Source organism: Lepisma saccharinum, chromosome 26 (assembly GCF_977018435.1).
Source record: "Lepisma saccharinum chromosome 26, izLepSacc3.1, whole genome shotgun sequence".
NCBI lineage: Eukaryota > Metazoa > Arthropoda > Insecta > Zygentoma > Lepismatidae > Lepisma > Lepisma saccharinum.
Genome location: NC_139254.1, coordinates 30165407 through 30309585, shown reverse-complemented (window position 1 = coordinate 30309585; position 144179 = coordinate 30165407). Strand labels below are relative to the sequence as shown.

General features: G+C 37.5%; 1 protein-coding gene across 1 annotated transcript; it reads left to right on the top strand.

The window, feature by feature from the left end:
- The first annotated feature begins 53974 nt into the window (after window positions 1-53974).
- Window positions 53975-126460, top strand: LOC145979714 (chitin deacetylase 1). The gene is made up of 6 exons (XM_083112688.1): window positions 53975-54152; window positions 83935-84089; window positions 94153-94302; window positions 107100-107199; window positions 113882-114203; window positions 124820-126460. Exons 1-6 carry the CDS (start codon window positions 54098-54100, stop codon window positions 125646-125648), a joined length of 1611 nt encoding a protein of 536 aa, XP_082968814.1. The 5' UTR covers window positions 53975-54097; the 3' UTR covers window positions 125649-126460.
- Window positions 126461-144179: the final 17719 nt, after the last annotated feature.

Sequence of the window (144179 nt, the reverse complement as noted above, 5' to 3'; positions counted from 1 at the left end):
AATGGTTTCTATTATTTCCACATAGCCTTGACCACCAGACACTTAAGCCAGTTTCACATGGTGGTTAAGTAGGGCCCCACTTCCCTACCCACCTCCGACTCGAAACTACCATAAGATTTTTTACCTCTTCAGTTTCGGTAAGGCAGCAAAAGGGGTCTCACACGATCCTTAAAATCCCATCTTTAAAAATGGCGACTACACAAACATGGTATACCACTTCGCAAGTTTAGATGCTAATAACTGCTGACGTTTTGGGAAAATAATGTTTTCTCTTAAAAGAATAAGAGAATAACATTGGCACTGTTGAAAAATGTAGCGCATGTAACCCGTGGCAGTGAATGTGAGTGTATAAGATATGTTACTTCAAGTTGATATACCACTTTACGGACACCCTAGCATAAAGTTGCATTATCCGTATATTACGATATAAGTTGTATATTCTAATGAAACCCTTCTCGTACTGTTTTGAAATATATCCTCCAATACCAACTGGTCAATTAAATTACACATGCTTCACAATATTCAAAGTGCGAAAATTGTGGTTTACATTAACATTAACTAACTCTCTAGCCTTATATATGATTACAACACTAGCAGATTAATTTACTTTGAAGCTACACACAGTGCAGTCTATTTATTACAGCCAGTCAACAAACCAGAGAGTACATATATACGTATGTGTTTCAGTGTTTAGTTTATTTCAAAATAAAATAGTATTTGCGTCTGTTGTGAAAGTAAAATAACAGTATCTCAGATGGAAATTTAGACATACGAACTATTTATTTAAAACAATAATTAGTAGACTCTTCACTCAACAAATAAAATATTCTCCCCAATCATTAAGGCCGGCTTTAGACGAAAGCATTTCCTTTAGCATTTTCGCTACCATAAAAGCTTCCAAAAATCTTATAGAAAATAGTAGGAACATGTTACGTGCTTAATTAACAATCTAACTAAACTAAGCAACAACAACGACGAAGCAACGCAACAACGCAGAATCACTCCCCCGTGACACACCTGTTACTCTAATTAAACATTACATGAATTATAAAACGGTCAGGATAAGTGCCTACAGTCGGAGTTACCGAGAATAAACCTAGAAGGATTTGTTTTCAAGCACCTGAAATGACGTGACATAATACTACGGTGGTTCTGAATATACACATATATTAAAGCACAGATAAATAAACAGTGCATCTTGTCCTCTTTCTCTCTCTCTCTCTCTCTCTCTCTCTCTCTCTCTCTCTCTCTCTCTCTCTCATTCATACACACATTCCATGGCATATTGTGACAATATGACAATTACAAAGGTTAGATTAATTAATACTTTGACTATACTCATGCTATTTCTTGGCTACATTGCATTTTACAATTTACCGTTTAGGGTTTTAAGTAGAATGTGAATAATTGTTCTTTGTGCGAACCCTTTTATCTTTTCTGAAGGTACAAATATATTTCAATGAACTATTGTTTAGCTGTTAACATATACTCTGATCTATAACGTTGATTAGTCCGCCGGAATAAGGATGTCTACGTATGCCATAGCACTGATTTAAGTTATGCAATGATTTGATTTACGCAGATTCGAGGTAGATTGGTGACATCTCTCTCACACACGCACATGGTTGGATCTTACCTTCGCTGCATTCCCTCTGACCTGGGTCGGGTGAAAGTGGTCCTACAGTTTTGGAAGGCGTCCACACTCCGATGTTGTACTTCAGCAGTTCCGTATGGTATCATCGGATCCTAGCTTCACTCGTTGACTTCGATGGCACGTCCATGACGGTACACGTACACTGTCGACTCCATACGACAACTAGCGCAGTAACAGGTCAGTCCTTCGCTGTCACTTGTACGTAGAAACGTGGCTTAGGCGATGAGACGAACATACGTGATGAGACATTCGCGGTTTCACATGGACACACATGGATATTAAATGTTATTAACTTTAGTATTGGCTGTTATGCACTTCGGTATTAACTTTGCTATCAATTGTTATTACTTCTACTACTTAGGACGTTGTTTCGGACGATTGACACAGGTGGACGTGTCTGGAGTTATTCTCACATAACCACACGTATGTGCACGGATGCGTTGACGGCGAGGGGGAAACGACCCCCTGGGTCTACTCTGCTCTACTCCATGGCTCTAAACACTCACTCGAGTCAAAAAAACAAATCCAGACCACGTGTCCGATCGCGACTCGCAGCTAGGTCGCGCGTAGCTCACACTCCTGTGGCGATTCTAGGCAAACTGTTTTCTCGCTATTCCAAATCATCCCTTTTATTCAAGATTTGAACGTGGTGACGCTCTAGCCTCTGTGTTTATGTGCCTATTTATTGTTTCTGGTGCTTTGACCGTTGTCCTCCTATGTTGGTCAACGCTCAGGCCGTCCCTTGACCTCTGCTATCAGCCCCTCGTGCAGAGATTAGGCTAAATCCTCCGCTATTGTGTTAGACACGTTCAGCAAGGGCTATCTCAACAGGGCACCGTCTTCCATTGTATCCAGCAATGTATCTTTAATAATTTATAACTCCCATAGTTCTGTTCTGATTAGACTGAAATTCTGGAATCTGTACTTTCATGATGTGGTCTTCCGCTGGTTATAATCTCATCCAATTCGGTCCATTGGTTTAGAAGTTGCTCTTTTCCTGCTATTCCCCATAAGAATGCATGTAAATCCGGATTCGGGCGAAAAACGGAGGTTGAGCAAGCTAGCGTTGGCTAAGGCAGTCGCTAGACACCTTTATTCGCGACGGGTTTTAATATTACCAATTGTAATTAATTCTTAATAACGGGCAATTAGATCAATTACCTGTTACTCAATATTTGACCGTTATAAACATCTAGCTTTTTGCGATTACATGTATAACATATACAGCATGAAAGGCACGTCAAGTTTCACCATCTATGTTGAGTGCACGGTGTTTACATTTGAAACAACTAAAATATTCTTCCATACGTGTACAGTAAACGTTGTAAAGTATGTATTTAAGCATATGTATTTTGTACCTAATATTGTTTTATATGAAACGTTATTCCTCTCGGTTGAATAGTTATCGGCTTTTAAAAATGTGAAGTGATACATTGTTTACATCTCACGCGGCCGCCATTAACATTACAACTGCACTCGTGATCTAAAGGTCGCTTCTGATTGGTTATGTTTCCTTCTTCAGCTGCCAGTGTGCTCCTCAATTCTGATTGGTAGTTCTATAGTATTAACGTGGTATTAACGATGGATTTAGAGACGGTTTCTAATTCTGTCTGGAACTGAATAAGAGAAATCTCTCACACGATCGTTAAGGAACGAAGCTAGAAGTCGATGGCGAAGTGAGGACGTACCTAACTGCCGTGTGAGACTGGCTTTAGATGCTTTCAATGTCACTTTTGGGCTCAGCGCTCTCTTTAGCCCAGCCTTTGATCTTGCCATCTGCTTCCCAGGAGGGTGCATCATTTTCGGAAATGTACATGGAATCCTTATGCTGGACCCCAAACTGTCACAAGGAAGGGTGAACGTACTTTTGAAAAGGACAAATCTTGACAAATGAGTTGTTCGCAGCTCTAGCCACTCAAAATCTTTGGTATCATCGCCGGCCCCATGGCGGAGTGGTTAGTACATCGCGCTACGACGCCAGGGGATCAGGGTTTGAATCCGGCCAGGCATGGATGATTGTGAGTGTACATTCATCAATTTCATCATATCATTACTCATCCCCATCTTCGGAAATTAGCCGAAAGTAGCACAAAATCGAAGTAAAATAAAGCAAAGCAATCAATCAATCTTTGGTATCGAATGGTATCGGCGAAAAAATTAACCGATACTTACCGATACCGCTACCCCTGGTATCGGCTCAGCCCTATAATAAATATGAACCATTTCTAACAGTACACACAAAATGTATTGAATTGAAATAAAAATCTCTTTGAAAGAACCACACGGTTTGACATTTCACTCGAGTGTGCGAAATTTGAAGGAGGGGGGGGGGGAATCTACAACATGTTTTTGAACAAAATGTGTCCCTATGTATAATTCATATATGTAGTAAAATACTTTAATTTTCAGATCATAATACTGCTGTGTTTTTACATACTACAAAACGGTAATTATGTATTTTCACTTGGTATTAAGTTGATCTTACTTCAGCAAATAAGAATAAATAAACCTAGATAAAATACTGAAACCAGGAACTTCATCAGAAAATGTGGAGCCATTCCATTTAATAAGCACAATAATAACACTTGTAATACACATTTGGCTAAAGCTCATTTCCCCAATGGTTGGCAGTAGGGTGGGTCATCCGACCTTTTTGCTCTAAGGAAAGAAAGTATGTACACACAAATTTTTATTTACATCTAATACATTTTTAAAACATTTGTTCATGTGTGTACTGTCACAATTGGATCATCTTGTACTACTTATCATTGATATTTTTATGCATTGGTCAATTTCAATCTTACATTAGATTTAATATACATCAATGTAAAGAGTTTACCAAATGTGAATATGGTTATACATTTTTCATTCTGTACCAAAGATTTCATTATATAGGTACATATGGGGCATTCCATTCTACGGATAGTTAAGCATTTTTTTCTTACAATTTCTGTGCAATGAAATATGCAACTTTATTCTGTTGATTCAACATAACAAGATTTGTAGCTACTAGTGAACAATTTCCTGTCACGAGTGGGACAGACGAAACACTGGCTCTTAACTAAAAGTGACATACATTTAGTCAGTGGACACAGCAAACACACATACTGACATTTTTTTTTATTCTCCTTGATAATTAAACCATTAGTAACATCACATTCGCCATTGATTGTATAGAACAATGCATCAATACAGTACACATTAATAAAGTAAGCGCATATAGTTATTAGATAACAAAAGGACTTACCTTGAAAATTATATTGGCATGCAGCAACTTTTCGCACTCGGTGCACTTGGTTTGGCGTCCATGTTTCCTTTTCACATGTGGTCGACTGTTCGCCCGCCTCGTCCTAAACCCCGAACAGAAGAAACACGCATGCCGCAAACGGTGTACGGAAACTCTGAATGAAGCAGTCTGTATACCCAAAAGAGGTGTAGATTTTCTGCACACCGTTGGGAAAGTAACTAACGCCTCTCTTGGCGTACGATAACTCTCAAAACCAGCTTAACACCAAAACGGGTGTTCAGCGTACAAGGTACGAGTATATGAAACCTAATATTTAGTGAAATTTTACACCAGACTTTTTACAGTGTAGGTATAGTCACCGGTAATGAAAATGGGACACCTATATCCTGATATACGCACTATCTTGCATAACGTTGTATGTGTGGCGATGGCAGAACTTACCATTGGAAATTTACTATTAAAATCCACTCTTCGCCGTATAGTTAGGCAACAATCTATTTTCATGTTATCCACAGTCAATCTCCGCAATTTTGTCTGTGGAGATCATCTTATAAGCTGAAAATAATATTTCAACAAAAACATAGTCAGTGGTGCAAACTTCAATGCAGAAATGTTAGTTTGAGAGACGTGAATGCCACACAGCACTGAAGTCACGCGAAAGTGAGCAAGACCACGCAGTTTGCACTTTGGACTGTAGAAGATCTTTATCTGTGGCGGAAGTAACAATGGCACCCGACATTTTGCCATGATTAAAACTTTGAAAATTCACCATGGACTTTGAGGAAGGGAATTCGTCAGAGAGTACTACTTTTCAAACACGTTCGTCATTTAATCTTGTCGTGACCAAACAAGGCAAATGCCTCTGTGTGATATAAAAATCATGTAAAACCTTTAAAAATATATAAAAACCTTAAAAAAGGTTTGATAGACGCATAAACCTAAAGTAGGTTCTAACCAATAAAATAGTTCTTCTTTAAGGCACTATAAAACTTCATCAGTTGTTGCGTTTTTTAACGAAACGCTGACATAACTTATTACTTCTTATAATCTTGTAAAGGAAAAAATAGGTTAAAAACCTGAAATCAGAGTTCTAGCTATCAGTCTTGATTACACTGGGGAACAAAAAAAAATTTATTTTGCGGCATAAAGTTTAATAACAGTTTCAGCACACAAAACAGCTGTCATTGCCAATTGTATGATTGGTTCAGTTGAATTGACTCCAGTTATAAAAATAAATACACCATGGAAAATGTAGGAGGTAAAATTACTCTACGCTTTTCTCGGTAATATCAAAATTTGATAATGGGCTGAAATTCCCATTAAGAAACTTATTTATTTACTTGTAAATTGTTGCTAGGCAACTTATGAAGCATTGCTAGGCAATATATCGGACACTCAACAAAGCTTAAGGAAGAATACCAAAACATAAAAATGGTTTTAGAAAAGAAATGAATATGCTGCACATAAATGGTTCGTGTGTGGGGATTTGAAGATGTTGAATTTTTTACTAGGACAGCAAAGTGGGTACACAAAATATCCCCGTTTCCTATGTTTGTGGGATAGTCGTGTTAGAGAAAAGCATTGGACGATAAAAGTTTGGCCCCCAAGGGAAAATATTAGTGGGAAAAGCTAATATCATTCATGAACCGCTGATAGATAGAGACAAAATCATCCTTCCGGCACTGCATATTAAACTTGGGTTGATAAAACAGTTTGTCAAGGCCTTAGATACAAGTGGTGATTGTTTCAAATATATATGCCACACTTTTCCAGGACTAAGTATTGAAAAATTGAAGGCACGAATCTTTGACGGACCACCACAAATTCGTACACTTATAAATGATGCCTATTTTACAACTTACATGTCTTACATCGAATCTGAGGCCTGGCTGAGCTTTGTGTCCGTCGTCAAAAACTTTTTGGGAATCACGGAGCAGAAAACTACCGCGATATAGTTGGAATTATGTTGAAAAATTTTGAGAAATTGTGAGCTAATATGAGTGTGAAGATACATTTTCTACATAGCCAGATTGACAGATTCCCTGAGAACCTTGGTGATTTTAGTGAAGAACAGGAAGAAAGGTTCCATCAGGATATAAGTATAATGGAAGAAAGGTACCAGGGACGGTGGGATCTCCACATGATGGCCGACTACTTTTGGAGCTTACAGAGGGATTGTCCTAAAAAGCAATACAGCAGGAAATCGTATAGAAAACGTTTCACATAGTTTGTTACTTCATTGTGTACATATTTTCTTAATTATTATGATCATAGGCCTATATAAATTTATTTTTATAATAATGATTGTAATCACAAAAAGAAATATTAAATTGTTGTTGGAAGTTCATTTATATGTATGTCTTATGTTTCCGCCATTTTGGTTTAGTTGCATTTATTTCATAAATTAGAGCCAATTCAGGAAATATATTATTATATCATTATTCAGCAGCATGAAATTGCCCTAAATTAGCTCTCAAACACTGTGCCGCAATTTCACTGTTCCCCAGTGAATTATCAATCTCTTATTTGTAATTAGCTGGAAGCCCATGAAACTGATTCTATATTTTGACTTAATTACCCAAGTAATATGACAGATTAAACACACTTTCAACTGTGGAGGCAAGTAAGGATCGAATTTGAAATTAAATAAGCAATGATAGTTCTGCAATAACTAAGCCCGCAGTTTCAACAGTTATCATTTGCAGCTTATCGATCCAATCTTCAAACATGAAATGATGGTATGCTCACTTTACACAAATATTTTGAAGTGAATACCATCGCTTCTTGACTTTCAGTGAGTGTTGTAAAAGTTTTTCGTGGAGAAGTGAAAGGTGAAACCCCTTGCAGGCGCTGAATGTTGATTTCTATCTCTTCGGTTTCTCTAGAAAGGAGTATTGTCTTGGGAACCCTTGCACGGCCAAGATGGATGTATTCGGAAGAGAAATCATGCTCTTGATATTCCGTGAAAGGTGAATGCAAGTAATCTCTTTCTGTGCATTTTGCTTTCGACGGAGAATAAATGGTAATCGTATGCAAGGCTCATTCAATATATAACCGGAAAAATGTTGTAACAAATATTTATTACAAGCACCAAAAGAACTACAGTACTATGTACCCTTCAATGCACCTACGCCAGCGCTTGATAAGGGCACTGATTCCACAGGAAAAAAAATTATTTTGCACGCGTGCGTAACCACTCATGCATCGCTGACTGGACATCATGGTCATTCTGAAACCTCGATCCACTTAGTTCATATTTCAGTGGGCCATAGGTGTGGAAATCGGAAGGTGCGAGATCGGGCGAATATGGAGGGTGGGGTAAGCACTCAAACGTTAGGTCCTCGATTGGTAGTCAATGTGACACTGGCAGCGTGTGGTCTCGCATTGTCATGGAGCAAAAGCACACCAGTGGACAGCAGACCTCGTTGTCTCTGCACACACTTTCCTGAACCTCAGTATGTCACGACTGATATGGTGGACTGATCCTACACTTATTTACATCTGTGGAGCAATTTCACTGACAGTAATGCGCCGGTTCTCCCGTATCAAGTCCTCCACTTGAGCAATGTTGCTTTCCGTGACTGCAGTGACAGAGCGACCTGGACGCGGAGAATCTTCAGCACTGGGTTTGCCCTGTTTGAACTTCTCAGTCCACTCGTACACTTGTGATCGACTCATACAGTTGTCACCCTACTGAACTGTAATTTCTATCGGTTTCACGCCTTCACTCAGCAAACATCCCACGACACTTCGCTGCTCCAGCTTGGAGCACTCCTGTAATGGTGCCGCCATGTTGTCTGTTTCCCAGTGTCCCGTGCGCGAGGCAGATGTGCTCACAGATGCCTTCACAAAATAACAAACACATAAGAGTCACTGTCGCATTTTAGATTTCTTATACTACTTTTCCGGTTATTTATCGAATGCTGTTCGAAAGGCATTTTAAATGATACTTTTGGAGGACATCGCGGTGTAGTGGTTAGCATGCTGGGATCGATTTGTTTGTGACCTCATCAAAATGAAAAATTCATGACTCATTTTTACGATTCATCCACAAAGCCGAACTCTGTGCCTGAGTTTTTACTGTAGCAAGCTTCGGAGCGAGAACATTAATAGAAACGTGCCCAGAAAAAAGATAATTATGGAGCGTTTTTGACAGTGGCATCATTTGCAGAAGCTGTGTACGCGTACATACCATCACAACCACACAAAATATGTCGTCGTACAACACAAACTATTTAAACGTGTAAAGGGCATGAGGACAAACAACTTTATTTCGAAATGTTTTGCCAATTAAAGCCTCGTTTTGAAGATACGAGTTATTCAAAACGAGAATTTTCCATCTTATTTTAAACCTTATTTCTGATAGATATCAAATTCCTTAAATCAATTTTATGTACAAATAGACTAATCAGGATTGAACTGATATGACTCCCCACTGGGGATCAAACTAGTGATCCCTTTACTGCCCAAAAAAAATCTTGGCATTCTGAAAATTACTCATACACTAGCATGCTCAATCTCACGAAAGTGCACACTCACCCACACTCACCCAATATATACCTATATATAAAATACATACATACATATATATATATATATATATATATATATATATATATATATAAATGAATACAGACACCATTATACGTGTGTGTGTGTGTGTGTGTGGGTGTGTGTGTGTATATATATATATATATATATATATATATATATACACCAAAGTGTACCGGGTTCGATAGCCGTGCAAAAACTGGAATAAATGGAGAAACTGAAACACACTGGTGCAAAAGCCCGCATTTGCCCGTATAAAAGTTTGTAGCCCAGAACAAATACTTACTTGTATCACTGTTTTGCAGTGATTACTTTAATTCAACGGCTGCTGCATTTTCTTTTGATTGATTGATTGAGTTGGTGTTTTAAGTCCAATTTTACAATAAGGATAATCGGGACTACAGTTTAAAGTGGGATCTGAACCAATGTGTGCCTCCACAGGGTATTGAACCCGGGATCCCTTGATTGCAAAGCGATTAAGTTGAAACTGGCCCATCGGGGAGGTCGTCTGCATTTTCTTGATATATCTTTTTCATCTTTTGCTACGATTCAAGTATATATTTTAAGCATCAGTTTGTTTTAACTGAGAAATTTAGTGTGTAGTTCACAGTTGCATTTGCAATTGTGTCGTAGTACAGTTGGCATGTCATAAAAGTAAAGTGTTATACAGACATTGTTAATGTACATATCTCTGAACAGTTTGCCGTACTCTAAGCAGTAAGGTTGTAAGTTTCGAATGAGCCGAAGTTTGCAGACTTCAACCGTGTGGCGGAGCTAGCGTGATGAGAGACAAGATGGTGGTCACGCCACAACAGCGTGCTCAGTGCGTCGTATGATATGCAAAATTGGGATTCTGGGATCTTTCAACAGGACGGTGCTCCGTCACATTAGCTCTCATAGTGTGAGATCATCTTAATGGGATATTCAATGATCGCTGGTGTGGCCGTGGTGGACTCATCCCATAACGAATTCAGATTGTTTTGTGTAGGGGTACGTCACGTCATTGGTATATGCAAAAATCCATAAATTGAAGCCGACCTGCGATTGCAGATTAGAGCAGCTTTTCAACAGATCACTCCAGAAATGCTGCAATCCACGTGGCGCAACATGTCTGCGCGGTATGACCTGTGCCGTGTCTGCAGTGGCGGACCTGTTGAGTGCTAATGTGCTAGAATACAAAAACTGTGACTCTCCTACACATGTATGTACCATTAACAGGCAATAAATTTGATTGGTTCCTGGTATATAACACTTTACTTTTATGACATCCCAAACGGATCACCCGGTACATTAAAAGCAATCGGTGGTGTAGTGTTCTATAGTGGAACCACAAGCAAGAAAGACTGCGCAAACCCGCGACTCCTGTGTACCGAACTCCCGCTTGGAGGGGAGGGGCAGAGTGGAGCATGCTTGAACGGATTGAACGGAAGAAGGGGGAGGTGGACGGAGACTTTTCGCCGAAGGTTCATTTGTTTGTGGTCGCCCTATGGTACGCCCACACACCCGGCGTTCAATGATTAAAAATTTCAAAAATGTGTAAATGCTGTAAATATGAAGTAAAATTTGACTGATTATAAACGTATATGTTTGAGCTTTATGGCATTATAATAGCTATTTTTCGCGATGTTCCTACAACGCTCCACCAACAGCTCTCGTTGTAGCATTTTCCTAATGTCTTTACTGGCCGGACGCCGGCTAGGTTTGGCGTACAGGACTCTGCCTGTCTGGAGGCAAAGCTTAGATCTCTACAGCACGTACGAAAGGCTCTCTTAAACGCTAACATACTTAACATCTGATTGGTTCTAGAGCTCATGTGACCCTTTCTGCCTTCCGACGCCGACGACAGCAGTAGAATTTCTACCCGTTTCTTCGCACTCGTGACGTAACTTTACCGAACTCAAATATATCACTCCATTGTATAATTTATCGTGGTAGCGTCGTCGCCTTATAACCCGGGTTCGATACCCGGTGGAGGCATATAGTGGTTCGGATCCCACTTTAAGCTGTAGGTCCAGTCCCGATTAGGCTTACTGTGCATAAAGTGGACTTAAAACACAAACTCAATTGTATAATTTATTGCACGAACAGTGAAGTGCATTAAAAACTAAAAGAACAATACAGTTTTTGTCAAACAAATTCTTAATGTCCTCGTGGTAGAAATTCAGCCTGTGGCTGCTCTACCACCTATACAGCAAAACTAATTTTGAAAAAAAAGAAAAATAATATTATCCTTCTGCTTAATATTGTGCCAATGGAAATGTTTAGCATTCGTTTCAAAACTCTTAACATCGAATGGTCTCTAGAAAAATTATTTAAAAATGTTTATCAACATACTCAAGATGCAATAAACAGTGGTCTGAATTACTAATCGTCACTGTTACGTCAGTAGAGTGTACGATGGGTGGATCATCCCCCCACCTCCTTGTCAGAGTGTTTCGCACAGCGCGCTACGACGTTCGAGCTCCCTGGTTCGAATCCCGGCCTGGCCCTAGGTGTTCTTTATGAATGTTCCTTCATCAAATTCATCAATATCATCACTTATATTCATTCATATTCGCCATTAGCCAAAAGTTATAGACAAGCGAGGTACAGTAAACAAAATCAATCAATAGTTGGATCATCCACAACAACGACGTCTACTGTTCTTCTAGAGGCGATTGTTTTCATCATGCCGAAAGCTTCCCTTGATTGTAAAAAAAGGTGTAAAACACCAGAGTTCCAAACATTTGTTGCATATTGAGGCATCTCATTTTCTAGGTAAAACACGCGTGGATCATGTTTTATCGAAACCCGGCTGACGTCAGGTAAATATACAATACCCATGGTGACTAATTCCATATGTAAACTAGGTGCGCCATTTTTTCCCCCGCAGGGTTGGCAGCGTTCTGAGGGGTCACATGTTGTAGGAAAAACATTGCGGTTAGTCAATATGGAGCGCTACATGACGAAGGAGCGAGTTACGATCGTTGAAATTTGTTACAAGTACGGAAACTGTGGGCAAATTACCTGACATTTTCGAAGAAGCGCCACAAATGAAACAACTGTGCCACCTCACACCGTGCGGTTTTTCTCCTCTGGGGATTCATTAAGTTCAAAGTTTATGCTGAGAGAATAACAACGATTCCATAATTGAAAGCAGAAATTCGATGAGCTATCGACGGCATTGAGCCACAGAAGTGATTCAGAATTTTGTCAAAAGAATTCGAGTGTCAAATGCGTTGTGCAGGACATTTTGTCAGATATTCTCTTCCACATTTAATGGCAATGTTCACCCTTTCATATAATGTAATGACTTTGCCAACTAATAAATATTTTTTTCCTTACATTAAATCCTGCGTTACTTTTGGAACACCCTTTATTAAGCAAAGAAGGGTCGACCCTTTTTTTGGGACTTGACGTTCCCACCCGAAATGCCCGTGCTACTACTCTGAAAGCAATTCCCCCCACTTCATTTTTCATCAATAGGTGGTAGCACTGGCGTGCTTCAGGCGCTCATGGTATCTCGACTTTCATTTGACTGTGTGAGAAGACCTTGAATGAATTTCTTGCCGTTGAAGGCATTGCTTCAGATAACATTCGCCGAAGCCAGCCTCCCCGTGACAGGGATCGACGAAACACATTACGAAACCAGAGGTCCAAAATTCGAAGCTGAGATTTGTTAGATGAGAAACAAAGCGTATATTGCTCAAATCTAGGGTGACCATCCGTCCCGTTTTGACCGGGACCAATAACGCATGCATATTTTTTTCTCAGTAAAGGGCAGTCACAGAAACTTTATTATTATTATTATTATTATTATTATTATTATTATTATTATTATTATTATTATTATTATCATCATCATCATCATCATCATCATTATTGCTATTATTACTGGTATTATTTTTGTTTTACTTTTTAATTAATATTAATATTACATTATTATTACTACTAGTACTTATGTTTTTTAAAATTACATAATTCGTAATTTCCGTATATTGTATATCTATATAAAATTTACATAACTGTATACTTAACATTAATTCATGTAGGACAAAGAGCTGTTTTTTGTAGTTAGATGATCAGTGTAAAATAGACAGTAAGCTTAAATGTAACCCTAATTCAAATAATAATAATAATAGTTGCTGTAACTTATGCGGCCTGTAAGTCACAGTAAGCAATACTTTTTGTTATAAAATGAGGACTAAAAGTGCCAAAAGCAAAAGTGTTGGGAAATCGCATGGTTCCGCACATCAGCCCGTAAGAACGTGCACACTAGTGACCTCTTTACACGCCCCTTGAACTACTTAGAGGGCTACCAGCCACATTTCATGTTTACCACATTATGAAGCATGGCACATTTCACAGTTTAACGTGGAAAACGGTGTTTGAATTATTGTAGCACTTACAGCTTTTACCAATTTAAGTCTTCAAATATCTCTACAATTTCACCATTCGAATTTTATGTCCAGAAATCTCATGGGGGCAAGTGCCCCCTCTGCCCCCCCTACGAGCGCCCAAAACCGGGATAGTACCGTATCAGAGGTGTGTCCCGGTCGTCCTGTTTATGTTACTAAAAAACACTATTTGTTCCGTTTTATAAACGTCTGGGAGTTAGCTTGAAAATCAAGTCTAAATTTGAGATATTTCATTCTAAAAAAAATGTTGATGCGATTTTTAAACTAGCGTCATGGTAAAACAGGTGAACTGTGTTTCATTGTCGTCGATTATGTTCCAGCAGACAGAACTTTGCTGTTCGCTTGCGTCGCGGGTTATATTGTTTTGTGAGTGTATGTTCCGTTTTTTGTAGAACAGTGAATAAGCATACATGGTAAAGAAGCAGACATGTAGTTTCAATAAAAAGAATTCGAAGTCCTGCGTCTTGACGTGAACTCAAATGACAAAACTCGTAAGTCAGATGTGTGGAGTTTTTTGGGGAATTTTATGAACGGTTGCTGAAGAATGCTGTTCTCAAGAAGAATGATTGTTCTGATAAATACTTTTTCGCGGGACTAACATCAAAGGTTACTCGGAAGACAATAGAAATACTTTAATAAATAAGAATAATAATGACATTAAAGTTACAATTAGGCCTAACTGATTTTTAATGAAGGGGTAAACTAACCTACTTGGGATGTCCCGTTTTCGAGCCAAGATATTATGGTCACTCTACTCAAATCGCACCAACAAATTGTCATCCCAACCTCTGTTACAAGAGCTATATTTCCATTTCTCATCCGGTTGGTGTAACGCCTTCTCACACATTGAAATGAAAATAGAGCCCTCAAGAAATTAGTAAATGCTTGTAGCGTGTCAGTGGTGTCATCTATTGATGAATTTTAAATTGAAAGCATTGTTTCTATTCTACCCTCGTATATGGATCATGTTATAAAAAGGAAAATTTGTAGTCAATAAATAATTATAATCATTTTATTTTCCTTGGAGGATCGACTCCAATAGCTCATATTTAAATACACCACTATCAGATCAAAGTAGCATCATAGCATAGTGGTTAATTTCAACAACAATAAATCAAGGGGTCCCGCCAGTGGCGGCGATTAGAAGGGGCAGTTGCCCCCCTCCCCACACTTTTCACCAGTCTTGCCCCCGCACTATGCTAAATCTTATCTACAAATGGAAATATAGTTACTGTCTTTGCCTCGCCAAGTTGTTTTGGCATCTTGCCCCCTCCCCCCGGTTTTTGCAACCCAATCGCCGCCACTGGACTCCCTGGTTCGATACGTGGAGGAGGCAGAAGTGGTTCGGATCCCACTTTAATCTGTAGGTCCAGTTCCGATTAGCCTTGCTGTGCACAAAGTGGACTTAAAACACTATCTCAATCAACAATAGATGGCAGGAGGAAACAAATAATACATTTTGCAATGGTATTCAATATTTGGAAAGCAACAATATCCATTTGCAAAGTAGTTAAAGGCAGATAAAGATTACATTCAAACGTTTTCAAAAATTGTTTTTACTGTAAGTAGTTGCGTAAACTGACTTCCTACTCATGCAGCTATTCTCAATAAATATGTCCCTTTGCTTGCTTATTTCATGAAAGAATGAGGACGTTTATAGGGTTTAAATAACTGACAAACTGCTTGCAGAATTTAAAAGATGAGTAGTCGCATACAACAAACTTGAAAACCTCTCTGTTTTCCTTGATAATTTTAAAGCAATTTTTTTTTTCGGAAAACGTAAGATAAACGCTGAAAAGTGTTATGGATAAATATATGCAGACGATATTGCACATGAGGCAATCGAAGATCTTACCTTGAAGTGTTTTAAAAGATTCACACTTGACTGAAGCAAAGTATGAAGTGAATTCGGCTAGTGACTATTTAAAACGTATTCGTGAAGAACATTTAGCAGTGCCTTTCCCAAATCTTAGCATTGCTCTAACAATTTTTGTGAGTATAATATATGTGCAGAAACAAACATGCTTCACACCTTCCCAATAAAGTACGTTCAATCTGGTATATGGCAGTGCATGATGGGTCAATCCATATGAAATCATACCAGCTGGTTGCTTGACCATTTTTAAAAAAGTTTATTTTTTGAATGGTGTGAGCCTCATATATTGACAGTTCAGAACCACTCTTATTTTATTTTTACTATCACCGATTTGAAGATGGCGGGCATTTTTTTATTATGGCGCGCGTCATTTTCTCCATTCGTAAGCATCAGCGGCAACCTTTTTTTCTCAGCTCTGGTAAGTCCTACGACAATGAGACAAAATCTGTGATGTTAAGCACATTATAGGCTACAATTATATTTCTGTGTAATTTTCTAAATATTATTCCTTCATAATAAATTTTAAGGTTAAAATTGTGTATTTTAATCGCTCAAAATGACATTTTCGGACATTTTTTTGAGGGGGAAGGCAGTTTACTTGACACTTGAATTTTTTTGCGCAAGTACCTGTGTACCAATAGAGTACGTCAAAATTATTTGAAGCTTGAGACTTTAATATTTGTTTTTCTACAGGGTCATAAGCATGTACTTTTTGTTAAAAAAGTCCAAGTTCAGGGTTAAATATCTCTGGTGGGCAGTTGTTTAAAAATCTGAATTTTGTACACAATACAGTACTTCAGGATAAGTAACTTCAGTAAAAATTTTGAGTTTGAGATTTAATTGGTTTAGGAGATACAAAAGTCGTGAAAAATTCAACATTTTGCATTAAATATGGCATGCCTAATTTCATTTCTTATTAACATTTTGTGTTGAAATTCTGCAAACTGTAATTTGGAATGTCAATGAACAACATTACAATCCTGAAATGGATCTACAATAAAGTATATATACGAGGGCGTGCTGAAAAGTAACGCTTCCTATGTTTTTATTTTCTTTGTTACCTTGTAAACGCATTTTGGATTTTGAGCAACCAAACATTGCACTTATAAGACTTTCCCGCTTCTCAATTGAAGGTTTCAAACTTCTATCGCCAGGGGGGTGCTGAACTATTGCGAGGAAAATGGCAGCATGGTTACATGCTGTCGGTGAAGTACCTGAAGTAGCGTGCAGTGCTAAGAGTACTTCACCGACATTGCATGGTTACATGCTGCCATTTTCCTCGCAATAGATCAGCACCCCCTGGCGATAGAAGTTTGAAACCTTCAATTGAGAAGCGGGAAAGTCTTATAAGTGCAATGTATGGTTGCTCAAAATCCAAAATGCGTTTACAAGGTAACAAAGAAAATAAAAACATAGGAAGCGTTACTTTTCAGCACGCCCTCGTATATATACTTTATTGTAGATCCATTTCAGGATTGTAATGTTGTTCATTGACATTCCAAATTACAGTTTGCAGAATTTCAACACAAAATGTTAATAAGAAATGAAATTAGGCATGCTATATTTAATGCAAAATGTTGAATTTTTCACGACTTTTGTATCTCCTAAACCAATTAAATCTCAAACTCAAAATTTTTACTGAAGTTACTTATCCTGAAGTACTGTATTGTGTACAAAATTCAGATTTTTAAACAACTGCCCACCAGAGATATTTAACCCTGAACTTGGACTTTTTTAACAAAAAGTACATGCTTATGACCCTGTAGAAAAACAAATATTAAAGTCTCAAGCTTCAAATAATTTTGACGTACTCTATTGGTACACAGGTACTTGCGCAAAAAAATTCAAGTGTCAAGTAAACTGCCTTCCCCCTCAAAAAAATGTCCGAAAATGTCATTTTGAGCGATTAAAATACACAATTTTAACCTTAAAATTTATTATGAAGGAATAATATTTAGAAAATTACACAGAAATATAATTGTAGCCTATAATGTGCTTAACATCACAGATTTTGTCTCATTGTCGTAGGACTTACCAGAGCTGAGAAAAAAAAGTTGCCGCTGATGCTTACGAATGGAGAAAATGACGCGCGCCATGATAAAAAAATGCCCGCCATCTTCAAATCGGTGATAGTAAAAATAAAATAAGAGTGGTTCTGAACTGTCAATATATGAGGCTCACACAACTCAAAAAATAAACTTTTTTTAAAAATGGTCAAGCAACCAGCTGGTATGATTTCATATGGATTGACCCTGATGTGATGGTGACTGGTGAACCTAATTTTCCGATTTCACCTTACTGATAACCTCCAATGTACTGTGCATAATGTGTAGCAGTGACGATACACTTGTTCCAAGTGCCGACCTCGGCCAGTATTTGTGTCTTGCGTGGTGTACCATATGTAGAAAGCTTTGTCTAGTGGCGTACAGTGCCGAAACTGGGGGAGCGGGCAAGGACTGTTTACATCTTCTTGGTAGACAAGGTTTAGCATTAAGTGGCCACATTACGGGGAGGACAGAAGTGGTAAAAAGTGGGGGCAACTTCCCCCTGCCGCCACTGGTGGAGTATATATTAGAAGCAGTAAATTTATCTTAATTCTATATTGGCGGTTTGTATCTAGTCTCTAAGAATGTGTTATGCTGTTAATCTGGCTGAAAGTTAAATTTCAGAACCGTACTTTCGAACGAGCAATGAATATTATAAATGTATTGTTGGTTAAATGTACAGTGGGATCCATGAGTATTACCGTTTAAATTGTCCACCACCGTGTTCGTGCACTTTATTTGTCCCAATAAGAGCTTCAAGAATTAAACGAAAACTCAAAAAAATATGTTGACAACTTCTGCACCAACATACATAAAAATCCATCGCTTAAAAACATATAGGATGTAAGAGAAAAATTAATGAAAATAGCCATGGACAATTTGCACGGTAATTCTCATGGATCCCACTGTACAGTAACCCCCCTAGTCACGTAAGTAATGCGTTCCTCAAACCGTTACGTAATTTGAATTTTACGTAAGTCGAATTTGTAAATTCCTTAAGTGTAACTTCGTAAGAAACTGCAATATTTTGTATGTGTGTGTATATATTATTTACACCGTATTATTTTATAAATGAAACATCATGCAGCAGTATTTACTCGGATATAAACTGTAAAAGTATGAAAAATATATAAAAGAATATAAAAACAAACTGAAATCACACTTCAAATAAAATAAAATGTATTGTGACGGCTACGTGCAGTTATTACGTAACTGCGAATTTACGTAAGTCGCGTACTACGTAAGTTGAGGGTTACTGTATTGAACACCACTGTGAGAATTAAATATTTTGCTTTGGGGGGAGGGGAAGGATGCTCACTCAGTGCCCTATTTATGATTCCATTTTCAGAGTTGGTATTTTTTTTTGTATGCAAAATTGTACATGTTACCAGTCAGTATACTCTACTATGTCCTTCAGTAATAAGTTCCTAGGACACTGAATCTTATGATAACATTTAGATGTAATTTAGAAACCAGTATTTTACATTCGAAGAAAACACATACCCTATAGAAAAAGAGCTATTGAACTAGTAACACTGAGAAAACTTGACAAATATCTACAGAGCGTTCCACTTATGACGGCGTTCAGCGAGAAATGTGCTCTACGTTCCTCCAACGAATAAAGCTGACGAAATCAACTCTTGCCATGGCGGTAGGCTTTCAAGTAGTTTATTTGACAATGGACATAGCAACTGCGTTAATCTGGGAACTCTTTGTAAAACCTCTGCACCAGAAAACAATAAATAGATATACAATGGGCTATTTAAATATAGAACTTCAGACGCGAAGTAGGATGCAATTCTTTTAAATGTTAACTGTTTTTGCGAGTTATTTTTCAGTGGTGTTTTTCCATAGTAGATATGGTATATACATTCAATTCCATTTTCATTGGTTGGGATAAAAACATCCTTGGCAGTGATTACAAAATGTTACTTTTCTTCTAAAAATTTGTGGGGGAGGGGCGAATCCCCGGCATCCCCCCTCGTTAATTCGCACACTGTTGGACAGACATGTACTGTGTAGTCTACTGTTCAAATTCCTCTCCCGTTATCAGCGTGGAAAACATGAAAAAATTCTCAATATTTTAGGAAAGAGAAATAAAAAGATATGTTTTAGAAAAAGTTTTGTTCCACGTCGGTACAAAATTAGGATTTTTGTGTTTTCCAGGATGTACATTGTACACCCAACGGCGAAAGAAACAGTAGACGAATTGTCCACCACCATTTTCATTCGGTCTGTATTACACAATGTGATGACAATGAATTGAAATAATGACGTCAATAAGCAGAGAAGAATGCCTGCTTTTAACCAACATAGCTTCATTCCTTAAAACAACACATGATGTAGAATAAAAGGTAATTAAAATAGCGGTGAACAATTTGCTTACCATTATCTTTGCCGTTGACTGTACAAATGCATTAAACGTGGCAACAGGCAGGGGATACGTTTCGTCTGCTCTGCATTATTGAGTGAGATTAAAGAAGAGTATTATCCGAAGATCATGTGATTCATTACAAGTTTATATATGTAATTTTCCCTATCAAAGCAGAGAAAATGCCCTAATACCAAGGGTTATGTTAATTTTAGTATTTTTTTTATATATATAAATTTGTTAGTAATTGTAGTTAAGAGTGGGATCCATTTTTCTTATTAATATATTCACACCACATTTACTGAGAATAATGTTGGTAGAGTAGTAGTTTTACCCAGGCATAGGGGTGCCAACATTTTGAATGTAATCTGGCCCTCACGATTAACATAAAGACTTAGAAAGGTTAAGGTAAAGAAACCCCTGCACAAGTTAACATGCCGTAAAGATCTATGGGACAATCTAGTCCATTTGTGGAGGTGATGTGATAAGCACCACCCTCCGACCGCCTTTATCTCCCGAGGGTTGCCTCCAGGTAGGTCTACTCATTTTAAGAGGCTGGGCGAATCCCACAAGCCCCCAGGGACAATGTTGGGAAAATTCCCATCCACCCCGTGAATCGAACTTGAATCTCCCTAGTAGCAATCAGATGCCCTGACGACTGCACCGCCGTGGCTCTAAAGAGATAGGCAGTGACTTTAAGAAACAAAACTAACTTGACCCCCTTAGAAATCAAGATAAATCGGTCCATCTGGAAGCAGGCGATTATGATTTACTCTTACAATTAACTCTTATTCTTTGCACATTGTATGAACACTGGAACAGGAGTCCTCTTACAGGACATCACAAATATAATGGTTTAACACTAACTACAGGTGTAAATAATAATAGCGGCTAAGATTGTTTCATCCTTGGAACACAACAATACTCATAAGTTCATCAATACGCATCAGTAGCTATGCAAGTACATTGAATTAACGACTCAATGCGATAGAAGAGAAAGATGTCCATTTTGCTTTCATGTAAGATAACCATATGTTATTTCCTTCTAATTCCAGACCTGTGAAATGTCTTCAGAAATACGAAACGCATGATGGACATAGCCAAACTCTGGGAGGTGCAGGAATATATAAATATAAGCTTTTGTTTCTTAATTGTTCGTGGTAGTTGGTGTCTATTATAATGAGATAATTATCTTTCCTTGAAGTACACTCCCAATGAAATTTATAAACAGTTAGGCTAACGTGACTGGACTTACAGTTTAAGGTGGGGTCGTAACTAATGTGCCTCCATCGGTATTGAACCGGGGACTCCTTTATTTTACTATGTATTTAGCCAAACTAAATTGAAGAGGTATGATTAAGAATTCATTTGTAGTGGATTTTGATGAACGACTTTGTGGGGGATGCATCCACAGCCGTGAAGGGGATGGGAACCCCTGTGTGTGTGAAAGAGAGAGAGAGAGACAGAGAGAGTTAAAATGTCTGGGTGCATAATACGGCCAGTTTGCACACAAAATAAAACCCTGCATTTTGCAAACACTTATCTGACACAACGAATATTTCAACCTGTGTGCATGCTATTGTAGTCTCGATTTGGAAATTGCTTATGTATAGTCCCGCTGCCTTAACCGAAACCATGGACAGAAACGCGCATGCGCCAACTGGGCTTGTTCAATGTTCTAATTATAGACTGAAAACGATGAGTTTTGTTTAAAGCCGTGCATAATTCTGAGGCTAGAAATATGGCGGAGATGGTCATTAGAGCTTGTTAAGTTTTCATTTTTTGTAAAATATTATTTGTGCTCACTTGTGGAGTGTAATATGTAGAGTTGTATATTTTAGTAAACTTAAAAATTGCAATCTTGTGTGATGCAATATCTCACAATATTCAAAATAGTTGCTACAAGTAGAACTCGTATGAAGGTACGCTCGCCTCCATGATAGTTTCACCCTCTCTTCGAAATTTTTGGCTTAAAGTTGACCCACATAAAAAGACTCACGTTTCCGGTCTGGTACCTGAAGGTCTGTGGCAGCAATGACATTTTGGGAAGGTAAGGGTTCCGTGAAAGTAGTTTGCTGTGGAACATCAATTTAGTAAGGAGAGACATGTTTCAAATTATGGAATGGTTCAGAATGAAAATAAAAACAAGCAAATCTATATAAACGAAATATCGCAGCGTAGATTGGCTGGTGCTTCTACCTGTTTCCCCTCTAGCATTTGGAATAGACCTTTCCAGCTAGTTTTGTCTTTCCTGGCTGGACAATACACGTGTGTGTGTGTGTGTGTGTGTGTGTGTGTGTGTTAATGTATCTGTCATTATATTCTCTTAAAATTTTATTATTTTTCATTTATGTCAAAATCATTCATGTTATGTTATATATTTGATTTCAGTATTATAAATATATGTATTGTAACTTCTAATGTGGTAGAACAGCCCAAGGCTGAATCTCGTTCTGTAGTAAATAAAAAGACTTTTCAATTCAATTCAAGTTAAATGGGGAAAAGTCTCCTCATCTAAAACCCTTACCTGAAAGTTAAAACGGGTGTAAAAATACCCTTGAGATATGTTAAAACTGCAGAGCACGTACATCACGTTAAAAAAGTAAAGAGACACTAAACATTTCCTCAGAGACTGAGTACAAGGCCTATGCTTCTCAAAAACCTTCGTTGAAACATTGTCATGATCTCCCAATATGGATGACAAGTAGGTGGAAATATGGAAACTTTCTAGAAAAGTTATAGGCTGGTCAATGATGATAGAAGTTAGGAAAAAGATAAAGGATTTAAGAAGATATACTGTGAATAAGTCTAGTGGGAGAGAGATCGTCTTTTGTCTTGTTTGAATGTCTTTCATGTAGTTTTTATGGCTAGAGAATTCTACTGGTGGCCTTTAATAGACGAGGATCTTGACAGATTGGAAATCAATGTATAGAATGTAATAGTTTTCAAAGAAATACATCCAGAAACAAATATGTCGGATGGAAACAAACAGAGATTCCTTTTCAGAGAATGCATGTTGATTTTTTTTTAATACGGAGGAAGGACATTTTTGCTATTCATTGATAGTTGCTCTAGATGGACAGAAATATGGCAGATGCGATCGACAAATGGAGAAGAAACTATAGAATGTTTAAACAGAAATTTCCAGATATTTGGTTATCCTTCTGTTATTGTGTCAGATAATGGACCGCCTTTCAGGAGTATTCAATTTGAGAAATTTTGTGAAAAGCATGGAATAAGATTGTTACATTTACCGCCTTGGAATCCGAAAAGTAATGGTTTAGCGGAAAAGTGGGTGCAAACTGTTAAAGGCTTATTAAGAAAGAAATATTTTCAAAGTAGAAATGAGGGACGTAGAATTGACTGGAAAAAAATTATAGATAGTAGTTTATACTATCTAAGATTTTCGAAGTGGCAACGATTAGGAATGTCTCCAGCAGAAAGAGTTATGAGTTATCAGCCAAGAAGTACGTATATTCAACTTACCAAATTTCCAAATAGATACAAATATAGATTTTAATAAATATGAGGCTGAAACTTGGATGCCCAAATCAGGTGAAATAGTTTGGATAAAAAATTTCCCATCCTTAGTGCCTAAATTTATAAAAGCTCAGGTGATTAAGAGAGTAGGAGCAAGGCTTTTAGAAGTGAAACTCGGAAATGGATTGACAAAGAGTGCAAAGAGGAGTTGGATGATTTTTGGACGTTTACAATGTATACAGAGGCAGCACCAGAACATGGGGAACCAGAGGCAGCTGTACCTGCAGAAGCGAGGAACATAGAAAAACAGAGAATTTCTAAGATCTTCTAGATCCAAGAAGGAGCCGGATAGACTACAACTTACCTTTGGTAACAAGACCTATGAATGATTTTTTTTTTGTTAGAGGGGGAGAATTGATAGAAGTTAGGAAAAAGATAAAGGATTTAAGAAGATATACTGTCTGATATACTAGTCTAGTTGGAGAGAGATCGTCTTTTGTCTTTATTGAATGTCTTTCATGTAGTTTTTATAACATGAAGTTATAAGTTAAATAAATGTTGTTTTGTTGGTTAACGTTTTGCCTAATTGAAGATCATTACAAATGAATAGCAATATGAAAGCTGATTTAGTTAATAACGCTTTGCTAATGGCAATATGGCAACGTAAACCGTCCTAAAAGCTTATTTGGCACGACTGAGAACATTAAAATCGGAACATTTGATAAAGATTCGAACATTTAAAACAACGTTGTATATTGTTGTTGGCGTTGTTTCTGAAAACAACAGAAACACACTTTGCTTTTGAATACAAAATGCGTCCCCAACGAGGAATTTGCTATACAATATACAAACATACCAATTCTGTACGTATACGAGATAACCTAAATGAAGCTGAGTGACAGATTCAACAGTAACACATTAAAAGTGTTCTTTCTGCTTTTCAGGACGATCATTTGTGGACCCCCTGTGGATTCACCTTGGAAGATTTTCTTGAGAGTACTTTGCCACAGTATTGCAACAATACGAAGAGAACAAAGCAGGTGACTCCTAAAGAGTTCCCACCCTCCTGAAAACGATCGCAAGACATGCAACTCGCTGCCTAAACTTCTCCCAGAGTGCATAATGAGTTGCTAATGCACACTTTGGTGAGATGCAAATCTGAAACATCTCTGTGGCGGGGAAAGAAAGTGTTGATTCTCCCAAGCATCAGATCCCGTCAACAAGCTGACATTAATATTTGGGTGACGTGTGAAAATTCCCTGATGCAAGGATTCTGCAGAAAATATCTTGTTGTTCGTGGGAAGATTCTTTCCAGGCTTTCTCGTATTGAGTCATAAACAGCAATGAATGTCGTGCACTCTACTTCAAATGTCAACGACTCATGCGTTTAGATCCATATTTCAGTACAAATCACAGATAAGGGAGGTCACGAGATATTCAATCATTCACTTTTATCATCTCTTGTGGTTTTGTTGTTTTGTTTAGCGTAGCTTTTCTACTACTCTTGACTAATCAAGAAGTATTTTGTATTTCGCATTTTGGGTGGGGAATTTGTTGAACAAGTCGCTACTGGAAAATGTAGGTTTTTCGTAAAATTCAGTTGAAAACCACGTAAGTGTGAATGGCGTATACAGGGTGACTGGTAATTAGATGTATTCCCTGAAAGGGATTAAAGTAGAGACAATTTGCAATAGATTTGACCATATGATACCCCGTCCGAAAATTAGTAGTAGAGCGCGCTAGGGTGCCGGGTTGGAATACCGCCCTGTGCATGCATTGGTATTCTTTATGAGTGTCCCTTCCTCAATTTGAATCAACCATATCAATCAACAATTTTACAACATTCAATGTTAATCAAATATACCGTGGCCATAAATTCTCTTCCTGATTAAGAACATTTATAGCGTGTAAACTATAAAAGCTATCAACATGGAGTTTGAGAGTAATACCTAAAGTAATGATGCAAGATTCTTGCTGTACAGTGCTGCCATCCATGAAGTGCATTTTTGGTGCTACAGACCACCACAGTGCACTTGCACCACCAAAAAACCCAGTCTTGTTAGCTACACTTTTTGACATCAGGTGTAGTGCAGGCACATCCCGTGTCGGGCTGGTGCAAGGAAACTGTGTTGAACCAAGCAGACGCTGTACGCAAGAACGTTAGAGTTCAACGAATTGATGCCTGCTGCTTTGAACGATCGTTTGATTGGTTGTCTTTTTAAAAAATGACAATTTTCCACATAAAAAGATGAATTGAGAAAAAACTGCTCATTGTATGGAACTTATTTCAGCGTTTTCTGATAGCTAACAAATAAGTGGTTCGTTGAAAAAAAAGTTTTTCCCAAATAACAATCACATGTAAGTAACGGGTGGGTCTAAACTTACAAGTGATAAAAAAAATGCACTCTTAGTTTACTTGGCAACGTATTAATAACAAAAATGGTATGACACGAAGCATACAAATTACTTAAATTACTTCCTTGTGACATCTGCTATCCAACAAGGTACAAATGTTGCTGACATTCACACTTGTGTACAAGAAATAATACTTCATTCATCTTCGTGTGAATGGAATCAATGAACAATATAATTAAAGAACATTACACGTCTTGCTCAAAGTGGGCACCTCCGTTACGAATGCGGCCACGCAGGTTTTTACAGACATTTGGTCTCTTAACTCGTGATGTGATGGTGTCCTTGATGTGTTGACCAGATGTCAAGATCCTCTCCCTGAGCTCCTCTTAGGAGTTTACCGGTGTCTTGTCATGTGGCTCCAAATGTAAAAGTCGCAAGGCTTCAAAATCGTGGGATCCAGCCGGCCAGGGAATGGAGCCGCCTCGGCCAATCCATTTCTTTGGGTAATTTTCATCCAGCCACAGTCGCACGCCCAGGCAGAAGTATGGAATGGGCGTAATCAACAATCATTTGATCGAGCCATTTTTCCTGCCCCAAATCTTAAAAGGCATCACTTATGAACATTTCTTGAGGAACGGGATGGCAATGTTGTTGGAGGATGTGCCTCTAGCTACAAGACGTGACATGATTTATCAGCATGATGACTGCCCAGCTCGATCCCCCGATCGATTTGACGCCTTGCGACTTTTACATTTGGAGCCACATGACAAGACACCGGTAAACTCGCAAGAAGAGCACAGGGAGACGATCTTAACAGCTGGTCAACACATCAAGGACACCATCACATCACGAGTTAAGAGACCAAATGTCCGTAAAAACCTGCGTGGCCGCATTCGTAACGGAGGTGCACACTTTGAGCAAGACGTGTAATGTTATTTAATTGTATTGTTCATTGATTCCATTCACACGAAGATGAATGAAGTATTATTTCTTGTACACAAGTGTGAATGTCAGCAACATTTGTACCTTGTTGGATAGCAGATGTCACAAGGAAGTAATTTAAGTAATTTGTATGCTTCGTGTCGTACCATTTTTGTTATTAATACGTTGCCAAGTAAACTAAGAGTGCATTTTTTTTATCATCACTTGTAAGTTTAGACCCACCCGTTACTTACATGTGATTGTTATTTGGGAAAACTTTTTTTCAACGAACCACTTATTTGTTAGCTATCAGAAAACGCTGAAATAAGTTCCATACAATGAGCAGTTTTTTCTCAATTCATCTTTTTATGTGGAAAATTGTCATTTTTTAAAAAGACAATTGAAATTCGATTATCTCGAAAACTACTAATTTTCGGACGGGGTATCATATGGTCAAATGTATTGAAAATTGTCTCTACTTTAACCCCTTTCAGGGAATACATCTAATTACCAGTCACCCTGTATATACGCCCTCTGTATTGTGCTGCTGTAATGCGGAAGGCGTATATATACGCTTTATGTTTGTTTCAACTATATTCGATTTACTGTGGCGTATATAGTCACACAGACGTTTGGTGAGATAGTTCTAGCTGTAGTAGAAACAAAAAATAGTAGGAAGAGAGGAAAAAGACGAAAAATAAGAAGACGAAAAAAGAAGAATTAATCCATACCTTTGTTTTTTGCCTATAGACGAATATTTGGAACAGGTGAGTGGGCACTGCTGGTTGGCGTCAGTGCCATGTACAAATGACTGAACGGTCAGTCAACTAGAGACGTTCGACGAAGTAGGAGTGCTGTTATTGTGTTTCCATTGTTCGTGTTGCAATTATTGTGCTTCGAATCTTAAGGTCTTGTGTAGCCTAGGGTTAAGTAATCAAATGTCCTGTAGTATATTATAAAAGTGCCATTCATTAACCACTAACTACTACATGTTGTAAAACTAAGGTTTAGTTGTGAATGTTCGTGTAGCGTCATATTTTTATTAACGGGGTATAATTGCCTAAGTTGGACCACCATGTGTTTCCCAAATTAGACCGGGGAAAGTATGGGCTGTGGACAGAGATGGAATTGCAAATGGCTATAGCAGCATACAATAATGAGGACTATGGCTTCAACGAGTGTAGTAGAAGGTATGTTTTTATTTTTTTATTTTACAACTGACCGAGTATTCAACGTGGATGAGTCAGGTTTCACCACAGTCCAGAAACGTCCACAAAAAATTGTAGCAAAGAAAGGAAAATCATCACAGGTAGTTGCTGTTAAAAGCGGCGAACCTGGAGTAAATACCATGTTGGTGTGTGCAGTGAGTGCTTCAGGTGTCTACATACCGTAGACATATATACGTACATGCCTTTTGTGAGCGGTCCAACCTGAGCAACCTGTGGTCCAAGTTAGGAAACCTGTTGCCTATAATGGACCGATGTCACTATTTTCGTTTATGTAACCTATTATATTAATTCCTGCATTTCTTGCTGAAATACATATATGTAGTGAAAGCTAATAGTTTGTGATTCTCATACCTACAACTTCGTTCATTTTCTGTGTCTTGTTTTTGATGCAGAAGAAAAATAGTACCAACTGGTCCAATTACGGCAACTCTCCCCTATAATATCAACCATTTGGTTTATTTTACTTTTCATTTCTGCCTCTTTTAGCTAATCGCGAAGATGAGGATGATTGGTATAATAAAATTGATAAGGGAAACGCTTGCAATGAACACCCATGCGCAAGCCGGGATTCGAACCCAGGACCTCTGGTGTCGTATCGCGCTGTGCAGACCACTCTGGCACGAAGGTTGGCTTCTATTTTATTAGGCAAATCTGTGTTTGCACTTTGAATTGGGATTAATCCATACCAACTGGTAAATAATAACAATAATAATTGACTGCTTAATTTTTTTTAAAAAAAAAGTCATTCTTATCGTTGTAATCCCTATGCAAGGGTAGTTCAAACCAGGCATTATTTATTTCGTTAACAATTGCGGCCATTTTTGTCTCATGGTCTCCAGCACTTCGCAGACAGTTGCGATAAATTTGATAACTCACCTATGAGAAATGATAGAAAACTGGCGTAAAAATATATTATTTTCAGCATATTCCAAAGTATGTTCTGTTATGTTCTGCCACCATTTTGAAAAAAGTCCGCCGTATTGGATATTTTTTTATTTGACATATATCGGGTACGGTGGCAGCTAACGACGTCAGGTTCTCTCATAAATACTCCAAATAGAGTAAACTTTCATAAAAAATATATTTTTGAAAAATAAAAAATAGTACTTTTGTAGGAAAAGTTACTATTTATAACAGTTTATGAGAATATCTGGGAATTGAAGGTTGAACCAAACAATAGTGTTATGAAATGTTTATTAGAATACTTTTGAAGAACTGAACCCTTCAAATACTAGTTTATTTATATTTATAAAGTTCCCTTAAATGACATTTGTAGAGAAATGCAATTTACACGCAACCAATTTTTATTTCTGAGAGAAGGAGTCATTAAAACTTAATCAATATTATATTGTTTAGGTATTTTAATAAAAGAACACATATTCATTGCATTTGAGGATACGAACGTTGTTACACCAAATAAAAAATATCCAATATGGTGGATTCTTTTCAAAATGGCGGCTGTTAGCACGCAGATAGCGATTGGATTGGGTGCTCGTCTGAAATTATCTTAACTGTTGCAACAATCAATCCTACCAAATCTATTGCTTTTATCAAAAAATCAATAATTCGGGACTTCATCGTCGATCTGTGATAGACACGCTCTTTGGGAATATCTGCATTTGAAGACATGTTTTAAGGTATGTCTTTCATTAAAAGTGCATGAAATCTAATATCGTCTTAAAGATTATAAATTAGGCTACAACTTTTATTAGACACAATTTCCAGTCAGTTAATATACAAGAAAGTTGCAAGGTTCAAACTTTAAAAAGTACTAGAGAAATTACATTTTTTAAAGATTTTTTTTTCAATATACGGCGAAACCCCTGACATTAGCGTAAAATCAAAAATGACCTTTTCTGTCGCCTATCTAATAAGGATCAAGACTACGAAAGATATCGACTTATGATCATTAGTTATGGAGATACAGGTCAGGAACTGAGAGTCTGCGAATCTGAGATTTAGGTGCCTGTAGGGGGAAAGCACTGGAGGGACGGGGGGGGGGAAACTTTTGGTATTTTGCATTCTTATTAGTGTTCTAATAACTGATCAAAATTCAGCGTTTACTGAATTAATCGTGACATGAAACCTTTTTTGACTCCACCGGGATTGCCCCAGGTCTTGTGATTAACAGTTTGTTGGAACGTTATTACTACTCCATTGTGGCCGTACTTTTTAATATTTTAGATCACTTTTCTGCCTTGTAGGCAAATAACGACGAAAAAGACTATTAGACTAAACTGATGGAGAAACGTAATGAAACAAACACCCACGCGTGTATTGGAAACGACTCGAACCTGCAGTTAAAGAGAAATGCAGACGCCTTTCTTAACAGTTTCGACAAAAAGCCGAAAGATGGCAGTTAAAAATAAAGTTTCAAAATATATAATTTGCTACATAGTATATAAAACAGAAGTAGTAATAGATCTTAATAAAGATGACGGTCATGTGAAGCATAATGTTATATGTCCATTAAGCAGAAAATAAAGCATTTATGTTAATTGTTATTTGAATATATATAAGTAACCATGTATTTTTACTTTGCATTAGTCTATAAATATTATGTAAGTGTATACCTTTCTGTGGTTGTTTTTATATCAGTTGAATTTTTGGAAGGTCCGAGCCTGATGTTGCAAGGATCCTCACCGAAAAAACACTACCTGTGAATATGCGTATACAGGGTGCTCGGAAATTCCCCTTACAAACTCCTAGGGCTAGTAGAGGGGACTGAGTAGACAATATTTGGAATAGGAACACATGTCCGGAAACGTACTGTTTCTGTGCTACAACCATGACAATGTGTCGGATGTGCTTGTGTTGGTATGCAATCGGGTAGGCAGTACATGAAGTCAGAAGATCACTTGATGACCTAAAGTGTAATCATTTATTACAACCATGTCAAATGAGGTATTACGTAAGGTACAGAAGTGAATGACGTGTGACTCAGTCCATAATACAAACAAATTTATTTGGTAACAATGCCAAGGGAACAAAAAAGAAACGTACTACTGTATTCATTGATCAACACCTGTGTCGACAGTGGAACGCAACAATTTGTAGACGTCACGTGCCATCAGGTGATCTTCTGACGTCATGTACTGCCATCCCGGTTGCATACCAACACAAGCACATCCGACACATTGTCATGGTTGTAGCACAGAAACAGTACGTTTCCGGACATGTGTGCCTATTCCAAATATTGTCTACTCAGTCCCCTCTACTAGCCCTAGAAGTTTGTAAGGCGAATTTCCGAGCACCCTGTATAAGCAAGGGAGCATTTCTATTTTTATTCCAGAAGTATTAATTTTTAAAAAGTTTTAGTGCTGTCAATTTATCTGTGTTCGTTGTTGTTCCTTCGTTGTTAGATATATTGGAGCTAAATCTTAGGGAGAATTCACACCGAAGAGACACACGACACGAGAATTTCACACCGAAGAGACAAAATGCACGCGGCAAGCGACACTGGTTTCTTTGATCAGTTTGCATGATGGTACCGATATACGTAATTGCATTAATCAGTTTATTAGTCACCCAAAAATAACGTAACAAGAGACATTGTTACATGTAAATTGCGTTGTAAAATTTGTGCAAGTTATTGAAACTTTGGAGAAGCATGTTGTGCATGAGAAAACTGAGAAATAATATGCACTGACCTCAAACTGTATACGCTAGACTTTTCAGCCGAAATAAAGCGAATACCTAAACACTATAGAAATGGTTCTCAATCTTCGTGAAACCATGTCACGGTATTATTTTTCAAGTCAATGCCCTTAGCCGAAGAATTTTCCTCGTAAATCTTTACAGTAATTAAGATCTTATGCATGAATTATCATGTACCTATGAAACTAAATATTGATAAATAACTTCTAGCATAATCATAAAGAGTAATAATAGTTTGATTACGTGTGTAGGATTGTTAACAAATATAAAAATATGGAAGACAAAGTGGTAACGTCGTCTCCTTGGAATTAAGTGATCCCGTGTTCGATAACCGGGAAGACACCGGGCAGATCCAGTTCTGATTAGTCTATTTGTGCATAAAATGGACTTAAAAAACGAAAACTCACAACTCAAATATGATATATGGATTATGATAGTTGTCAACCAGTTTCAGCAGAACATTTCGGTGCTCAGTATAGTTGATACGAGGGCACGGTATCTGGTCGCGGCCCGGCGGTTGAAAAACAATGCACTAGAGTACTTTACCATGTTAACTAATATAGTTTGGACTAAACTGCCTCCATAAGCTGACTTTTTCAAATAAAAGCAGTCAGGTAAATGGCCAAAACACGGCCTCTTTTCACGATGTTGAAGGCAAATTACAGCTGATAGATAACTGCATCAAAAAGCTTGATAAAGCTAAATGAACGTTGTGTTTAAATCTTTAAACATTGCTAAAAATTGTGCATATCGATACTTTATTATATCAGAAAATTAGAGGTTCAAATATGATCCCGGCTTGGCTATCTTCCAGAGTCTAATTATAGCTCGTTGGAATGAAGCTTTCACTGCGCATACGCGAACAACAAACTGAAACGACACGCTGCACGGTATTGAGAAAACGGCACAGTCCGAGAGACACGTAAGCGACACGCGACACGTGCATCTTGCCGTGTCTCTTCGGTTCGAAAGGTTGAATTAATTTCTAAGTGTTGGCTTCCAAACGACACGTGTCTCGTGTCGCATGTCGCATGTCGCGTGCCGCGTGTCGCGTGACTCTTCATTGTGAATTCTTCCTTAGGAATACTGACATTCAATATGTTTGTTCATTTTACTAATAAAGCATTTCTTAATTATTATTAAGATATTATTACACTATTGCATCTATTGGGTGACATCAAATGAATGTTCCTGCATAAACAATCTACACATTGCGACGTTCTTTTCGGAGTCATGATTATCCAGTGTTCTTGTGCGGTAAGGTTATGAGACACTTTCTTCAAATTACAGTTCCACTGATTCACAGACCTCTAATTACAAACTATGCACTTTTGTTTGAAACCGCGAATTTTGGGTCGCGCATAGCCAGGCCTCCGAGATACTTCGGGCCTCACACCAGCTTCCGTGACGTCATAGGATTAGTCCAATATAATCAATTTACATTTTAACCCAACACACTACTATACAAGTGCCTAATATTTAGTTTTCTGACTGAATCGTTCTTTCTTATTTATTCAAAATGTAACCTTCACCTCCAAGAACATTTCAAATTTTATATAACATTAGAAAATACATAATATTAATAAAAGTAAATCCAATCTTTACGGTTCTGCATAATCTATCTTTATTTTTCAAATTACCAAGGGGGAAAAAGGCCATATAAACAGAGTGTTATCCAACATTCGTAATTTACTCTAAATTCGTAAAGAATTATCATCGTTCGTATACAATTGCCATTTAATTGCTGTGTAGCACAAACTTGCGGTACAAGTTCCGTATGCAAAATAATTTTGTAAAAGGGAGGATGAGGAAAGAGCTTGAAAGATTGGAATGTCGTATTAGGTAAATAAGTTACCCAACATTGGAAACGCAATTCCCATGTGTAATTTGAATAAATTTGTAATTTTTCTAGAAATCTGGTAAATATTTGGCTGCACAAGTTACCGTGGTTATAGATTACATTTTTTAAAAAAAATCATTTTTCGTTTTAAAAAATGTTGAGTACATCTACGTGCAGGCGAAGGAAGAAAGTGTACAAATACTAACGCAACTAACTTAACTAGCCTAACCTACTCGAAATATCTGGATGCTAAGAGCACCAAACTTAAATGATCTAGCCTAGCAGTAATTCAAGTCTATGAGACAGGTTTTACGATCACACGGAAAATGAAACTCGTTGATAATATTAATGAAAGCAACTTACTTTTTAATTACGAAGTCCAAATTAAAATGCAAGAGGACGTGATAACCCTCATACACTATCAGGAGAATATTTTTAGAAGAATTTCGTATTCCATAATCCCTATAATTTATTTTTCTCTTTCGGTAGACAAGTTACGTTGTGACAGTCTTACCGCGATCCTTGTAGCGAGAGCAGCTCCGTGCTATCTCTCCATATACAGTTTTGCCGTGATTCTTGTAACAAGAGCACCTTCGTGCTACCTCTGCGTGTACAGTGGACTATGTTGTGTTTTACGAACACCAGTGTGTGTGATAGACAGTGAGTCTACACGAGTGCGCCTACCTCAACCGCTGGGAGCAGTTGAAGCGAGACCGTGTTTTTTGTGATTGCCTTACGCCGTTTATAATTTTTTGAGAAACGAGGAACACCGGAAACTATGGCGGGCTAGAGGAAGAAGAGAGATGAGGGCGTTACGTCGATTCGCCCGATGTCAGAAGAGACTACGCCGATGATGCCTACCATACGCCACGGAGAGAGAGAGGAACGACGAGCCACGCCGATGATGCCTATCCGCCGCCATGGAGAGAGAGAGAGAGAGAGAGAGAGGTCGAACGCCGCCCTATTGATACGCCGATGATGCCTACCATCCGCCATGTTGACGTCCCGACGCCCAGACCACCGATCCCGAGGGGAAGAGAAACCGAGGAACCAGAAGTATGAACACTTTTCGCATCTTCATCGTCGCGACCAAGGAAACCTTCCGTGTGAATACTATGTGTTTTTTCAATCGCCCATAACGACGCCAGGATGCACCTCGGAAGCTGAGAGTTGGTAATGTATTAATCTGTGTGATTGTCAGCACGTGACGGCCCGATTGATTTAGAGAACGCCCTTGAAATTCGTCAACATTTTGAAAACGCCCACTCAACTCGAAATTTTATATCAAACTCCCGTCGCGCTTGTCATTTGTAATTTATTCGTCTCAGATCAATTTTTCTTATTGCTTGTGATATTTTTTTAATGGTCTTAAATTTATTGTTGTTTGTGCTCCTTTGTATTCGTTTAAAGTGCGTACTATTAGAGTAAAGCGCCGCCCACTTAATTGTTTAATCTACTTGAGGTGTTAATTTTTTATGTGTCAGTGCTAGCTATGTCAGGCAACATGTGTGATTATTTAGTAAAAGTATTTGCCTGGTAACATGAATTGCTCGTCGCGGCGAAGTGTTTAAGTCCCGCCTGCTAGAGAGTATATGTTTGCGTCACTCAACGGAGGTTATTTGTTATGTTTGAACCAAGTGAGGTCTTGTAAAAGGAAAACGTCCGCCCACGTGAATGTAATTGCCGTTGAGACGCCTTTGTTTATGCTGGTTAAATAATGCATTGTCACCGCGCCGACTAGTTTCTTTTTAAAAGGTGAACTTAAGTAAGGGCTGGCTAGGATTTGAGTAGCACTGGAGAAAAATCACAAATGACCTGGTTAGATAAAAATTAAGGTAAATTTAAATATGAATGCAATCATTAAGGCTTATCGTCATAAAACCTGTACATGTCATGTATCATTCTTTGTGTCGATGACCCCGTGAGAACTGAATGTGTGAATGAATGTGAGAGCGTGAAAAAGGGGGAGATGTAGTAAACTGATTTTTGTTGGTTATGAATAGAATATACTTTTTATTTTCATGTTAATTTTTGGGCTATATCATTTCGTACGCATGTCGCTACCCGTGATTTTCAGGTATGCAGCTAGCCGCTTCCCGGCTACAGGTAAAGAGGTGGTTATTTGAAAGTACATATGTCTTTGTTTTTATTCGATATGGCTTATCACTATGCACTGTCGGTCACTGGTTCCTACACACGAACTTAACCTGGACCGTAACGCTATTTCGCTTGTCCGAGGGAGATTTTGCCGCCTCTATCTAGGTAGTGGTAACGTAATGGTAAAAATCAAGAGGCAAGTTGTTTTTCAGGATTGGGTGTAAGTTTTAGTAATATCAACGTGTGTTTCATTAATCCCTAACAACAACAATTTACTTATAACTCTAACTGAATATGTATTAAAATCGTGTCGTGGAAAGTTCACTGACATATAAGTTGATAATTATATTTCCCCCTTGTACTTTTGGCATTTAGAAAACGTTCAGATTCTATCTCGCTCTCCTACTTCTCAACAGAGAATAAATGAAAATGAAGCAAATAGGTTACATGAAATCACAATAACTGACTGTGCGAGGGTAAGAATCGTTATTCGTTATGTAGTCAATTTTCACTTCAGCAACTTGTGTAGAGATTTTCCTTTTACATTTTCAGATACCTTAAATGCTGGTGACACAAGTACACATTTTTATATAGTGCACTAAGTATATATATCGCGATATCATAAAGATCTTCCTGTTTTTGATAGAAATATTTTGATAGGAAAATGGAACATACATTGTTCACACTGTTGAGTACAAATGTACAAAATTATACACAATATATTTGTGAAATAGGCTATTCAAATTGATCGAAGTCGCAAAATTCTATTGATATACGGTCACCGGTAATACAATTGGGACACCTAGATTCTGAAATACTCGCTTTCTTGCAAGGTGTTATGTTTGTTGCCTAACTGAACGGTGATAAGTGGATTTTAATAGAAAATTTTCAATAGCAACTTATACCACCGCCTTAAAGTTAGGCAGCACACATAAAGCCTTCCAGGGAAACTTGTAGTTCAGGATCTACGTGTCCCACCTTTATTGTCGCTGAATGTACATTGTATTTATTTCACGTCATGCATACCATAGGGTACAAAATCCTTGTAAACCGGAACATAGCATATTATTGAAGAAGTAAGTGAATATCGTGTACTGTGGCTAGTGAATAAATAAGATGTGAAAGGCGTGTATTAATTTCGGACAACACAAGCACAATCATACGTATATATATATATATATATATATATATATATATATATATATATATATATATATATATATATATATATATATATATCCGTATGATTTATATATATGTAACAATCATTATTATTTCGTGTTAAATAAAATAATATTATTAGTTACAAGTTCGGCATCAATATTACCATTCAGCTGGGTTCACAAATTCTGAAAAATCGTACTGGTTGAACTCAGATACTTTTTGCACTAACATGTAATTCAATGTTGTGTTACATACAAATTTACTTCTAACTGATCAACATATATCCATGTTTAATTTGTGATAATAATAATTATTATTCCTCTGAAATAAATACATTTACAGGAACTATTTTCCGACCTACTCGCTCATTCAAATACATACATGTCCCCAAAACACATGACTAATCTTTTCACGTCATCAGCCCTCTTAGCATTGCAGATTAAGGCCCCGGCCTAGCCCGGGGAGAGGTAGGGGGTGTGTACAAATATGGCGGCAATGCGCAATCTGAATTGAGTCTGTAGATTGAACCATTGTGGGTTTCTAAATGTGAAATGCATTTCATATTGCCTTGCTTTAATTTTTTTGTATTTGCATGCAGTGTTCATTACAATGCTATCAGAGTTTCATAGCATGAATACACGATGTGCAAAAATTAGGTAGTAATCTGAAAAATTCAAATCATACAAATAGTATATTGAAATTTTAGTTTTGGCTGTGTGATGATTTGTACAAGTTGCACAGGAAGCTGAGAAAGGTGTTTAAAATACTGGAATTGATTGATTGATTTGGCGTTTTTAAGTCCACTTTATGCCCAATAAGGCTAATTTGGACTGGACCTACAGTTTAAAGCGGGATCCAAACCACTATGTGCCTTCACCGGGTATCGAACCCGGGACCTCTTGATTACAAGGCGACGACGCTACCACTGCGCCATTGGGGAGGTCAAAACTGGAAGTGGATGTGAAAATAAGTCTAATATTTGGAGAAAATAATATGCGCCTTTTAAAGTAACAGAGACATAATGTGTGCGAAATAATGCCTTGAAAATTGGCTTGCATAAGTGGCCGAGCAAGCGAAGATTTTAGCACATGACCCGGAATGCATCTATCATCATCCTTCATCATTATTGTTCCAACGTAATAAAATTATTAAATTTGCCAAGATTTTCATTTACATGTAATTGGTGATTTTAAGCTGTTATGCAGTGGCAGAATGCAGTTCAAGCTACCGTGTTGGAAATTTGTAGCCATAGAAGCCGTTTCTAGTTTGTAGCATTTGAATTGTGGATTATAATTTTTCTTTTATTTCCCTTTTCGTTTTAAAGCTCTTTTAAAGTCAAACAATTATTGTTATTACAATTTTCACTAAATCCAAAAAAGTTCCACACAATTTGTAAACCTTAAAATAGTGTGCAAAAAATTTATTTTTCGATCAATAATTTATTGTAGTGCACAGGATCACTTTCAGGCGCAAAATAGAAGAAAAAAGGAATTTAGAAAGCTCTCCATTCATGTACCCTAAAAGTCATTATTTCGGCCTACTGTTTCCTCAAGAATTAATCAAGAAGTCAGCTGCACAAAATCAGTTATCTGTCGCTAAATTTTCATCGTATTATCTCATGCTTTTAATGACTTCTATTTTAAAATTTTAAAGCATCCTTAATGACAAGTTTACTTGCATGAATGTCCTCCCGATGGAGTGTTCCAAACTCTATCTTCCTCTAACTCAGCTGTCCCAAGTCGATCCCCGTGAAGGCACATCGCACTGTCGTTCGGATCCCACCTTAAAAAAAGGTCTAGTCCCAATTAACCTGTTTGAGCACAATGGAGCCTTAAATCAACAAAACATTGTCCTCAATAAAATTTTTAGTTTTGAATGTACTGCCAAGATCATCGTGTATCTATCTGAGTACAATAATTTATATCACCACCTAAAATAGCAGTTCTTCAATAATACTTAACTCCATTTCAATAATCTCCAGTAGATCCTTCTATTTCATTACATCAATCATGTTTGTCAAATTTCATCACTATCTTTATATTGTTTTCCCCTCTATTTCAGCGGTTTTGAAACTTTTTCCTCATTGTACCCTTTAGTCGTAACTAAACGTCTAACGTACACACACAATAGGTTTTCCCCAAATACAGTAAAACATCGTTACTCTGGACTAATGGGAGGAAGATAAGTTGACCGGTTAAACGAAAGTCTGGATTAACTGAACTAACCTAATAGAACAGTAGAAAGTGCATTAAAACTCCGATTATAGCAACAAGACACGTTTATTATGGTGTATTTAAAGGGCATAGGCCTAAATACTTTATACAGTAGCTGCGGGAAACAGAATTTCATCAGTTGTTGACTGCCTTTTCTTTGGGAAGTTCTCTTGTTGACTTCTAGCCACATTTAAAACCTTGCATTCTGCTTTTTTTTTCCTGTCCGGATTAAGCGAAGTCCGGCTTATCGGGGTCCGGATTAACGAGGTATTACTGTAGTGGGGTTTAGGAATCTTCTTAGCTTCCTGATTGGTGGGGCATTTTTCATATGTTGGAGGCTTGTATCTGCAATAGAGCAAATGGCATTCCGGCTGTATATGGGAAGATCGTAACCAAATGAACATTAGAATGCTACATTTAGTACTTTATTGGATGTTCGTACATTTACTATATTTATGATTAGTTACAAAAATATAAAAATGTGAAACACATGTATGCTAGGACGTATATGAAAAACTTTAAATTTCATATACGTGTCCAGAGTTAATGAAAGAAAAGTGAAGAACAAAAATTCGTTTGTAAAAAAACTGTCAAGCACAATTTTGGAGTTTTTATTGTAAATCTTCAGAGTTTCTATTGAGAAGGATGTGCTTGCATAGCCTGACACTTTTTCTTGATGTCTGATTGAGCACTGGAAACTTTCAAGTGGAGATTCGGCTCCAAATTTCGCTTATTATAGAATTCGAACGAGTATTTTACTTAAAAAAATAAGGTAAGAGTGTCAGGTACAACATCAGCCTTTTTTTCCTGTTGAGTGTTAAAGCTTTGAAGTCTGCTCTACACAGGGGTGGAACTAGGCTGGGGCTGTGCCCCGGGGTAAAGGGGCTCTGGAATGGCGAAAGACTCTAATCGATTTATGCATTATCTTCCGTTAGACTGCAATCAGATTATAGAGACGTGTGAGGCCCAAGGGTGATCGTTTCATATAGGTGCACGTCTGCAGTAATTATGTCACGTTTCCCATCTATGCTAAGCTAGGGTTGCAAAGTTTTGTGATGTCTTGAAAGAGGCCAAATGATAGAAGTGAGGATATTGTCCTCAAGGGAAAAATTGAATATTTCAGTTTCTTTTATACATTGAATGTTCAATGTAAAGTCTTTGGAGCAGATAAATATCACTTAAAAGCAGTATCTTTCGATATTATAGCTGCATATGATCACTTACGAAACGCTCTCTTGGGGCTCCCCGATGGCGCCGTTGCCTTGTAATCAAGAGGTCCCAGGTTCAATATCCGGTCGAGGCACATAATGATTCGGATCCCACTTTAAACTGTAGATACAGTCCCGATTAGCCTTTCTGTGCATAAAGTGAACTCAAAACACCAACTCAATCAATCAGTCAAAAACGCTCTCTTAGAAATGACTGAGCCTCGGCGGGCATTTGAATCACTTGTTGAAGTGATGGAAAAATATGTCCCAAGCGGATGACTTTTCAAATGGTTCTCTAACAAAAGAATCAAAAAGGTAAAGATGCTCTGAAGATTTCCCAGCCTCCGTGGTGGAGTGGTTATCACGGCACGCTACGACACCAAGGGTCCCGGATTCCTGGGTGTTCTTTGTGAGTGTTCCTTCATAAATTTCTTCATATCATCAGTCATCCTCATCTTCGCGATTAGCTAAAAGTGGAATAAAAGTTAAGTGAAATAAACCAAATCAGTCACTAAATCACTTTGATGAACTCTGTCAGGACCAAAGTCTTACCAACCGAGAAAGCTTGTTCAAAGTATCAATATTTTACCCGATGATAGACAATTTGCTCACAACTGGACAATCGTTTTAAAGGCATGAAAGCAGTTGTAGGCACATAGAAAGTGATAAAGCCTTCTTTTGGTCAAGTTCAATAGACATTAAGCTTTCTAACGAACCTTGAAAAAACACCATAAGATTTCCAAACCTTTATGTCATTCACAAATATTATCAGTTACAAGTTTTTACAAACACAACATAGAGGGCATGAATGATGCGAAGAACTTCCAGTTATCCTGGTATACACACAGCTTGTTTCATGTACCTGTCACAGTAGCAAAGCCAGAGAGATCGTTTTCTAAATTGAAAATTATAAAAACATATCTACACAGTACTATGAGTCAAGAACGCTTTAGTGATCTGGCTTTACTTTCAATTGAAAATGACAGAGCCAAAAAAATCAATTTCATCAAAGTAATTAATGCTTTTGCAGATAAACGTATTGTATTTCATAGTATATGTTGTATGTATTAGTCATTTTGTACACACTCTTATTATTAAGATCTAGCATGTGTCAAAATCAAATTAAGAAATGTGTAATCATAATCAAGAGAAGTAGCCTATTTGTTTACCACCACATATGTTAAAATTACATATTTTTGTATTCATAGATCCAGACACTATAATAGCAGTAACTGGGGGTCCCGAGGTGAATAATCTGCCCCAGGGTAGCCAAGAATCTCGCTACGCCCCTGGCTCTACACACCTACATAAGTCGGGGCCTCCCGGATGCAGGGGTGCCCATCCCCACCAAATCATGTGGTAATCCACATGAAGTATTTAATTACGAAAGCGTGTCTACTGAAAGTAATTTTTTTTTAAGCTTTATTGAACACGATACTTGATCTGCCCGTCCTCCTCAAACAGAGGTTTCCATCCCCCAGCTAGACCGTGGATGCATCACCCCTCAAAATATTTTGGTTGAATACGTAATAATTCTTTTTATTTGAATACAATAGCCTGTTAAACTGTCCATATTTTTTAATGGTTCGAATTTTCGAAATAACGGAAAGCTAGCAATCTCAAGTGTCATAATTATATAAATATGTATTTAAACAGTGCTTGTGGTTGGAGGACAAGATTTTAATAGCCCACAATTTGGGTATTTAACACAAAGTCTTACACAACTTAAGATCGAGAATTACAGAACCCTAGAGAAAGTCTAAGGCCGGGACGAGAATATAATAAGGTGCCTCCTCCAAAGAACTCACCTCCTCTGCTTGGGGTAACCACAATTTTCTTAGTAATCAGTAGCAATAATTACATGGATTTCATATTCAGTGCAAATTTCACTTGCTAAAGTAAAATTACCCTGCAACAATAACTTAAAAATGCGAATTTGAGACTATTTATTTTCCTGTTTTATCGAGTATTGTGCAAGATTGTTACTATGAAGTACACAGTTAGTACAACTATTGCATCATAGCTTACAGGGAATCAATATTACAATAATATTGCAAGCATATCATCAAAATGACTCACCTGTTTTAAATTAAGCAGTATGCCGACACTAAACATTATATTTTAAGATATGAAATTATATTATTAATAAATATCGAGAATATTGTTTGTCTTGTAATGCAGGTACAGTATAATTCTTCACAATCGTCTCATGAAAATGTCAGGCATGCATTTTTGTAACGCAAAATTGCGAGTGAAGCGATCAAGAACATTTTTATATCCATTTCTTTGCAGGCTTGCAAGAATATTAATTTAATGGGACGTCAATACTTTCATAGGATCCCTCGATATTTACTCTTTTCCAGCTTCTCTTTTCCCATGTTCGACACCGAAACGTGCGCATACCATATCGCTAAATATAGTCCCCAAATATAATGTTCGAACCCTAAAGAAATCCCTTGACAATCTAAGATTTTACACTTTATTAAAGAGCTCCATATCTCCTCCCCTCAAATTTAATATTCAATCCTCCAACCAAAATTTCGGACTTACTGTTTATGTTGAAGAATACCTAGATATTACCTCCTCCAAAAGAAAAAAAATCTCCGCGCACAAACCACATTTTCCGCTACAATATCAGACGCAATATTAATACACAAGAGTTTGATATCTCCCCCAAATTTAATGCTCAGCCCCCTAACTAAAATTTCCAGGATAATCTAAGATTTAACAGTAATATTCAATTGTTGGATATTGCCTCCCCTCCCACAACGTTTAATCCTCAATCCCCCACCAGAATCCACGTCTCGATTTAAGACCCAATGTGTAAGAGTTGGATATCCCCTTTCCTTAATAATAATATTACCCGTTACAATTTCCTTGGCATTCTATAATTTGGTATTTATGTAACAGCAATGGATAGTTAATAAGGTAATTCAACTTGTGCCAAATGTTGTACTGTTTTTGCATCAAATTTCCATCACAAAAAATCGTCCCCCCAAAAATAATAAGTTGCTTGGACATAACCCACCTGTGGACATCGCTACCTCAAAATACTTCATTTTCGTCATCTAATGGATTACATATGGTGTACCTAAGGTGTTTATGTTGGAAAAATATATAAATGTTTAATTTTATATTACAATAAAAGAAAAATCAATCAATCAATCAATCATAAATAGTAATGTCATAATAACTGTGTAAAGTTGCACTATTCATTTTGAATTAGCCTGTACTTTAACTGGATTTCCCAACATTCACTGTCGATTAAGAATTTTCATTCTGGATAACAAGAAATATCAGGTGTATTCGTAAGCTTATCTATGCCTATTCGTCTAATAGATATTCTCATGCGAGAGGTTTATTATAGTATAATAGCACAGGGGGCACGTGATGCCAATTATGAAAGAGTAATGAAGAAGATGTTTCCAAAAAAGTATTTTAAAGTAATGTTCTTGGATCCACAATATGTTACTATTAAAATTCTGATTTGCATTTATGTATACAGGGTGATATTTTAACGGACCACAGAATCGTATAGAGGACATCAAAACAAACAACTTTTCTCAATAACATTTTTCTCGTTGGTGCGTCATTTCGGCGCTACAGTCGTTCAAAGAAGTCCGTTTTGCCGCCTGAATGATGGCAACCCAACACAACATTTGATTGTATTTGTGATGTCATTTTCTGTCGTGAAGCGGTGCGTGCCAGAGTTCCCAGGAATACACATATTCTTTGAAAAATGACATAGTTACAACCAGCCACCACCGTATTTGAAACCCTGGCATGAGAGCAGTGGCGCTACTGTCGCTAGGCTAAGTAACGGGGAACCACTTGTTCGCATATTTTTCGAGGTTCCAAAAAGCTTGGCGCTACTACCGTAAAACAAAACAATAAAACGAGTTCAATAACGCAACGTGAAGTGAACCAACGATACTAAAAATGATAGAAAAACAACTTATTCAAAAGAAAGTGGTGATATCGGATTTTGTTTGTCTCTTAGACTATATGTCAAATATTTGCAAATCTCGTTGCCAAGTTGACATCTACAGTTTAGTCTGTCCACTTCGTCCTTCTGATACTGTTGTCTGTGACACACTGAACATTTGACAAAATAAAAATTAAAGAACACAAAATTCCAAAGGTAAGTAACATAATGTCTTAATTCAGGAAATGCATGTTACATTTCTCTTCATAAACTTTTGTCGTCTCGTTTAATATCTAAGAAACTAAAAGTGAAAATATACAGAACAGTAATTTTGCCTGTAATATTATATGGATGTGAAACTTGTTCCCTTACATTGAAAGAGGAACATAAATTGAGAGTATTTGAAAATAAGATCCTTAGGGGCCTAAAAGGGATGAGGAGACAGGTGAGTGGAGAAGGTTACATAATTTAGAAGTACATAATTTGTATTCATGTCCAGATATTATTAGAATGATTAAATGAAGAAGACTTAGGTGCGCAGGCAATGTGGCACGAATGGGAGAGGAAAGAAGAGTTTACAGGATTCTTGTTGGGAAACCTGATGGTAAGAGACCAGTAGGAAGACCAAGACGAAGATGGAGGGATAATGTTGAGATGGAATGGAACTAAATGAAATTGGTAGGGATGAAAAAGAGTATATAGATCTTGCTCAGGATAGGGACAGATGGAAGGCCTGTGTTGCTGCAGCCATGAACCTTCGGGTTTAATAAGGCTAAAGAGTTAGTTACTAAGTAAGTAACATAATGTAATGTATATTCAGGTTATTATGAGGCAAGTGACAAAAATGGTTGAAAATACAGGGATATAAGTAGTAGAAAAACAAGCTCTCGACCTTGTTTATCTACGCACCGGATACACATGTAATAGTTTGCAACTGTAAACATGGCAGTATTATCGCTGACAGTTCATAATAAGGTTGTAACTGGTTGTACAAACGTGTTTTAGCCATAATGTAACAATGTGAACCTCAGATACTTCCGTTATCAGCAACACAATCCCACAACGAATGCATCAGAACAAATAGATATACAAACCTGTAGATAGCAACCTTGCAACGAGGTTTCCAAATATTTCACTTGTAGATGGGCGTAAACAGCCACATGTAAGTTGTAAGTCCAATAAAATTTGTTGTTTATGATATTCGACATGTAGACTGAGACAAAATGCAATATTTCCACTTTATTTTGAATACGTTTCTTAGCATTTTTCATTCCCTGGTATGACTGTTGGTCTTCTGGCTGGTAGGCCCTGTTATCGTAGATGTTCGGTCTACTGGACGCGTTCCTCGCTTCGTTTTACAGCTCATAATACGGTTGGTACTTTGTTATTTTTCACAAACTTTGTGTGTTCCTTGCAACACCGCCGTGCAGTATTTCACAACAGGAAATGACTTCAGAGATTCGATCAAATTTTGTGTTGGGTTGCCATCATTCAGGAGGCAAAACGGGCTTTTTTCAATGACTGTAGCGCCGAAATGACACACCAGCGAGAGAAATGGACCACCATCTCTATGTTATCGATTTCTCAACTGTTTAAAAATTCAAAATAAATTACAATGTTCCCTAGGATGTTTCCAATATTTCTGTATTAGTTTTGCTCATAAAAATATAATTGCAATGTAACTAGAAGGCAAAATGCGCTAGGTGGGCCTATTAGGCGCCATCTTTGAATGCGTGTTGTTATGGTATTTTTGGTAATTATTATATTTAATGAACAACTATACCTCTGTAAACAAAATAGCATTAATGAAAAATTATTATGTTCTTTGTGAGTTTTAGTGAATGGTAAAATAAAGTGTGCGACACTCATGCAATAATTGGTTATTATTTCTTACTAATTATGATAATTTTTATAATTATTATAATAAATAAATAATTTCACATATGTAATCAACAAAGGAAGCAGTGATTCAAGAACAAAATAGTTTCTTGAATTGTATTGAGGCCTGTGAGGTCCCTCGGGTAAGTACGTTTCTCGTACGACACTGTAACGGTTAAAAAGATCAACCAAATTAGCCTTCAATGAATTAACGAGCTTTTGACATTTTTCTGAGAAATTGATATGCATCGATTGTTAAACGGAAGATCCAAATGATGATGTTGACTAGAACAGACAAAACATATTCTATAATATGATATCACATCGAGTTATAAGATACAATTTATTTATTTATTTATTTATTTATAACAGAGCTATTGCTCCACTTGCAACGGGGGTTTACAAGTAAATACGTTTACATAGTACGTAATATTCGTATACATAAACATAAATATGAACATATACACAATTACATATACATAAGTAATTAAATGATATCAATGACTATTTTCTGTTGTATGATACATACACAAATTATATTTAGCATCAATAAAATAATTTAAAATATAAAAGTATAAAGGCACAAAATTTTAGACAAAACTAATTAAACATAAATTGTTTAATAACAAATACATAATTTTTACGACATAACAAACCGATGTTAACATTATTTTGTATTAGTACATTATGAGGTTTACATATTTTAACCTTTACTGAATTTTGATGAACAATATTTTTAGAATTAACCAAAGAAAATGGCAAATAAGAGCGAAGCGTTCTAGGTTTAATTGTGAATCTTATCAACTAAAGACAATCTTCAGCATCAATTGAGTTATTTATAAATTCATAAAGTAAAATGTGTTTGGTTAATTCTCTTCTTGATTTTAATGAAGAGAACCCAAATTGAGATAAAATAGTGTCATAGAGTACTCTCTCTACATATAAAGACCTTTTAATTTTTTTATAATATAGATATCTTATGAACTTATTCTGAACGTTCTCAAATAAACCAATGTAACATTGAAAATAAGGATCCCAAATGACACTAACATACTCTAACTTACTTCTTAATATCGATTTGCATACTGAAGTAATAGCTTGAATATTATTCATTTCTCTGGTAGTTCTGAATATAAAACCCAAAATTCTAAATGCATCCGATACTAATGTTTGTAAGTGTTCTCTATAGGTAAGCCTTGAGTCTAATAAAATTACCCAAATCTTTAATAAGTTTAACTCTATTAAAATTGTCCCATTCATAGTATAGTTATGAGTATAAGATAAGTTATGTCTGCTAAACGTAATAGTTCTGCATTTACCTATATTAAAATCTAACTTATTGGTGACAATCCACTGAACGCAATTGTTTATATCATTCTGCAATTGCGTTAAATCATTTATATTTTGTAATAGATTTAAATATTTTAGGTCATCAGCATAAAGCAGATAATTAGAATTTTTTTATAACAGAAGATAAATCATTAATAAATATTATAAAAAGTAAAGAACCCAGATTTGAGCCTTGCGGAAGACCGGGTGTAACGTTATATAAAGGCGATGATTCAAAATTGTAAGTGACGTACACTTTCCTATTTTTTTAAATACGATGCTATTAATTTTAACAGTGGAAACAAAAAACCAAAAATTGATAACTTATATATTGATATATGGTGATCTAACTTATAAAAACCTTTGGCACAATCTGTATAAATAGTATCAACAGAGTAACCACTGTTATAGAAGTCTGCCAAAAATTGGGTAAATGAGATAAGATTAGTTAAGGTTGATCTTTTGGAGATAAAACCGTGCTGATGGTGAGTTATATACGGTTTAACATGATAAAAAATCTTTTATATAAAACATGTTCAAATAATTTTGCTGGTGTTAAAATTAAAGATATAATTTATGATTTCATTGGCATTACCAGATTATATAATTGATGATTTCATTGGCATTACCAGATTATATAATTGATGATTTCATTGGCATTACCAGATTTTGGAATAGGAGTTATTGTACTTATTTTCCACATATCGGGGAAAATTTGGTTGGATAAAATCAAATTAAATATGGTACATAAAGGAAACAATAAGCAATCAGTACAGCTTTAAATATGTAGAGGGTTATATTATCTGGCCCACTAACTTTCCTCGATTTCAGTTTTCTAATAGAAGTTTTACATTCGGATTCAGTAATACTATCTATTACTAATGGTTTATTTATTTATTTATTGCGTCTTGTTTATCATGGCGAAGTTAAGGCTTTGTAGTCTTTTCTACCACTTAACCATGTTTACAACAACATTTAAACCATTACATAGAAAGGTAAATTTTAAAATATAAAAAGAGAAATATAAAATTACAAAGAAAAAATTACAGAAAAAAATGATAAGAAAAAAAAATGCATACGGGAATAAAATCCTAACCTATACACACGAACATACAACAAAACACACACATACACACACACACACACAATCAGATATTCATGACAGTAGTCAGGGATTTGAAATATTAAGGTGAATAAGGATTTTCAGTGTTGTTCTGCGCTTAACTGTATGCAATTTATCACTAAAATATAATGTGCTAACTATTTGTGCCCAATAAAAAATGTTTTAATTGCGTCTTAAAGACATATACTGAAGATGAGTTTCGGATTTCGAGGGGCAGTGAGTTCCAAAGACGAGATGTAGAAACGGTGAAAGATTTTGAATAAAAATTTGAGTTATGAAGGGGGATGAGTAGTTGAGTTCTCCCTCGCGATCTGGTGTCAAGGCTGTGTGATTCGGAAAGCATTGAGAATCTGCTCGAGAGATAAGCCGGTTCCTTTGAACTGATTGCCCTATAGAGAAGGGTGAGGTTGTGTACCTTTCGCCGATCAATTAATTTGAGCCAATTTAGCTTTGTAAAGAAAACGGATAAATGGTCCCTATATTTCAGATCGAAAATAAAGCGGACGCAGGTGTTTTGTACTCGTTGAAGACGTTGAGCGAGATCATCTGGTAATTCGGAATAGACAGAATCGCAGTAATCGAAGTGTGGAAAAACAAGTGCTTGCACCAGCTTGATTTTAATGCTAACGGGTAGAAAATGTTTAAGCCGAACAAGAGCGTGTAATGCAGCGAAGGCTCTTTTACTAGTTAAATTTACGTGATCTGACCATGAGAGATGCTGATTAAACATTACGCCCAGATTTTTGGCTGTTTTACTTAATTTAATAGCTTTCCCTAAGACCATTATGGGCGGGAGGGAAGAAATTTCAAATGCTGAAAGCATTTTTTGTGAACCTATAATAATAGTTTGGGTTTTCGAAGGATTAATTAGTAGCCCATGATTAGCTGACCAAGTACTGATTTTGTTCAGATCATAATTTATATCGCGAATTGAATTTTCAATATTCTTTGGAGGAAATGACAAATACAGCTGAACATCATCTGCATAGATGTGATATTTACAGTGTTCGAGTGCGTCAGGAATATGGTTAATGTACAGAGAGAAGAGGAGTGGACCGAGGACGGTTCCCTGGGGGACACCGGCGCTGATTGATCGCCACGACGATTTCTCACCAGAGTTGAAGACGCATTGTTGGCGTTCATTAATATACGAACGGAACCAAGCTACGGTTGGGTCAGAGAAGTTGTACAGGAAGGATAGCTTGGATAGCAGGATGTCGTGGTCAATAGTCTGAAAAGCTTTACTAAAGTCCAGAAGTACAAGAATAGTTACTTCTTTAATGTCCATGGCGTGTCTTATGTCGTCCGTCACGTTGATGAGCGCTGTGCAGGTGCTATGGTTGCGCCGGAATCCCGATTGGAGGGGATTCATTAGATTGTTTCGTGATAAGAAATTACGCGTTTGGTTACTGACAACGTGTTCGAGAGCTTTGGACAGAGCCGGAAGAATACTTATCGGCCGGTGGTCGCCGAGGCTGAGAACTTTGTTTGTTTTCGGCAGAGGGCGAACCTTAGCCAGTTTCCAAATCGACGGGAATATGCCGAAGGACAGGGAGAAATTAAAAATGCCTGTTATAGGAACGAGAACGTACGGGAGAATTTTTTTAATCATTAGAACAGAGATTTCGTCTATTCCCACAGCAGTGGATTTTATTTTATTGAGAGCTGACTGAACGTGTTCTGGCCGAATGGGCGAGAAGAAAAATTTTGGTGCGGTGCTGTGAACGGTGGTCGAAATCGTTCGTATTGTTTCTTCCCTTACATTATTGTCCAGTGTTTGAACTTCACTGAAATATTCGTTCAACATTTCTATGGAGAAGTTTAATTGATCGTTCCTTTTTTGTTTACCAACCCCTAAAGTTTTCAGTTTTTTCCAAATAACATCCGACTTTTTCTCATAATTCAGAAGATCGTTCGCGAATCGACGCTTTGCTTTCCTGACCTCTTGGTTACAACGATTTCGTAATATTCTGAAACTTTCGAAACTGCCACTTGCCGACTGGCCGCGCTTTACGTCCCTTCGATGTTTGCCGTAGGCTCGATCCCTGGCTGCCATGAGCTGCCGCAGGTCGTCCGTCAACCACGGACAAGGGGGGCGAGAGACGCGTTTCTTTTTCACCGGGGCGTGCTTGTCGTACAACTGGAGAATGAAAGTGTTAAGGAGATTCACCTGTTGGTCGAGAGTGGGCAACGTGCTGATTACGTGCCATGGGAGAAGGGCGGCGTCGGCAGATAATTGCGCATCGTTTATGTTTTTAATGTCTCTGTAACATACAAGTTTGGCTTTGTACTTGGGAACGCGCAGCTCATAAGATAAAAATATCATGTCATGGTAAGAGATTCCGGGTACTGGGGTTTGTCCGTGACTTACTACGCGTGATGGGCTGGAAACAAGAATTAAGTCGATCCACGATTCAGAGGTTGGAGTGTGGTGAGTTGGGTCGAGAGGACAGATGGAAAGGTTCAGAGCAGACACCGTGTCCCGGAACGACGTGACTTCTTTCTTTGTGCAGCAGAGGTCGATATTAAAGTCCCCCAAAATTATCGAATGTTCATAGTTGGGCAAGAAATTCCCGATTTCATTTTCGAAGTTGACGAGGGAAGTGCAAGGAGGTCGGTACACTACGGACAAAAGAACCTTTTGTTGTCTTACGGTGACTTCGAGAATGAGGAATTCGGAAGAATAGTTATATATGGTTGATTTACTATCATAGGTGCTTCACTTGGAATTGAAGAAATTGGAATAGAATCATTAAAAACGCTCTTAAAATACTGCGCAAAACCATTAGCTAGCTATATCTTGATTGTTGTCAAGTAATACTCCATTATAGGTTAAACTACACTGATTATTAGTTGATATTTTATTTTTACCTTTAATATAAATAAACAAAAAACCTAGGATTATTTTTGATGCATTCTTCAGAACTCCTTATGTAAGTCTTGTAAGCTTTGATAAATCATACATTTTGATTTCCTGCGCAATTCTACAAATTTCTTTTGGTTGTGTTCTGATAACTTACGTCTACTTACGTCTTTATATTTAAGTATTTTTTTTAATATCCAGTGTAAACCAAGGCGGGTAGGATTTTCTTTACGCTTCTTTATGGGTACATTATTACCAATAATTTTAATAATTCATAATTTAATAAGAGCCTCCCCGATGTCGCAGTGGTAGCGAGGCACAATTGGTTCGGATCCCACTTTAAACTGTAGGTCCAGTCCCGATTAGCCTTACTGTGCATAAAGTGGACTTAAAACATCATATCAATCAATCAATCATAATTCTTTCAACTCACCAAATTTCATACAGCTCGAATTGTTTCGAATAGATGGCAACAGATGGCAGCATTTAACTTGTGCCTCTTATTGATTTTCAGATATTTGACAGAGAGGTCAATCGAAATAATTTGTACTATATTTACGTAAGATTTACTAAGTCCTCAATTGAGGAAACCTTTATGTCTCTACTTTTGTCAGTTGACGATATATCAAGACAGATATACTTGCAGAACGAGTTGGTTTATTTTACTTTGAGGTATTAATTTCAGTGTCGATTGGTCGGTAAAGAGGTTTGTTGACCTAGATGTCAGGACACAGACAGACACAAGCGTACCTTATAGCTTTTGCTGGTTGATACCCTCAAAATTAAGAAAAATTAGTCAAAGACCTCGAAACCACTATTACTCGCATTAAATTTGTAGAAAGGGATTTCTTTTAAAAAAAACTTATCTCTATCAAATTGTAGGAAGTGTTTCCGATTAGGAGAAGTGAACTAAACCAAGAGAAGAATATAATGTTCATAACTAACACATTTCTCAATTTCCGAAGTTTTCAACAAAAATAGTGTCTTTAGAAAATATCATTATGCTTAGAGATCGAGGGTGAACAAAATATTTTTGGGCGTTCATGGCTGCTCAGATTTATTTTCTCTTTGTTTTTCTTTGTATCTTCCTCTCTTTAATTGTATATCTTTGTAAATGCATAAAATGCATATTTTATAAAGGAAATCACAGATATTTTTTGTGCTTTGTTGAATTTTGCTACAACTATTCTTTGTTATGGTCTTAGTATACGTAAATAGTATTTAGTTCTACGGATTAAGAACTAAGGCTAATGGTCACAGGTTCGAACTCTGGGTGAGGCATACTGTCTTAATCTGTTTGTTTCTTCAGCTATTTCATCAATTTCCTATTCATCTTTATCGTCTCGATTGACTCATGAGGTACAAGAACGACGGAACAGTAGGAACAGTACACAGGGAATCAAACCCAGGACCTCAAAACCATTAAGCAAGATTTCCAGTGCGTAGTTGCTCGGATTTTACTCACTGTAGATCCAATCTATGTTAGCCTATCTCAAGGTAAGTGACGCTATTAAAACAAACGACCTTTTAAAAATAACTTGGTTTTTATTTAGGAGCCGCAGTGGTCTGGTCGGTAGGGTGTCTGACTGCCAGGCATCCGGGCTTGTTCCCGTATAAAGCGGTTCTGGGGCTCACCCAGTCTCAAATCAGTGGGTACCTGGAGCAACCCTGGGGGATAAAGACGGCCGGAGCGTGCTGCTGATCACATCACCTCCAAAATGGCCGAGATCGAGAATGTGTGGGGCCCTACCCACACATGTGTGCCTTCATGGCACGGTGCTGTATACACGGGAAAATTTACCTTACGTTTGATTAGATTTGATTTATGTTATTTAGCGTCGCTTTTCTGCCACTTTTGGCTAATCCTGGCGATGAGGATGACGGATGGTATGATGACATCGAAGAAGGAACACTCATACAGAACACCCGAGATTCATGATCCGTGACGTCTAAGGACGCTGTGCTAACCACTCCCCCACAGACGTCGGATTTTTAAAAATAGCATGTGATATTTATAGAAAGGATACAAGCCTTCCCCCTTCCCTTTTGCGAACGTCTAAAGGAACGAAAAATCTTGTTTTCGAACTCATTGTCCCGAAAAACATAACATGCTCTTCTTCCAGTTTGGCGCTGTTCCATCCACCTGTTGTAATCCCGAAGACCTCCTGCCCTGAAGAAATGGGTTATTAAACGCATGCTCTGTGACAGAGAACCGTTATAGCGGATTCCATCGAAAGTAAACTCCCAGCCAGACAGCTGGCGTCGCAGAGGAAGACGCAAGATCTTCGTGACCTCTTGCGCTCGTCTGACCTAACAGGCGTTAGCACGGTGCTGGATATATCCTCCGAGCAACCCGTGGAAAATTTTGCTTAAAAGTCCCCTTTGCCTCAATGTCAACGTATGTAGAAAGGTCACCGCCAGTCTTTTGAAGTAGCCATGCATCGGGCGAAGGATCCCGGAGGGGAAGTGCGCCGTGTGGAGGCAGCCATGATGGAAGACGTCATCGCCAACAGTTCTCCTCCTCCAATAAGAAGTCGAAGAGGAATGTCCTCGATAGCACATGGAAGTCGAATCTTGGAAGAAACAGTCGGCTATCTAGGGCAGGTATATAAGGCGTGCATAACTGCTGGCAACTTCCATAAGTGGTGAGAAGTGTAACTAAAGTAGTGAGACCATGAAGTGGTGTCAAGTTTTAGTTGTGCTAAACCTACTGGCGATATCAGCAATTGGTAAGTTCCACAAACTTATTTCCTATAGATATTAGAGCATAGATGAATGCTGGTGAAAGATTTAATTTGATTAATTATAGTTGTCCACATATTTGTTGGTGAAGTGAAAATGTGTCGTGCTTCAGAATGCATCGCAATACTTTTTTCCTCCATATTGTGATGATTACAGCTAATATTTCGCTTGCTTAAAACATAACATCAATATAATTGGTAACGTGTTATTTTACCACAAGTGCGCTTATAATGAACATATACTCATATTCTTGTGCCACGTAGTCCGTTCAGTTACCTTGTGCAGAAACGATGTTGCTTGACAGATAATGTACAATAAATGCATAAGAATGTATGTATGGATAATCTTTACATGTGCTACTCATTGTCATCCAGTTGCAAATAATTATAAATAGATGAGTTTTCGCTAGAATACGAGTTTGTAATGACAGTACAAACGTATTCTTTTACTCAAAAATTTACAACACATTTAACATTTTTCTACATTTATACGTATTCTACAAATACACAGAACAACTCGTGAAAACTTTTACGTACTGTTAGCGCCATCTACACGCAATATGTACACTAGAATAGTAATAATAATGTGTTCCTTAACATATTTTCCAGTTACCTTATTATTCAGCGTTATCCAATGAGATCAAACTGAAATTTAGTTAGTTATTAACAGGGTCGACGTTGGCAGGGAGACAAGGGGACGCGTTCCCCAATAATCCGGAAAAGAATATTGTATACGTGGAAGAAATTAGTGCATTTTACGTCAAGTTCCCTCCCTCTGAATATATCCCAGTGGTAACGACACTTATGGTTGTCATGTATGTTTTAAATATAACAGAAAATAAATTTATAGTTTAACGTCCTACATGTTCAAGGTTATCTATACGCACGTACTTCATTTTACGAACCAGTACAGGCCGTATATTTGTGTACCAATTGATTAAATGTGACGTTGCTGTTGGAGATGTTGCTCTTGTTATATTACTAAATAAATATATATTATTTACTTTGCCCTAGTTTTCTGGATCTGTAGGTTAATCGTGACGATGTAGATGAATGGTGCATTGAAGAAATGTGTGCAAGACCACTAGGAACAAAATACCCATGTTGATTGATTGGTTCGATTTTCTTCACCTTAATTTTTTTATGCGACTTTTGGCTATTGGCGGAGATGAGGATGAGGGATGTTCTGATGAAATTGGTGCTAACCACTCCGCCACGGAGGTCGAATCAAAATACCCATGTCTTACGTAGGATTTGAACCGAGGACTTCTGGTTTCCTAGTGCAATCTGCTAACCACTACGCCACTTACGTTGTCTCCATATGCATACTGTTTATATGTGTATATGTATATATATATATATATATATATATATTAATTATGAAACGATATTGTTTGCTGGAGGCCTGTCTTTATACTCTATGCACTGGACTAATCATGATTAATACCCGTTTTATTGCCCAATACTTGTTCAATACTAGTAACGGGGATATACAATTTACACAAGATATCCAGAGTTCGATTCCTACTGTGGAAGTAATCCAAGCAGCTGGGAATCGGTTATTTATCTACACACCCCTCACATCCGCTTAACACCCCCAAACTTTCCTCAACACCCTCTAAAATTCCTCACAAAGGCCCAATTTTGGCTCCAAATATACCCTTACACCCCCAAAAACACGACCTTACAGCCCCAAAATAAGAAATTCTGGATAAACCTTCGCTGGTAATAAATCTGGGTAATTATCTGAAAAAGAAGAACATGACCTGTACACGTGACTGTTTCGTTACTTAATAATGTACGGTTCCTATCCCGACCCATATTTACGCGATACATCATTTCTAATTCAATGCCAAAGCCATACTGCCCTTCATTCTTGTCTCCAAGTTACGACTTCAACACTAGAGGCGCTAGATGTTAACAAAGCATCGGTGAAACTCTCAGAGGGAGGGGCGACAGAAAGAAAGCTGGGTTGTGTTGCAAGTAACATTTTCTACAGGAGGCGGTTGCCTTTTTTTCCCTTTCTTTTTTTTGTTCATTTGAAAGCTGTCGCTGTAGATTACAGCATGGCAAAGTAAATGAGACAAGCGAGTCACCTGCACCCGTTCACTCAACCTGAAAGCGAGTCACTTGAACTTCTTGCTGCGAGCCAAATGCACGAACCGACAAATGAAAATCGCCTGCCCTCGGACGATTGAACACTTAACCGATATATAAACGTTTGTTCAGCTGCACGGGGTAATGGAAAAAACGTAATGGTAGGTTTGTTTTCAACTTGATGACGTTAAGGGAGTAGCAGGTCGGCCTTTTAGCATGTTTATTCAGTTCCCATGCTATTTTGGTTTGCTGGCAGGTAGGCGTTTTTCGAGTGTGATCATTTTCCAACAGCTTGTGTAACATTTGCTGAGCACATAATGTGATGATGATGGTTACGATGGAGGCTTTTTCGAATTTTGTTGGTCAATTGTTCGGTCGTTGATTGATTGATTTAGTTGGCGTTTTAAGTCCACTTTATGCACAGTAAGGCTAATCGGGACTGGACCTACAGTTTAATTGTTCGGTCGTCTATCTTTGTTTTTACAAATAAACAATTCCGTATTGTAATAAGCACCACGTTATCATGAGACCACCTAGGTGGCTAAGGTAGTTCATTCACGGTCTCGCCACAAAGCCGGCATTCGTGGAGCAATGTCCAGTGAGAGATGTTCCAAAGGTCCTAGGTTTGAATCCAAATTACCTGATTATGAGTACTGCGAGATTCGAAGCCAATATCTGAATGTAATAGGATCCGAATTTTGAATTCTCAAAGATTGGGATCGGCCCATCCTCAGTTTGAACGGGAATGTTTCTCCCGTTATCCATTTCATTCCTTCATTGTTCCTAATCAAATGAACGTTCCAAAGAGTGGGCAGGCATTTGTTGGATCTTATGAACTTGAAGAAGATTTTCGTCCGCTTGGTCGAACATCATGTCCCTGCACCAGCCTGACACCGGAATACACGTGCACTACACCGAGTGTCAAAAAGTGCATCGAACCAGACGGGACTAGTATGTATTTTTGCCTATTTAACTTTCGAATATTTTTTGAGTGCCTAATATTGGGAAATGATGAAAAATATTTTGATGTTTGTTAATTTTAGGGCCTATTTCCCTGCCTATTTTGAGAGCTTTTAGCGCCTATCAATTCTCGTCTCATTTTTCCTCATCATTGGGATTAATATAAGACGTTACCTAATGAAAATGTAAATCAGAATTATAATATAGTGTAATGTAGTGCAATTTGGTTCTTAAAGTAATAGGAGAGTCGAATGCTGGACTCATGATCTCTTCACTGACGGTCCGAGGCGAGGGTCCAGACATAGGTTTAGAAGTCGAGTGCACTCCACTGTGAGCTTTCTTCATCTAATCACCACTCACCTCCTGTGGTCGGACCGGTGCTCTCGGCACCTTCGAATGTGAGACTTTTTTGTTAACTACGCAACGCACTCGGTCACAGAATATGCTCGTATTGGTTGTAAAAGCTAGCTATAATTTCATTAGTGTTTTCCTTGTGTCAAATGACGTAGATCTGTAAATGAATTGTAATTTGCTAAATTTTATTTCGCCTCCAAGTGGAGTCACGTCAATAAGGATAACTTATTACTCATACAAGTAAATACTGTACCGTAATCAAGGGATCCTGTGTTCGAGATCCGCCGGTGGTGAGGTTCATACCCATTTTGATACTGATGGCCCAGTCACTATTAACCTGTCGGTGTTCACAAGGAACTTGAAACAAGACACACACTCAAAACTTTCCCTGTCCATTGTTCGACGTTTCCGTACAATTTACAATATTTTACCGTTAAAATTTAACAATGTGCCTCTTAATTTACAAAAACGGCTTTATCATGCATATAGATAAATAATTATTTATTGAAAAAATTATCGCTGTCCGTCATTATAACGTGAAAGTGATTTCAGTTAAAATTAAATGACAACTGAACCGATAATTGCCAGACCAAATCGAAGTTTACAATCCTAATGTGCAAAAACGTACTCTTTCGGAATGTTTTCAAACCCACATTTTCGCGTTACAAAAAAATTCCGACATGGTCTTAAATTCATTAAATTCTTATGTGGGAATTTCCACTAAACTTCTAAGCAGAGGTTTCTGGGTCACAAACTATATTAAAAATTTAGCGTACTTTATGTGAGCCTTAAAACTCTCTCTCCGTACACCTGATGTATTTGGATGGTATTTTCTTTATTCCATCCTATTTTTGAGCATCTAGCGATTGAAGAAAATATAATTAGCTTCTTCATTTTACACATTTAATTGGTGCAGGTCCACTCATAGAATAAACCATGATAAGTTTGAAACTCAATTTCAATTACCTTGGAAGTGATTACATTATCAACAATAAACATGGCAAAGGAATTCTAATTTTGTCTTAGCCCTTATTATCGTTAATGTACCGGCTCCATATCGGGTATCTAACAATTATCCAAAGGTTAGTTACAATGGTTCACTATTAGCAAGCAATGTTAATTAGACATTATTCACTGCCAAGTGCTTGTACTACTCACACCCAGTGTGGTTGGTATCTGAGAATTCTCCAGTGCGTATGGGGGTGGATTCTAGTAACTACCCTTGAAGCACTGGGATATATATAGTATACATATGTACATATATATATATATATATATATATATATATATATATATTATATATATAGTAGTTTTAATTTCCCCGAAGAGCCAAAAATTGACAAACAGGGGAATGCCAAAACCAGATATGGTGAATTTTCCTTATCCCCCTCCTTCAAGTATCACCCTGCTTACACCTATTCTAATTGTTCGAAAAAATAACTCTTCCCTCGTCTTAAGATGAAAACCTTTTTTTTATCGGTGATGAGGATCGAACCTACGTAAGGAATTGTTCACCTGAGAACCAAAAAGGTGGTCACTAGAGAAGTAGTATTAGAATAGGTGTAAACAGTAGATACACTAGACAATGTATAATGTTTCATTAATAGTGCATGCTAATAAATAGAGCTCGGATTTGTATGTAATTACATATTCTATTCCTGTCTACATACATACCTCGAAAAGGAAAATATTAACGAATTATATAACTTACATGATTTTGCATACGCTTTATATTACACATTTCTACATATTTGTCAGAATATTATATACTTAAAATATTTACAAATTTACTTTACATAAAACAACATATTTCGGTATTTTTTCCCCATCCTGATCCTTTTTCGTACATTTTTGATCCGAAACATGATCAAGAAAATTTGTAGCTCGTGTTATATCATATTTTCTAATCAATGATGTGTTTAGTGCTTACGGTCACCTAAAAATGACTGCCAAGTCGACAGACAAGCTGAAGATAAAATATATACGGGAACTGTTATTTATTGAAAGATAGCTTTTAGGTTTAGGCATAGAACCTAGAAACTTGTTATCGGTGGACAAGAAAGCTACTTTCCTGTACGTAGCGAGTTACACAATATGTTCCCTTGTACTAAAAGTACAAAAGTAGCTATGTATTTTCATTCGATTGTTCTTTCTGCAGATGCATTTTTTTACAATTTGCTTCGAAAGTTACAAAGAGCTCTCTTACATATTTACATATTTACATATTATTCAATAATTTGTGATGACAAAATTAGTTTCTTAAATAGGTACAATTGCTGTGCTTTTTTGAGTTTATAAATTTGATACAAATTTTAATTTGAACAACTTATATCCCTAAAATTATGTTGAATATTTTCAAATAAAATAAATATCTAGCAAAATGCTTAGATACTCGATTATTGTTAATATTGCATATTCTTTGATACTACATATTTAGCTACATTTTCTTTTGATAACACATATTTAGGTACATATTTTATCAATTATTGTTACATATTTATGTACATATTTGGAACTTTGATATACATAAAAATCCTGGGTCTACTAATAAAGAACCATTGTCACTAACATTTATAGATATAACTTAATTAATAGACATGAACTATTTCTGCCGGCCTTATAACCAACGGTTCCAGAGCAATGGAACTCGACGCGCTGGCTACGTACCACCCAACGAAGAGCCGCTGGAAGGTGCGCTTTGCGCCACGAAGTATATGTTCATGTGAACCAACATAAGGAAGGGAATTTATTGTGGTCAGAATTCACATCCCAATGCCGTTTCACCAAGTGTAAGCAATGGAGTGAAGAAAAAGCCTTATTTCCACCAATTCGTTCTACGGCTGCGAATTCCGCCATGAGCATCTGCACCATTCACTCGAGAAAGAGAAATCGCAGGAAGGAAAAGAATTACTTAAACCACAATGAACGGGGACGGGGCAGGAAGTATGAGCACGAATTATGGAATTATGTAATAAGGCCATAACTTTACACAGCAATTGTTTGATGAAAGTTTAGAATGTTTAGAATGCTTATGATGGCAGATTCGGAACCAAACGATGTTACCTATGCAAGGGTGCGAATTAAATAAGGGATTACCCCTCACCCAGCACATATACTGAAGGAAATATTCAAGTATTGATTTTACATCACCTTGCTATATAATTCGTGGGACTCCCTGATGGCACAGTGGTAGCGTCATCGCCTTGTAATCAAGGGGTCCCTGGTTCGATACTCGGTTGAGGCACATAGTGAAAGCTGTAGGTACAGTCCGGATTAGCCTCTCTGTGCATAAAGTGGACTCAAAACAACAACTATTCAATTCTATATAATTCGTGAGGTCATTTTTTTTTCTCAAAGTGACTTTTCTAAAGGCAGTTAGCATAATACTGTATAAGTTATTTCTCAGTTACTGATCAGAGAACTCGAAATACATGAAATGAACACTGGTGCACTTTCGATGCATCAGTTGTTACAGTTAAACGTTTGATATGATCGTGTCTAATCTTCACAATTGGTGCGAGTCAACATCTTTGTGTGAATTGACACATGTTGGGGTCATTTGTACACCTACTGGAAACATATATTTTTGGTACATTCTCTCTCGTTTTCATATAATTTTGATGGACTGGGATATTTGCTGCATCCCCTTTAGCACTCCCAAACCCACTGTACGTTTTCGATCTTCTACAGCAGTGGTTCTCAAACTGTGGTACGCGTACCCTCAGGTGGACATGAACGACTTGAAGGGAAATGTCGAGAATATCCACACGACAACATTTTTGCTGCACGTGCATAGAACAGACTTCATAACTTTAACGCTTAACAGGAAATAAGGCGAATTTTGTCACTGACACTCTTCTTTGTTTCACATGTTTTGAAATAAAATTCTCGTTCGAAATCTATAATAGACTAAATTTGGAGCCGAATCTCCAAGTGCACAACCAGACATGAAGAAACTCTGTCAGTTTATGCAGGCACATCCTTCTTACTAGAAACTCTGAGGATTCACAAAAACTCCAAAATTGTGCTTGACAGGTTGTTTACAAACTTATTTTTGTTATTTGCTTGTTTTTCAACAACTATGAAAAATAAAGTGTGAACGTATGAACACCTAATAATAGGAATAAACGTAGAATTCCAATGTTTATTTGTTTAGCATCTTTCCATATTTAGCCCGAAAGTCATTTTGTTCTATTGCAGAACAAGCCACTATTCGAAGAAAACCTATGGTGTGGGTACATTAGACCTTTAGTTACAACCAAAGGGTACAATAAGAAAAAAGTTTGAGAACCACTGCTCTAGAGCATCCATATCAAGAAACTATTCTCCATGCACTTCAATAACGAAGTTACTGTAAATGAAACCACGCGACTTCTGAGAATGGTTCCCTTCTTGTGTTTTAGTTCTGGTGTTATTTTTAATATATTGGTCGTTGCTGTATAGCTCATAATATAAGTTTCCGCAAATTCAAAATAGCATCTGCCAGCTGCCAATCGAACAACCAATAGAATTCCTCAGCGTTCTTACAACAGGCAGAATATAAATTTTACTGCGAAATTAGCTGCAGGTTATTTCTTCGATATATTTTTTCTGAAAATTTTTAAATAGTTCTTAGTATCCAATACTTTTTCGAAGATTTTTGAGCAAATGAGTTTTCGATTTTCCTACAAAATGGGTAATTTAAGTGGGAGCTTGCCAGCTAATCAATAGACCACAAGAAGATTGCCAGACACAGTCCACTTCTTTCTTCATTAATACACTTTGATTGTTGCTTTGCTGTGAACACATATGGATTATATTATAGCAATTTGTTATAACTACTACTATTTGCATTTAGAACAATATCTAGTAACAATATAGCAATGACAGTGTTTAGTGAACGTGGCGGATTGGTTAGACTGCAACGTGCTACAAAAGTAGAAGTTTGGCTTCGATTCCAAAATAGCTCATGTTTTTTTCCATCATATGTCATCAATTAATCATTCGTCATCATCGTTCCGATTAATTTAATGATGCTTAAGCGGCTAAAATAAGCAACCAATACAACCCAACAAGGATTAAATTATAGATGTATCAAGTGGCATTAATTAGTAAAACTACAAATGTAACTGCAAAATTCAAAATTGTGCTGTAACTCTGGCACCAAACATCTTCATCGTCATCATTAACGTGGGGAGACAGTGTGGTATCATCATTAATTCTTCTTAAGTTCCTGATTCAACAGATATTCCCCTCCCATACACAGCAAAGTGCGACTTGAAATTTCATCTCTCACAGAAACAGTTTTTATTAACTATTTAGGATTTCTTCCAGATGGTTCAAGTGAATATTCATGTGGTTTGCTTTCGCTCTTGTCTAGATAGTTGTAGTAGTTTCATTGTGCAGTAAGCCTGTTTTCTTTCCACAGATCTCTAGGCAACAGTAAAACCAAACCACATCAAGATTTGATTGAATTTATTCTAGATGGAATCATCAACAGATGTAATTTTTTTTAGATTTGTGAAATAGTGCTAAGTGCTCGAAGTGAAGGTGAAATTTATGCAAAGCAACCCCCAAGCTGTCCCATTGTCCCCATAGTAAACCATAGGAGCATCCCCCCAGCTAACCTCAAACATCCCCCTCCTAACGCTTTCTTCGAGCACTGGTCGCGCTGGATTTTGAAAAAGATAAATTTCGGAAAAGAAAACTTTTGTGAGGTGTGATAAAGAACCACAGCACCTTAAATAACCCTTTTTACGTAAAATTAAAAATGGTAATAAATACTTCGTCACAGATTACACAGCCCCTGCATTTTGAGAAAAAAATTCGGATGATTTCAAATCAATAGGTGATTCTGAAAGTATTTTGAATACTGATCACGAAAATGGCATCCATTGTTTCGCATCACATCAGGATTTTTCACAATTTCACAATCAAAATTATCATATAGGTTGTTTCCAAATCAATAAGTGATTCTGGAAGTATTTTGAATGCTGATGACGGATATGACATAAATTCTTCCCATCACGTCAGGATTTTCCCTCTGGATCAGGATTTTTTCCACGTCACTTAGTTCAAACAACCCACATTATAACATTAAGTTCTGAACATTTTGTGAACACAATTTTTATGAGGGATTTCGAAAATAAAACTTACGTAATCAAAGTTTACAATTTTCATGTCAATGTGTGTTGTGAAGATAGAAGTTGGATTAAATCATTAGTGTTCCATGTTCATTTACAGTTCAAAATTAGAGGATTTGTATTGTAGAAAACCAATATTTTACCATCATCTAAACAGAGCCATCTATTGAGGAAATGATGCTTGATTGATTGATTTAGTGATTTAAGTCCACTTTATGCACAGTACGGCTAATCGGGACTGGACCTACAGTTTAAAGTGGGATCCGAACCACTTGTGCCTCCACCGGGTATCAAGAGGAAATTATGAAACTACACATTTTACTGTGAAATTAAGGCAGCTAATATATATTGCTATTTTCGGATCAAAAAACTACACGTGATGAGTAAAAATGGATTTCATTTTTGGAATCAGCATGCTGAAATTATTCTGAGACAACAGTCATTTGTGAGTCATCCAAATTCATGCAGGCCGGCGTTATCCTCATTATCGTAATAATGATTACATCACATTCCAGCAATGATATAAGTATACATAATCTGACACAATTACTGTATTCATCAACAGTGTCTAATAGCTAAATAACATTCTCCATTGAAACTTCTTTCTTCAAAGAATCTCCTACCGTGGCAATGCACATACTTGCACGCCATCAGCATTCTACTGGGTACACATAATTAAAACCTTAATTGATGCAGGAGAGGAATTTCTGACTGGTTTGGCACGCGTTTCGTAACTGCTACGAAGTATCACAAATGCAATTAGGAGCCACGTGTTACGGGCAATTTGACCCGCATACGAAGACCACAGACGATGCTCTCTCCACGGTGTTTCGACTACAAGAATTTCCTCCAATCCATTCCTTCATTTCCATCCACTTTCATTCCGCTCTACATGCTGGAATTCGATCAGGGTTACGGAAATGTAACATTGTTAAGAACTGGCTGTGCGTGCACAAAATTATTTTATCCATTGTTAACAATAATTTGATGGAAGTTCTGGATGCAGTATGATGAGGAACTCTATCGGAGGCATGGAAATATGACATCGCTACGAAATGGCAGGGATGCAAAACTCAAAACTCAATTGTTATATTATTATTTGATCGACCTTTTGCACCCATTAATATGAGACCAGAGTCCCCAACTTAAAATAAAGTTTGGGTGGGGCAAGGTTCGGTATATATTCAGAATACCGGAAGTATCTCCGATTAATTTCAAATTCGGCATACTCACTAATTTTGGCCTCGTAATCACGAATCTGCAGTTAAAAATTAGCGGTCACGTCTAGAAATTGCAAAATAAGCTTGTCAATTACCGCTATGCAATAACATGGAAACCATGTTTCTGATATGTTTCCTTTCCGCACAACAGTCTTGCTACCGTAGTCATTACACAACGTTGCTCAAGTGTTGTGCAATAATTGAGACCCATTGCATGGAGCGTTCATTTGCATGTGAGAAAATGGCGTCTTGCGTAAAGTTGAAAAATATGTTTACCCCACGAACCATTCACGGTAAGGTTAGGTTAGGCAAGCGTAGTAAAAATTAATGGTGATCGTAAACATAGTTTTGTAACGCTAATCATTGCAAAAAATAGTTGTTTTCTTCATAAATCAATGGTGTTTACTCCGTTCACGGACCCACTTATTTCGACTTATTTCGCAATTTCTAGACGTAACCGCCAAATTTTAACTACAGATTCGTGATTACGAGGCCAAAATTAGTGAATATCCCGAATTTGAAAGCAATTGGAGATACTGTATTCTGTATTTGCTCGCAAGGTTCACATAAAAAATATTTTATGTATATAAATATACATCCGTATAGAACACCAATTTAGAAAATTAAATAAAAAATAGGAAAAATATCATAAAAACAGTTATATTTCACAAATATGTAAGCAGTAACATCTCCCATTTACGTATGAAAGACAATGTCAGGCATATGTCCACCCCTACTGAGTCTGCATGCATTTATACGCTCCACAAAATTACACCCTGTGTTTTCTTGTTTGTGTAAGAGTCATTGTCAGCCATTCCTGGTCACCTTTGACACTGAACCAGTTGACTGCATTAGTCTGCGAACTGTAGACTCGTTAGGTGTTTTATTCCATCCGAAAATCGTACGAAGTTTTCGCTGTGTGTGCGTTGCACTTTCACCACTTTGGTAAAATGTCTTCACAATGAGAACACGTTGCTCAATCGTAAACTGTTTCATATCGTAACCACAACAAACGAGTCAAAACAATTGAGGCTACATTAATCGGCATGACAACAGATACCAACATTGGTAAGAACAGGTCTACCAACCTCGAAACAAAACAATAGCACTCGATTCATATTCAGCGTCCTACAGGGAACACCCTTTGTATAATAACTGTCCCTCCACGTGAATTATGGGGGAACAGAAAGTGCCTTGCCATCCTGCTCCCCGAAGTCTGTGCCTATGTATGAGACACAATAATTAATAAATGATTGGGTAATCACAGGAAACACTTTCCTCCATACTTCGATTATTGGTTGCATGTAGCATTGTTAGATAACCCAATAGAGGTAGAGAATGCATTATTAAGATTTGTATATTTTTATCAAAATAAGGTGGTTGTTTCATTTTAGCAAGTTTTTCGAAGATAGCACTATTCTCTTTCTACAAAGTAATTAACGATAAAATATACATTTCTTCAATATATTTGTAGACGTTACATTCTATTCCCTTTCAAGACGCGCGCATCTCTTTCAACGAATTTGCAACTGAAAATATTCATATTTTTTATAATATTCGTACAATTTTTTTAAAAAATATTACTGAAACATTTTAGTGAAAATATTGTAAAAATGGTACGCAATTAGAGCACTATAACTGCCCTGTTGGATTCTATAGATAAATAAACAAAACATTGTATTTTTGTGCATTAAGCATACAAACATACGTTGATTTTGTAAGACGCTATTAATCATAGGTACTTACTTCTATGTACTTACTTTACGGGGACAAAGCACTTTCTGCAGACGAAAAGCATTTAAATGTAGCAGATATTATGTATATTTACAAATTTTAAAAAATGTTAATAGTTTTTCCACCAGCATCCGTAGCGGAGTGGTTAGCACACGACGTCAGAGGTACCAGGTTCGAATCCTAGCCTGATCATGGCTGTTTGTATGTCCCTCGTTAATTTAATGATATCATCATTCATCCTCATCTTCGCGATTAGCCAAAAGTGGCAGAAAAGCGAAGTAAAGTAAACCAAATCAATCAATCAATTAATGTTCTTCCCCCTACACACACATACAAATTTATCTTAAGTTTGCGCTACTGCTACAAACAACTATGGAATTCTTTTAATGAAGGGAAAAATAGACTGGTGTAGTGTAGTTTTAAAATACAAATAGTATATCAAAATTATTACTTAATGTGAATTAGTACGAGTTGACATGAACTTTGGTAGAGTCAAAACAAAACATACAACTACTTCACGCTGGCCCTCGACGATCATAAGATACTTAGAGTACTTTAGTGTTTAGCTACTTCTAAATCCTCCAATATATTTCGTAAATTAAAAGACTATCGCCATAATCATAACTGAAAATATGGGATGAATCTAATCTTTAGCAAATGTGCTCTGTAAGGGAGCGATTGAGTACACAGAAAATACTAAATGCATCAGACCAAGTTGATGCATCTTTTGAGCAACGATTCACACTATTAAACGTGAAATTTTGGCTTCTTTGAAACTATCGTGCATAACTTCTAAATTGATACGTGTACCACACGCTAGAACAGCTAAAAATAATACTCTTTGGTGAAGTTTTCTGCGTATTTTGATGTACCAAAATTGCATTATTTGGAGTTTTTTTACTTTACCGAGCACATACTTTTGTCCGTTAACACATTGCGGGTTCTGTGTGTAATCGTTAACAGGAATTCTTGGTCCGTAGAGACAGGCTTTACACATCGCTGTGTTTAACAGGAGATTAGAATTTCCATTTGTTGGGTCAGTGCATCAGTTAGCTAGATAATCTGTACTGGGATAGTAAGCTAGACCAAATCTTCTCCGTTTCCAAAATCCTTTGTTGTAGACTGTTAAAAATATTCATGCAAAAAATTATTATGCGTATTCAACTTAAACACATGGACAATGCAAGAAAATAAGATGAAACAATCGTGACCTTTTGTTAAAGGCAACTTCTCAGTAACTAAAGATTATGGTTAAGCGAATCAGTAATGGTTTCGATTAGCATTGACAACAGCAGGTTGGATGGGAGACAGGTTGGAAAGTGGGTCATGCGTGCACATTGGAAAAAAACAGCAACTGCATTTCCCAAAGTTTTGAAACGATGTGTTTAAAGTCCGCTATCTTGGAATCTCTTGCCTGACTTTTGTCTACCAGCAGTTTTCTTACATAGCTAGTACTTACTCATCACAAGCTGATCTCCTTGGCGGAGTGGTTAGCACAGCGCGCTACGGCGCTAGGGATCCATGGTTCGAATCCCGGCCTGGGCATATAGGTGTTCTCTGTGAGTGTCCCTTCATCAGTTTCATCATATCATTATTCATCTTCGCGATTAACCAAAAATGGCAAAATGCGAAGTAAAATAAACCAAATCGATCATATTATGTCATAACTGAACCTACCGATTAGCAATGTCATTCGATAATGAAGCTGCGTCTTTTGTTAAAACTGAAGTTAACTGTAACATGTGTGTCTCTCTACGTGCGCACGAAATTTTTCTACTAAGAGCTGCAAACTTCTCCCTGCTTGCCTGCTAGGCATTATTATAAAAGTTCACCCAGAGACATTTTTAAATTAATTAAACCAGATTCAAGTAACTTCTTTACATGAATAATGAGATAAAGCGTTATTCCTTGATTTTTTATTTTATCACCAGTATTTTAACATCATATTCTCATGTAACCATTTGCATTGTCATAGACTTATTCAGTCTATGTAAGTAAGTTGACTTATGCAAGAGAAAGGAAAGTACGCTTAATTTTGCAATGAATGCATCAGCACATACTTCATTAGGTCTTGTAAAACATAAAAGGCAAAGCTTTTAGAACTAAACACAGTCATCAGGACCTTTTTCCGGGCGTTTTTGCTTTTTGGTATCCTCTCACGATGCATTAAGGTCAGAAGGTACGTTATCGTGAGGATCTGCCTGTGTTTCAAAAGCCACGAAGACGAAAAGAGGCTTGTTTGTCCTTGTGCTTCATATGCGCATCTACGTCTCGACAACAATCCCATTGCAGCTGCTATTTTTTGCCGGTTAAAGAAGCTAGAATCTCCCGTAGTCCTCCTGTTTGCCACTTCGCTCTGCTCAAAAGCAAATACCGTAGACTTTCTGAAAGTTCTCCATCGTCGAAATGAAAGTGGGAAAGATGTATTCAGGACACACAGTCGGAAGACTTTCTCCAACGTCTTTCGACCTTCTCGCTCTTGTCCTCAGCGTGTTTGTGTGTCATAATTCTTAAAGCATTCCACGTATGCACATGCCCAGACCAAAGAAGCCACAGGCTGTAGCTTCGGGTAATACTCGAGAATTCTTCACGATTCCATTTTCCGTTTTGCCTCAGGATACCACAAGCCGCTGCGGCTTCTGCTTGCGTGTGTGTGTGTTGCACATAACGGTGCATTCCCGTTTCATAACGTCTTCACCTTCACAGAATTGCATCACAGGGAAGAGGTGTGCAGTTGTCTTTGGCATTTGCTTCAGAAGCTTCGTACATGCTTTTTTACCATTCTGGATTGCCTCTCGAGCCGGTTATTTGTGTTGCAAGGGTATTTAGCGTGTGTGGTTTCACGCAAGGTACTATGTTGTGATGAAGTGAAAGTTCGATTCAAACAGGCTTCTCTTTCTAACCAGCGGATCTGCTTATATACACTCCCAAGACACTTTGGCATTACCGACAATGCAGCAATAATATAATAGCAGGAGATTTGTCCACGGCTATTCTTGTTGTTTTTGGCTTCCTCTTCTCAAGGCTCAAGCTAAACTTGTCCTCTGCTTATTTGGGTTTTATTATTTTTTTGTTGACATTCTTGTGGAAAGCGGAGTGAATGATGACGTTCATGAACACTTTGATTATTAATATATTTGTCGACCACTGTACATAACTAATTGGGAAGAATTTGACGCAAATTGTTTCTTGCATATTATAATATTGTAAGAGGTTTCCTATTAGACACTATAATGCTATCTTCAAGCACTGTAGTCTGACAGCGTGCTATCCCCTTGGAATCAAGGTATTCCAGGTTCGATCCCCAGTGGAGGCACAGTGCACAATATTTCGGAGTCCACTGTCCAGTCTCAATTACCTTATCTGAGTATTAAGGCTTTGACCTTAAGCATAGTTCTTACTGCAGTGCAAAATCCTCTATAACACCAATCCAGGGTTACCCTAGCACCAAGATTATGCACAAAGTCATGAACACATTTTCCTGAAAATTTGTGTAATTTTTTGCTGTTCAACCAAGGAATCATACGTTAGATTAAATCAAATTTTGTTGATATTGATTTGAATCAGTATTATTTCAGCTTACTGAAATTGTTTACAAATTATCTACATAAAAGTTAGAAAATACAACTGCCTGTCTTCTTCTTCTTTTAATTGTCGACTGTCAACAAACGTACTTATCTAACTTAAAAAAGTAAATGGCAAGTTACATGACAGACTTGTTTTTATAATTATAAAAAGATAAACTCTGGTTAGGTTTGGAGACGAAATCCCGACTACTCTACTAACTTTTTTGGAAGGATCGCACATTACATTTCATCAGCCTGAAAGACAGACTCAGGTCTTGGATTCCCTTAGTTACTGCAGTGAATGCTGAAATAGTACCTTGAATGAAGAGCATGGACGCTTGTTTCCACTTGCCAGTTTCTATGGAGTGGCTGTTAGCGCAACAAATGGTATCCTAATTTCGAATCCTGAGTAAGGCATTAATGTTTCGTTGTGTTTTTCTCTTATCTCTTTAAACAGTTCACCATTTACCCTCAAATGGTGATTAATTTAGAGACAGCGTATGGATGAAATATTTTTCTTTGAGAGGGGAAATTCTGCTTTCTTCTTTCAGTCAGACAAACGCATATCATTCACATAATTATTATCGCCTTTATTTGAATCAACATACAGGTTGTTATTTGGATTCTAATTACGCACATAATACAAGAAACAGTGCCACTAGTACATAAGAAATACAAACTAACGTAAAAACTACACTTGTATTATTATTATTATTATTAAAGTTATTGGTTTTAATATACATACTTAAATCTAACATTATGAAGCAATCCCAGACTGACATTTTATTTATTATTGACTTGGCTAAATCCTTTGATAATGTCAGTCATCGTATATTAATTTATAAACTCGGCCAAATGGGATTATCACCACGATTTCTGAAATGGTTTTCCAACTTTATAGTAAATAGAGCTTTCTCTGTTAAGACTGGTGAAACAATTTCCTGTAAAAAATAAATATTTTGTGGAGTACCTAAAGGGTCGCCACTTGGCCCAATTCTGTTCGCTGCTTTTATCAATGATGTTACATTATGTTTTAAATCTAGCACATGTTTACTATATGCAGATGATATAAACATTTTTAAGAGTATTTTAACAAATAACGATGTCGCTCAACTTCGGGCTGATCTCGATAGAATGACATATTGGTGCAAGATTAATGACATGGAAATTAACTTGAAAAAGTGTAAAGTTTTAAGAAGTAGCCTACTAAGAAAGTGCATTACATAGTCTCCAACTATTATATTTATCAAAATAAAATCCAAGTGTGCGACAGTCATAAAGACTTAGGAATATTAATAGACTCCTCTCTCATATCTGATGAGCACATTTCAGAAATTTGCAAATGAGCAAAGAAGATGATTGGTTATATATTTTTCTCATGGAAAGTTTTTCAAAGAGAAGATACCTTAATATAAAACGATCGTTCGTTCTATTCTTGAATATGCTAATGAATTATGGTTTCTGACAGCCACCAGTCACCTTTAAAAAGTTGAATCAGTTCAAAATTTTTACCAGGTTATTATGCCAAAAGTTTAAAAAAAAATATTATGACCTACATTATTCTGAATGGTAAGCACAGTTGAATATGTTCATCTTAGGAGAAAGAAGAAAAAATTTGTACAGAATATCTTAACTTTCCAATCAGACAGTAAATACTTTTTAAATAAGATATTTTATAAAATTCGCAGATATTCCTAAAGGAATATCTCAATTCTTACATGTCTAAATAAGGCCAGAGGTTTAATAGCCGAACTTGTTGAAACCTACAATTTGAATTTGTGATGATGTATTCAATTCTGTAATTTTGTATGACCAATTTTGAAATAGTTATGTGCCTGGTTGTCAAATCGTGCTCATCACTTAAATAAATATTATATATAATAATCCCCTTTTATTTGAAGCACACTTAAACGAAATTTGTAAAAGAAAGCTATAACATTAGCCGTACCAGATTTTATATTTTTTAATTGTACTTGTTTTAAGAAATTGGAAACTTTCTGGTTTTAATGTCACAATGGTATATCCAATACTTGGATAGAGTCGATTCAAAAACTATTTGGACATTAATGTGCATAAGTACTCAAAAGTTGTTACGCAACATGTAAATAGAAGGAGCTGTTTGAAACTCTTTAGTTACAAAACTCTCTATTTAAGAAGGAGTAAAAACAATAAGTATAGAAATGCTCTCACCGAAGACTGATGGTGACTATTCCTTGAGAGTTACTGCTTGTAATGTTACTAATTATAGGACTAGACAGATAAGTAATTGTGGTGATGAACTGATAGAGACTAATATATAATAATATGATGATATGTAATGAACTATAGAAACATTTGCCATAGTGCTGTGTCTGGCCATTGTTGTGCTCAGCACAGTATTATTGTATAAAACACATAAAACATTATCGTATTTCTCTCTTGATAAGCTAGATACCAGTTCAACGATAGATGTAACAACAATGTTTGTGGTAGTGACGAAAGCACGAAAACGCACTTGTTTCATGAACAAGTTCACATTCACGAAATATTTGTGTTACAAATGTGACTATCGTATTGTTGATGGGGTGGGGTATAAAATCGTCCTAGACAAGGATGAAAATCCGTGGCGGCGATTAGGGGGGCGAGGGGGGCAGTTGGCCCCACTTTTTGCCACTTTTGCCCCCGTGCTATGCTAAAACTTATCTGCAAAGGGAAACGGGAAATCTTACTTTCTCAATCTGAAGAAAGAGTGTTATAGTTACAATAAATGTAATGGTTCTGGGAAAAATAAATCTATCTTACATATCACTATGTAAATCCAGAAATTTCTTAAAATCAAGAAGAATGAGAAACTGGAAATTTCGAACATATTTTGTTTATTCTCTTTTATCACTGTTATAGCGTTCGTTATATATTCAATCACGAATCCTTTTTATGTCGAATTGTATTCTCTTCACATCATATTCAATGACAATTATTGCCATAATTCTCGTGTGTACATTTTGAAGTACTTCTCTTTCGGTTATTGTATGGTTATTTATCTCTCGAGTTATTTGCAAAGATGATTGATGAAATAATGGAATTAATGATGAGACAAACACAATGATCTCTCCAGTCTTACCCAGTGTTAGAAGTGGAATCTCAGGGTTCATAATCCATTGCGCTGGAGTACTCAGTTATGGATGCTGGCATTTCTTCGTGTAATTTAGAAAGCATACTTGAAAGTAATTTTAGATTCTTGCATAACTTACATCCTAAATCCAAAGTGTTGATGGGCTCTAAATATTTTTGTTAATATTTCAAATGTGGGACTTGTCTGATAACGAGTCCTTTGTAATGCGGGACCTAAGGCCCTAAGGCCCTTCTCCTCCGCAAGGCAGATGTACAGAACTCGAAATGCGTCAAATAAAGGTTGGGGTTTTTTTTTATTTTTTTTTTTTGGAGCACCACTTGACACGGTTAATTTTGGTTACTTTGAAATGATCGTGTCTAATTCGTCTAAACTGTGTTGCTGGAGTCAACATACGCAGTCCGACAGTTAAGTAATGAGACTGATTTTATATTGTCCCTCGTGTGCATTCTATCTGTGAAGTAACGCGTTCATGATGTAGCGTGTTCCATAATCCACAACGTGGCAACACCTCATGAACTTGCGATGGGAATTATGCCGCCATCAAGGAGGTGCAAGGAGGTCGTCACGTAATATGCAGAGCAAGCAGCGAATGAACATCAGGTTTCATGAAATACATTCTGAAAACTACTTGCGGGAATAAACATTTCTTGAATTCTTTTGTTGTGGAAGACACATCAGCAGGGGTGCCCATCTACCCCAAGGCCAATGGCGCAATTCCCCCAAAATCATGTAATGCGTCCACCCCAAATTATATTATTCTCACACTCAAACCATATAGTAATCCCCACAAAGTAAAGCTCAGGACGATAATACAATACTGTTCCTCTTTCAAACAACTCAACCCCCCTCCACCCCGTTTTCTTGGGGTAAAGATAATTATTTTAGTAACCCATAACAATAATTACGTGGATTTTATTTTCAGTGCAAATTAACTTGTTAAAGTAAAATTTTCCTGTGACAAGATTTAGAAATGCGGATTCGATATATTTTTGTCCCAAATGATGCACCTGCTTTAAACTAAGCAGTATACCAACACTAAGCATTATATTTTTAGAAGTGATGTTATTAATGAATATCGAGAATATCGATTATGTCTTGTAATGTGAAGTATAAAACTTCACGTCACCTCAGCAAAGCACCAAAGAAACACGCATTCTTGCAACGCGAGCAAGAACATTTTATATCCATCTCTTTGCAGGCTTTCAAGAATATTAATTTAATGGGGTGTCAATACTTTCTTAGGATCCCGCGATAATTAATTAGTCTTTTCCAGCTTCTCTCTTGGCACGTTCGGTGTCTAAACGTCTCTAAATTCAGTCTTCAAAAATTAATGTTCGAACTCTCTCTCCACTACAGAAATTCCTTGATAACCTAAGATTTAACACTTTATGAAAAGCTTCCTTCCCCCTTTAAATTTAATACTCAATCCTACCACCATAATTTCTAAGCCAATTTTAGACTTCCTGTTGATATTGAAGAGTGGATATTGCCTCCTCCAAAAAATTAATTCTCAGTTTCCACACAACAATTTCGCAACAGTTTAAGACAATAGTAATACCCAAGAATTGGATACCCTCTTCAATTTAATGCTCAATCCCCCTCTAACTAAAATACCCGCCATAATCTAAGACCTAGAGTTAGATACTGTCCTCCCCAGCGTTTACTTCAGAATCCTCCCAGAACCCACGTGTAAAATAAAGCCTAATATTTTGGAGGTGGATATTTCTCCCACCCACACCCTTTAATAACACCATTAAACACTTTCTTTTCTTCATCTATGGTGCAAATAAGGTGTAAAATTTTTACATATATTTTGGAAAAATATATAAATGTTGAATTTTACATTATTTGAATGAAAAAATCCCCCCAAAAAATCCCCCCCTGTGGGTACCCCTGCACATCGAAGCATTTTCACTACGGTTCTTGTACGAACCGACAAATCGCAGGATAGAAATAGCTAAATTTACCACGAGAGAAGAAAATGCAGCTCGAAAAAAATTAAGGTGAAGACAATACTATTGTCGTTTTTACGACAGCAAAGGTATTATTCAGAATATACGTATTTGTTCCAGAGGATGAAACTGTAATTGGCTGTTGCTATCGTAGTGCTCTGAATGATTATGAAAGAGAACTGACCCCCTCCGAGCTCAGTTTCCTGAGGCAGAGAGTTGATTCCTGCTCCACGGTAATGCACCGTGCCAGGGAGCAATGTTTGTCTGGGTATTCCTGCTCCAAAAACAAGTGAATGTGTTTAATCTTCCTCCCTACTCCCAAGATTAATCGCCTGTGACAGTTTTCTATTCCCGAAAGTGAAGTTGCTGCTGAAATTACGCACTTTTGATGAACACAAGACCATCTACAGGTTGTGACGTCCAATTTTCAAGTCATACCACATGAAGACTTGCAGATGTCGTATCGATCGTTGGCCAACCGTGCCACTTGCTGTATTGATGCAGGAGGGACGTACTTTCAGTAATAAACAGGAAATGTTCAATTATTTTGTTTCCTTTTCACAATATAAAATCAGTCTCATTACTTAATTGTCGGACTGTGTATATGTGTCTATTGATATCTTTTGGGGTTTGTGTGGACTATAACTACATCGAGTAGCTTTAACTTCAATGTTTAAGGATAAACCAAAAGCATTTACGACCACATATACGCGACGATAATCAAATCAACCAACTGAAACCAAATATCTGGTTAAATTTAACTGAGGAAATAATTGAAAATAAGGTAGAAACCACAAAATGCAAGTTCCCTTGAATAAGTAACAGCCTGTAGGAGACTGTCAAAGAAGGTTAAGAATGGATTGGTCTTACCCAGAATAAAAACTGGTGGAGGAACTATGTTGCTGCGACAATAACCTTCGGATTTAGGAATGCCAGAGAGTCAGTTGGAACAGGTACTGCAAGTCTTGTATTATTCGTACAAACATGGTATCCAATATAAATTTAGCCAACATAAACAAACATTGGAAGTTGTTTTTCTGTTGTCAATATTTGATGTTTTCACCGTTACTTCCAAGGAATCCATTCCGTCACAGAAGAACTATTTCTGACGACTAAATAAAGAATCGAAAGTTGCATCTTGCCGCGAGTACAGGGAAGAGAAAATTGTCAGCAGTTTCGACCCGATGATGAGAAGCGAGTGTGTCTGGTGTGGTCTGGGTTCTTTGGCTGTCTTCTGAGGTGCAAATGGGTCTCGCTTTCTAATGGGATCGAGCGGTGGGACATTCCAGTGAAAGTGACCCGACCCATTACTCCCCACGAGGAATGCTTTGAAGTGAAAACCTCCGATTTCTGCAACCCACGCGAAGACAAAAAGGCGATACCCGACTGCTTCACTTGAATCCTCATTCCTTGCATGTTAATGGCACAGTGCGCCTAGAAGACACTTTTTGAGAATCCGAAATACCTTGGAAACAATATTGATAACATAATGTGAGGAATTATCTTTCCTTGTTCATTCCTTTCTACCGTAATATACAAATCGCAGAGCTTCGTCTTTCTTGCCTAGAGACAGTGGGTGACTGCGCTGTTGAAATTAAAACTTCCTTGGACATGAAACTCACTCAAGTAATGGAGAAAGTTTACGGCAGTGCTCGAAGTGAGGGGGGGGGGTCAGCAAAGCATCCCCACCAATTGTCTCATTGTCACCATTGTTCCCGCGACTTAGCCCCAAAGCTATACGAAACATCCCCAACTAAGAATCTCCACTTCAAGGCTGGGTTTTCCAAAGTTTGTCGCCAAATTCAAGGCTTCACACATTTCAAGTTTTCTTCAATCACTCCAAGATGGAGCCTGGATCTCCATATGGACAATTTGCAATCCCATCTCTTTTTTTCACACTAAATTGCAAGAACATTTGGTGGCAAATAGGATCGTGATTAGTAGCAAAGAGGTACTACGGTAGTAAAACTATAATATTGCAGGCTTTTATTTCTATACCTTGTAACACAACTACGTGGTAGATAGGTTTTTGAAATCAAGAATATTTTTTCTGCACCGTATGGCAAATATCATGAAGTAACAAACTCCCTTCAGTTCATAACTGAGTACGTTGTTGAGTGGACAAACGTAATGTTCGAAAATAGTGAAAATGGATGATTCATAGTGTACTTCGATCGGCTGACAAATAAACAACAAAGTAGGGAAATGCACGCAGAACACAAAGTAGGGCAGGTTGGCATCAGTAACATATCACAGCGCTTAAAATTCTGGCACTTCATTGAAGTGGATACATACTCGTATATGATGACCCTAGGATAAATTATAGAAAGAGCCGCATCAAAAATTGCATTTTTTCCAACTGCTATCCCGTTTAATGCAGTCAAATGCGTCACTTTTGAAAATTACTAAGGACAAATTCAGATAATTTAAACGTACAAATTTAACCGTGTGAATTGATGCACAAAAAGTGTAAATTTTCATTGAGTTGAGTGTAGTTCATCAATGAATGAGTTATTTATACAAATGCATATTTCAGAAATAAACTTTCAGCATATCAATAAAAGAATATTCGAACATTGAAAAATGAGTGAAAAAAAATCATATTTTTATCTTTGTTGCAGTATACGGGGTCTGGGGCAAACAATATAAGCAGTGCTTACATTAAATAACCACATTTTTTCAGGGGTCTCAAAAAATCAGAATTTTTTCCCCTAATCTAATATTGATATAATTACAATTGAATTCTGACGCTTTAGTGAATTTACATTCTTTCATATAAAATAATATTTTCACTTCATTATTTCAATCAATAATTAAACGAATGGAGTGCAGGGGATCCGGACCCCTCCCCGAAAGACTTACCAAGTACTAAAATAAAATAATGGAAATATACTTTTCAGCAGAACTGTTCTTGATTGTACTATTGGTTATTCAGAAGGCAAGGGTTATTATTATTATTATATTTGGATTTACTGCTTTGAAGACAGTACAAAAGAGGATTTATGCACACTACGACTAGACTAATGATAATATGCATAAAATATTAATCAGGAATATTGCATTTCGTCAACTGGATCTAGCATCCTTTTTTATTATTTGATAAATAATCAATTCTTTATCTATTTGACCTTAATTTCCTTGTTTTTAAACAAATTTTGGCGATCTTAAGTACACGCCAAGCTAGATTACGATGTTATATCTATATTCATATACCATCTTTTTGCGTATTAGTCTAATAATAAAAATACAATATTAATAAATGTACATATTTTAATCAATTTATTTTATTTTATTATAACATATTTTAATATAAACATTATTATTATTATTATTGACACATTTGGTCCGGACCCTCCCCCCGAAATATACTTCTAGATACGTGTCTGGCTTTTTAGTATGTCAAGACAATCCATGAAGTCAGAAAAAATCAAAGCTGTTTCTTATTAGAAACACCAACGTCCCATACACTCGAAAACACCACTATTTTTATTTAGCGCGGGGCCCAGTTGCCTTCCCTAGGGTCGGCTCTGGCACCAACACACGCTTGCCGATTTCTCTTAAAATGAAAATGTTTGGTTAATATCTTACAAGAAAATTGTTTAGCGTTTAGGGCAAAAAAGTTGCTATGTACAGTGGGAGAAAATTTAAAGCGATCATCTAACAAGGAACGGTTCGTGTGATTGTCGCTGATATTTGCGAAACTAAACTGATCTTGTGTTTCGCAGAACATAAGAAAAGATGTGTGGCCCAGTTTGACATGCTATGGACTACAGGTGACTGAAGGAGAGAGTAGGAATGTTCATGTGGGAAGAGTGCGAATGTCGGGGGAAAGGAAGACGAGTTATGGAAACGTTCGGTTAGTTGTATAATGGACGTGAGTACAGACAGTTATGTGCATTATGCACAATGAAACAAACTGTGATCGTTAAGTTGTTAGCAGATGAAACACCAACGAGTGTAGTTTTCGAACAGATTAAAGCTTATCGCCCACCGAAACGCCGGAAATGGTCGAACTTCCGAGTGGAAAATTCCATGTATCTCTCACCTACAAATTTCTAGCACGGAAATTCCGCGCTTTGGTTCCTTGCGTTTCCCTGTAGTGGGCGTTGCACCATTTGATTTCAATAGAAGCAAACAACAGAAGTTCTGTTGTCACGTTTCTCCGCGTCTGAGTGGATGACAAGTTTAAAACAGTTGTTTGAAGAAGAGGTTGTTATTGAAGATGATAGACGAAGAAGGCACTTAGATGTTGAGGAAATTGATAGTGATTTCGGTGATGGTCCAGTGTTACAAGTAGGGAAATTTCATAGTTGAGAAAGCAGTAGTCGTTTATATGTTCCAACACCACAAAAACAGGAGAGAAAATCATTTACTGTAGCGTACTTAGCCGATGCACAAAATCTAGAGTCATACGATTGTGTCTAAAAGATTCAACCGATGGCCAAATCAATACATAGGCAGAGTCCCTTCTGGTCACAATGCAGAGAGTCTATGTTTCCAGGCTCCTATGACTCCTATGCTTATTGTCCACGGTAGTTATAATTTCTTTTAGTTTGCATTCTGAAAACACTATTTAGAAATCGGAATTGCGCGACAATACCTGGATCCCCTTCCTTGTAAATTAAATGTAATCCTGTAGCAAACAATAAATATAATATACCCACTACCAGCCTTACAGCAAATAAGAAGAGGAAAAATTGGAAAAAGTGAGAAATAGCTCGGATGGGAAATAATGTACCTGAGGGAATATGCTAAGATGACTTTGATTTTGTCAGTTGTTTACCGAAACCAATTTATAGAGGAGCTCTGTGCCGTGATAATAACAGCGGTTTAATAACGGCAAACATTAATCATGAGAAGGTGTCGTTATTAAATTTATTTAATGGCAGGATTCAGATGATATTACGTGTAGAGATTGTATTGAATTACATTCGTTAGAGTTATTTTGTACCAATATTTATATTCGATTGTGTACTTTCACTATTTAAATAATATAAATATTGTCACAATGATAGGAAAGGCTGTACTAAAGTGATAGCAAATAGCTACTATATTAAAATTTCATCTTCATGTACCTAATGATTTCTATGAAAAAGGGGCAGAACTAGGCTAACATTAACCAATTAGGCCGGTGATTCCCAAAGTGTGCGCCACGGTGGCCTGACGCGCTGTGGGTGGCTTACTGGGGCGCCGCGACTTGTTCTACGTAATATTTTCACTGAAATGACACGTATTCAAATGTACGTGCAAACTTAGTACTTTTTATGTGTAAAATGTTTCTGAATTTGAAACATGTGTGTGCTTATCTTTTAACTTAAAGCAAGCAATCTATCCACGCCAATTGAGCGTTGCAAGTGTTAGATAGGCCTACATTCTGACTTGGGAAATAATCTTGAAACACTAAGGGTGCCATGAAACGAAAATGTTTGGGAACCCCTGAATTTGGCAATTGAAACTGTCTCTAAGATACCCCCAAATAAATTAGCGTACGCACGCCCTCTCTAGAACAGCTCTATAATATCCATCCGCCAACCTCCTCCGTTATGCTCGTGAATTTTATGTATTTCGTATATTCCGTTTTAATATCAATTTATCTGTGAATTTCAGTGCAATCTCAGCAGCATTTTTTAAACTTGCTCTTGTTATTATCAGAGGCGTACTCAAGTTGGGGGCAGATTACCCTATGGACTTCAATTTCTGGAAGAAAATAGGAATAATGAGTTTACTCTACATTCCTATTCAAAACTGTATTCCAATTGAATTTATTATCGTGCGTCTACGTAAATTCTATTCAGTGAGTACTGTAAATATATTTGTGAACGCACAGTAGGCAAACACATGCACGGAATAAGACTGAAAGGAGGAAGACTGCTACATGTGTAAAAGGGACGAATTCAATACCTCAGGTGTCGACTACTAGAGGGCAGAATCATTCAAAATTTTAGATTTTACTTTTATAATGCAGTCGTTGTGTAGAAAATGAAGTATTAATAAAGAATAAATTAAAGAAAGTTGTCTCTCTCAAACTGGTGTGAAGGATACTAACAATTAGGTTGACATTTTTCTATTCTCACTGTTGAGATGGTTATTCGTGAAGTGTCCAAATAAAAGTTTTATTATTTTCCTTGCTACCAAGGACTATAGTTACATCTCGGTAGTTAAAGTGATCTTCATCTTTTATATTATTCGGTATTAGTGGCAACAGAGGAGAAAGGTTTTTCGTGTCTAGATCACAGTGAGGATACGTCAACTGCTTAAGAAACCAAGGGTTGAAGGTTTTACATATCCGTAGCCGAGTGCCTTGATGAACAAACAGAAAGAACGGAAGTTTACAGTCGCAACTCTCCCAGCTTGACACAGCGGGCTTAACAGCCATATTCTTGTGATCCTTTTCATTTTCTGTTACATTTTCGATACATGTCAAAATACTCTACCCGGTGGTTAATGTATAGTTGTAGTTGAATTTCTCTTTCACAGAAAACATTTCTCCTAAATAATATCAGGGTTTATTGAAGGGATGCAAATTAGAAGGTATCATAAGAAACATTACGACAGAAAATTGTGACCGTTGCAAATATATACGTAATACGAAAATGTTACTGAAAATTGTTACAGAAATTTGAAAGGTTATATGATAATTGGATGGTACTAATTGTAATCCAAATAAGAATTACATTTTTTATTATTTTGGTTCGGTTAAATTATGCTGCGAAGGAAAAAAATGTATTGCACACTTCAATCAGCTTGACTTTAATATGTGATACGGGTATATTCAGATATCCCGGTAGTTGTGATCTTATTCACCTAATTTCTCGTTTCCTTTTTGTCTTAATTTTTACCCAAATTTCCCTGCGCGGAGGAAAATTTATCTTCATGTAGCAATACTATCGTTACCTTAAACTGCCGTGATATATAACCAACTGCCAATAATTTGAATAATAATAATATCAAATTACTATGAATATTATTATCATATTATTATTATTTTATTATTTTTTCTTCAGATAACCACCAGATACCGACAGTTAGTTTGTAAACATTTTACCATATATCTGAAGCCTGAATAGGTGTATGTCACCTTTACGGAAGGAACTCTAACGCGAATCTCCTTTACACGTAATAGCTCCTGGAAATAATATTCTTGCAGACTAACGAAGCTCTACAGCCATGCTGTTGTGTATGCTGCATGTGCTTGCAGCCTCATTTATTGTTCATTGATTTAGTTTATTTTACTACGCTTTTATGCCACTTTTGGCTAATCGCGAAGATGAGGATGAACGATGAAATTGATGAATGCACGCTCAGAAAAAAACAACCATGCCAAGGCCGGGATTCGTACCCGGGATCCCTGGCGTCGTAGGGAGCTGTGCTAACCACTCCGCCACGAAGGTCGGCTACAGCCTCGCTTGTTTCAGTTATGTGGATATTTATATCCTCAGATACATTTTTATATTTATCGTGATAAAAGAAGGGTTGTTAAAAGTCCAGGAACCATAAAATTCTAATGGGTTCTATTGGGTTCCGCTGCAGGACCGGAACATTTTTTCTCGCACAATTTAAATTCGGTCCAAGTTGCATATTGCTTCATTGAAGAAAGGTTCCTGGACCGAATTCAATCGAGCCGGAAAAAGGTTCCTGGACCGTATTTTAATTGATCTGCTAAAATTATTTCTGGAGCGAATTGAAATTCTTTAGAGATAAAAAGGTTCTTTACGGTACAGAACCCATTAACGTTTGCTGATTTTCTCTCCTGGACCGGAATTGAATGTATTTAAAATTCCTGGACCCTTAACAATCCTGGATAAAAGAGTTCACCTCTGAATCCTGACACTCTTATTTACTGGTTTGTAAGTCCTTAGTGCTGACTTAATCTGAAATACCGAATATATTGAAGCAGTGATGACATGGATCCCATCCCTGGGTGACGGGAAGGGGATGTAACCGGTTCGTGGACCCCCTGGAAATTACAATACTTCATTTCAGGTTACAGACAAGCAGAAAGCTTATTATTGTTATTGTTAACTTCAGAAATAAAGTTAAGTTATTTAGTATTCTAACAGAATATGTAAGGTAAAATCTGCGTTAGATAGAAAAAATGAGCGCAAAATACAGGATGTACGTTATATTTTCATCTTATAGCCTACCATATAATGCAAAGAACCGTTCACATTTCAAATGACCTAAACTTTGTGACTAAAATACCCCCCACAAACTTTTAAACCTTTGTCTTGGACGAGGTGTGTAATAGTTAATAATAAAGCTATAACTATTAGCACTATTAGCCCTTCCTTCTAGTACTTCCTGCCAAAAGCAGGAGCACAATGTCCCTTCTAAAGCTGCAAAACTTTCATTTTTCCACCCAAGTTCCCCTTCATCTTTAAAAAAGTGAAATCACAATTAGGCTATAAAACTTCATTAACTATTACTATTATGATTAGTAGCTGTGCATTTCAGTACACTAACTGTATGGAATGTAAGAAGTAGAAGATGTGGCGCTAGTGTCGAATATTAAGCCACATTTTCCGAAGGTACAGATGTTCTGGTGCCAAGATATCTCGGGGCCGTTAGAAGTCTATGAATTTAAGAAAACCTGCCTTCAATGGTTACTAAATTTCAATATTTACAAATCATTTTTCCTGTTTGTGTCTTCCAGAAGCCACTGGCGTGCGAGTGAAGAGGCAGGAAGAAACCAAGAAGGAGGAGAGCTTCGAGCAGGAGCTCTGCAAAGACAAGGACGCCGGCGAGTGGTTCCGACTGGTGGCCGGGGACGGAGACAACTGCAGAGATGTGATTCAGTGCACATCGTCGGTAAGTGTTCTCTTTTTTAGAGTTATCTATAACATGGCGTTCATTACACAGATTCGTAAAGACTTCAAGCATTTTTTTTTAATTGTAAAAAAACAAAATGGAGCTGGGTTTGTAGTGTAACCACTATATTCCATGAGTACTTATCAACGTAGATTCCTTAGTAGTGTCAGCTCTGTCTTCTAGTAATCAAGGGATTACGTGTTCGATACCCGGTGGCACAGTTGTTCGGATTCCCCTTTAAACACTGTAAGTCGGGTCCCGATTAGCCTATGTGACATAAATTGGCCTTAAAAACAAATTCTGACTTTCCAGAAATTTGCAGATGGATTTTTCGTTACGTACAGGTGCTTAAACAAATTGACCAATCGCCGACCTTCCTGGTCGAGTGCTTATCACAACGCGTTTTGATGCCAGGAGTCCTGGGTTTGAATCCCAGCTTGGGAATGAGTGTTGTTTGTGAATACTCCTTCATCAATTTTATCATGTAGACCCGGGTTCGATTCCCGGGGTGAGTCTTTATCCGACTTTGTCCCCACATAAAAGCTGCTCTGGGGCTCACCCAGCCTCAAATCAATCAATGGCTATCTGTGGCAACACTTGGGTTAAGGCGGCCGGAGTGTGGTGCTGATCACCTTACCTCTAAAATGACCGACATCGAGAATGTGTGGGGCCCTACCCCCACATCCCCTAAATATGTCTTCATGGGAGTAAGCACTGGAACTTTACCTTTACCATCACTCATCTTCATCACGATTAGCCGAGAGGAGGGAGAAAAGCGAAGTAACTTAATCAATCAATCAGATTTTCCAATCAAGCAAACTATTATGTGATAGGTGTGTCTGTACACCAATTATTTTTATTTGCAATATTTTCTGAGCAATCAAAACATTTATCGATTCGTTCGATTTTAAATTCAAAATTAAATCGACGCAAGACAAGGCCAGTTGCAAAATAGGCTTGATTCCGTGAAATTATTTTTTGTTCCTGTCAGAACATTTAAGTGACAAACGTAGAAGCTCTGAAGTATAAAGCGATCAGCATAACAATAGTTGTGTGCATGTTCTACCTACTCCACCTTTCGAGTTTGGATTCGTCCACCCGAGCTAGGCGTGTCCCTGGACTTGTATATTTTCAACTTTTTTTTGTTTTTGTTTTGAGAGATCGAAGGTTAAATGCATATATATATTGTTGACGGAGAGAAGATCGATGTTATTTATGGCACAGTACGTTAGTTCCAGGGATGTTGTTCAGCCCAGTGTCTGCAGTAGCATCTAGCAATAATAGTTATCGATTTGGTTTGATTGTTATCTAGAACAGACAAATCTACAGGAGGGTCGTACATAACTTGAAATCCTTGCAAAAACAAATTACTTGAAGCAAAGCATTTCTTACTCTATTCTTATTCCTTTTAAAACCATTCTGGGAAACTTAGTTAATTGACTTACATTGCCTTCATCTCTTCAATTTTCGCATTGTTTCATTTTTTACCTAAAACAATTATAATTACTTCATTTACAATGTTTCTAATTGATTAATTGCAGGCCAAGCTGTACAAAAACTTAATAATATATTAAAAAGCCAAGTAACGTCATCTCTTGTTCTTCCCTACAAAGTTATTTCATTGTATTCGTTTCCAAGTCGTGTCCATGGATGTCCGCAAGAATATTTTCAGGGAGGGGCAAGCAAGATAATTTATTTCAGGGGAGGGGACCAACGAGGAATATTTTTATCCCTAATTGTGATGCCCCCTAAAAAAAAAACACTGAAATTATCATGTTCCTTCAACGCCCTTATAATAATTAACATAAATTACTGTGATTGAATTGAAATTGTGTCAAATATATACCTTTTAGGTGCATATTCATTTTCCAGGGGGACCGTGCCCCCCCCCCTTTATGCTGCGCCTTTTGCTCGGTGAATATAGTAAAGAGTATACCCAGACCGCTTAAAAAGTTGGACATTAAGTATTTGTCGACTGAGATGCTTTATTCACTACTGGATGATTCGTAAATCGTACAAAGTTGGCAATGTTTTTCTACAATTTATGCACAGATAAGATAGTTGGGACTGAACGTACAGTTTTAAGTGAGATCGGAACCATACTGTGCAGTATGCTTTCAAGGGCTATCAACTCTTGTTTACAAGGCGAAAGAGTTGTCACTACACCATGGGATACCCCCAACAAAACCTGCAATGACATGTGAATGTAAACCTGAAAATTTGGGGGTGAGTACTTACAAGTTATGCATATCACACATCAACACATCTAAACTATAAGCCAGATTGTTTATTCGGGTACATTTCCCGCCACTTTGAGATCTGTTGCCTGAGGAATGTTGCTGCCAATAAAAATAAAAATGGGACACACGGATTCTGAAATACTGGATCCCCTACAATGCGTTATGCGTGTTGCCTAACTCTGCGGCAATAGCAAAACTTCCTATCGAAATGTTTATATTGAAGTTGGTTCATCGCCCCGGAGTTAGGCAACACGCATTGCAGGAAATCAAGTATTTCTGGATCTGTGTTTTTTATTGCGGGTGGCTGTACCTTGGATGCAAACATGGCGGAGTGGTTTACACAGCATGCTATGAATCCAGTGGTTCCGAGTTCGAATCCCGGCCTGGACACGTGTGTTCCTTGCGAGTGTCCCCCTATCACTCTCATTACATCATCACTCATCCTCATCGCCGCGACTAGCCAAAAGTCCAGAAAAGTGAGACTAAATAGCAACATGGCGACTGATCATACTTCTGTACGAGTATTTCAAAAGGGGAAAAATCAACTGCACGCTTTTCCGGGAATCTCTGGAGCAAGGAAACGAAAGCAAGTCTCTGCGCAAGTAGCGATCGAGAGAGCACGACCAATGAACGCATGCGGGGGAACGGGATTACGTGGAATGGGAGCGACTGCAGTTACCAGCCTTTGAAGCAGCCTATACTCCTTCGCCCCACCACTCGCTTTCTCCCCTTCTCTGTTATGTGCGGCTTTGCTCGACAAATTTCGGGGATAGAGTATAGTGGCGCGAACTGTACCTTCTGCCCCATAATAAGTCTCTTCGGTGGACGAGAGCATTGAGTACCAAACACGCGATTTTGCCACAGACTTTACCACGTTCGAGCCTTGGCGCTGGCATAGGTTTTCCTTTCTTGTGACCCTTCCATCAGCTTCATCTAATCGCTTCATTGTAGCGATTCGCTGAAATTATCATAAAAACGACGCTAAATAAGAAAAATACTAAATAAAACTAACAATATGTTAAATTCATGTAAATGGCGATAGGTTCCATCGTTAATGTCTAAAGCGCGATAGTTTCCCTCTTTCACGCCTAAAATTAATATAAAATTAAAACTGAATGGTGTCCTCTTCCATGGCCATGCGGTCTGAGGCGCTGTGCTTTGGGCTCCGACTGCGGGACGGCATAGGCTCCAGTCCGCCTGGGTTCAGTCTCTGGGTTCTCGGCCTGTGTATGGGACCGGTGGCAACCCACCATCGTCAGGAAATTGGGGAGCTACGAGTGAGTAGTGTAGCTCGGTCACGGATATCTCGGGGTTCGACGTGCTGACCCCACGTCACAACATTACCGGTTGAAGATCTCCACATCTCTAGGTAGGATTGTGGGTGGGAGACTGGCAGTCGGGAGATAGGCCAAGGCCCTTCAAGGGCTATCGAGCCACGGGTTATTATTATTATTATTATAAAACTGAATGATGAATTAATATAGAAATAAATTATGATCACCCCCTAAGACATCTAAAATGTACATAAAACCATCACCTAGCATTAGAGTAAATGGTCATCACTCTTTTAATATCTACAATGGACATTTCCACTATGACCTGAAAAACGTTTTAAATCCATGCATTTTACTGATAATGACACCAAAATAAAATGTGCAAAATATCTCGGCAATATTTGTTTTGGTTCTCGATAAACGCGCATTCGAACACTGTTGAAATTCACATCCTACGTCACTGATTTGAAAGCGTCCTCTGATTGGCCTGACGTCATTACTTAGAAATGCGTGCAGGCAGGGCTTCTGCTCGTTCCGTCAACTTAGCATGAGCCGCGGAAGCGACAGCAGTCACTTGTTACTGTGTAAATATCTTATAACTTCCAGTGCAAAAATGTGTGCTCCATTTCTTGGAAATTAATTATGCCCTAACAGTATAGCAGTATTTACTCGTATAATTCAACCACTCGGTAGAGGGTTTTTCCATTAGGCTGACAAAGCAATACTGGTACAGTCAATGGCTGAACACGTGAACAGCCTTGTTCATTACCAATACATAGGTTCTGACTGGCAAGAAATTATTGTTACAAGAATGCCTTTTCTGGAATTACAATTATTTTCGTCATAATATTTTCTTCGCAAATTTTAAAAGAACGATACGTTTAGAACACTCGGGGTTACACGCCAATTTCTTCAGTATAAGAGGTGATATGGTAAAAAAAGGTACGCAGAAATTTTAAATTTCCTGCACAAAACGACAGTTTCTTCAGTTAATATACATATATATTGCAAATTTATGTATTTTTCCTACATTTACGTCGCTTTCCATCACTTTCTTTAACCGTAGCGATGAGAATGAATGGTTAATTTAGTATGTATCTTCTCTAATGTCACATTTCTTCCCACTTTTGGCTAATCGCTACGATGAAGATGAATGACTACAAGCAGTATTCGAAGTCGGGGTGCAGGAGAAACCCCTCCCCACTACCACCACCACCAACCAGCACAATCTAAGTATCACCCAACCTGCCCACGAGACGAGACGAAACTTCGGTCTGTTCCGTTTCGTTTCGAAAACATTCGCTTCTCCCGTCTCCTTTTGTGAGATGAGACGGGAAATGTCTCGTCTCGTGAGTAACACTAACTTTAACCATGGAAGCATGCCCCTAGCCGTCCCCAAAGTCTCGAGCAAACATCCCCCCACCTAATAATTTCCACTTCAATGAAAGAACACTCACAAAGGAACATTCATGCCCAGGTCTAGAGTCAAACCTGGAACATGCGACTTCATCAGATAAATCATGAATTTTGTGTATAATAATTACAACGCCAGTTCATTCGTGGTAATTCTGAATCGGCGGTTTGGTTTGCATATATAAGCAGGATAATATCCAGTTTTCAAGGGCTCGTAGAGTTGAAACGAGTAGTCAAAAAAAATCATTAAGAATTTTCTTGTCTTTATAATCTCTATGCACTGTGAAAGTTTGTACGATAAGCCTTTGCATACGTTGTTAATTCTATATTTTTCGACACTTGAGACGAGAACGAGAATTGCCCTCCGAAACCGAGACGAGAACGAGACGGATGTTATACACATTATTTCCTTGTGATAATTACACATAAACTAAGCTTTGAAATATACTGTGCAATTGATGTAATCTTCTGCAGTGTACTTTCCCTTATCATGATTTGCGCAACAGAAATTAAACACAAACTGAAATTGCTTTATAGAAATGAAAGTAAAATAGGCTTTATCAAAAAATTGAAGAATGTGAAAATTCTTATTTTGCACTAAATAGGTTACGGTAAATTTCGATAAATATAAGTTTAAAATATATTTCAGAAAATTTGGTCAGTAACCAATTTTACAAGGAATATTTTTTACATGACCTAAGAACACGCACGCAGCAAAACAACATTTATCTTGCACGTGAGTAGCAGGATATTTAATAGAAGAATGATCATTACAAAGCATAGCTTTCCTTTCCACTATCGCTCCTTCTTCCATTATTTAAATCTGTACAGATTTGTAAAACTGCTGCACACGTTGGTTCTCCGTGACTACCCACAGTAAACTGAACGCTCGAAGAGCAGACGACAAACGAGCTCTAAATAGTGACGTATTAACATGGCGGGGTATGTTTTGAGCGCAACGCTAGCCTTGCAACTTTAGAAATCTCGTTTTTGCCTTTAACTGAATGCAGAGAAACGCGAGAACTTACAGGGGTCATATTTCCAAGGTGTAGTTTCTAAAATTGCTTTTTAAAAAATTGAGTGGAAATGTCCATTACCAAATCAACCCTCTCTGGAACCATGGGTACCCATGGACATTTTCGAAATGGGGGAGAGGTCAAAATATAGAAGTTGTATCCTTACTTTAGACATGCTTTGATTTTGATAATGTTTACATGTCATCCTAAGCAAGAAGTGAATTAAGCAAAGGAGAAAAGACGTGGAAAAACCGCATAGAATTAGAGAAAGCGATAGAATTAAAGCTACCGTAAACATAAAACAAATTGAAGAAAGAGTTAAAAGGAAAATGTTAGAGAAATGTAAAAGTAAGGGAACTGCAGAAGGAGAAAAAGAAATGAAAAAGATGAGTGTCCGACAAACAAAGAGATATGATAGCAGAGAGAGAGAGAGAAAGATAAAGAAAGAGAATATAAAAGCAAGACAAAGTTAAGGAGAGAGCGAAGAGAAACATCAGAAGATCTTGACAATCAGATAGCGTTCTTTGCTTACCGAGAAATGGACGAGTAAAGGGTTACAAGTAAAAGTGAGATAGGAACAATAAGCAATTCTAAAAATAACAATACATACAAATATTAATTGCATTCGACTACTTTCGAAGTATAAAATGAAACATCACCCCCTTGAGCCGTTTGAAACAGCCACTCTTGATTGAATCTAGCGGACGATACCTAGAAAAGTCATCCATCCACCCTTTAGTTGATCTGCCGCTGTCCGCTACTCACAGGAATGCAATGAGTGATAAAATTGTTTAAAGTATCGGAAAGAAAGGACATTTCTACAATACGTACATTCGTTCTTCTACACATACAAAGTTTAGCGCATTGTAGAAAAGATTGTCATATTTGTAGTGAAGCCAATTTAAGTACAGTAACATGTTCAAGCAATTTCAAGCTTGTCTTTTTTGTTCATAGATGGGAGGACATAACCATATTAACAGTGGTCATAGAAAATACAATATCCTGTAATATTAATTTAATATTATTTACTCATTAATACCCACTACTATTCGTGCATAAAACAGGTAGCGATATCTACTGTTTCCCTTTAAGTAATTAACAATACGTAATAATTATTGCATATGATCTATACGAAATATTTATGTGAACAATTATCTTACGAGTTCATGTTGAGGTGGTGTGTTGTGTCATAAATAGTGATGTCTTTTTCCTCGCAATAAGCCTCAACCTCTGCAATACCTCAATAAAAGAGCGTAGTACGCAAATTTATTTGTCAATTAGTCCTCTGAATAGATAAACACTTTTGTTATCTTTGAGGAGGCGGAATTCTCCAACACGAAGTGGGTGTTGAATTCATACTGACTACTAATACCGCGTTCATTCTTTATTAAACATTTACGGAATTATTTTTAAAATCCATGAAAAACATTGTCCAGCTAATTGTGATATACAAGTAGTGATTATCATGAACATTTTATGGTAAGAAATATGAATTTAAGATACTCCTATTTCAAAGACAGAAAAATCTGCACTTTTCAAAAGGGTTACTTCTGGTTCAAAATTAGTTGTTTTATGTTAATTCGTGATTGTGAGGATTATGCACAATTCCTCTCAGCTACATTTGCTCCACATTACTTTGTTTAAAATAGAAATGGCCGAAAGCAATTGCAGTTCATATGTGGTCGTTTTCTCTCTGCAGAATTATGAAATGACAATAAGATAAATCTGCTGTAAGACATAGCATTGTTACTCAACACCGCTTTTCAATGAACTTTCAGTTATGGATTCTGAAACAAATATGGTGTCAGAATTAATAGCACTTTAAAGTTCCTTCAGTAGATAATAATAAATGGTGCATTGACAAAATATTTGAATAATTAAACATAATTAAATATCTACATACACCTTGACTGCGCACAAATGCAAGACCTCTAGTTTCGCAATGCGTTACTCCACTCTTGAGGTGTACTACGTCACAATGTGTAGTACCCGACGGAAACAAATGCTATACTGCGGAGTTTCCTTCAGGCATACCGAGGAATTAATTCAGTGAAGGCCACGAACGCGTCTGCCACACACACCCTTGCCTCTTTGTTCATCTTCTGACGGCACCTTAATGTTACAAATAAGCAGTGCTAATTAAATAAATAAAAAATGCCAGAGGAAAAATACAGTTAACATGAGCTACATATTGCACTAAATATGCAACAAAAAGAAGAAATAAATATTATACTAGAGCTAATGTTGACAACTATTTTTGACGCATGTATCTATGGACGTGTTAAATAGAATCAAATATCCTACGACAAACAATATTATACGTATTCCGACTGTCAACGTTTTGAAAAGTTTGTCTCATGAAGAATATGTTATGTAAACAATCAAATTTTTGTGTTTTTGTCGTGCTTCCAAAGCGTATAATTATATCTAAACCCCGCTTTGGTGATTTGCCTCAACGTTGGCAATACAATAATAGGACGCCTACACGTAGACACTTAATACTGCCTTTCACAACACCCCTACCGATTGGTGGGGAAATAATTTACTTCCATATAAAGTGGCCTCTTATTGTATGATTCAAGGTCACCTGTTTAAATTTTCAAACCCTGCTTCGCCTGGTTTTACCATAGCGAGAGTCGTTGATCACAGTGTTATGTCACACGCCACAAGAGGGTGACAATTGTTCCATATCGAAAAAGGACGAACTTGGACGCATGCACGTTTGTTCTGTTGACGTAATAAAGGAATAAATTCAGAAAAATTAAAAATTAAAGAAAGGGTCTAATAATTTCAATTCTGTGGGCTAGCAGTGCTGGCCTTGCTGCACTGGAATGCACGCCCATGGTGACATATATAGAATAACTTAATAAAATTTTCGTCCATTTTTGCATCGGCTAAAAATAATTCGGATAAAGTCTTCGCCTCCATAAAGACTGGCTGTATTGATTCAATTTTTGTTATTTGGCGTTGCGTTTCTGCTACTTTTGCCTAATCGCAACGATGAGGATGAATGACGACATGATGATGTTGGTGAAGGGACACTCACAAAGGTCAGAATTCCAACCCGGGCGTTGTAGCGCGATATCCTAACCACTCAGCCACGGAGGTCGGCCTGGTTATATTGATACTGTACGGATCTTGGTTTAACACTGTTATTTCTTCTATAGGGTCTACCAATTTGAACGTCAGATATTTAAAATTAGATAGAATGAAAACCACAAGTGATAATGATATAGATTTTTTTATTTTATTTTGAAGAGCAAACAATGGCATTATGTTTCTGAACAATATGTCGTTCAAATGTCATCCTCTACTTCTGTGGGTGGAATGGATTCTGCATGTCCAATTTTCCAGCACGTCTGTACACATATTGAGCGGTATAGCCTCAATGGTTCGTTCGGTGTTCCGTTTTAGGTCATGGCGTGGCTTAGTCTCATAGATCTTGGATTTGACATAACCCCATGATCTTGGTGTCCAGTTCACATCACCCTTTCTGGACAGAACTCGTCCGGGGAACTTTTCCTGCAATAATTCCATTGCTTGGTGAGCTGTGTGGCAAGTTGCACCGTCCTGTTGGAAAAACACATTATTGATGTCAAGATTTGTCAGTTTAGGCCACGAAAACTGCACCACCATATTCCTTTATCAATTCCCATTGACAGTCACGTGATTTCCATGTTGGTTCTCAAACAAATAAGGCTCGATCACGCCATTGGCCCAAAAACCACACCACACAGTCACTTTCTTAGGATGAAGGTGTACGTCCAGAATCACTTGCGGATTTTCATCTGCCCAAATCCTACAGTTTTGTATGTTCTGTCGGACGATTATGTTGACCATAAATTGCTCTCAATGAACGAAATATCTGTTAACTGAACACGAAATTTGATAATACATTCGGATAATTTCTATGCGTTGTTGCATTGTGTATCTCTTCATGATAACTTGCCACAGACTACTGCACACAGATGTCACAGTTCCATCTCATCATTCCAGTCAGTGTTGCCATAACACTCTTTCAAAGTTCTGACGTTTAAATTGGTAGACCCTTATATCTTGGTTTTAATTATGCTATATATTCTTTATATTGGTTTTAACACTGTTATTTATTCTTTTCCAGGGCCTTCAGGCTATCAGGTGTCCAGCTGGTCTGTATTTCGACATTGAAAAGCAGACCTGCGATTGGAAGGACGCCGTGAAGAACTGCAACAGGAAAAATAAGGAACGCAAAGTGAAGCCGCTGCTGTACACAGACGAGCCCCTCTGCCAGGTGAGTGAGGACTATGACGAGGTCCTTGAACTTTCTGCTCCGCTTGTAACTGCTTCTTTCAGCCTTGTGTACAGCCTTGCAGTGACACGTATATTACCTTTGTGACAGGAGGCAACTCGCCGCTTGACGTGATTTCAACCCAGATGACTGTCTCTAGTCTGCACGCTGACTTGTAAAGAGGGTGTCGTGACGTCACTGGGAGCCTTCGGATAATGAAGACGTAATCAAACTGTTTTTTTCCGTGACGATTCCATCGAAATGCGCAGGTCAGGAGCGAGCAGTGTTTCTTGGTCGTGAAGGCAGAAAAAATTATATCGTAGTGCCACGTGGTGTACTAAGCATGAGGTCTCAAGTTCGAATCCCAGTTACGTCATGGATGTGAATGTTCTTCTCGTCATATTTCAGCAGTTCTTGATCTACTTTTAATAGGGCTGAGCCGATTCAACTTTGAACCGATACCGATTCTACATATACCGATACCGATTCTACATATACCGATACAGATTCTACCTATACCGATACCGATTCTACCTATACCTACTCTGCCTATACCGATACGGATTTTTCCTATACCGATACCGACTCTGCCTATACCGATACCGATTATACCTATACCGATACCGATTCTACATATACCGATACCGATTCTACCTATACCTACTCTGCCTATACCGATACGGATTTTTCCTATACCGATACCGACTCTGCCTATACCGATACCGATTATACCTATACCGATACCGATTCTACATATACCGATACCGATTCTACCTAAAACGATACCGACTCTGCCTATACCGATACCAACTCCGCCTATACCGATACCGATTATACCTATACCGATACCGATTCTACCTATACCGATACCGATTCTACATATACCGATACCGATTCTACCTATACCTACTCTGCCTATACTGATACGGATTTTTCCTATACCGATACCGACTCTGCCTATACCGATACCGATTATACCTATACCGATACCGATTCTACATATACCGATACCGATTCTACATATACCGATACAGATTCTACCTATACCGATACCGATTCTACCTATACCTACTCTGCCTATACCGATACGGATTTTTCCTATACCGATACCGACTCTGCCTATACCGATACCGATTATACTTATACCGATACCGATTCTACATATACCGATACCGATTCTACCTAAAACGATACCGACTCTGCCTATACCGATACCGACTCCGCCTATACCGATACCGATTATACCTATACCGATACCGATTCTACCTATACCGATACCGATTCTACATATACCGATACCGATTCTACCTATACCTACTCTGCCTATACCGATACGGATTTTTCCTATACCGATACCGACTCTGCCTATACCGATACCGATTATACCGATACTGTTACCGATTCTATCTATACAGATACCGATGCTTGACAATTGTAACAATTAAAAGTTATTCAAAAATATTGACTAAGGTGAGTATTGCACGCCAATTATAAGCATCAATTTACCAGAGTTTTGCTACATATATCAGGATATTAAAAATACTTGTTATGTATTACAAAACAGTTTTCTCACATAATATTGGTAAAAATCAATGTAAATTTGATTTTTGCATAACCTTCAGGATAATTAGACCGGTATTTTTGCAAATCCGGCAAAAAATAAAAACGACAGAAAAGTATGCAACCGATGCCGATTTCGCTGCTATCGTCCAGTACAGTGTTTAACGTTACGAATAACCTATTGGGCATTCCACGAAAAGTGGTCCTGTTCCATGTAAATAACAAAACGAATTAATATGGAAATCATTATTGTTTTTAATTGCATTAAAGTTGAGATGTTTCTGAATGCATATAATTTGCACATTTCACTAATAAAAGTTACTAGAATATGCAGCCTATATGTTTTAGAGACAAATGCAGTCAAAATTTGCTAAATTTTTAAAGCGTCATGCACTTTTGTTAATCCTTTTCATGTATTCAGCTTACGTCATTATGCTCAAGTTTTTCATTTCTTAACAGATGCCATAAAGTACTTCATAATTCTATGATATCAGTCCATTATGAATATTTTAATCCAATCTGATGTCTAGATCTTAAAATTTTGTGTGTAAAATGTAGCACACATAACGCTGAAATGCCCTATTATAGATTTGTAGAAAATGGTGTAAAATAACAAAAGAGTATCGTGTAGAACACCAATACAACGCAGTTGAGACCAGGCCAGGATTTAGGTGCACTTGAAGGGCTACAGCCCTGGGCGTCCTCTTGCAAAGTGACCCGCAATGAAGGGAACATGACTTAAAAGGCCAGAAAATGAAATATAACATATATGTTTAAAATATTAAAACCCTAATGGTCTATGGGCCAGCCAAGATGTTGGTATAATTTGGGGGAATTAATTTTCCTTTATGCCATAGTTACATGGTTATGAATGGATGCTAAAAACCCATGATTGCCATCTGAAAGTGGTAGCTAATAGAAATGGTGGCTAATCCAAGATGGCGGATGTTGACATTCGAAAAAATTACTATATCTCTGAAACCAATGGCCCGATCTCAACGAACTTTTTTTCAGTGAAATCTTAATATATGATCTATATTAGTGTTTCGATAGGAGCAACCGTTAAGTAGTTAATCACGGATTAGTAAAAACGAATCGTATTTTTTACTATTTTTTTATATTTATCATTAATTTATTAATAATCTAGGCATCTCAGAAGAAAATGTTCCAAAGAAATATTGTAGCGTAAACGCGCATCTTTAATTTGACATATTACACTTGTTGGTTTTTACCTTACAATTCATATAAAACAAATTAATTATGTAGTGCGTGCATCGAAATCTTCTACCAGTATATGTCCTTAGTCCTCTTTAATTACACGTATTGTAACTGGTATGGACTATTGAATAGTATAGTATTGTTATATACATAAAATCACATTTAATAATAATCATAATAATTGATATTAGTATTGTTATTATTAATAATAATAATAATACAAATAATAATAATAGTTGTTTTTGCTGTTGTAGTATTAACTAGCCATTAATTTTGTTTAATTCTTACCGATGTTCATAGAAGAATGTTATTGATTGATTGAAATTAAAATTTTGTATGCGTTAGCACTTAGGCTATTTTCACCCGTCATATTATATGCGGCCAAGCCCCTTACAATGTATAAATATCACCATGCGAGTCTCTAAAATCTCCTTACCCAGGGTAATAAACGAGGCGGTACTGGAGCACTCAGCACATATATTCCAATGAGCAAAACACAGGAGACCATACATACAACCATACAAAGGTAGCCTCCCCGATGGTTTAGTGTAACGTCGTCGCCTTGTGATCAAGGGGACCCGGGTTCGATACTCTGTGGAGGCACAAAGTGGTTCGGATCCCACTTTAAACTGTAGGCCCACTCCGGATTGTCCTATCTGTGCATAAAGTGTACTTAAAAAGAAAATCTCAAATCAAACAACTCTATAAAGGATTGTGCTGGCCATAGGTTCAGACGCCAGAGCCTCGGTGGTCTCCAAGGCTGCAGTTGCTGAGGTGATGTACGTGGAAATGAGGTTAACATTTGGGAGTGCTCAGAAGAACATCATAACATACGTGTATACTCGTTATTAGTTATTACAGCCGAAATGTCTGCTTTCAAGAAAGTAAAAATCTGTAAGAACAGAGGCATTCACCAAAAGAAATAGACAGTTTTGTACAGTGCTGCCGTGAGCAGAAATTTTGATTGAGAATAAAGATGCATGATTTATCGGCTGAAAAATGTCATCGCATGTGTCGAGACAATTTGACTAATATCAAGACTAGAAGCAGATGCTTCATCTTCCCATTTGTTTCCTGAAAGTCCTTGCTCATCAGAGCATGAGAAGAAACGTGTAAATCTACATCTTTTTGTCGTTGTATCAAATTAAAGTTATTTTAATTATTACTTTAACTTGAATATAATGAAAGAAGTTTCCGTAATGAACTTTGAGTTGGAGTATCGTCCTGAACATTTTTTCTAATGTGTGCACATAAATATGACATGTGAAAATTTATTCCTCAGAATATATTGTAGTGCACCAGTATATTTAGGCTGTAAGCCAACTCAGCTAAGTTGGGTAGATGCTATTCAGATATGTAATTGAAATTTTCACTGAAGTCATTAACGCTATTTTATTTAAGTTAAAGGGACAAATGTTGGATCTCCGTTGGGAGCGCACACCCATTCAGAAAGCCCCCACCCCCTTTAAACACACACACACACAACTATTATACACAAAAATAATTCAGAAGTTTCATCCGAGTTAAACTGTAACTGAGCTTTCAACATGTTTTCTGTGGTTAATACTTAATAAGTTGTAAAAATAAAACGAGATCATAGTAGTAGCGCAATCTGCATAGTTTTTCCTCTGTTGCTTATTTCTTAGATGTTAATTTTTGACACGCATTAGATTGAGTGACCGCTCGGTAGATAGAAATAGTATATCGCCTTAACCCAGGCTCTGCGCAATATTAATTAAATCAAAATTTTAGGTATTCAAGTTCCTTTCGATTGCGAAAGTCACTATTTCAGATTTCAGGTTATTGTCAAAGTATTTCCATCAGATTCATAAACAGTTATTTTCCTGCCTGACTAGAATATTTTGAATGATGTTGATCTTAATGCTATCAACATTTTATTGCGTGAATTTAGGTCAGGCACTGTAATTGGCCAATTAAGTGTTTGTCATGTGCCAGGTCAACAAGTGCAATTGACAATTACGCAATATATTGGCACCTTTTCAATGTTTTCTGTCAAATTTAGCACTCAAGGTTTTTATAAAGTTGCAGTATAGAGTGTTTGCATGTGGGATCTTTGTGTATGAATTTTCATTTTGTGTACACAGTTGAAAAATAGTAACAAATCAGTCTCGAGTCTTGCGAAAATATTTATGACATTCTGCCATCTCATGCAGAAGTGGAGTCGAGTTTATATGAACATATATTGAGTAGAGCTTAGAGTTTAAGTTGAGTAACTAAGCAGCTTCCACCAGGTCTATTGTGGATATGATATAGTAGATGCTCGAAGTGGAAATTCCTAGCAGGGGGATGCTTTGGTCGAAGTTGGTGATAGGTGGGGGCCGATGCTTGTACGGATCAACATGAAGATGGTGGGGGATATCTATGATTTTTTTTTTAAATCCATTTATGAAAATTTTCTTCCCCCTCACTTTCTTATAGAACCTTTCGTCTTCGTAAATTAGAGAAACCCAAATTAATGCCCACAAAGAATGTACAAAGGAAACTGCAAGTAAAGAACGTACAGTCCACGGTAATAGAATAGAAATGGAACATCTAGATACTGAAACACGAGCTTCCGTGCATGGAATTATGTGTTTTGCCTAACCTTAAGGCGATATGTGAGTTTTAATAGCAGATTTTTAATGCCAACTTCTACCACCGCCGTAGAGTTAGGCAATGCACATAACGTTTTGCAGGGAATCTAGTATTTCAGGATCTAGGTGTCCATGGGCGCCCGCAGGGGGGTCAATGGGGGTAATTTCCTCCATGAGATTTCTGCAAATGGTTAATGTAATTCGAATGGTGAAATTGTAGAGATATTTTATAACAAAAATTATTGTTTTGTGACTTACAGGCCGTTATTTATATCAACTATTATTATTATTTGAAGTACGGTTATATTTAAGCTTACAGTCAGTCTATTTTACACTGATTATCTAACTATATGAAACAGCTCTTTGTCCTACATGAATTAATGTTAAGTATACAGTTATGCAAATTGTAAGTATATAGATATACAGAATAAGGAAATTACAAATGTATGTAATTTTTAAAAAAAACATAAGTAGTAGTAGTATTAATAATAATAATAATAACAACAACAACAACAACAACAAATAAAAACAATGAAAGAGCCCCCCCCTTAAAAATAATCCTGCGGACATTGTTGTAGGTGTCCCATTTTTATTGTCTATGACTGTACATTTAACTTTCTGCCACGGTAGCCTAATTAGTCGTGGACAAATTACCGGTAGTTAATGCATAACGTACGGTGAGGCACCTTGAAGGCCACTATAATTCACGCGTATAGTTGTTAAAGAAAACATGACGTTTTCCTAAAGAGAAAGAGGTTTCCTCGTGCTATATGCCAGTTGAGTTCTGGAGAAGATTAAGAGTTTTCTAGAACTTAAGATGTAACCGTGGCGCCTTAATGTCAACTCGCGAGAACCTCTTTCCTCGTTAAACATTTTATCACACAACACCACAAAGCACTTTCTCGTGTGAGCGCACTCGAAAGTTTCTAGGAAGAGATCTTCTGGTGCTATTCAAATTGCATCATGGGATTACTTCATCCTCGCCAGTAGGACTGGTTTGTTGTGCGAGACACTTGTAAATTCCTTGGATGGCTTCAGCTTGACCTTCCCACATTTTGACGGTGAAATTTATTTTTCCAGGCAGATTGCTAAAGCTCTTGTTCAGTCTTACGGCGGGCGTCCTACATGCTGGCAAGGGAAGTGGGGAAGCGACCAATCCAGCGCGATGAGAAACGGAGCAGCCTGTAGAACGAGGTGCGCGCAACACCTCCTCCCGCGACGTCCTGATTCTCGGCACCACCGCTATTGTCTGGTTGGTCTGCTGCGTTCCCTACTTCTCTTGTCAGCATGTAGGCCGACCGCCGTAAGGCTAGACAAGAGCAATAGTGGTAAAAACCTCGAGACGAGATAAGTCTTGTTCTTGTCTCGATCTTGTTATGAAAATCGAATCGAGGTGGAGACCAACGAGTCGTGGATGAGCGCCGCGCTCACTTTCAATTTTAAGTGACATATTAACAGTATTTAAAATATTGGCCTGTGGTTCTCTCTAGCTGACATTTAGAGGGTCACGAGAGATCTGCTCACATTCTAATGAGATGACGTAACGTAAAGAGCAGTTTGAGAGAGAACATTGTCGTGGAAGGAGTGTTGTCAGTGTAACCGATTACGTTACATTTCTTTATATATATTCCTTTTCCGGAATGTCTGGAGTAAGAGAACGCGAACGCGTCCTAGGCGCACGTTGTGGCTGTGTGCCTCGTCCAATGAACGCGCGAAGGGGAGGGGACCGCGCGGGAGGGTGATGACTGGTCCAGTAGTTCTGTAGTAGAATGACAGAACGCAAGCCAACTAGGGGAATTCTGCATTCTGCACCCTTCCCCACTTAGTCTGCTCCCGCTCGCAAGCTTTCTCCTCTGCGCGTCGCTACTCCAGACATTCCGGAAAAGGAATATAGATTTGCGCATTACTTTGTCAATAAGTCTACCTGTTTCTAGTGCGTTTCCGTACCTACGTTTTTGTCGTGTTAATAGAAAATACGAAACGTGTCTAAAGGTGTCTAATTAATTTTATATTACACCAGATTTGTGGAGCACAGACGAAACTGCCCAGAATTCTTTACGGCAGCTTTGAGGAACATGCGCTTTTTGTATAGCGATGAGAGTTGTTCGCTTCGATGATATATTACGCTGTTTGAAAACAGACAAATATTTAAAAAAAAAAAAAAAAAGATAATTTAAAGTACAAAAAATAAATTTTAAAAATAATAAAATGCCATAAAATATGCCTGAAAAGCAAGGGTGAGCACCGCGCTCACCTGCGACCGATCCCAGGTTAAAGATTAAAATGACAACGAGATCAGACCTTCCGTGACTTGATAAGGTGAGAACTAGATAAATGAATGCAAAATCAAGGCGAGACCTACGAGATTTAGTGTCCTACAAAATCACAGTCTCGTCTCGTTCGAGGCTTTACTAAATGAAAGTAATTATATGAATATTTAGCGAAAATCAAAATTTTGTTGTTTTCTACCATTCATTCATAAATACCAAAGTGAATTTTAGACTGATACTTATGTTTAAGTTCGTTTTATGTTGAATTTTGTGTCTATTATTTCGAATAGGAGAATAGACTTAAATATCGAGGCTAAACTAGGCCAGGTGAGACGAGATGAGACGAGATAATTCTGTATAAACTTTCGGCTAGGTAACATCGGTACAACACCAACAATTTGAAGATCGAAAAAAAAATCCGACATGTATACTTTTTGTTTTGAAGTTTAAAATTTTATATTTGGTATGTTTGGAAGCTATCACGTCTAAGTTAAAAGGGGCACGTCTCACTTCGAAACGAACCTTCAGAAAGCAACCTTTCGTCGCTCGGACTTGGCCTTTTTCTCAATCAATCGTGTCGCGTAGGTCTTTTGGCACGGTGAATGCTTCTCTACAAACTGGAAGGGACCGTGTCACTTATCATCTGTCGCGTGTCGCTAGCCACTTCCGTCTGAAAGTTGCCGTGGAATGTGTAGTGAAGGGTACTCTTTGCTCGCCCACGTGTAACGGGTGTAATACAGGGTGATTATAAAGTTTCGATCCATTTCTGTGAAAAACAGATATTACAATCAAACCAATAATGAGAATGGAAAACCTAACGCTTAGTAACACATAATCTATCAAAACTTCTACAGATAATGTAAACCCAACCTCAGAGTAACACACAATCCATCACAGGATGCACTGAGTCTTATTCCATATGACCACCCTGCACGTCCACACAACATTGTACAATGCTAGAAAAGGTGTTTCGTGCAGCGGTGCGTCGCTGGGAGTTTTGTGTGGACGTGCAGGGTGGTCATTTGGAATAAGGCTCAGTGCAACCTGTGGTGGATTATGTGTTATTCTTTGGTCGGGTTTACATTATCTGTAGAAGTTTTGATAGATTATGTGTTACTAAGTGTTAGGTTATCCATTCTCATTATTGGTTTGATTCTAATATATATTTTTCACAGAAATGTATCGAAACTTTATAATCACCCTGTATATTACTCACGTGGGTGTGGAAATTTCAAAACTGAAAAAAAAACTGTTAAAGCTCTGCTCTAAATACTGAACACTGCAGTAAAGCAAGAATTGACTCTGAAACTACTTAAGCTAGAATCACATTTCGAATGAAACATTTCTTGCAAAAACAAATGTACAAAATATTACTCAAGGTGTCTTTGGAATTCTTTCCCTGTCACATGATATCTAGATGAAAACAACATGAGTAAATCGAGACGGTATAAAGAACGAGACAGATTTACACAACTCTTAGGAGGTAGAGAACGATACAGACCTTCTCACATACAAGACGATACAAGATTCAGCCAAATCTCGTCTCGATGCTATCCCTTGAATCAGTCGATACAGCTCCTGCGCTGAAGGCTTTTCGAACAACGGGATCCGGCTCCAAATTTGTTCATTTGTTCTACCACATTAGATTAATTGAGTGTATGAATGATGATCAGATGAGAGGAATGAAAAGACAATCGGAAAGATTTATAGACATACAAACCGTAGCATTTACAGAGAAAGTGTAATATACAGTATAGTGTCTATAAACCTACAAACATTTTGGTTTACAGTAGTAGACGTGGTGTAAAATACCCAAATTTCAACCTGTCTTCCGCGCTGTCTTTTACACTTTCAGCGACAAAAAACATGGAATGGACTTCTCCTCCATAACCAACCTCCCCAGTCCTAAGAAGTGAGATCCCAAGAGTGAGATCTACTGTTAAATGAGCAATATCTCTGTTCAAGCTCCCACGAATAGCACAACACAATACAGCTAAAACTGCATTCAAACCTCGCCAATCCTTAACAAATCTTGAACCACTATACTGTAATATATACAATATTTACATTGTTCTATCTTACCTCATAAAACTATTATAATTATGTATATCAATCTCAATATCCTTGCGTGAATCTCCTGCTCAGAAATGTTTAGTATGTATGTATGTGTGTGTGTGTGAATGTGTTTTCTTCTTTCTTTCTTACGTGTCTTCTTAATTTTTTTAAAATTTGTCTTTGTTCTTTTCTTTGTAACCATTTTTGTTTTTCTTCTTCTTTTTTATTATTATGATTTTGTTTATGTACACCAGGTAAATGTATAAACGGTGTTAGGTTGGAGAACAGCCACAGGCTGAACCTCGCCCTTCAATAGAGAAAATTTGAATTGAATTGAATTGTTCTACATCCTGCATTTCATTCTTGTAGAGCAACGAGACTCTTGCATCTGGACTTACAGTCTGTTGCCGAATTCAACAGTTCGGATCTAAATATAACCTGGTTTCAATGCTGATCACATCTCCATATACGTTTGAGAATGAGATTATAGTGCATTTTTAGTTCTTGAGTCATATACTTTCCCATATTCGCAATTGTAAAGTAAAACTCAAACTTGTTAATACTTTATATCTGAAGAAATCCCTGGTTACTTCATAATTTTTCATTTCCTTTCTTTTTTGTACTTTATTATTACTAATGGCGTGAACAAATATTCACTTTTTGACATGAAATTTTGCACAACTTTTTGTCTACGTCACACTCTCTACTGAACAATTTAACTGTTCGTATTTTAACGGTAGTTAAAACTCTTCTATTCTGTAAGTGAGAGTAGAACGCAATATCGTAATATAAAAAGAACATAACGACCATAAAATAGGGATTACAGGTGAAAGCGTAACCGCTTTTATTACGTAATAAATCATCTTCTAGGAAATAGTATCTTCGTTCAGTGACGTCACAACTCTCACTTGCATTCTTAGAGAAAACAAATAATACGTAGTCGTGTAACTGACGCAATCAAGACAGACTTGAAAGAACTTTAATTTTCCATATGAACTCCTGTAGACAAATAGCAGGAAATGCACCCTCACTGGGCTGAAAGATCTGAACTGTGTCCGACAGCATCCAATACAAAAAATTTAGAGCGGCACCATTAATATAAACATGGACAGTTTGGATAGCATAGAAACTTTAAAATATGGGCTCACAAAGATGGAATCAGCAGTGTAACTTAGGGACTAACTTTGTTCGGGCAGAACATGAACCTCAGGTTCCAGAAGCTTTAATAAAATACCTGTTTCATGTAAATTTTACTAAACCTGGAAATTGGGGGAGTGCCACCCTTGCCCCCGTTAACACTGCTCATATTCTAATATTACCATCCATTCTCCATGCATTATCTTCTCGACATTATTTTTTAGGACTTATGGAAGATGAATTCCCCTCACATTTACTCCTTTCGTACTAATCTACAAGGAAACGCTTTCATCTACCGTGACGAACAGATATATTAGTATAGAAAGGATACTCCTTATTGTATATACATGCTTTTCCGGAAATGTTAATTTCATGTAATGGTATAAAAATACATTGTTTGTGAGCCCATATAATTATAATTGCCACTGTAATTGGTCTATCTTTGCACAAGGTTGCAGAAAAAATTGACAAATATTGATTCATTTTTTTTAAGTTTCTCTTATTTATAAAATACAGTCATAACTGTAAAGTTACGGAACTCTTTACAGATTTGGTTTTCGGAAGCCTTTGATTTATATATTAGAATAGTCGTGTACCGCAACGAAAGCCGTTTTCATGTTTAATTGTTGGACTTTTAAGTACTGTTTATACTTTCTGTCACCGACAATAAAATTGGGACACACATATTCCGAATACTCGTTTCCCTGCAAGACGTTATGTACGTATATTGGCCAATTCTACTGCTATAAGTGGATTTTAATAGCAAATTTTCATTGGCAACTTCTACCACCGCCGTAAAGTTAGGCAACACAAACGCCTTGCAGAGAAGCGAGTACTAGGTGTTCCATTTCTACTGCCGCTGACTGTAACTACGTGTCAGAGACTAGTTCTGTCTGCATCCTCAGGGTTGTATATTTGTTTCTAACTATCATCTCTGTCCGTACTCCCCGAATATAGGATTGACTACGACAGACACACACAACCCTGAAGACGGAAACAGAACTACTAGAGAGACGAAGAGGCGGAGAGAAAAAGGAAAGAGAGAGAGAGAGAGAGAGAGAAGAAAGGTGGCGGAGAGAAAATGGAAAAATAGAGAGGGAGAGAGAGAAAAGAAAGTGTTTCTCTCTCTCTCTCTCTCTCTCTCTCTCTCTCTCTCTCTCTCTCTCTCTCTCTCTCTCTCTCTCTCTCTCTCCTTTTCTCGTCTCTGAAACGTAGGTCCGCACAATTCAACATGAATCAATCACCACCAGCTGCAAGAAGAGCACAGTTTTGAATTTCTATGAACTCATGCAGTAGAAAATGCGCCCTCACTGGACTGGGACATGTGAGCTGTGTCTCACAGCAACAATACTAATATCTTTAGGCCATCGTTTCTCAACCTACGAGGCGCGACCCACTGCTGGGTCCCGAGAGGACGTTTGGTGGTCGCGGAGTCGGGCTAGAAAATTTATTTAAAGTGTCTTTAAAACCCATTGCATTTAAATTACTAAGATATATTGTTTTAACAACTGAAAAAAACAGTGTTGTACGTGGTCTGTTTCTACCATTGAACATTAGTTCGGTGAGTGAAAAAAAATATATGTTTTCAATGTCTTCATGTGTGTTCAGTTAGATATTAGATTATAGTAAATTAGTATTTAAATTACATATTTACTTTTCTAGAATGAAGTACGTGTAATTTGTTTCAGCAAGCGTAAAACAGGGCTTTTTAAAGTACTCAATGTTAGTAAAAATATGATTGTAAACTGGGTGTACATCCCTACAAGTAATTCTTCCGGCGCCCATGATTATGGGTCCCATGAAGTGTGATATCCTATAAGGTGGATCCCGGTGAGAACCACTGCTTTACGCCTTACTAACTACTTCATACCGGTAGTGAACTAGTGTCCATTGTAAATGATGCTATAAGCCGAGTTGATACCTTGCAGTAGTGTTTCATTGCGGTTCTTTGATATTGTCTTTGCAGGACGGCTTCTTGGCTTGCGGTGACGGAACCTGCATCGAGAGAGGCCTCTTCTGCAACGGGGAGAAAGACTGTAACGATGGATCAGACGAAAATACATGCGGTGAGTACCTGAATAACGCGCATATAATACATTGTAAAAAGTTGACTGTCAAATAACTATCAAATACCTTCAATATCTGCTGACCCCAACATTTCCTAATGAAATGGTGTGATGAAATGTGTGTGTGTGTATATATATATATTTCTATTCCTATAGTACAGAAATATATGTAACTGTATTCAGTATGTATCCTTTATATGGGCTGTGTAATTACGTATGTACTACTTGTTGAGTTCAATAAATAAATAAATACCGTAAAAATAATCATGTAACGTAATAACTCAATAATATAAATTTAACGATTCATTTTCTAAAAAAAATATGCTGAACGCAATTGCAATTAATAATCATTATTTATCTATATGCATGATAAAATATTTCGTGTCAGGAAATCTATAAATAAAATCAGTTATTTCCGCAGTTCATACACGTAGCACAAGGTATAACTGTTAAATGTGCAGAATTATTACCCCCAAATTATTAAAGATAAAATTAAAGGGTAGGATATCTGTAACACCCTGTACATTTTGCCTGATATTCTCATATAAAAGTGACATTCCATTAGGGGAGAGTCACACACAATGTATGTGTGTATAAGAAGGGATAACTTTAATATTTATTTATTTATTTAATTTAATGTATTAATATTGATTTTTAATTTAAAATATTGTTAATTTTCCATACTTATTAGTATTATTATTGGAGAATATTTACTAGGCACTCGTGGTACACCCTTACGTTCTATGTAATTGTGTATATTTTTTCAAATCACGCGACAGAATCTCAGCAGCCAACATCCGTGATGGTGAAGTTGTTACCAAAAGTGATACAAAATACTGGGTTCGGTTCATTGGTAATGCATGGATATTTGTTTCTGATAGTTCTCCAAATAAACCTATAAATTCATTGTCACGATTAAAGCGTCTAAAAATAATAAAAAATACCATAAAATATTGTAGCTGAAAAAGTTTAGACTACCTATTCAGGTGTTCCATATCACATCATAGGCACCAGAAGAAATTTTGAAAGTGGGTTAAAATGGAAGTTCTTTTACGTGCCATCATAAGAAAGAAGCATGTTTAAAGAGAGAGAAAATAATTTGAAAGATGCGATAGTGAATGATAGAAAGAAACAGTCAGTTAAGTAACCACATATAGAAAAGGAGAGAGAGAGAATGTAGACATATAAGAAAGATAGAAATGAAGAGAATAAGATAAATAAAAAAAGAGGTAATGAGAGAGATATATAATTAGAAAGAACAGTTAAAAAATCACTTATAGAGAGAGGGAAAGAAAGAAATAGAGAGGGGGTGGGAAGAAAGATCATGCTAAAATGTTCAAAGAGACAGTGCATCTTTTCTTGTCCTAGCATAGTGGACACGTGTTCACCATAGTTCTCTTATTTTGTCTCTTTCGTTTCCTTCTTTTCTCCCCCTCTCATTCTTTTGTTGTTGTTTCCTATGTTTTTGTCTCCTTCACACTTCTTCAGTCCCTCACTCAATCTCACTCTCTTCCTTCTTTCTATTTACCACCCTATCTCCCTCTCATTCTCTCTTGCTTGTTCTCTCACTATGTCTATTTCCTTTACCTTCCATTCTGTATTTATTTTTCTATTTCTCTTCATCTCTCACCAACCTCCTCCTCTCTTTTTCTCACTTTCTAATTATATTTTTATCTCTATCTTTCTCTCTCTATCTCTCCCTTTCTCTTGTTCTCATATTATCTCTCTATCTTCCTCACCCTCTCTCTCAACTTATCTCTTTTTATTCTACCTCTATCTCTCCCTTCCTTCTTCTTTCTTTCTATTTCTTGTTTGTTCTGACACTATATGTTCCTTCCATCTCATTCTCTTTGTCACGTTCTTGCATTATCTCTCTATATTCCTAGATCCTTCACTACTTCTCTCGTTTTATCTCCCTACCTCCATCTCTACTTTTCTCCCCATTTCTCTCTCCGTCTATCTCTTCCTTATTTGTTCTCCCAGTCTCTTGATGTCTTTCTCTATCTCGCTCTCGCATTATCTCTTTCTTCTTCCTTACTCTCTCTTTCTCTCATTGTTCTCTAGTCTTTTCCTCTCTCCTTAGGCACCATTTCTCTCTCCTCTCTTTTTCTTCCATTTATACTTTCTGCGACTGCTGTACTATAGATAACCGTGTTAATATACATATTATCGTTGTTTGAAAATTTCTCGTGTAGGTAGAAGGGTGGGCTAATATAATTTCCACATGTCTTTAGTCCATCCTTGCCCACCTAGGGAGGTTGTCCCTTGTCCTAGGTGTAACAAGGGTGAAGTTTTCATACGCTATTCTAGAATGAATTGACGAAAGAACCAGCGTAATTTTCCTTGTCAGGTTTCGACAGAATCTCCATCTTTCCTTGGAAAAGACCTCCGATCGTGCCAGCCCAGAGAACTTTCGTTTTCGCGTGCTGAATCATCAAAAGCCCCGTCCCACTTCGCCGAGAGCGCGGGAGAGAGCGAGAGAAGGGTGACAGAAATGGCGAGATGACGTTCGTAGGAGATGCAGGAAGGTTTCTAAGGAGAGATGGCGTCGGCAGGTTAGGTTGTTGAGTGAAAGTCCCAGATAGTCTCCTGCTGCTGTTCTCATGTGAATTGTATTTGGGTCTTTTACTGTTAACGTTCCACAGAAATACAATAAACAACAGTATAATAGTCCGTTCGTGCGCCTTACTGTAAATATTCAGATAATATATAGTCCTGGACAAACGTAAAGAAACAGGGGCAATATCTTCCTCACGATCTTGACTTGTCGTGAAGAATCGTGAGGCCACCACGTGTCTCTTCGATGCTGGCAATTGTTGTAAGGACACACACGTGGACACGTGATTGCCACGCCCCTTATCTTGAGGGAGATAAGGTGCGAGTTTCTTTCATTTTTTCCGGAATTGTACTTGCGGCTCTACATCGCGCCTGAGGTTTTTGTTTGGGATTTCTCACTCATTACAGGCGAATGCTGAGATGCTACATTATGTAATGATGATTCTCCCCTGGTTAATAACAGACATGTTAACGAAAACGAAAATAATAATTATAGTAATGTTGTAATCTTAAGGTTTCATATCGAGATCACTAGGCTAGATTTTGGTCTAGGTCCAGTAGAGCCGATCCTAGAAAAAATTAAAGTCATGCAATCTGAGCGCTTGCTTTCGCTTCACCTTTAAACATCGATTTGGACTTAAGATACAAATGTTATGATCCCTCAAGCTGGCTGTGATTGAAACCACTGCATTGATTGAAACCGCCACGTACTTTCGGATTAACAATAGGAGGACTACAAGGTAATTCAAAATGAATGGTGCAATTTTACACAGTTATTATGACGTTACTATTTATGATAAAAAATCAGAAAAGGCATGAATATAAAGAAGCACTCTGGAAGTTTTGCTCACATGACTCACATTATAAAGATTCAACATGTGAACCACGTGTAACGTGGAAAAGGTCCAAACGACTATTAAGTAGTTGCTATACACGAGACAGCAAGTCGTTGTCAACGGTTTGGAAGGCACTAACAATTCGCAGTTGTAACTTTGGCAAATCTTTCGGAAGTGTGAAACATATACACTACTACCGAAAAGCTTGCGGAAATGTATTTGCAACATTGTGATTGAATTATTTCTCGATAGCTCCAACACACAATACGCCTTCTTTAGCCATTTTGCGACACTGGCGATCCTGGTGGAGCATCGGCTAAGCAGAATAAGCCCGCTAAGTGGGATTAAAACTTCCAGAGTTTTTCTTTATGTTGATGTGTTGTCTGATTTTCTATCATAAATAGTGACGGCATAATAACTGTGTAATGTTGCAACATTAATTTTGAATTACCCTGTACTTCAAATTATATTAATAATATTAATATCATTTCTTTAAGAAAAGAGATGCTGCCTCCTACACATTATCCTGCTTGTACGTCTTGCCTCTACCTGCATGCACTGTTAAAATCACAGTAACTTATACAATATTCTGCCGTTAAAATTCAACAGCCTGCCTGTTAATTTACAAGATCGGAGCATAAACGCTTTTACATTTAAATTTTAATGTTTCATCATGCATAAAGATAGATACTGATTATAAATAACAATTGGGTGCACCATAAGTATATTCTTAACCCTTCGCCCCTTCCAAAAATTTCCAGGTTTATTGAAATGTACATGTTGAGGTATTTTTATAACCTTCTGGAACCTAAGGTTCATCTTCTGTCTGACCCCCAAGTTAGGCGCCAAGTTGTACTGCTGGATAAAGCTCCCATAGTATCATTAGATCATCATGATATGAAATCTTCATTAACATCTTAAAACTTATAACGACACACCCATTTTCTACCTTCCGGCGCTGCTTTTGCGATAGTGCCCTTAACGAATGCCATAGGTGATTCTTTCCTTCTAAAGCTCTTTTCCAGTCTTACGGTGGAAGCTCTATATGCTGGCAAGGGAAGTGGGGAGCGGGAAAGCGACCAATCCAGCGCGATAAGAGACTCAGCAGCCAGTAGAATGAGGTGCACCTCGACGTCGTAACTCTCGACGCCACAGCTGTTGTCTGGTTGGTGTGGTGGATATACCACGCTCCCCACTTCCCTTGCCAACATATAGAGCGCCCGCCGTAACAGTAGAAAAGACCTATAGTTCCTTTGTCCCGTCGCGATTAATCTAACGGTACACTCCAAAATATATGCAACTGAGTTGCCACCAAAAGTGGTATAACACCGTGATTGGTGTAGCACACCACCTAATCGAGTGTTAAAAGCTTCCATACTTGGTGTGGTATGACGTCAAATGGTGTAGCAGGAGACCAAAAATGGTGTAAAACAACGCCAATTCCGCATTAACACCAAAAGGGGTGTCCTGTTAACACCACTTTTGGTGGTATGTCAGTTGCATATTTTTTACAGTATATAAATAAGCTAGATTAACTAAATCAACAAACGAAGCGCCAGCTCCGCTGGACCTAGTTAGAGTCTGACCTTGGCCTACATGTCAATTTATCAATTTTATCTAATCATCATTCATCTTCAATTTCACGATCAGTGGCACAGGAACACTTTTGATTTTGGGGTACAAAGGTAAATTTTCATATACATCTCTGGGTGTTCAAGTTAGGTAGATTGGTGAAACAGGCAACACAGATTTCAATTTTAAAAGTAAAATTCGCATAATCTTGTACTGTTAATAAAAAAAACAATATTCACAAAAAAATTATTTACTTATTTAATGAATTTTTGATTAGTTTGAAAATAGTTTTTGGTAGGTATGTACAATAATTCCGAAACAGATAAAATTATATGCTTCATTGCATCATTTTGCAAGCATTTTAAACAATTCTTACTTCCCTATTTTACTTTTCTCAAGGACAAGGACTAACTGATGCAACGTGAACAACAACGTAGCATAATAGGTATCGTAGAGACCCGGGTTCGAGTCCTGGACAAGCCTAAATTTTTTGCTGAAACTTCTCTGTAGGTTCACGGTGTTTTCCATTTTTTTGCATGGGGATATAATGTAGACATAATAACGTTTTTAATTTAGCTACTAGATACGAGATTATATGAACCACATTTTGCGTCTGCCAAATTACGTTCACGGGGGTTCAAGTGGTACAGTTCGGTCAGCACGTCCAACCAGTTCAGGGAAGACAGATCGACTGACGGCATTAGCGTCAAGGAAGACGCAAGTGCTCCTGGGAACACACACGTGACCGTAACGCCGCCTGCCATTGGCTGCGGTCCCCGAATCAGATGGAGGCGACTGGCTTTATTAAATCCAGAGGGTGCATAGTCAACATCAGATGAACAATGCTTATTAACAACGGCGATGTAATCCTTTCCAAAAATTTGTGTGGTACAGTGTATTTCTGTACAGGTAGAACAGGTAGAGGCAGAAAATTAAAAAAAATATATGATATTCCAGAAATTAAGAAGAATAAGCACAACGGCCCTTGAGGAATTCTAAAAAGTAAATTTTATTATTAAGAAAAAAAAGGGGGTTTGCTGATATACCCTAGTTCGGAACGTTACCAAGTCGTCCTTAAGTGGTACCCTTGGCGATCGAGTGCATAACGCATATTTCTGCGTTAACAGATACAAATAAAACCAGTATTTTAACACCATTTTCTTGAAACACCCTGCATAAATCGTATCAACTTTTATGCCGGGTATTTCAATAACATCGAAGTTTGCTTAAATGCAATAGAAGAGATGGTTGCTTTAATGACAAAAACATTTTGAACAGAACAATTGTAACCTTACATATTGCTGTTTGCTGTAAAATAACCACTGTGACCTTCATGCTCCGATTGATTTGGTTTATTTAATATTTAACCTTGCTTTTCTGCCACTTTTGGCTGAGGAATGATTTGATGATATTGATGAAGAAACGTTCACAAAGAACACGCCAATACCCAGGCAGGAATTTGAACCCGGGACCCCTAACATGGTAGCATGCCTTGCTAATCACTACGCCACGGAGGACCTACAGGTAAACCACCACACTCAGCTTGTAACAGAGATCAACCAGGACACATTCAAAGAAAGATCGAAAGTGCGTAGAAAGAGATGATTGTGGCTCCACCCTTGGGTGTCGTCGCAACTTTTACCTCCTTCAGGTTCTTGTGCGTTCCACAACTCCACCCGTTCGTTTTCACATGCGTTTTCTTCTTCTCTTCCCCGCAGATATCGACAACGACCCCAACAGGGCCCCACCCTGCGACCCCGCCGTGTGCGTCCTTCCGGACTGCTTCTGCTCCGAGGACGGCACCGTCATCCCCGGGGACCTGCCCGCCAAGGAGGTGCCCCAGATGATCACTCTCACCTTCGACGACGCCATCAACAACAACAACATCGAGCTCTACAAGGAGATCTTCAACGGCAAGAGGAAGAACCCCAACGGCTGCGACATCAAAGCCACCTTCTTCGTCTCCCACAAGTACACAAACTACTCCGCGGTCCAGGAGACTCACAGGAAGGGCCACGAGATTGCTGTCCATTCTATCACGTGAGTACCAATTTTTCTTTTTATCTCTTTGTGGTCGGTGCCTTGGTACGTATGGGAATCATTTTTCCAACTTTCTTTCACGCTCCTCTTCTCATTTTTCCACTCTTTATTTTCTTTCTTTCGTTTTCATTTTCCTTCTTTCGTTTTCATTTTCCTTCTTTCATTTTCATTTTCCTTCTTTCTTTTTCATTTTCCTTCTTTCGTTTTCATTTTCTTCCTTCCTTGCTTCTGTCTAATTCCTCTCTCTCACCCTTCTCTCTCATCGTTTATCTTTCTTTCTCTCCCTTCATTTTTCACTATCCACTTTTATTCTTTGTTTTTCATTCTCTTCATGTCTTACTTCTATTTCCTCCCTTACTCTGTATATCTTCTTTTGTTCTTCTCCTTATCCCTCTTTCTCATAGTTTTCCCCCGTTTATCTCACCCTCTCCCTTATCCTTCCTCTTCTCTCTCTCTAGCTTTCTCTATTTCTCTCCTCGTTCCCTTTTCTCTTCCCTTCTCCACCTCTCTCATTTTCTTCAATTTCATTTGCTTCATTGATTGATTGATTTGGTTTATTTTATTTCGCTTTTCTGCCACGTTTGGCTAATCGTGAAGATGAGGATGGGCGATGAAATTATCAAATTGATGAATTGACAATCACAAAGGACACCCAGGTCTTGATTCGAATCCAGGACCTTTAGCGTCGTAGCGCACTATGCTATAAACTCCGCCTTGGAGGTCGGCTCCAATTTATTTCTTGTCTCATTCTTTGTTTCCTTCCTTCTCCCTTGTTTGACATATTTTCATTTAGGCTACTTAAGTAAGTAGAAAAGTTAGTTATGGGAGCTGAAGCCACCCTTGAGCATCTGCTGTCAAAGCCCATGTGTTAAGTTCTTTCAATGTTGTTCTTCTTTGAATGCTGTGTGGGTGTTTATATATTCCTTTCTACCATCAATGTCTTTTTCTGTAAAAGTGTAGGGAAATCGCTTGAAGTTTTTAATAATTAAGCATGAATGTATATGTTTATTTTACAAATAAGTCATTAAAATACTAAAATGGGAAAGTTAGCATTTAGTAAAGAAAAGCATAGGACAATAAACAGTGAGGAAGATACGAAAGTATTACATTTATTGTAAGTGTGATACTTTTGACTAATCGCGAAGATGAGGATGAATGATGATAAGCGGAAATAGGTAAGGGACAGACGCTAACTAAAGCCACGTTAGCCTGCAAGAATTCGTGAAAAAGTGTCTTACCAAAATAACATTCCTTCTACCATGTTTGATTTGATGTTTAAAGTCAATTTTATGCACAGTAAGGCTAATCGGGACTGAACCTAAAGTTTAAAGTGGGATCCGAACCGCTATGTGCCTTCATCGGGTATTGAACCCAGGACCCCTTGATTACAAGGCAACGACGCTACCACTGCGCTATTTTTTTACTTTTTTTTTTTTACTTTTATATTTTTATCAGCATATATACATACAAAAGAAGCATGTTTACTTACATAATTTATGTTGGAAGTATTGTATATAATTATTTGACATTTGTATATAGTAAAAGTCCTATTTTCGCTATCTTATACTAGATTTTTGGCGTAAACACACATTTGCATCCATTTCTTCATATATTAAAAACCTGTTTACAATTTCACACCACAAGTATACAATTAATTCTCACAGGAAGGGCCACGAGAGTGCCAGCCATTCTATCACGTGAGTAGTAGGATTTCTTTTATCTCTTTGTGGTCGGTGGCGTCGCAGTTTTCATGGAACCTGCCTTGGTACGTGTGCGAATCATTTTTCCAACATTCTTTCAGGCTTCTCTTCTCATTTTTCCATTCTTTATTTTCCTTCTTTCGTTTTCATTTTCCTTCTTTCGTTTTAATTCCTCTGTCTCATCGTTTCTCTTCTTTCTCTCTCTCCCTTCATTTTTCACTCTCAACTTTCATTCTTGGGTTTTCATTCTCTTTATGTCTTACTTCTGTCTCCTCCCTTACTCTCTCTATCTACTCTTGTTCTTCTCCTTATCCCTCTTTCTTACAGTTTCCTCCGTTTATCTCACTCTCTCCCTTATCCTTCCTCTTCTCTCTTTAGCTTTCTGTATTTCTCTCCTTCTATTTCTATTTTCTCTTCCCTTCTCGATCTCTCTGATTTTCTTCAATTTCATCTGTTTGATTGATTGATTGATTTGGTATATTTTATTTCGCTTTATTTCCACATTTGGCTAATCATGAAGATAAGTATGCTTTCTTAGCTTGTCGCTTTCTTTCTTCTTCTGCTTTAACTTCTTTTCGCATTCTTTCTTCTTCTGCTTTCTCGTCTTCTCGCTTTTCTTCTTCTTCTGATTTCTCATCTTGTCGCTTTCTTTCCTTTACTACTTTCTCTTCTTTTAGTTTTCTTTCTTCTTCTGCTTTCTCTTCTTGTCGCTTTCTTTCTTCTTCTGCTTTCTGATCTTTTCGCTTTCTTTCTTCTTCTGGTCGCTTTCCTTCTTCTTCGACTTTCTCTTATCTTAATATACTCCACAACTGTTGCCACCTATTCCTCCTCTGCGATATCTCTTGCTCTCTCTTCCGCCTTCCTAGCTTTCACCTCTGGTTAATCGTGAATATGAGGATGCTTTCTCATGTTGTCGCTTTCTTTCTTCTTCTGCTTTCTCTTCTTTTCGCATTCTTTCTTCTTTTGCTTTCTCATCTTGTCGCTTTCCTTCTTCTTCTGCTATCTCTTCTTTTCTTTTCGCTTTCTTTCATATTCTGCTTTCTCTTCTTTCCGCTTTATTTCTTCTTCTTTTGCATTCTCTTCGTGACGCTTTCTTCCTTCTTCTACTTTCTCTTCTTGTCGCTTTCTTTCTTCTTCTGCTTTCTCAACATTTCGCTTTCTTTCTTCTTCTGCTTTCTCTTATTGTCGCTTTTTTCTTCTTCTACTTTCTCTTATCTTAATATACTCTACAACTCTTGCCTCCTATTCTCCTCTTCTAATTTTCTTGCTCTCTCTTCCGCCTTCCTATCTCTCAACTCTGGCTAATCGTGAAGATGAGGAAGCTTTCTCATTTGTTGCCTTCTTTCTTCTTCTGTTTTCTCTACTTTTCGCTTTCTTTCTTCTTCTGCTTTCTCATCTTGCAGCTTTCTTTCTTCTGTTGCTTTCTCACCTTGTCGCTTTTTCTTCTTCTGCTTTCTCTTCTTTCCGCTTTCCTTCTTCTTCTGCTGCTTTCTCTTCTTGTCGCTTTCTTTCTTCTAATTTCTCTTCTTGTCGCTTTCTTTCTTCTGCTGCTTTCTCATTATTTCGCTTTCTTTCTTCTTCTTCTGCTTTCTATTCTTGTCGCTTTCTTTCTTCTTTTACTTTCTCTTCTCTTAATATGCTCCACAACTGTTGCAACCTATTCTTCTCAGCGATTTTTCTTGCTCTCTCTTCCGCCTTCCTAGCTTTCAACTCTGCAGCCTTTTCAATTTGACGTCTCTTTTCTTCTTCTGCTTTTTCATTTTTTCCTTTTCCTTTCTTCCATTTCGGACCAAACTGTCAGCCATGGAGGAAGTTCAATGGAAGGTTCATGATTCTCATGTTTGTTACCCTGACAGCCTTTGCACAGAACGGTATCCAAGCTTTCACCTTCCAAGGACTCTGCATCAAATTCACAAAGGAAATGTTTCCACTGGCTGCAGGGAACGAATTTAAAGGAACCCTTTTCTTTATTTTGATCGGAGCAACAATCAAAGTTCAACACTACTTGTTCTAGTCGGCAATGAATTGCGTTTAGACTTCATTGTTGCCATCTCGATGTTTCGTAATTTCAGAAGAACCACCGGATATTGTACTACTTCGAGCCCTACACGTTGCGGCGCCACTTGCAAGGTCCGCCCTGGAGCGTACTTGGTTGATGGGTCTATTGAGCCTCGGCTTCACAGTCAGTAACAGTGTTGAAACATGAAGGGAAATTTCCCTTTTGCAGGGAAATTTGGACCCAATTTTTAGCCAAAAGGGAAAAGGGAATTTTGACGAAAAATACCACAATTTCAGGGAAATTTATAGACATCTAACTCCACATTATTACAGTACATATTAATTTTCAATTTCATATCCACATTTTCTTTATCTTTTATTTTCTTTCTCTTCCTTCTTATTTCTGCTCCTTTGAATATATGTCATTATATTTATATATCTGTTACGTTTATTGTACATCACTTTTATGCATCCTCTGCTCGTATTAACGATGAAGCTGACATTTATGTGATTTTCTTTTCATACTAACATGACCAACAGAAATACTATTACTACTACTACTACCACCACTAATAATAATAATAATAATTACTGCTACTGCTACTACTATTACTATTTATTATTATTATTATTATTATTATTACATTATTTGTTTAAGTGAAGGGAAAAATTGGTCCAAAAAGATAAATTTTGTCCCTTAGAAAGGGAAATTGTGCCCTTGTATTGTGGCAACATTTCTCAGTAACACTTCCGGGGGGGCTTGAAACTCCTAGGCCCAGGGTTCGGGTAACCCGGCTGCTTCAGTTCTCGAAAGGTCCGTCGTAATTCTGGAACCAAGGTTCTCAATCTACTTATAGATCTTGACCAAGATTGTCAATCGACAATTCTTCTTCCCGCTGGGTTCCGTCGATATCCACTTAAGTATCCAACTTCCTTTTCTCTCCCAGCCTCTGACCAGAGAACTGAAGATTCTTCCGTGACCACGGAATAAGAAAAGGTGTACCTTGACCTGGGTTACAAACGTTGTCTACCAACAGTCTACCGGCCGATCCCAAATTCCGACTTATCTCAGGACAATCACAACTCTCTCAATTGCATCTGCTGACCAGGACCATAGAACCGAGAGAATATAAGCCTTCTGACCAGAAGAGCTAAGTAACTGTCCTAAGGTAATCCTAGAATGAACTAATTTCTAAGATCGAAGTGGATACAAAGACAGAAGTTCGGGAGTTTAAAGAAAAGACTGTTATACGACTTCAGCATTCATCAGGGGTTCGAGTACAAAGGCCACGAGTCACCGAGCTACGTTGCTTATATCTGATTCCTCGGTGCCGTGATGGATTTAAAAACTTTTATCTATACACAAATGTTACATCACAATAAAATACAAATTAATAAAGTATCAATGAGAAACATAATTAGTTACACGTATAAATTATCACTTTTACCCTTTTGTGATTAATAAATATACAATGGAATTTTAAACGTTATACACTGTATTTAATTTGACCATTCAGCTCCCCTCTTCTCCCCGCACCGGCGAAAAAAATTATACATCGTGAAAAATGTTCGGTAAAAAATATATACATGTTTTGTTTAGCGGGCATAACTTTCTTTTGTGTCCACGTAGCTAAATTCTGAAAATACTGTTTTGCAGCTAAAGAATCATGGATTATTATGATATACGTAGGTCCAATTACTGTCCACCAAGGGACACGTCAGATATCGAGTAGGAAAGACAGCCTAATCATTCGTTTCTCTCCCTGTGACAGCGTTTTCGTAAGATCGTGGCTGTCTGTCGTTTACACAATAACAGTAGCTTTGGGAATATTTTCAAATTCACCTAACATAACACATTTAAAACAAGTTGCATCAGTCTTGAAAGACAAGGATTTGTTCTAGTTTTTCTTTAATACGTAGCAACCTCAAAATATGCACTAATATGTATAAACGAAATTGAAACAAATCAAATTTCAATTCACTTAGAGAAAATGTACTTTTCAACTTATCGTAACAAACCAAATATGTGATGTCTATGAATAGATATTTTTCGAATTAAGACATACTTATTGGTATGACTTTCTTAAGCAAAATTATGTTGTAATTTAATAAAACTGAGGAATTATGAAAGCAATTTTGTGTGATTTTACAGACGTGTATTGAAGAAAATGGGAACACTGGTTATGCCTAATCATGTAGGATTACCGAACATACAGAGTGATTCAGAATTCTTATTACACACTTCTAGAAATGTGTAATAGGAATTCTCAATCACCCTGTATATTAATAATTTCTGTCAAAAATCATGTACCTCGTTATTTGGTTGAACTTTATATTAACGACGGAAGTAAATGTAAGTACGTATCTTCTGGGATATTTCAATAGATTTCTTCTGAGGAAATAATAATATTTCAAAATATATAGCCTACAAAAGATAATTTAACTCATAGCATTGCACAAAACTTGTAACGTAAAAGAAATCAGGACCAAAAATATATTGCTATTGACCATCAATGTATTCCAGCAGGAAACATTAAAGAAAATTTGTTCCTGCCCTCTGTACGTAACATATACGAGGTAAAATCCTATGGACCACAGCTACGAAATATCTATAGTAGTTTTGAATTACATTCCCAATCGTGTAGTGATAAATCAGTAATCAAGAGTTCCCTGATTCGATCACTGATTGAAGGCATGCTACACAGTGGTTCGAATCCCACTTTAAATTGTAGATCAACTCCCGATTGCCTATCTAAGCATAAAGTGGAGTTAAAACATTTTTTAAAAAAAAATATAGAAACATCATAGTTGACGATACTGCTTGCTGATAGTAACTTGCTTGTAGTTCCTGCGCAATTCATATCGAATACAACAACCGTGCTCGAGGATAGGACAACAAAAAGAGTACGCGTTGCTGTAAGGGAAGACTCCCAACTTACACTCTGTCCAGGGAAACTATGGAGCAAGCGTAAGAAAACAAGTCCTCTGCGCAAGTAGTGACTCGATATGGCTAGACCAATAAACGTGTGAGACGGGAAATGAATGCATGTCGGGGTAAACGTGGCTGTAGCTACCAGGTGTTTGCAGCAGCGCGGACTGCATTGCTCCGACCACTCGCTTTCTCCCCTTCCCTACCCATATGCGCTGCCTTTCTCCATAGATTCCCGATACAGACTGTAGAGGTCGCGTCACTGGAAAATAAAAACGATGACTCAAAATGCTATTAAATGTATTACGGCGGATTATATAAATAACCTTAGCAGGTTGGATGTGGCTCCCGAGCCATAGTTTGGACAGCCCTGATCTAGATTTATTTACAAGATCTTTGTGCACAATACTCTAGGAGGGGAGGTGCAACAATGAGCAGCGAAGGGGGCAAGTTTTGACACGCCTTCTCTACAATATCACTTATGTCTCTTTTGATTTGATTTGATTTGCTTTTTCTTACTTCGCCTTTTGTGCCACTTTTGGCTAATTTGTGAAGATGGGGATGAGTGATGATATGATGAAATTGATGAATGGACATTTACAAACATCCATGACCAGGCCAGGATTCGAACCCGGGACCCCTGGCGTCGTAGAGTGATGTGCTAACCACTCCGCCACAGGGGCTGGCACACTTACGTCTCTGACTGTACAGCCGTTTGTTTTCCTCTTGAGGATAAGCATCAAGTACAGCTGAAGGAGAACACCAAGTTTCACAGTGGGATGGGAGCAAAGAATGTGGATTATATAAAAGTTCCAATAAAAGCGCTTCTCCCCTGGGCGTTCTCCGACATCACACCAAAAGGTCTCAATTGGCGCCGCTCTCGGCAACGTGTCTTGGAAATTCCAGAGTGTGAAAGTTTAAATCTCTGACCTTGATTCTTGCTCCTTTTTTTTCCTTCCATCTCGTTTCCACTTGATTACCAACCGGTCTGGTTTCACTTTCAAAAATGTCCAACCCTGCCGCTTTGGCACATGTAACACCTGAGTGGCTGTAGCTCTGAATGTAAGTTATCATTTTCCTCAGGGGTACTTTCGACTTTTCCTGCAGTAGCACGGCGTGTGCAAAATCGAAGAAGAACACACCCTAACGATGCTTTCCTATTGGCGGTTGCCAAAGCGTTTTCCAAGCGTGTGTATTCAAATGAGTCCGGTGCTAACGGAAATATATTGTTTGAACCCTTTTGTGCCATCACCAATATATAGACAATTTAGAGTTAGGTTTTCTGCACGAATTGCTATCTACATTACTTTCTACTTCCTGGTTTCATCTATATTATTAATACACACTCACCGGCAAGTTTAGAAGCATTTAGAAAACAAAAGCAAGCCATTAGGTTTATAGCACAAATAAAGACTAGGAAATCGTGCAAAACGTTGTTTAAGAAATACAAAGTATTAACCCTCCCTTAACTGCACATATATGAAATGGCATTATATGCGAGAAAAAATATTGCGTTACGAAGTTCAATAGAACATACTATAACATCCGAAATAAACAGCATCTAAAGCCATACTTCACCAGGCTAACAGTTCAAGAAGGACCGAACAGATGGCAATTAAAATATTCAATAACCTACCAAATGACATTAAAACAGAAAATATGACAAGTTTCAAAGTAACCCTATAGCACTACAGCACAATATTGGGCCAAGGGTTACCTACCGACTGCTGGCCTCCCTCCCACGCGAGTCACCAAGGGGGTGTGGAGATCTGCAGCCAGGCTAGGGGGGCGGGTGGTCAGCCCGACCGACCCCCAACCGTTGTGACTTCGCGACCGGATTACGCTCACTCACTCGGAGCTCCCCAATTTCCTCACGATGGTGGGTTGCACCGGTCCTATACACAGGCAGAAAATTCCCGGAGACTGAACCCGGGATCGAACCTATGCCGTCCCGCAACCGCCGCCCAAAGCATGATTGATGCCTTAGACCGCACGGAGGAGGACTGACCAGTTTCAAAAACAAATTTAAGAAACTATTAGTTAATGAGGAATATTATACCGTTAGTGAATATCTAGATTGTAAATTATAGAAATTTTGTAATTATATTTTTTATCTGAACTGTACTGAACCCTCCAAATACCAATGTAGATGGTTTATATGAAGTAATAAAATTCAAAATCAAAATATTCAACCCGTTTTAAATTCGATTTTCTATGCATTGATAACGAATTGATGGCGTGAAATTTCTAAGTAAATAAAAACTTGTTGTATTTTATGTAGTTTTGGCCCATCTCGTGACTACTCATTTTTATATTTTCCACACAGTTTGTTTATATGTTACATCTGTTGGCACAGCTATGCAAAACGAAATTAAGATTACTTTGAGACATGTGCCAAGTTGTTATGTGTTTTTGACTGAACTTGTAAAATAAAAATTAATCACCTGACTCTCTTGAAAACTTGTTTCAAAGAGAATTGGTTTATTTTACTTTGCTTTTCTGCCACTTTCGGATAATTGCGAAGATGGGGATGTGTGATGATGATGCAATTGATGAATGGACACTCACACACACCAATGCACAGACCGGGATTTCAACCCAGGACCTCGAAAAGTATATTAAAAAAATCACGACCTGCCTTTTGTAAATACTTTCAAGGGAGGAGAAATATTGGGACACAGAGAAGAAAGAAACATAGAGAGATGGAGATGGACAGATTGAAAGATAAATAAAGAAAGAGGCAGAGAAAGAAACTAACAAACAAGGAAGGAAAGAATAGAAGAATGAAAGTGGTCAGGAAATAATTGCAGGAAATTTAAGTTTTCGTGAAGAGTCACATTCCAAAAAGTGTTGGCAAAACCAACTTCGCGTTTAGTGCTTAAGAAAACTAGCCACAAACATCTAGAGAATGTACTTGTAGGGAAGGGGGCTAATAATAAGAACGAAATCTAGTAATATCTTAAGAGAGAGTTCGGGCCTCCTCGAAGGCGCAGTGGTAGCGTCTTCGCCTTGTAATCAAGGGGTCCCGGGTTCGATACCCGGTGAAGGCACATAGTGGTTCGGATCTCACTTTAAACTGTAGGTCCAGTCCCGATTAGCCTTACTGTGCATAAAGTGGACTTAAAACCAGGCTCGTAGCCAGAATTGATCTCCAGGGGGGGCTCACTGGTTATCAGGGGGGCTTTGTAAATCAAGTTCACTTTTCAAAAGTTTAGCAGTGTTAAATGAAGGTAAATTTTATGTGTGGGGGGGAGGGGGTCATTAAGTTACATAAAGTTTAGAAATGTCACACAAATACTACATTTTTCTGTATCTTTTATAATATCACTGGAACTGTTAATTGGCTGCTACTGAAATCATCCATTACTACACACTCCATACTACGTTTGATGATACAGATATTTATATTACACAGGAAAAGATAGACAATATCCAATCATAGTGCCTACTGTACATTCCACTCCCCGGCCGAAACAATAAAACTCCCCTTCGTTCCCAAAACCTGGGAGCTGTTAACCTATGACGCAGATGCGCAGGGAATTTGCATAATGGCATCAAAGTCATAGATTTCTGTCTAAATGGGAGGTCGCAACAGGGGCAACGAAGGTACAGATAAAGAAGCTCCCTGTGAAGAAACACCAAATCCATCAATTAAGAGAGAGTTCATGAGTTTGGGCTTTTTGTTCCTTTTAAGCCCACTTTATGCACTGATAGGCTCATTGGGACTGGACCTACAGCTTAAAGTGGGATCAGAGCCACTGTCTAATATGGCTCCACCGGGTACAGAGATATTTTATATGTGTGTAATAAGGATTTCCAGTTTATATCCTAACTGCATCACGTTGATTGAGTACAACAACTTTAAAATAAATAGAACAGTTACAAGTAGTACTAGAAGTATTGGTTCTTTATCTAGGTTGTAATTAATATTTAATAAACCACATAGGTCAATTCAAATATTTATATTTTGTTCCATTTCTATTTTCCAGCCACAACGACGATGAACAGTTTTGGAGCAACGCTACTGTGGATGACTGGGCCAAGGAAATGGCCGGAATGAGAATAATCATAGAGAAGTTTGCCAACATCACCGACAACAGCGTCGTGGGAGTTCGAGCCCCGTACCTCAGGGTGGGAGGCAACAACCAGTTCACCATGATGGAAGAGCAGGCCTTCCTTTACGACTCCACCATCACGGCCCCCCTGTCCAACCCGCCGCTGTGGCCGTACACCATGTACTTCAGGATGCCTCACCGTTGCCACGGCAACCTGCAGAACTGCCCGACCAGGAGCCACGCCGTCTGGGAGATGGTGATGAACGAGCTGGACCGAAGGGAAGATCCCAACTTCGACGAGTACCTGCCCGGATGCGCGATGGTCGACTCCTGTTCGAACATCCTCACCGGAGACCAGTTCTACAACTTCCTGAACCACAATTTCGACCGCCACTTCGACCAGAACAGGGCCCCTCTTGGTCTGTACTTCCACGCGGCGTGGTTGAAGAACAACCCCGAGTTCCTGGACGCCTTCCTCTACTGGATGGACGAGGTGCTGGCGAACCACAACGACGTCTATTTCGTGACCATGACCCAAGTGATCCAGTGGATACAGAACCCGAGGACCATCTCCGAAGCCAAAAATTTCGAGCCCTGGAGGGAGAAGTGCGCCGTGGAGGGGATCCCCGCCTGTTGGGTGCCGCACTCGTGCAAGCTCACCAGCAAAGAACTTCCAGGTGAAACCGTCAACCTTCAAACCTGCGTACGCTGTCCCAACAACTACCCATGGCTCAACGATCCAACAGGTGATGGATTCTTCTAAGCCTAGAATTCACCACCGGAAAGCATCATTAATGTTCTCATCATCATCATCAACCCGCTATCCCGTCCCCAGTAACCGGTGCCCTTCTAAAAAAGAATCCACAGCGCATCAGGTACTTGCCAATGGGATATGTAAAACTTACTTCCTATCTTATGCTACAGGACTACCTGTTCAGGATTATCCACAAGCCTGCATGGGGATCATTACAAACGGGATCATCAGAAGAAATCATTGAATCCCTTGAATTAAAGGTGATCATCCAACTTATGCAAACGAATGACACGATTATAATATTAAGTCAGCTGACGCACGTAAACATGTGATGTAACAAAGGAACCACTTTTTCAATTTCTAAAAAAATCTTTACTACATCAAATTTTGTTTACAAAATACAACTGTTCCTTTTTAATGCTTTGTAAAGTATAATTAAAAATAAGCAATCACGAAACCTGTCTGCATTTCCATTTATTATGTTTTTTCAAAGTAACAGCTCAACTGAATGCCTGACACGTGGTTATGTGTGTGTATTGTCTCTTAATGTGTTCATGTATAGTGTTCTTTCCACATTTTGCTATGAATGTGACATATATTTGGCAACAATGTTGCCCGGGAGGCTGTTACTTTGAAAATGTTTGGCTTAAGCCTTTTTGAGGGGGTTTGTTATTTAACTGTGATGTTCAGAGGAAGATATGACTTATCTGTGTATATGAAAAGTACCTAACTGTACATGGTAGACATTATTGTATAAAAGAACATAGGAAATCGTGTTAGGAAAAAACATATTTTAAAAAATAAACTATGATAATTTCGAATTGATTTTTATTTGCTTTTTACATGATATGTTAAAATAATTAACATAATTGTTCCAACTAAACAAATTCTATATATTTTTAAAGTTTCTTTTTCAGGAGATTGTCGTCAACAATGACATAAAATCATAATTTTGCACTGAAATTTTAATGTAAATTTGGCGTCACTTAGCAACATTACCAGAACGCCAGACGTGATCTTTTTCACTCACCACAACGAAATGTTGACTCAAAGCACTATAGACTTGGTTTTATCCAGTGTTGCCAGATGTATACGATTTATTGTTTGATTTGGTGTTGTATGTCCACTGTATGCACAGTAAGGCTAATCGGGACTGGACCTACAGTTTAAAATGAGATCCGAACCACTATGTTCCTCCACCGGGTATCGAACCCGGGACTCCTTGATTACAAGGCGACGACGCTACTACTGGAAGATGTATACGAGTTGTTTCGGAATTCTAATTTTAGTGTAAATATGTGATTTGCTGCAATTTTGTGGACAAATTTCTGATTGAAGACAGTGAAAGACTATGAAAATAAAGAATGAGGAAGAACAGGAAGGATCACGTTTAATATTCACCCACATACCATAGAAAATTGCTTTTTTTCTTCCTTTTTTGGCGTTGTTTACTCCCATATAATCTTTGCCACGTGTATCAGAGGGTCATTCTATCTTCGATACCACAGTTTTACTTCAGATCTTAGAATGACGCCAACTTTCTTTTCATTATCTTCCTTAACTTTTGATTTTTGGTTTTTGAAAATTTGTACCTGTTCTGAAAGCAAAGGAAAGTATTTCAAATATAAATAAACAAAGATTTCGAATATAAAGGGAAAGAGGTGTGACTAACTATTTTCATGTCACTAACAAAGTCAGATTTGCTCTACTTTTGAAGCGTCCTGTAGTATCAGATTCATACGTAAACTTTTAAACTCCCTATAAATTATTTGGAAAACTACTACTTTGTTTGTTTGTTTTTACATAAACATGGGAAAATGATAAAGCTATAACCAGTGGCGGTTATTAGGGGGGACGAGGGGGGGAGAGTTGCATCCCAACTTTTTGCCACGTTTGCCCTCACACTATGCTAAACCTTTTGTACGTATCAAGGGAAAATAAACTGTCCTTGCCCCCCAGTTTTGGAACCCAATCGCCGCCACTGGGTATGTCAGAGCTAAGTCTGGGTTGTAGGTAATTTGTTACATCCTTTGGACGGAATGTTCTTGTATTTTTCTTAAATATTGTATGTTAGCGTCTTCTCAGTTCTTATATAAAAATGAGATGCAAAATAATTTAAAGATGCCAAATCTGGCGAATAGACAAGGTGTGCAAATATCGAGGAGATTCCATTCCATTTCCTCCGTGGTGTAAAACGGCGTCTTTCATGTGGATTTTACGGAAAACAAAAAGCATTCTGATAACAGACCTGTTATCTCGGATTTAGCCAAAGTAAATGTCAAGTAACGTTAAAAATAAAAGCTCACACAAGCACGACTTTGGAAAACATGAACAGGGAAACAGAGGGGATAGATTTTTTTTAGGGCAGTTATTTAGTAAACACCAAAATATCATACAAAATATGTATATTTGGGCCAAAAGGGCATTTATATGCAGTTCGTCTTCTTGGTAGAGATAGTGACCTCCTGGTGCCGTCACTGACAATCCCTCATGTGATAAATTGAGGCTCTTTCTGCGAAAAACTTTGGAGTTTTCTGAGTACGTAAGAAAGTTTCATTAAGTTAACGTGAAAAACTCTGTCTCTCTTTCGTTCCAAGTATTGGTTTGATGCATAAATTCCTAGCGTTTTTTCACCGTAGCCAAAGTATGTTTTATTTTATACTAATTTGAGATTAACAAGAGACATAAATTAATCAGTAATATATTTTCCTTCATTGTCTATGACTGTCTATCAACGATGGGACAGTTTTTTAATTCAACGCCTGAAGAAACAAGGTGATTCGTGGTTAAAAGCATCGTCAAGCCAAGTTTGAAGAGGATTTTCCTCACCAAAGAAGCTTCGGTGAAGATTGATTGATTGAGAGCTGAAAAGGTAGTCGAGGGCGCAAGATTGGAGGGAGGAGTAAAGAGGATGTGCAATAAATACCCAACCAATCTCCTTTAGCGGAGTGTGGGTGTGCATTATCATGTCGCAGCACTTGATGCTGTCTCCCTGGTCTACTCGCTGATTTGGTTGTTTTTCATTTAAAGAGTGCGGTATCCTGAACCTTAATGCATATGTCGCACGATGGTTGAATGATCACAGTTCATCACGTTTGCTAATTCTCGAGTCGACTGATGTGGATCCTCATGGATAAAAGCGCTTAAACTTACTTCATTAAAGCTCGATGGTCTTCCTGAAGGTGGTGGAGAAGCGCTTAAGTCAAAAATGCCCTCTAATGACAAAACCATTTCCTTGCCCTGCTTCCTCCGTTGGCATTCTCCCCGTACAAGGGACAAATATTTAGAGCCGCCCCCTGTGCCTTAGCTCCTATGTTAAACTCAGACAGAAGAATATGTCGGAAATGTTTTGTTATTTTTTCACTGGACACTTATTGTGCTTTAGCCCATAAATAACACCGTCTTTCTTCAAATCTGTAAAATTCAATACTTATTCACAAGCATAAAAAGCTACCACACCTTCATTTACTGATTTAATGAATTCTACGTCATTCTTCTCTAGTTGAACATATTTAGTGTGATACCAGTTAAAACAGTCCTTATACTGTATTTTTGAAAGTATGTCCTGCCTTGACACAGGCTTTGAACATGCAGAACACGTACTCATTTCAAGCAGTTCGTACGTTGCCTCCTATCGCGATGTATAAAGTAGTTGCACACGTTAAATCGCTATTCACTTGTAATCGTTTGTTTACATTTGGTACACTTACAAATGTTAGCAATATAGCATTATATATGTTCGTTAGTTTACTTTTTACTAGTTACAGCTTTAGTTTAGTACTTAGTTTTAGTCTCGTCATATTGTTTCAGGTTAAAAAACGTGCAAACCCATTAAATTCTCACATTATTCGGGAAGCACAAACAACGTAGGTCTTACTTCATTCTTCTTCTTCTTCTCTGTTTAAATAACTTAGCTCATTTAATCAGTGGCGACGATTAGGTTCCAAAACCGGGAAGGGGGGTGCAAGGTGCGAAAACGGGGAGGCAAAGACAGTATATTTCTCTTTGTAGATAAGGTTTAGCATAGTCCAGGGGCAAAAGTCGCGAAAAGTGGGGAAGCAACTGACCCCTCGCCTCCCCCTAATCGCCGCCAATGCATTTAATTAATTTTCATAACAACAATTTCCATCAATTTCAAAAACATATCACTATATATCATCGCTCTATTTTGCTCTTTTAGGCTTAGGAAAAGAAACGTCAAGAAAAGGGTGGTGCTTATGTCTAAAATAAGCCAATTATTAGCCCCGTTCGGCGGGCCAGACGACTTTGCACGTTCAGCGTTCGGCGGGCGGAAGTTGACGTCACGTCTTGCAAAGTGAAGGCGTCCCGGCATTCAGGGCTTACAGGCATCTTGCAGCCGGGGCAAGTTAAGGAAAAGTTGACTCGTTTGGTCTGCACAAGATCTTGCAAGATGGCGGCGTCCGTGGAGATATATGCAATTTGGGATAATGTTATTGCGGAGATGGCTATAGTTATACTTGGCGATGTCTGACAACATTCTTTGTATTCAAGATAAATAAATGATCTTTGAAAATGTTGAAATTTTGGTTTAAAGTTAGAGAAGTTCATTGTTTTATATGAAGACCACGTTCACTGAATATCTCGTCTGCTTCAAAGAACGAAGAGCATGACTTCGACACAAGACTTGAACAATACAATCTACTTTAATGAATGCTAAGTATATATCCATAATGAGACCTAACGTGGTAACATCTTTTTCTTTTTAGAACGAATATTTTGATTGAACCCGGAATATTATGAAGCTGAATATGAAAATGAACTCAAAATTGAGTTTAATTACTTAAATGCAATTAATGGTATGACTAGAGATGATATACCATATTTACCCCCTTTCCGAGAATAGTAGCTCCATTTTTCATTCTTTCCTAAATATATTTTTTCTCCATAATTTTCCCCTTTGCAGCTTGTATGCTAGTTCCTGCATTGACTAGTTTCATCCACAGACCGCGTGTGACTCTTTTTGTCGTCCGACGATTCAGCTAAGATGATCTTAAGCTGGAAGTTGTTAGTCACGTGTTTTCTCTCAGATACATCTTGTAGTTGTCTGGCTCGCCGAATGCGGCTATAAGCTTCGAGATAGGGTTGACTCACAAAAGACTGTAATGTACACACGCCTCGCTTAGTACTTGGGCAATTTCCTACTTTGTACGTACATCGTATTTGCAAAAGATACAATTCAACTTACGTTACTGGATTGAGCTGTAGCCATCATTTATATACTTTCCTGCTATCTATTTTTTCAGTCCTATTAATGAAGATGAAGGAGTTTCTGTACATAGAGTGAAAAATAAGTGTATCAACGTACAGTGTAAAAAAACGTATAGCTAAATTAGTTATCCCTGTACAAGCCTTCCTTACCCTTTACTAAATTTAATCCAGTTTTAAATAGCAAAGTCTAGAAGAAAGTTCTTAGTTCTTTATAATCAGAAAAAAATAATATGTGCTAAATATGACCAAAAATTATGAGTACTCACGTACAAATGTCTTCATATGTCCCAAGGAAACATCTGTATTTAATTAATTTTCATAACAAGAATTTCCATCGGGGTGTAAGGGGTGCTCCTTCCACGTAGTGCACCCAATAGTCAACCTCACTTCCACGTAGTACATCCTGGACTGCAGACTTACGAGGCTCTGGCGACTGGCCCTATGGCCAGTATAATTCTGTGTCGTCCTGTGTTTTGTCCTTATTTGTGCTGAGGGCCATTTTTAGCCTCAGCTTTTAACCAAGGTAAGGAAATTTTAATTTTCAGACATGCTTTTATTTTTGTTATGATAAGGGGCTGGACCCCGTATAGTGTGACGGGTGCAAAATAGCCTTAGTGCTGACGCACCCAATAAATTTTAATTCAAATTTTTAAAAAAAAATAAAAAAAGGATATCCATCAATTTCAAAAACATAATTATTATTAAAAATATACAAAAAAATATTGAACTGATATAAATAGCCTCATTATGAAAAGGCAACTGCCATCCTAAACCCCTCTAATCGCTTGTAGCCTGCCATCTATTGTTGTAAAACTAAAACTACTCAATATTGCACACTGCTGACTTCGGGAGCCTGCCTCTCTACACAATAAACACACAAATTTGAAAAATCTTCAATGTTAATTTCATAGCTTTTTATAGCTTCACATTTAAATATTTCAAAGTTCGAGGGGGGCCATGCTCCCCCGCCCCACTGGGCACGGTCCTGACGCCATGCTACGGAGATCGGTAAGGTGAGTGATGATATGATTGATGAAGGGACACTCACAAAAAACATCAACGGCAGGATTCGAATCTGAGACCTTTGACGTCGTAGTGCGTCGTACTAACCACTCTGACACAAAGGTTAGATTAGTTGTATACCTATATGTGTGTGTGCTGTTCTTCAAATAAATCCTAATTTCTTTAAAGCCTGTCGCTGCATTCTGCAATGCAAGTGGATTGCAAGAATCCTTGCAACTTTTTCCATGAGTATACTAATGATTTGCTTGTTAGCACAGGCTGTTAAGTGTAGCCCCTCTGACCTTATTTTATCTCAAGAGTTACGTCACTTGAAGCAGAACAAAATTGCTTTCCATTTCGCTGGGCTGATCGCACCAGGCTGAATTACTACGAGAGCACCAAAGCGAAAGAATAAGAGACGTAGAAAAAAGTTTCCTGGGTCTCAGGCAGCAACAGGGTGCCTGCGCTCAACGTGGGTTTTCTATCCCGACCCGGAAGCGAGTTTCAGTCGTGGATCGCGTGCTGGCAGGGCGTGGCGAATCGCAGCCTCTGCCACTTCTCGTTCGGCTCCTGGGCACTCGTGATCCGAATTATGCTCGCGCCTTCTCTGCTCCCGTGGCAGATCTTTCTTGCCGAAGGGGGAATGGATCTGGTTTGATCAATCCACGAAGGTTGCAACACCCAGGACGACTTTGAAATAAGGATTTGTTCCTTGAAACATCCTCAGCAGCCTAACCGATCTATGTGGAAGAAAGGAGCCCCCGCCCCACCAAATAACTATCTCTCTCGCCTTTGGTGTGAGTGGTCCTGGGTTCGATCCGCGTTGAGTAAAAGAAGTACACCAAGTTATAGAGACGCCATAAATACAAAATTAGTTTCTATATAAAATTTTCATCCAAGCATGGTGGATTCGTTTTGACCCAGAAAAGAACACCACAAAAAATAAAGTCTCTGTGTGTATTTTGTAAATACAAAATACCTACTGATTCTAGGAATACTGCGGGTCAGCAGTCATTTCAAAATAAGTTCTAAATGTAAAAAACATTGAGAAATTAATTCAGTCCATTTTTTTGTTGCCAAGAACCAAGAAAAGCCATCATCAGTTAAGAAGTCGCAGTTGTTTCCTAGGTAACTGCGAATGCTACATGGATACTGATCAGAACTCACTGGAACGAAATTCTCCACCGTCACCACTGGCGTGTGACCAGTCTGTTGTGCATTCCCTCAGCTCCTCCCCAAGAGGTGCTGTACCCAAACCAACAGCTACCTTAACCTATGGTCAGTGTGCGAATTAACGAGGGAGATGCCGGGAGTCCCCCAACCCCCAAGAAAAATTTTTATCCCCCTAGAAAGGTGTAATTGAAAACAATATAGTAGGCTATAAGATTTCCTAACTATGTAATAATTAGGGCTAGGATTTTTATGACCTACAAATCACCAAAATATGCAAAATAAAATATGCTCTTATGACCTAAAAATTTACAAAATATGCACTATAATTTGAAAAATATGCCCTTATAACTAGACTGTTTCAAAAATCAATATCTAACTTATGCTGAAATATTTTCATGTACATACTATTTTCAGTTCACTTTATGGGCCCTGAAGAGTTTAAATGCACAATGAATACCTTCTGTAAATTTTCAATTAAAATTGAAAAAGATTTTGCTACAGTCAAAAGAAGAACGAATCCACTTGGGAAATGACTGTATATTTCTTGAAAAGCGAAAATATGCTAAATATGACCGCAAATTCATCAAAATATGCTTTATCACGTAGAAATGGCCAAATATGACAAAATATTCCCTTAAAAAGCACCTTCATTCAATTAGTTTCTTCACAATATGAATTTCTATATATTTAAGGAACACATCACCCTTACCAAAAAAAATATGCAACTCATAAAAATCCTACCCCTAGTAATAACTATAGAAAGGATTTTAAGGTGCAAAATTATGGTCGGGAAGGGGTAAGAAAGGTTCTGAAAATGTTTTCAAAGGGGTGCAAGAAAAAGGTACTGATAATATACCATTATTCAAAGCTCTTCTTTTCTGCGCCTTCTGTATATAATGCGCGCGGACCGCATAGAGAACTGTGGTTCTGCCGAATAGGTTTTGCTGAACTTTGTATTTCTGTCATGGGTTTTGCTACATTACCTTGGGTACTATTTGGGCTACAATACCATTTTATAGCTCTTATTGTGCTCTAAAATAACGAGACTATAGGATTTTATGTAGCTGCTGAAGAAGAGTGAAAATCATATTTTTTTTCTCTCTCCAACATTTTAACAAATACATGAAAGTAAAGAAAGAAGAAAGGTGCTAAAGCATCAAAGAGGGGGTAAAAGGGGATATATACGTAGGTTAAGTCATAAGTAGGCTGCGGAACTTTATGTGCTAAAAATCTCACAAATTTTTATTTTTTTATGTGTCATAAATGTTGAAAATATGTGATAAAAATAGGTAAATATGTGACCAAAAAAAATTGGGTAACAAAAACAAAATATTATATGCATTTTAAACACCTGAAATGAAATCAGTTTCTAAATGCTTACCTCTTAGCAAGCTATTTATATTTTTTTGGAAGAGTTGCAGTGGATCACCATAGTTTCTTCCAAATTCTCCATTGTAAATCTGTGACGATTATCTCTAAAAAGCATCTTATATTGTGAGAAAGATCGCTCCACGTCACAAGAAACAATTCTTGCATATTTGATGCACGAAATGTCACTAAGGCTGGAATTTTCCAAAGCTTCCTCTTCCAAAACACGTGCAATTTGGCACAATGTTTGAAAACCTAGGTTTTTCCCAAAAATTTCTGTACATTTAGACATTAGCACTTGTGCATTAGATCCAGTGAGTTCTTTCAGTTTCGTTTCTACTATATGGACTTCATCCACGGAAGCTGCCAAAGTGTTCGAGGACGATTCAAGCTTTCGTATGGAATTGGAGAGAAAGGACAGGTTTGTTGAGATGTATACCAATTCGACTTTTAAGGAGAGATCCTTCAACAGTTCTTGCAGAATTTCTATAGAAGTCAATGAGCGATTGTATGTATTTAAAATGAAAAATCGCAAAATATGTATTTACATACCGAAAACTGGAAAATATGTGTTTTTATGTAAAATAAAATTTTCTTTGTTGACATATAAGGCTATGATCAGAATTTTGGCAAAAATGAGGGTTTCTATCTTATCGCAGAAAAAAACATTTATTTATCTAAAGTTCCGTTCCCTCGTCATAATTCATGGTAACTATTATTTTTCTCGCGAACAGGGGACAACACTAAAAATCTAAGATCTAAGTTTGAAAGTTTATGGAATGTACTTTCCAAAAAAGCCACCAGATGAAGTCTGGATGCAGGAGACCCTCGAATATTATTAAGGTCGAAAAATAAAAGTTTGCTAAATGATCTTTGTTCTACCGTCTTTCACAGAGGACTTACGTTTGATTTGTTGCCAGAAGAAAACATCAGAAGTGGTTGTTATATACACGGAGTTTTAGTAACAACACAATAAAGAAATATTCGTTCCAAATCAAAATTATGCCACACGCATAGCCCTTTCAATAATTATGTTCTCCTTGCCACACGAACAACAACAAAGTTTAAAGCTGTGACTCGGTGAAATAATTTTCGTGGCACCCGTTTGGTAGAAAAAATAAACTTTGACCACACGTGGAATCGAACCTAGGATTTCAGCTTACGAAGCTGGCGTTTTACCGACATGGTCACAAACCGCTGTGCGAAAAAACATGCTATTAGGGAGATTTCTCCTGAAGATTGCATTTTCACCTGTCCGGCTCCAAACTTTGAATGTCCTTCTCTCTAATTACATTAATTTGAAAGCAATACGCTTCATCGTATAGCGTCTCTAAGCTGTGCACACATTGCTCACAGACTATAAGTTAATGTTTTGTGTGGACCTCTTCTCTTCATCCACTACCTTGATGATCTTCCAGAATATCTTTCTGACTCTTGTAAAAACCTTCTTTTGTTCGCAGATGATTGCAAAATATACGGTAAAATATCAAATTGAAATGACATGGCACTTTTGCAAAATAACTTAGATTCCCTAATAAAGTGGTGTGAAATATGGAACCTGAAACTTAATCCTCAGAAATGTGCCACCATGACCTTCTCCTTAAAGAAAAATACATTTAACATTTCATAGAAAATAATTGCGTTCAAAGGGTTGCCGTACAGAAGGACTTAGGCGTCATATTTGATGAGAAACTCTCCTTTTCTGACCACATCTCTGCAGTCAGTAAGGGTTCCATGCGTATCCTGGGTCTCCTATATCGTTTTACTGAAATAAACAACCTGGCTGCTCTCGGCATTTTTACAAATCTTTCGTTTCACCTAAACTTGAATACTGTTCTCCAATCTGGTCTATGGCATGCCCCTCAAAATTAGATACACTAAATTCTGTTCTAAATTTCTTCCTGGCCATTGTTCGCCACCGAATTCCATCCACAAAACATTTACAAAAGTCCATCCTTCTGAAAATGCTAAATATCCATACCCCTCATGATAGACACATACTTGCAGACCATATTTTCCTCCATAAGATAACCAATGGGAGCATAAGAAGTGATCGCCTTCTTCAAGAAATTCACTTTCTAGTACCGTCCCGCACCACAAGGAGCACTCAACCTTTCACATATCAGAAACCAAGATTAAGCCTAATACAGCGTTCTCTCTTTTACAGACTACCCGGCCAATACAACACTCTACCAAACCAAGTTGATATTTTTGAAAACCAGTCACGTTTTAAAAAGCTACTGTGTAACAACATGTAATCCACTTTATCTCATATGTATGTATGCACAAACGTGAAGTATGAAGGAAAAAAATATGTATTTTAGTTTATGTTATTATTATTTATTGTTACTTCCATTGTTATTACATTCCAATGTAAAATGGCCAAAGCTGTATTTGGAATTCTCTGGTAAATAAATAAAATAAATAAATAAATATTAATGAAGACGATCGAAGACGTGCTTTCATGCAAGGTTAGTGTTTCCAACCCCTAATAATCTTCGTGCTCTAGCTTCTGTCAACATAGCTGATTCTGATATGTGGCGACGAATCTTATAAGTCATAGGCACATACATTATTATATTTTTTAAACTAACTATTTGACGAAGTAGAGTGACTTTTCAGAAAAATATGAAGACATTCATCCAACCTGTATTGATTTTGGGAGCTTTTTTTATCCTACTTTCGTGTTCAAATTAAAAGCTAGAAAAGGAGTTTGCATACGTAAGAGAAAGTAACGAAAGTGATCCTCAAGTCACATCATTCGGTCCGTGATAGATGTTCTTATTGCCTTGGATTGTTTATTTTCTCCAATCCGCATCTAGAACGTTAATTTGATTTTTTTTTGTTAGCTTCGCTTTTCTTCCACTTTTAGTTAATCGCGACGAAGAAGACCCAGGCTCAGGTCGGAATTCGAACCCGGGTCCTCTTGGTGGACGTCGACTTTGTTGTTACGTTAATCTAGGAAAAGAGGTAATGAAACCTCCATCCACTCCCCTCTGCTTTCAAATGAACATCAGCTTTTCGCAAGCGAAAGGATTGAGGCAGTTTTTTTTATTATTATTATTAGTTATGAGATACTGATTATCTCGAACATATTTTCTGAATATTTTCCCGCCATTCTCTTGTAAAATTGGACACTGCATTGCATTAATAATTAAATGCAAGGCTTTCCTGTAACCGTCGTTTCGTTTCACTCGGAAAGTCAGAAAATTCCCTGCATCCGGTGAAAAACTTTAGTGGTAAGCAACACTTCAGAGTGCTGCTTTCCCGATCCTTTACTTCGGCTGTACTGCCATACTCGATCGGCTCCGAAGCTGATCTTTAACTCAAACGAGTGTGCCAGTTCTTGTGAACAGAACGTACCATACACAAATTTGCATTCTCCAAAAAAAAACTACCTTCCTAAATGATATACGCAAATGTACAAATTCTTGGACTCATTAGTTGAAAAAATGACAGATTAACTCACTTTATGTATAGAAATTTGACAGATTTAACGTTTTGTGATGCACATTACATTCAAGTACTGTCAGTACTTCGTATGACCGACCACCTTTGGCTTTTTTCGAGATCATTTTAATCACTACTTGTGTACAATTTCGGTAAAACTATCAATGTCTGTAACTCGTTTATTCTGTAATTGTTGACATTCGTAGTTACCTATTCTGCATTGCGAAAGATTGTTTAACAAGGGATTTCGCTATTTTTAAGGAAATTAGTATCTATTATTGACATATCGAGTAATTATTGTTCGTTCTTTTCTCGCTTCCTGAACACGCAAAATGGCGGGCAAAATTTGACTAGCGTTGTGTTTCAAACGGCAAAGCAGTGTTTCAACCTTCTTAACAGAAAAATTCCCTCATAGCCCCGAAAACCATTCCCGCATAGCCCCAAAAACCATTCACGCATAGCCCCAAAAAACATTCTGGATCGTATAACCATTCACGATAGCCCCACGCACCATCACGGTAAGGTTAGGTTAGGTTGCTTTTGGGTGGGCAATATAGTGAAAAACTGTGAGTTTGGAAACACTTACCGGGGATTACGTCATCAGATGCTCGCAACATCCGGTTCAAGTACATGGATGGAAATACAAGCAACAGCTTTCGTGCATCGGACGGACATTATTATAGAAAAATACATGAAATACATTGAAAAATGCTAGAAAACACTTCTACGACCTTCCGAAATTACACAGAAACTCAATTCCGTAAGCACTTTCTCCTGTAAATTTGAAGAAATCCATTTTCCGGCTATGATATTTTTACCACAATTTCTTTATGACTCTTATTTGTAAACTTCACACCACGTGGTTTATGAAATTACATGTTTCTTCGGGAGATACAAATAAAGAACACCTTTACAACTACCAGAATTAATATTTTTCATTTGTTATATTATAACCAAACAAATAGCATAAATAACACGGTAAACAATGTACGTATTGTTCCAGGCATTTTTGCAAATGTGCAAGAAATCGTTCTGCCATCTATTTTTTGGACCCAGTAAAAAAAAAGGATTGTTGATACGCGGGTGCCCACAGGGGGGAATCATGACGCGCCTGCGTAATGGGAATTTGGGGGGGGGATTTCATAGTTTACCTACCAATTCTACATATCTTCACACAAAAATGGGGAGATCGTTTGATTGACTTATTATTGAATTTTAGTTATGGTTATTAGATGTTCAACATCTACTTCCACTTTAACAACTTCCACAATAAAACTATTTCCTACAGCAAACATGAAAGTGTGCCGTACTTTTTCTTTCTTTAGTCTTTTAACTTCAACTACAATGGAAGGTTTCGAATGTCATGCGCCTTTCGGTTGTTGACATCTCGGCCAGTGGTAAACAATGTCTGGTGTTTTCTTTCAGTTTTGGTGTTGGATGATTTCAGGCACGATTAGTTTCACTGGATAATTGTAAAATACTGTCAGTTTTCGTTGTCTAAAGCTTACATATTTCGAAAATTTATTTTTTTAAAAAATGAAATCAAATTATACAAGTTCCAACAAAATTCAATAACTGCGTGTTTATCCAAACTATATTCGTATTGGGGGCGGGATATGATGAATAATTCTTTTCGGGGGGATTTTGATGAACGACTTTGGGGGGATGCGTCCACAGCCTTGGGGGGAATGGGCACCGCTGGTGGGAAACAAGATAATATCGAAACAGACAGTTTATTCCTATAAAAAGTTATTACAAATATATCGTGTTACAACACTTTTAAAACAAGGAAATGTGCTTCTTTTTTACAATGAGTCCAATAATATGACCAATACTGTTGTGTGGACATCGTTATCTGAAAAGCTCCAGTATCGAATTTCTAGAGCATTGTGCCAAGAAATAGTTTGTTTAAACATTGGCAATGACCTTTTGTTTTTTTCTCTGTCTTGGTCAATGAACTATTTTCACTTTTCGTTTCAACATTGCTTAGACAATGTGGAGTGGAAATTACTATCACCACGAAGCTTTTGTGCAATCCGGTTTTGAAAAATAAGTTTCGGCTTTAAATAGAGCAAAGGAAGTGCAACACAGGTGTCTCCTATTAACGGGTCCAAACAAGTCGAACAAAAACAGTTTTCCCCATCGCATCGTCCACGGAGAAAAATGTTTACGAAGCAGGGGAATGTTTGCGATCCTGAATTGGAAAGGAAAACTTACGTCAGGTGTATACTTGCCGAGACAAAAATGTTAAATATCTCCACATCTAAGCGAGCAAGAAAATCCAGCAGACAAACATGGCTTTATAACGTAAACAAGTACCAGGAATGACATTTTCATTTCAAAAGTGTGATTTTCATTTTACCTTCAGTGAATTCTTGTAGCTGAGGTTAAGTTTGCTACAAGAGTTTTCCTTGAAACCATTTGGATACTTTGTTTTGAAGTTTTTCACGCACTACACACACACAGACACACACTAACCGTTCCTGCAAGCTCTGTGGCGAGCATATTAAATGGTTGGCTTTCGATTTCGCCACAATAGTTCCCCAGTTCAAGTCCCGCTTGGGCATAGCGGTTCTATATGAATGTCCCTTCATCAATACCATCTAATCATCACTCATCCTCAAAGTCCGTCCAGTTGCACAAAAATAGTATTTTTTACTGAAATCATCATTATTCAAATTACATTTCTATTCAATCATTACATATGAACTTTCAAAAACCGTTCTTCAATTTTCGTCTTCCTGCGAAAGAATTTAGGACGGAAGTCCCGAATTTTCCCGTCCAATGAACTTTTGGTATCAAATTTATTACAATATTACTATTTGTTAACCAACAATATCACTTAAATTATTGTGTAATAATTCCTTATAACTAGGACTAGGATTTTCATGACTTAGCATTTGTTTTTTTGTTAAGGGTGATGTGTTCCCCAAATATATAGAAATTCATATAATGAAGAAACTAATTGAATTAAGGTGCTTTATAAGATAATATTTTGGCATATTTGGCCATTTCTGCTTGTTAGAGCATATTTTGATTGATTTTCGGTCATATTCAACATATTTGCGCTGTTTCAAGAAATATACAGTCATTTTCGAAGTGGATTCGTTCTTACTCCCATGTTTACTCGAGGGCTTTTTTTTAGACTGCACCAAAATATTTTTTATTTTTATTTGAAAATTTACAGAAAGTATTCATTGTGCACTGCAACTCAGGACCCATAAAGTGAACTAACAATAGTAGCTACGTATGTGAAAATGTTTCAGCATATGTTAGATATTGATGTTTGAAACAGTCCAGTTATAAGGGCATATTTTTCAAATTATAGTGCATATTTTGTAAAATTTAAGGTCATAAGAGCATATTTTATTTTGCATATTTTGGTAATTTTTAGGTCATAAAAATCCTAGTCCTATATAACTATCAGTTTTACAATAGCAAGATGTTTTTTCAACGACACATTGATAGCATTGGTAAGCACGAAACAAACAATCCTTGTTTCATGAAGAAGTAAATATTTGAAACATTAAATATGTGTCTGTGTTATGGATATATGACTACAATAATGTTATAGACTGGTGAAATCATCCCTTTCAAGTATGAAAATTTACCTTTGCTGCCAGGAATATATAGGTCATGTAGGGGGAAATCCCAGCTACCCCTTGTTCATTTACACCCTACCATAACGTCATCATGTTTCAATACTTAACACAATTGCTTGCTCCTTTGCCACATTTAAGATTATGAAAAAAAAAAATCTGCAATGGATTAGGAAGCCTACACACAGAACCATTCCTTCGCAGCGTGAAGAATAGGCCCAAATGAGGCATGGCCTACTAAGAACAAATTTCTCCGCCTTTTTTCTGGCTATTTCTGTAGGGTACAACAATTTTAGTGTTAGAAAATGGTTCAAAAATAGTACAATGTTTTGTTGCGGATAACGTAGTCGAAACAGATGATGAGGTTCGGACGTTAATCTGTAACCCAAAAATTCATTTTTGTTTTTCGGCGGTAAATTGGGCGGTAAAAAAAATATTTTTTAGTATTTTTGGGTAGTACAAAAATAGTACAAAATTTGCCAAATGAGGTTTCGATCGTACAAAAATATGGGGTTACAAAGTAACGGAGCCTACTATAAGAAGAGTACTGACCAACCCAACGTAAAATTTCCTAACATGTTTCTGATTTGTACAAAATATACATGGGCGTCCGGAAGGGGGGCAAGGAGGGGCCGTGGCCCCTCCCTGGAAAATGAAAGTCAACCAAAAATTGTGTATTTCACACATATAATTTCATTTCAGCCACAATAATATGTGTTAATTATTGCATGAACATCATAAATTCAAATTTAAGCAATGTTTTTTAGGGAACAACACTATTTTTGTGCCTTGTTTGCCCCCTGCAAAAAAATACCTTCCTTGCCCCTCCCTGGAAAAAATCCTGCGGACGTCCATAAAAATATAATAATTAAAATGCCGTATAAAATCACGATGAGTTATTTCGATGGATATAACATACACAGTACTTTTACTTGTCAAACATGCTGTTAAAATCTGAGTTAGCAGTACGTTTATGTATGAACATAAACATTTTACACGAAGTTAACTTTATTTTCTACATAAAATCCAGTCTGAAATAAATAAAAAATAAGAATATTCAATTTTAGTTGTTATTTTGAAATCGCAGCAGTTTCCCGGGTACTGCGAATGCTACATGGATACTGATCAGTTCCTAACATTTACATATTCTGAATAATAAGATTATTATAACTAAAATTATACCACGTATTTCTTAAACATGCGTTAACTCGTGTTGATTTATTCTTGTATAGCCTTTAAATTAAAAAAAAGAGCACTTTAAAACTCAATGACTGTTATGACAGTTCATTTACACGTGTGGAATGTAATTTGGCCATTGCAATATTCTAAAAACGTGATACAGATCATTGTGTGCTCTGTAATCAGACAGCAGTCATTAGCTAAGTTGTCCTTCTTCAAAGTCCAAATTAATTACTTTCGGAACTGGTGTTTATTACAGCAATAACTATCCCTTTACTAACAGTAAATAGGGACAACACGATTTTCTAAACTTGCAAAACAAAACACAGCTCCGAAGCGAAACCTTTCGTCATTTTCTGAAGCTGCATCATTGAAATAACGGTGCAAGGGTAAAATGTTTTTTAATCTTCGATCACTTTCACTTCTTTTGTATCGCTAAAGGTCACACAGGCTTTTCATGCATGCACGTACTTCAGGCAGGAACGCATTCCGATCAAGATTGTTCATTGAAATGACACTGAGTCACTGTTCCGACACGTTTGATAGCAATCTGCATGCTAGAAAGTGATACACGAGACCTTGCGACCCAGAAACGAACTTCCTTCAACGATTTAGAAGCAACAATGATTCCAGGAACATTTCTCATCGGCGTAGGCTTGGGCAACAATTGACGTGAGATGCAGATGTTAAGAACTATATTATTAAGTTCTCTGTTCGTTATTAACTTGGAAATACTCCATTATTACATCATCGTGTTTGTGGCAATGAGGTTTTCCCAGAATAAGCTACAGGCAGATCACGGATCTTCTCAGAACAGCTCGCAGCAGTGACAGTATGGTTAATGAGGGAAGAATGACTCACGAGAGTCCCTTAATTACTTTTATTTTTTGTTGCTTGACTCATCTGCATTTTCCTTCACTCAACAAAAGTGTTTTCAACTACAAGGCTACACAAGCTTGCCTCCAAACAATCCGGAAGTTGATAACATGCACTTTTGTTCACTAGAGGGTACTGGCAAACATTATCATGTAATGCTTTTCTTTCTCTTTTCCAAGTTTACTATATTCACTTAATTTATATGCACAAATTTTACTTCTTGTTTTCCTTTGCAAGTTTAATTAGTATTTTTCCTTTATATTTATAATTTGCAAAATAATTTCTTACGAAAGCAATTTCTTCCCTATGGCCTTTATAACTTGATCATAGTATTGAATAGGAAGTAACTTGCAGTAAAATTCCTTCATTTTCATAATGATTACTATTAACGTTTTAAAAATAAAAACCTTATAATTATGAAAATGTCTAATATTTTACACAGATATGGTGAAATAATGTAGACATGAAAATTAATGAATCTCATGTAATTACCACAAAATAAGTTACTATAATAAATTTAATTCGAAAGAGGAATAGAATAATCAGAAATTACATTTTCAACATTTACATTATTTTTATTTTTAAGAAATATTTTTATGTTCAAATTAAAAATGTAATTATATTTCTGCATCTGCCGTTTTGTAACTTTTGATGTAAGCATTTT

Coding starts and splice junctions, on each gene's coding strand:
- LOC145979714 (XM_083112688.1), top strand. CDS start 54,098: ATGAAGTGGTGTCAAGTTTTAGTTGTGCTAAACCTACTGGCGATATCA. Junction 84,090..94,152: donor TGATTCAGTGCACATCGTCG/GTAAGTGTTCTC, acceptor ATTCTTTTCCAG/GGCCTTCAGGCTATCAGGTG. Junction 94,303..107,099: donor CAGACGAGCCCCTCTGCCAG/GTGAGTGAGGAC, acceptor TTGTCTTTGCAG/GACGGCTTCTTGGCTTGCGG.